Source organism: Anopheles ziemanni, chromosome 2 (assembly GCF_943734765.1).
Source record: "Anopheles ziemanni chromosome 2, idAnoZiCoDA_A2_x.2, whole genome shotgun sequence".
Classification (NCBI taxonomy): Eukaryota; Metazoa; Arthropoda; class Insecta; order Diptera; family Culicidae; genus Anopheles; species Anopheles ziemanni.
In genome coordinates this window covers 88,894,400-89,006,702 of record NC_080705.1, presented here as the reverse complement: position 1 = coordinate 89,006,702, position 112,303 = coordinate 88,894,400, and the positions used below count along the sequence as shown (strand labels likewise).

General features: G+C 45.5%; 18 protein-coding genes and 2 non-coding genes across 21 annotated transcripts; 9 read left to right on the top strand and 11 right to left on the bottom strand.

The window, feature by feature from the left end:
- The first annotated feature begins 591 nt into the window (after window positions 1–591).
- LOC131281826 (alpha-tocopherol transfer protein-like) lies at window positions 592–1,705 on the top strand. The gene is made up of 2 exons (XM_058311182.1): window positions 592–1,332; window positions 1,451–1,705. The coding sequence occupies exons 1-2, from the start codon at window positions 592–594 to the stop codon at window positions 1,703–1,705; spliced, it is 996 nt and encodes a 331-aa protein (XP_058167165.1).
- Window positions 1,706–9,623: 7,918 nt separating this feature from the next.
- LOC131281884 (alpha-tocopherol transfer protein-like) lies at window positions 9,624–11,342 on the top strand. The gene is made up of 2 exons (XM_058311246.1): window positions 9,624–10,352; window positions 11,088–11,342. Exons 1-2 carry the CDS (start codon window positions 9,624–9,626, stop codon window positions 11,340–11,342), a joined length of 984 nt encoding a protein of 327 aa, XP_058167229.1.
- Window positions 11,343–13,439: 2,097 nt separating this feature from the next.
- LOC131294692 (retinaldehyde-binding protein 1-like) lies at window positions 13,440–21,200 on the top strand. The gene is made up of 2 exons (XM_058322736.1): window positions 13,440–13,512; window positions 20,227–21,200. The coding sequence occupies exons 1-2, from the start codon at window positions 13,440–13,442 to the stop codon at window positions 21,198–21,200; spliced, it is 1,047 nt and encodes a 348-aa protein (XP_058178719.1).
- A 6,175-nt stretch (window positions 21,201–27,375) lies between these two features.
- On the bottom strand, window positions 27,376–29,325 carry LOC131294691 (mucin-2-like). Its single transcript, XM_058322735.1, has 2 exons — window positions 29,296–29,325; window positions 27,376–29,226 (listed from the first exon to the last, which is right to left on the bottom strand). Exons 1-2 carry the CDS (start codon window positions 29,323–29,325, stop codon window positions 27,376–27,378), a joined length of 1,881 nt encoding a protein of 626 aa, XP_058178718.1.
- Window positions 29,326–35,149: 5,824 nt separating this feature from the next.
- Window positions 35,150–35,222, top strand: Trnav-uac (transfer RNA valine (anticodon UAC)). Its single transcript has one exon. It is a non-coding gene; the product is annotated as a tRNA-Val (tRNA).
- Window positions 35,223–41,341: 6,119 nt separating this feature from the next.
- On the top strand, window positions 41,342–45,609 carry LOC131283167 (translocation protein SEC63 homolog). The gene is made up of 7 exons (XM_058312750.1): window positions 41,342–41,659; window positions 42,426–43,364; window positions 43,438–43,855; window positions 43,993–44,257; window positions 44,336–44,457; window positions 44,535–44,619; window positions 44,818–45,609. The coding sequence occupies exons 1-7, from the start codon at window positions 41,536–41,538 to the stop codon at window positions 45,178–45,180; spliced, it is 2,316 nt and encodes a 771-aa protein (XP_058168733.1). The 5' UTR covers window positions 41,342–41,535; the 3' UTR covers window positions 45,181–45,609.
- Window positions 45,610–46,052: 443 nt separating this feature from the next.
- Trnastop-uca (transfer RNA opal suppressor (anticodon UCA)) lies at window positions 46,053–46,139 on the bottom strand. Its single transcript has one exon. It is a non-coding gene; the product is annotated as a tRNA-Sec (tRNA).
- Window positions 46,140–48,585: 2,446 nt separating this feature from the next.
- Window positions 48,586–49,707, bottom strand: LOC131294690 (glutamic acid-rich protein-like). The gene has a single exon (XM_058322734.1). The coding sequence runs from the start codon at window positions 49,705–49,707 to the stop codon at window positions 48,586–48,588; it is 1,122 nt and encodes a 373-aa protein (XP_058178717.1).
- A 2,505-nt stretch (window positions 49,708–52,212) lies between these two features.
- Window positions 52,213–64,410, bottom strand: LOC131288407 (SH3 domain-binding glutamic acid-rich protein homolog). Its single transcript, XM_058317542.1, has 2 exons — window positions 63,955–64,410; window positions 52,213–52,924 (listed from the first exon to the last, which is right to left on the bottom strand). Exons 1-2 carry the CDS (start codon window positions 63,997–63,999, stop codon window positions 52,493–52,495), a joined length of 477 nt encoding a protein of 158 aa, XP_058173525.1. The 5' UTR covers window positions 64,000–64,410; the 3' UTR covers window positions 52,213–52,492.
- A 775-nt stretch (window positions 64,411–65,185) lies between these two features.
- Window positions 65,186–65,911, bottom strand: LOC131281172 (NADH dehydrogenase [ubiquinone] 1 beta subcomplex subunit 11, mitochondrial). Its single transcript, XM_058310432.1, has one exon. It carries the CDS (start codon window positions 65,838–65,840, stop codon window positions 65,373–65,375), a length of 468 nt encoding a protein of 155 aa, XP_058166415.1. The 5' UTR covers window positions 65,841–65,911; the 3' UTR covers window positions 65,186–65,372.
- A 361-nt stretch (window positions 65,912–66,272) lies between these two features.
- On the bottom strand, window positions 66,273–68,792 carry LOC131287204 (Golgi reassembly-stacking protein 2). The gene is made up of 3 exons (XM_058316238.1): window positions 68,658–68,792; window positions 67,430–68,489; window positions 66,273–67,355 (listed from the first exon to the last, which is right to left on the bottom strand). Exons 1-3 carry the CDS (start codon window positions 68,718–68,720, stop codon window positions 66,763–66,765), a joined length of 1,716 nt encoding a protein of 571 aa, XP_058172221.1. The 5' UTR covers window positions 68,721–68,792; the 3' UTR covers window positions 66,273–66,762.
- Window positions 68,793–69,869: 1,077 nt separating this feature from the next.
- Window positions 69,870–75,159, top strand: LOC131282698 (arf-GAP with dual PH domain-containing protein 1-like). Its single transcript, XM_058312226.1, has 4 exons — window positions 69,870–70,243; window positions 72,333–72,558; window positions 72,649–73,427; window positions 73,493–75,159. The coding sequence occupies exons 1-4, from the start codon at window positions 70,162–70,164 to the stop codon at window positions 73,555–73,557; spliced, it is 1,152 nt and encodes a 383-aa protein (XP_058168209.1). The 5' UTR covers window positions 69,870–70,161; the 3' UTR covers window positions 73,558–75,159.
- LOC131282699 (alpha/beta-tubulin-N-acetyltransferase 9) lies at window positions 75,141–76,012 on the bottom strand. Its single transcript, XM_058312227.1, has 3 exons — window positions 75,901–76,012; window positions 75,719–75,828; window positions 75,141–75,657 (listed from the first exon to the last, which is right to left on the bottom strand). The coding sequence occupies exons 1-3, from the start codon at window positions 75,975–75,977 to the stop codon at window positions 75,194–75,196; spliced, it is 651 nt and encodes a 216-aa protein (XP_058168210.1). The 5' UTR covers window positions 75,978–76,012; the 3' UTR covers window positions 75,141–75,193.
- A 117-nt stretch (window positions 76,013–76,129) lies between these two features.
- Window positions 76,130–77,836, bottom strand: LOC131293627 (lambda-crystallin homolog). Its single transcript, XM_058321703.1, has 3 exons — window positions 77,642–77,836; window positions 76,827–77,205; window positions 76,130–76,748 (listed from the first exon to the last, which is right to left on the bottom strand). The coding sequence occupies exons 1-3, from the start codon at window positions 77,683–77,685 to the stop codon at window positions 76,224–76,226; spliced, it is 948 nt and encodes a 315-aa protein (XP_058177686.1). The 5' UTR covers window positions 77,686–77,836; the 3' UTR covers window positions 76,130–76,223.
- Window positions 77,837–79,377: 1,541 nt separating this feature from the next.
- LOC131282690 (metal regulatory transcription factor 1) lies at window positions 79,378–85,069 on the top strand. The gene is made up of 6 exons (XM_058312220.1): window positions 79,378–79,893; window positions 82,007–82,070; window positions 82,614–82,719; window positions 83,027–83,303; window positions 83,377–83,545; window positions 83,618–85,069. The coding sequence occupies exons 1-6, from the start codon at window positions 79,526–79,528 to the stop codon at window positions 85,067–85,069; spliced, it is 2,436 nt and encodes an 811-aa protein (XP_058168203.1). The 5' UTR covers window positions 79,378–79,525.
- A 1,598-nt stretch (window positions 85,070–86,667) lies between these two features.
- LOC131282851 (trafficking protein particle complex subunit 3-like) lies at window positions 86,668–89,522 on the bottom strand. Of its 2 annotated transcripts, none has more exons than XM_058312394.1 (2): window positions 89,374–89,522; window positions 86,668–87,334 (listed from the first exon to the last, which is right to left on the bottom strand). In XM_058312394.1, the coding sequence occupies exons 1-2, from the start codon at window positions 89,410–89,412 to the stop codon at window positions 86,837–86,839; spliced, it is 537 nt and encodes a 178-aa protein (XP_058168377.1). In that variant the 5' UTR covers window positions 89,413–89,522; the 3' UTR covers window positions 86,668–86,836. The 2 variants fall into 2 exon arrangements, with proteins under 2 accessions (XP_058168377.1, XP_058168376.1); XM_058312393.1 differs by lacking the exon at window positions 86,668–87,334 and adding an exon at window positions 87,678–89,078 and having other exon boundaries at window positions 89,374–89,509.
- Window positions 89,523–90,660: 1,138 nt separating this feature from the next.
- Window positions 90,661–92,823, top strand: LOC131288296 (CUE domain-containing protein 1). The gene is made up of 2 exons (XM_058317419.1): window positions 90,661–90,875; window positions 90,938–92,823. The coding sequence occupies exons 1-2, from the start codon at window positions 90,714–90,716 to the stop codon at window positions 91,685–91,687; spliced, it is 912 nt and encodes a 303-aa protein (XP_058173402.1). The 5' UTR covers window positions 90,661–90,713; the 3' UTR covers window positions 91,688–92,823.
- Window positions 92,824–94,350: 1,527 nt separating this feature from the next.
- Window positions 94,351–95,771, bottom strand: LOC131291793 (ADP-ribose pyrophosphatase, mitochondrial). The gene is made up of 2 exons (XM_058320747.1): window positions 95,271–95,771; window positions 94,351–95,185 (listed from the first exon to the last, which is right to left on the bottom strand). The coding sequence occupies exons 1-2, from the start codon at window positions 95,563–95,565 to the stop codon at window positions 94,533–94,535; spliced, it is 948 nt and encodes a 315-aa protein (XP_058176730.1). The 5' UTR covers window positions 95,566–95,771; the 3' UTR covers window positions 94,351–94,532.
- Window positions 95,772–97,629: 1,858 nt separating this feature from the next.
- Window positions 97,630–99,256, top strand: LOC131289978 (probable chitinase 2). Its single transcript, XM_058319351.1, has 6 exons — window positions 97,630–97,717; window positions 97,795–97,974; window positions 98,057–98,157; window positions 98,227–98,334; window positions 98,428–98,685; window positions 98,768–99,256. The coding sequence occupies exons 1-6, from the start codon at window positions 97,630–97,632 to the stop codon at window positions 99,254–99,256; spliced, it is 1,224 nt and encodes a 407-aa protein (XP_058175334.1).
- An 11,719-nt stretch (window positions 99,257–110,975) lies between these two features.
- LOC131294689 (trypsin-3-like) lies at window positions 110,976–112,063 on the bottom strand. The gene is made up of 2 exons (XM_058322733.1): window positions 111,946–112,063; window positions 110,976–111,853 (listed from the first exon to the last, which is right to left on the bottom strand). Exons 1-2 carry the CDS (start codon window positions 112,061–112,063, stop codon window positions 110,976–110,978), a joined length of 996 nt encoding a protein of 331 aa, XP_058178716.1.
- Window positions 112,064–112,303: the final 240 nt, after the last annotated feature.

Genomic DNA, 112,303 nt, shown 5'->3' with positions numbered 1-112,303 from the left:
CCACCACCCATCTCAAGCTTCCAAAAGAGTAGATTTGTTATTTCCTGTTTCGAATCCAATGATCGGAATAAAACCCCCAGTAGATCTTTAGTAGTAGAAATTCTTACAGTTACAGTCAAGGAATCAAGTACAATACAAACTGATGAGTAACTGATACAAACAATAACAATTGAAAGTGTGGTGTATCAAAACAGACTCTCTCGTAGTGCTCGTGCAGGGAATTTCAAGTTTGTTTTCTTCTATATAATTATCACATTATCTTAGTGATGGCATCTAAAGTGTTCCAGTCTAGGGTAGAGGAGCATAGAACCACCTGCTATGATGCGGTGGGTGAAGGATGCCCACCCCATCGTCGTGGGGTGTGTTTTCACCCCTTGCTCCACGCAGTGACGTCACGAAACCCGAATCTGTAATTATTAAACCATCGATCGCACACTTTGCTCGCGCAGTTCGAATCGATCGGTCGTGCGGTGCGGTTGACTCTCCGGTGCATTCCAGTACTTCCAATCCTCGTCGGTGTTTCGGGTGGAAATCCCAGTGTTGGTGTGTGGTTTTTTTTTGAAAAGGTGTTCCCAGTGTCTCCAAGCAAACATGCCTAGTGATGAGTTAAGTGAGCTCCCGGTGCCAAATATGGACAAGGCACCGCAGTGCTATGATAACGAGATCGACGAGCTGGACGCCAACTGCCAGCAGCTGGCTCGGGACTTCCTGCGGGAGACACCGGCCATACGCGAGCAAAGCTTGGCTCAGCTGCGCGATTGGATCGCGAAACATCCGAACATCAAACGTTGCCGGACGGATGCACGGTTCTTGCTAAGGTTCCTTCGCACAAAGAAGTACTCGTTTATCAACGCCTCGCAGATGCTGGAGCGCTATCTGGCATGTCGGGTGGTGCATCCGCACTGGTTCCAGCGGCTGGACATCGAGGATCGGGAGATGTGCGAGCTGGTAGATGCGGGCTTCCTGTACCCACTACTAGAGAAGGACGCACGTGGCCGTACAGTGATCTTCGGGGATGCGGGAACGCTGGATCCCAAGCAGTTCACGATCGGGCACGGTAGCCGGATGCATATGCTGGTGGGCGAAACGCTGTACGATGACGCATCGGTGCAGTGTGCCGGGTTCGTGCTGATTTACGATCTGTCCGGCATCACGATGGGAATGCTGGGCCTGGTGACACTGAACGACATTCGCGACCTGGCCACGTACCTCAACAACGCGGTGCCGATGCGCATCCAGGAGCTGCACTTCGTCAACACGCCCAGTCTGGCGCTCAAGATCGCCAACTACACGCTGGCGGTGATCAACGAGAAGTTACGCAACCGCATCATGGTACGTAATCCGAGGGCGAGGGCCGGGTTTCGCGAACTCGAAACCGTTCACTTGCGGTGAAGGACACTTTTGTGTAGCTTATTTCTTGTCCTCTTACGGTCCTCCAACTTTCCCACAGTGTCATCGAAACTGGGAGGATCTGCACAAAAAAATCGACAAGCGGTTGATTCCCCAAGAGTACGGAGGCGTGCACCCGAAGGCGGACCACATTGCGGCGTTCAAGCAGCGTTGCCACGTGTACCGGAAGCCGATGCTCGCCCTGGATGACATGGAGTTTGAGGTGACCCGAGATTTGGAGTACTGCAAAAAGTCCACCATTGGGGAGATCGAAACTGGCACGGTCGGAAGCTTCCGTAAACTGCAGCTAGATTAGAGGCGCCCTCTTGCCAATGAGCCAAAGTGTGCAAGACTACAATAATTGTTTCAGACTGTGATCTTTTCTGTTTCTATCGAAGCTCGAACCTTTACCTCGTTGGCATTGGGCTCTCATACAGCCCGTAGGAACGTCTTCAAGGCCTAGGGTTTGGTTTCGCTTTCGCTGATGCGTCAAACTGGCGACCGGTTTTTTTCTCTGACCGGGCGGAAACTCTCTTTTACACCTCGTGTCCAAACACCCATGCCCACTATGTTGACAGTGTTCGTATGAGGAATAATTAACACCTTCGAGAGACACTGGTGACTAGGAAGAACGAGTAGCAGTGTCCTATGCTGGGGAGTGGTGCCTGCTCAAACAATGATTTTGATATTTCAATCGCAAACCAAGCAAGGCCCGCGTATCTCAGGGAGGAGGAAGTTTCCGAACCGTCTCCGGTATGATACGATACGATAATTATCATCCAAGGATGACCCTCATGGTAGGTGTGAAGGATGCCGAATGCAATCCAAATTTGTGGGAAAGAAAACTCAATATGGTTTTACTGGCGAAACAAAAAACAACTAGTGTCTAAGCATCATCTAAGGACTTCGGGTAGTATCAATTGATCAATCATATATCTTTGTTTCTTGTCGGGTAAACTATGATCTGATGTGTAGAAATGTCGTCAATGTGTATCTAATAAAATATGTTTTTGATAAAACCTTACCTACCATTTCATTTTCGTTGGGTTCTGAAGCTTGTTGTGCGTTCATGTATGAGCATACATATTTCGGTATTTTGCATAACTATTCCAAAATTAATGAACTACTGCAGATCGAAAAAAATAGAAATCAATAAATATCGGAACCATAAATGTTTTAATTGTTTTATTTAAAAATTACTGACGTTAAGTAAATTCAAAACGACGTTTCACTAGCTGCTCAACGTGAAACGAATTGTAACGGATAGGCGCCCACAAGTATGCAATTCGCAATGCACAGATGAAAGTTTTCATCTTTTGAATATTAACATGTTTTTCCTCACTTCTTTGTTCTTTGGATGTTGGCAGTTGATTTGCAGAAAAACATTTGCAGTAAAAATGATAAAAATAGTATTTTGAGTTATTATAAGTTATTTTCAACTGGTCACCTCCTCATGAAATATAAATATGCAACATTGTTGAGCGCACCAGTGAAGCACCGCTCTCGGTGAACAAACTTTCAACAAACCCATCGGTCATCAACTAATTTCGCACTTCGCAACAAAAGTGCATTCTCGACCGGAAAACTCATTAGTTGCTCGCTCTTAACATGGTGAACACTTCTACCATCGAGGAGATTTTCTCATTTCAAAAATAGAAAAGTAAGCGACATTGGTAAATTAATAGTGCATCGGAATAACTCAACCATGTGCTCGGCGAACAAATCATCTTGAAGTGTAAACAACTCCAACGAGGTTTATAGAGACTGGGCGAAGTTAGATGGACTTGCTCCGAGGGTCAAATACTTTCCTTTTCCTCCGACTATCGAAAGTCCATGAGCGTAACCTTGAATGGACACACGTGTTGGGGTAGAGAGAGTAGAGAAAATCGAAATCGTTCAAAATAAACATATTTATGGACAAAAGTAATAAGTTTTAGATCTAAACTGATTATTACTACCTTTAAATTGAATATGAAACACACTGACCTTATGCAAAATACATAAAACAATATAAATAAACCGATATGTGATGCCCGAGTAATTCCGGTGCGTTGGCGTCCATCGTCGTCAAGTCCGACGGACGGTTGCTTCCGTTGCTGGGCCCTTACCGTGCTCATCCGGTAACAAGACACCAGGCGCTCGCTTGACGGAATTTGATTGATTCTTGGTACACTCATGAATTATGAATAGCACGATGGCCACACTGTTGCCAAACGCTCCGGCACTCTCTGTCCATTTTCAATTCCCAAAAAATGTTTAGAAATTTACAAAATTCTACACCGCAATCATATCTAACGGTTGAGCGCACGCATCGTTAGTTTGATCGGGATTTTTTACCAACCACAGATAGAAAGCAAAAGTGACAACGCTGGTCAAACTTTAATTTAACCTTCCACCAATCTGCCATACCTTCAAGATGTAAGAAAATGAACCGTAGAGAAGGGGCCAGCCGACGGTGATCTAATCAAAACAAAGGAACCAAGCGTTTCTCCTCCTCACATACGCTGGCTAAATACGGCGTCTTCGGTGCTCCACATTGCGCGTTTGGTTGACTCAAACCCGATCCATTCATGTGTGCGAGCAGCACTGTGGGATTTCGTGTTGGCTAAAATTCCACAATGGCATTTATTCAAAAATGTCACATCTTCATAACATTTTTTGGAAGGAAAAATGTAGTCAAAAATATACCAAGTTTTTATTAATTCTATTAATAAACCCCGGTTCAATGCTTTCTTGAACTGCTTCTCGTAATCAGCTCGTTGCCGCATTGTTTGGTTGAGCAAGCCGATACCCCTATGTAAGATGTGAAATAAAAACCAAATAACAACCCAAAAGCAGATCCTGCGCCTTACACACCCTACCACGCACCACCGCCGTCGCACGCAATACAACGAACCATGCGCGATCGAAAATCTGTGGCGATCGCATCCCTGTATCCACATGGTAGAGGGAGGATGGGGTTGCAACTCTCCGCGGCACGCAATCGCTCTCCCGACGCCAGCCAGTGGAGTGGTAAAATTTGCAACAGCCTGCAACCGGCGGTTCAGTCTCGGTCTGGCGTTGGCTACAGCAAGGTGGTCTTCAACTCCTGTCGGTAGCGAACCGCGCCAGCAAGTAATACCTCGAGACTGTACAAGTAACAGGTCACCAGGAGAAAAGGAAAAATAAGGCCAGGTGCCCTAAGTACGACCAGCGTCAGTAGGTGACTCTAAGTGAAAAGTTTAACAGTGGTACGTAATCCTACTCGCGTGCATGACATCTGGTGTGCCACATCGGTGTTGGCTATCTTAACACTGTCTCCGCATAACCATCAGGACTCAGTAGAGTTCACCGAAGCTCCGGTAACGGGTTCGAAGTGAGTGTGAAATTTTGAAAGTGTCCAGTGCTCCACTCATGAAGAGCCTCCGGTAACGCACCAAACCGGATGAGCGTGGACTGGCCGAACCTGTACACCTTGTGTGAAGATTTCGGTACCTCCGGTGGGCATTACCGCACGGCTTCGCGTCACCCCAAATATGGTGTGACCTAACCGAGTGAAGTTCCGGCGACCTTAAGTCGATTATTTTCTTAACATTGTGCGCTAACGAGCACGCAAAATCGACATTAAATAAGTGGCTCGTGCGAATTAGGCAGCGCTCGCACACTGGGCCGTATGTAAGTCCTCTGCCCATTCTGACCATGGCCATTGTCGACGCCTTGGAGGCTACCATCTCTTTTCGAGCGATCCGATCGTAGTATCACCGTGTATCTCCATTAGAAGACCTCGAAGCGTTGACCAACACCTTTAGTACACACACCTGATTTCAGGAGCCGATTCGGTTACGGTTCACGGTGTTTCAGCTGGGTTGATTGCCAACCGCAATCCGTCATCGAATGCACCGCAGCCCGCCGGCTTTCGATGCTGCAACGTGTGTATTTGCCGACATCGATTGGGGTTTTGTGTTTTATATTGTGTTGGATCGCACCATTTCCACAGACCGCAACCATCGAAGCGTTGTCGCTGTATTGACCGACCTTTCACTAGCCTACATGTGCCCCTATCGTGTGTGTGAGTGTGTGCATGTGCGTGTGTGTGGTTGATCGCCGTCTTTGCCCGAAGGTTTCGTCGTCTTTGCGGACTGTTGGCACACAAGCCGTTTTATAGAGGCATAGACACAAGGCACTGTTGCATAATCTCAAACAAGCGCCTACCCATTTCACAGGATGCAGCAAAAGGGGGTCCACGAGAGTCCACCGTTCGGTTCTGTCTGCGCGCCTAGACGGGTTGTCTGAGAACTCCAGGAGTTGGGGTAGCCCGATGGGGACTCGGTAGACAACATCAAAATATGTGGTCATATTTCCCTGACGATGTAGTCATGCTGTTGATAAATTGTTTGGACTTAAAGGAGGATTTCCTAACGTCAAAAATCGAAGAACCAACCGACGACGCAACGCTTCTCGTCGTAGTTGAATCAACTTTTTATAGCCCATAATTTGTCATTCGACTTGATTTTGGACGGATGGATTTGGCAAGCCGTTTTGCGGATCCGGTTTACCGTATCGATCGCGACGAACCGAAGTCGTTACCAGAGACCAACCCCTATCGAGATCGGGAAGAACAAGAATATGGCCATAGAATGGTCAAAAATATTCGCAAGCATATCGAACAGGTGGCCTTCTAACCGTTTGGGATGCAGTGAAATATTTATGAGCTCCAGTCGCCGACGCTAACCGAAATTTTATCGCTGTCTTTCTTTCCCTCTCTCTAGTCTGGTGGACTAGAAGCGCTCAATTTTATTTTTAAATGTTTCAATGCTCATCACGCACTATCACGAGAATCTCCTTAGCAACGGACTGCGACTCCGATGCTCAACGAGGTCTGATGTTTGGTATCTTTTTTCTGTTTGTATCATTTCATGGACATTAACTCGTTTCACGACTAAAAATCAAGGATGATCAAAGCCCCAAAACCGGGACACACACGCACCCGGAAAAGATCGCGGAGCGAAAATACAAAAATTGGCGATTGATTGGAATGTCACCGTTTGGGATAAGATTCAGCAAACAAACGTAGCAATTTTTTTGCCCGATAACACTGTGCTGGCTTTTGGGTACAATGGCCGATAAAAACTGGTTTTTACGGCATGCTGTTTCTGCGAGCGAATAATATGAAGCGAAAAGGATATGCAAACTTTTACAACAAGATTTATTAAGCTTTTTGGTGTGATTACCGTGGATACTGGAGAAAATATTCTTAAACAGGGCTGCTTGTTACTAAGGAGTCCTCTTCTCCTTTATAAACCTTCTATAAATTAAATCAGCATAATTTTTTTACGAGCCAATATTCCATCTTATAATCGAATACCACGTACAGTCCATAATAAGAGAACATGATAGTTTGACGACTCATCGTTGTTCAATTTCGTCGCCAAATTAAAGTTTCAAGTGAAACGGAAGTCGCTCTGGTTCTGACGTCCTTTCAATGTAATCAAGAGTGTTTTAGTAACAAAAGCGAGCCTCTCCGTTGACGAAATATCTAATATTTCGGAGCGTATCATCACGCTTTAGTTTAAAGCAAGCAAAAAACGATGATGGTTGTTGGATTTTTGATGATCACTCAAGAAGGAGGATTCTGTTACGTAAAACATTCAATCACGAAATTCATGTTTCGGTTAGTTTGATGTTATGGAGAACTTTTTGTTCTCTTTAGCATCCGTATTCGTAACGTAAGTTAATTTCACGCACCACTCTTTAATCTTCCAGTGTAATGAGCCGAGCAGAGTCGCATTAACTGGACACAATCGCTTATCCGGTAATCGGTTTCAAATACATAAATCTTAGAAAAATATTTGCTTGCATCTTTATAATGTTGTTGGACAATACTTTTATTTAATAAGAATCAATAGCAATCCACTTGAATCCACTACAACGGTTTCTAATCAACATTTTAAATGCTCTGGTTCTTGTCAATCTCATGTTACCTGGTCTATCTGCCAGGAAAAACAAACTGCCTAGATGCGTCATAGGTTTTCAGGAGCGCATACTTTTCTTTGCCGATCGATTGACCAATGCCGCAGCAGTCGATACATAAATACGCCGGCCATAGTGTGGGTGTGTACGGGGCCTTTTGTCGGGAAATGGAGCAAATAAATTCTCTCTTCCGTGGTAAAGGTTGGTAAAAATAGACTATCTACCGACATGATTTACATGCCCCGACGTGCCCCTTTTTGCCGAGCATTCCTAGATATGTTAGTGGCGATCGGAATCGGCTCCGAAACGACTTATGGAATCAACAATGTAGGGTGTATCGATTCGCGAAGGGGTGAATTCGGGTGATAAAAAACAGCATTCGTTGCGTACCCTTACTTCCCGATCGGAACAGAAGCTACGGATTAATCAAGTGCGAGTTAATTAACTATTCTTGACTCGTACCATTTTTCTGCGTCCGCCCAGCGGCGAAGGAAATGCCGCACACACGCGGCACGGGATCATGATTAAGGATTCCAAACGGAAGCTTGGGTGGGTTTAAAAAATTGTTTTGGCTTTTTATTTTATTTATCCCCACCAACTGTGGCGAAGTACGATTTTCCTTTTATAGGTCGCCTTTTGTGGGTTGAGGGTTTTCTTTTCCAAAAAATTAGCACAAAATTGTTCCATGAGTAGGCATTTTTAATGCAACCGTCCACTTGCATGTTCGTTGGAATGGATCCCACCGCCCCCAAACGTACATACCTGGCGCGTGACGCCGGAGGATACCTATTTTAGTAATGAGTTGAATCGTGCCAAGCTTAGCTGATCAAGCATCGATCGCAGACGGTGGAATCGTAGCTACTACATTCCGAAACAAATGGAGCTGGACTGCGTTGATCGTCTCGCCAGCTCATTATACTTTATCCAATTTTATGTTGACTTTACTTTACGAAATATTTATTCCATAACCAAATTGCATGCATGAACGGAATACGGAATGATGGTTCTATTCTTGGAATGTGCGATAGTTATAGCCATTGGAATAACTATCAAGTTTCTGTGTTCACGCACTGTCTAGGAGATGATTTTATGCCAAAACCTTTTCAGGTAGGGGGTTTCTCGGGTCAATAATAACAAACAAAACCTCCTTATGTTAGCTGTAAATATTTAACGTTCCGAATGACGTTGTATCGCTACGAAGCGTATGATAAATGACATGTCCCGTCGTTGGGTCGAAGAAATCTTCCAAACGGCAATGTAGCCAGCTATTTTGAAATACTTCCACGCCGTAACGAACCCCTCAATGGTTCATTATCGAGCTTAATTTGGATATCAATTGCGGCGGGTGGTGGTGTGGTTCAGTTCGCTGAGGTCAGCGCCAAAAGCAGCCGGAAGGTCTCAGGGTCTGGCCGGCACTTTGTGGGCCGTTCCACGATTTGTCGAGTCGAGGTCAAGTTCATGCATGGCCCAAGGAGAAGTTATGCCACAGTGTAATAGAAACCAACCACCCGGTTACACCTTGTGCTAGCGGGTTCATTCACCATGAAAATTGTTGAGCTTAGGACTTGAGGCATCTATGTCACCCGAGGGGTTTGTGTGTCATCGATACATTAAGCCCTTTCCGCGGTGAGGTGAATCTGTACTCAACTTGCTGAACTGCCGGAAGAACCATAGTCTAGACAGCATAAATGTTTCCGCATGTCTAATGAATTGATGGTAAACAGTCAAATTCAAACATAGAATTTTGAAGAACGTGCATTACAATGTTAAACCACTAGCTAATGGGATGTGGCAACATTACTTATTGTTTTCTTTTGCCGTGGTTATATGACAATGTGCCGCAAATGTGATTCCCGGCGGATTGTACAAATATTGGATAAGTTGGATCAATACCTACCTTGCCTCAAAAGCCATAAAATGTGCATATGACATTAGCAAGCACTTAGTCAAAACTAAACATAGACACCTCAATCATCCTTGTGCTTAATAACAATTGAAAAGGTGCAAAAAGATACTCTAAAAATAAACTTTGAAATGATAATGATCACTTTTATTTTTGCAATATAAAGAAATAAAAAAGTGAAAAGATTTTCATGGGTATTCTGGTGTTGAAATTCAACTATCTTTGGCGTCGATCGATTGCGTATCTTGTTTATTTGTTCTGCGTTTCCCGAGTCAGATCTACCACCACTGTGTTTCTATCGCCGTTCTTGGCGAGTTGCTACCAACGTAAAATGCTCATTAAATTACTTCATCCTCCACCAGATCGGCATCCTCCCTCAACCATGGAGATCGACACGATGATCCACAGTATCTGCGCGAATCCGGCCACCTACCAGAAGTACAACTGGACGCTGGGCGACAAGTTTAAGAAGACGGCCAAGTCGGAGCTGCGCGAGGACGAGCACATCCGGTCGCAGGGTTTGGCGCAGATGCGCGACTGGATCGCCAAGAGCTCGCACATCAAAAAGTGTCGCACCGACGCGCTGTTCCTTCTGCGCTTTCTGCGGACGAAGAAGTACTCGATACCGCAGGCGTGCGCCATGCTGGAGAGGTACCTCACGATACGCCAGACCAACCCGGTCTGGTTCGAGCGTTGCGACATCAACGATCCGGAGATTGAGGCTATTATCGATGGGGGATACATCGTGCCTTTGCTGGAGCGTGACGATCACGGTCGACAAGTGATCCTCTCGGTGGCAGGAAACCTGGACCTGACACGCGTCTCATCAGCCCTGCTGGCTCGCGTGCACTTTTTCGTGCAGGAAGTACTGGCGGACGACGAACAGTCGCAGATTTGTGGTTACGTGCATTGCATTGACGACCGGGAATTGTCGATGAAGCTGATCGGCATGTGGTCTCTAGTGGACATGAAAAAAGTGGTTGATTGCATACAGAACGCGATCCCAAGTCGCATCAATGGCATCAATCTGATCGGACTTCCCTCCGCGGCTGCTACATTTCTAGAATTGTGCGTATCGCTCCTCAGTGACAAGCTGCGCAAGAGAATCAATGTAAGTAACCTATAAGTAACCTTCGTAAGTGAGCTCTTCCTACGAAAACGATCCTTAAGCTTAACGCCGAATTAGTTAATTATACTTTAGAAACCGGTACTTAGATCTTATGAAACTTCCTAAATCAAACGAGCAACTAGTATTAGAGGATCCAAAGTTTTATTTGGCATAATTCCAGGCGCTATTCAAGAACCTTGAAAAAACGTCTTTCTCATTGCAAACTTTTAGTTGTTAAACTTAGCCAGGTTGTCTCTTAGATTTTGCGGGTAAACGGTTTGCTGAATATGTCATTTGCTCCAATCCAAGGCTTCGCAAAATTGCGCAACTTTTGCGATGTATATATAGTCTCTTAATACCGAACCGGTTTTGCCATTTGCTCCAATCCATAGCATCCCAAAATCGCGACGATTTTTGTAGCTCGCACAAGGTTGGAAAAGTTGATGACCATACGATACGTTATGGCAGAAAGGGGGTCTTCCTACCATTAAATTTGAATTTCTTATCGCGTTTCATTCTTGGAACAAAACTTGTTCCGATTCCGAAGGACATTTTTCGCGTGGGCTATGAAGGTGCGACTATGCTGGGGGCCGGTCTACGCAGACCGTCCTTCAATCCCGCGAGGGCTGTCCTCTGATCAGATGTGGAGGAATAAATTTTCATACTAAGTTCCAACCGGTTATCGTTCTTTTTTTCATTCTCATTTTCGCATTTCTTTCCTTCCCTTTCCCGGACCAGCTATTTCGCACCGTCGATGACTTCGCCGGCAAGATGAACCGCAAGATTTTGCCTAAGGAGTACGGTGGCACCGTACCGATGGCCGACATGATCGCTCAGTTCAAGGAGCGCTGCCGCCAGAAGCGAGCACAACTCCTGGCCCTAGACGAGATGCAGATCGAGCTGTCGAAGGTACCGGGCCACTGTCCTGACTCGTGCCGACGGGACCTGGAAGCCGGCATGATCGGTAGCTTCCGCAAGCTGGAGGTGGACTAGAGCACCAGCAACATAACACTCGACTGTGGCGGATCGCCGGAGAGCATAGTTTACGCAGCATAGATTCTAAAACATGTATATTGTACGGTGGTCAACATGTCTACACTTTTTGATCGTGTGAGGATGTCGCTTCACAACTGTATGTTAGTATTAAGGAAGAATATTATACGATACGCAATATGATCGATTGAGCCCCAATGTTAACCACTCCATTTTCAATTTAAACAAAGGGATAAATTTGGTGGTATGCGTTTGATTTTTCTATCTAATCACTCGTCTAACATTTTCTTTAGCCTTACGATGTAACGATAAAGTATAATTAATGGATCTTTCAACTGCTTAACTTCTTACGCTTTCATTTCATTTTGACTTTGACTCTTACCCTAAGCAACTTGCAGCATCCCATCTATCCTTCTCGATTACACCTCTCCGAACCTTTTCTACTTGCGAAACTGAACTGTGATTATTTCTTTCTAACAACCTAACTCCTAACCGATTGTCACTGCTGGTAATATTACGCAGTTTCTTCACCCGGTTCAGCTCCTAGTTCACATCGATTCGCGTTGGCAATTTTCGCTTTCGTTGGACTACAAACGAGGCAGCCACGGGTATCGGGAGCGAGTTTGGAAGTATGCAACATATCATGACAAAACGCAGGCTGGCTTGCTGGTCGCTGGAGTTGCGCAATTCCAGGGCCCTCCTAATTGCAATCAAACCGGGAAAAGAAGCACCGAACAGTGGGCAAAGGGGGCGCACAAGATGTATGTACATTATATCAACACATTGCAATAAAACACGAATAAAATGGCAGTAGAAGAAAAACGGATGGCATTTGGCGACCCGGTTACGCCGGCTCAGCCGGGGCGACACTTTGCAAAAGTGGGAGAAAGAAACAAACCCAAGGGGAAGTTCTCTAGACTCGAAGTGTACACCACTTTGTTTGCTCGCGGGTCGGCGAAAAGCGAACGTAAATGAAACGAACCAGACGCGGTTGCGGTTGTGCAGGCATGGCACTTCCCTTTCCTTATGAGTCTTAAGGGTTGCATCGAGTGAGACTTCATCTTTCATTACGCAAAAAGACTCCTTCACGCGCTGACGGGTCTGCCCTACGAAAAGAGATAAAACAGGCACGTAGTCTCTAATCATGGTGATCGTAAAACAGTCCATGCAACGCTGCACGCCATCACGCGAGAGAAGAAAAAAAAAACACTATCTTAGAGTCGGTGCAAGGGAAAACGGTGGAAAATTAATGGCTTTCCTCGTCTCGCTTTTGCACGGGTGCATGTTTTGTGTGTTAACGGTGTGGCGAAGAGATAGCAGCAGAAGCAAACAAGGTTATATAATCGGCGAAACGGGTGATTTTCCTTTTTTTATTAACTTCCTGATGTGACATCCATCAGCCAATTTCGATCACCTCTGCTGATGGATTTGACGAAGATTCATTGAAGGGGCTCGCGTGTCGTTGGTTTCGCCGGCCCAACACACTCCACGGAAGGTCAACCAGCGCTCGGATCCGGTCCCCAGCACCATGCGGGCCGACCATTAAGTGGCCAAATCTGCGCAACCTTTGTTCGCACAACCTTCGATCGCCTAGGACGAGGACGCTCGACACTGTTGGCGGTGATCAAAGGCAGATCGACAATCTCCGAAACGGCTCGTGCCCGCCATCGGTAGCGCCGAAAAGGTGAAAACAGGTCCACCCTGAGCTATCGGGCTATCCCACTCCGCCAAGCCAAAGGTTGCACTTTACCGACATCCGTTCGTCGTGTCGGTGAAAAGCTGCCAAACAGGTTGTGCTCGGCGTGCATCGATTAACCATTTTCCAAAACCCCACGGCCATCGTGACCCCCACCGCTGCGCCCAATTGAGGTTAGTCACCCGCACACGAACGGTAGCCCTTTACTGTTGCGATCCGCGCAAAGATTAGCGCTCGTTCTGAGGGCATGGAAAATTGAAATTTTCTCACACACATGATCAACCTCTACGGTAAATTGGTGGCGTTAGGCGTTCACTGGCGCCGACATAGTTGCTGCTGACCATTGATTAGTGATGTTTGCCTCAACCTGAATTTTCTTCTGAGCACACCACACACACGACATGCATTCACCGATTGCGAACAACTTCGACTGGAAGGAACAGTGCATGATGACGGAGCTGCACCGCAAGAAGGGTATTCAACCGCGAGTACCGGTAACGGAATCGAGCTAAGTCTTGTATGTTTGTATAAATCCTTGTAGCTTTGTTGGTTCCTTATTGCATTAAAATTCAATCCATTTCATACATGCGAACCGAACCAATAATAAGTAACATACAAGGTCCAACAATTACGATGGATCGTAACAGCACCTGCATGACATATAAGCTTTGGGCAGTATCATGAGCACCAATTGCATACATTTAGGCGCACATGAAATGGTAACATTAAAAATGCCGTTGCATTGTAATAGATCCACAAGTTTTAATAATTATTTTTATGACACACTTTGGGTTAAGTTTTGTCAAACCACTGGATTGTTGATAAATTATTTAATTATTATATGCAATTATCAAACGCTAAGATAATCTAACAACTATTTACACCACAAAAAAAGGTCGGTATGAAGCAGTCAATCTTTTTGTGTTGCCTGTACATAATTATTAATCAAACAAAACTCGCAAAACCACGTGCACAAAACAAGCAAATAGTAGGTTTTCATTTCTTTGGATCAATTAAACATCAAGAGCTATCCACCATCTCTCTTTCGTCATGTGGCATGGTTTGCGTTCGAAAGTGAGAGGATCAATCTGCAGAGCTTCAAACCACAAGCATACAGCCATGCGCCTGCACTCTTTTAAAACGAAAGTGAAATTTCCCAACGCCCTTAAACTTACGCATACACACACCCAACCCTTGGTCAAGCGAAATGAAGGGTGAAATGAAAAGCGGCGGCTCCACCCCGGTACAAACACAACCACACGACGATACGCAGCCATTCTTCTGCACTGTTCCAATGCGTGCACGCAATAGGGAGCAATTATTTTTCCGTTACACACTCGCCAACTTTCGTTCGGCTGATGCATCTGCTGGATTCTTTTCCTCATTCCTTTCCCACCGCGATCCGGTACCGGTGCGGTGATGCGGCAAACTTTCGCCGTTCAACGACCCAACGCCATGGACCGGTTTTTCCATCCCGGTAGGAGTTGAGTGTTTTTCCAGGTTTCCGATCACTTGCGAACAGTTTATGCCTTCTCGTCTGACGGGGTGGCCTGGGGTTCGCTGCGCCCTTCGTATGTACAGGAAAGCCTGTGTAGACTCCTTCTCAGACGTTACTTCCTCGTGAGCTCCAATTTAGGTTAAGGTCTTTAACCTTTACCGTGATCTTGTGAGTACTTTCGCTGGAAATCGATCGCGCTGGATGAAAAGCGGTGGGAGTTGGGTAAATGCTGCAAGAGAATGAGAAATTTTCCATGGGAAATGCTTTCTATTCAAGACGAAGAAATTCGATTATGTTAGTTTTTAATTTGGTTTTAGTAGAATATTATTTATGATTAAAATGTCAAAAAGTGATAATGTTTCAAAACCTGACAATAGCGATTGTAATCCATTCGAAATGTCCAATAACATTAGACAAGTCTTTTGTCTGTTCGGAAAGATTGAACGAAAGACTTCTACGCAAATGCAAGCGACGAACTTTACTTTCTGACGTTTGAAAAAGCTCAATGAGATTTGAGCCACAGTTATGTTAAAGTCATCTGAATAAAAATTTACCATTCTTAAAGTAGTAGATACTGTAGAACAAAACGACCACGTGCTTCACATTTTCCTCAACCTACACAAAACAAAACCCGCGGCGAAAGTTTCCCGCCCCTTGTGGCTCATCGTAAAATCGCTTCCAATCTCCAACGTCCCCAGTGTGGAGCTCTTCCAGCCAACCACGATAGTATTCGTATGCCATCCAATTTGAACGACCTCTGCTAGTGGTATTGGTAACGCAGAGGCATCACATGCGTTCGAACACTATCTTTTCTCATCTCTTTCGTTCTTTCTCTTTTTCAAATTAAATCGTACGAGATGGAAGCTCCCCTAGTGGGGTGGTATTTATGTTTGCCTCTGATTCCATGTTGGCATGAACCCCCGCCGGTGGACCCCACAGCTGGATGGCCAGCGCAGTACCTGCTGCTCGTACGCATGGCAACACGCTACTCAGTCTACTTTGATCCGTCTCGGAATTCGGAAGTGTGTCTCACTGTCCAACAAACCTGCCCGTTAGTTTCCGGGCTCCCGAACCATTTTCCGCATAGTTTCCCGTGATTTTCCTTCAATTTTTTCCTCCACCCGTGTCCTACCCGGGGATGTCTGTGCTGTGAGTGTGTTTTCGGGGTGACTAACTAACGTCATAAAGTTCGTGAAAACGATTTCGGAATCCCACGCAACCGTTGCCATCTTCCGTCGATACAGCACGAGCACTCGTTCCAAAAACCCTTGATCCCGAAGTCCCACGAAAAGTCCACCGAATTCGGAACAACAACCCCCACCACTCCCGCACGGATTAGTAGCAGAGCTGACACACAAAAAGTGAGTGAGTAGCTGAAGTGGCCGAACTGGGAATACTGATCCAGAAATGGAAAGCAAAGGCTTGTGACACGTTCAGAAAATTAGAATATATTAGCGTCACCATCCGTCGGCCACCCGAATGGCACATTCTATCGATCCACAAACCGGATTTCAAAAATGTGAACGTCCTCACAAAGCGATTGGGAGCTCCAACTTGAGGCTGGTGTCCGACGTCAAATGAAAATCCCTAAAGAAAACCAAAGAAAGACGTCATTAATTATTTCTCTTTGCACCGAAGAACTTTGCATCCTGTTGACGTTCGTGTCGACTGTGTCGATATTTCTTCCCCAGTTTTTGGAGGTTGCTTTTCATTCCAATCTCCGTTGATAAAGAGTGAATTTTGAAATAAATTTCAACTCAGTAAAAAGGGCTGAAATGCGAAAGGTAATTCACTTGCGAAGGACTTGACGCTACTAAAGGGCACCAGGGCAGATTTATTGTGTCAACAAGTCCTACAAAGGCTCGAATCAGTAATGCACACTTTGCCCACTGTGTGCCAAAGGTTCCGCTAGGTGTGGTAACGTTCAAATAACGCTCCTTCGCCCAACGATTGGTCGACCGGTTTTGGCGACGTATTTCATGACAAACGTGGTCGAACGGTGGCATTACTATGGCGTAGAAGCGTGAAGCTTCTGGTCCGTTGAAAGCTTCTAGCCCAAATTACCGTACGAATTTGTTTGCGCTATCATTTCCAGTGCTGTCGATTAATGTCGAGGCCGGAGCTCTAATTATACAAAGTGTTATGGTCACTTTTCACGGGCCATTACCTAAGAAAATAGATGCTTTTAAGCGCGTCCTATTTTATCGGGTCGGGAGAAACAGGAGGTTCTATGAGTTGATTGATAACAGCTCTCATATGCTCAAACCTCACCAGTCTATTTACCACATTTTATAGGATAAAGATAGGTCATAACAATTAAACCAATTTTACGGGCATCAGTAACCTTTGCTTGAAAATCGTAACAGTATTTTAGATGAAAGATTGTCTGTCTCGTACTCTAATTGGTTCATGATCCAAATTTCCGTCTGTGGAAAAACCCCCATCGACGCCTGCCAAAATTAAATAATAGCTTGCCCCCAATACAACCATGCGCAATCTGGCACATCAAAAAGCCATTGGAAACTGCAATTTTCTGGGCATTTCTCTTCCGATCTTGGGGATGGAGAAAAATAAAACTCCGATGAAAAAGGAAACATTACCGGATTTTTTTTCGGCTCTGTGTTCCCGTTTGGTGAGAGTGTGCGAGGAATATTTTCCTATCAAAACTCGAGCCGGCACCTCGCGCTAAAATTGAGTACACGAAAAAACAAAATGGAATGAAAAGAGACAATCTCCACCATCGGCCATGGGCTGCTCGGAACGAAACGGTTTCATCCTACCGTGGACCAAGTTTTGAGGGGAAAAAACCCAACGGATTGTGCGCGCTCCACTTGAGGCAAAGGAAGGAAAGGAAAAGAAAGGGCAACATGCCCCCCTGCGGGAGGATGTGAAACCGCGGGTAACTTAAACGCGAGACAGTGAACCGAACCTTCGGCCGGCGAACGGTGGAAGAAATTCAGCAAGACAAAGATGTAGCAAAAGAGTAAAGGAGAAAGAGAGGAGAAAAAAACGGGTGTGTTGAAAACTTTCTCTTTTGCTTCCGACGCGTAGGACTGCAATTACCGTACCACGAGCCCCTTCAAGTTGGGGATCATTTTGGGAAACTGTATGCAATGCAAGTCTGAACTGCATCCCATCGACCCTGTTTTCGGAGTCCTTTCGGTTGTTTTCCTCTTAGTGCAAAAAGTCGCAACCTTCTTTTCGTCAACAGTTTATTTTCCTTTTCACCAGAATGTAGTTCAAGATGCCGCGCTGTTGTTGGGAGGGGAATCAAACCGAAACCGGTTTTCGTCCGTTGGGGTAGTGATCGGTCGTTTAAAAAGGGACTCGAAGGGAACCGCATCACAACGCTGCACATTGACCCCCAGTGGAAGCAAAGGAGAGGAGCTGCAAGGAAAACTGCAGGAAGATCTCACTTTCAAGAACCTCACCGTTTACGGCAGGTTCCGCTACGTCGTGAGTCACGCCTGTCGGAATGGAGGAAAATGTAGGTTATTTCGATGGCAGTTTGTTGACCTCTTAGCCGAAGCACTTGTTCCGTTTGCGGCTATCTGCTTCAATCGAATGAGCATAGCTACAGGAGTCAACTCTTTTAGATGCATTCATGTTTAGAGAGCCTTTTCGAACATGTCACCGTTAACATATCCACAAAGACAAAACGGCGAATGACAATTACAACATGTTTCTCACGTCAACCACGTACCGTTTCGTTGTGAAGACAAGCTACAGAAGGTGTAGCATGAATTTTAATCACTGCGGCAAGCATTTCACTTCCTTCCTTTACTACAAGGAATAACAACGTTGGCTCAAATAGTAAACACATGTTCGGATGACAGGAAATAATCCCTCGAGCCTGTTTTCTTTCTCTCCATTGGACCATACCTTTACAAAGGTTTATTGTTTCACTGTGGGTGCAATGCTTTTTTCTCTCGTTTTTTGCTTACACATAATATTTTAGAAAGCAGCTTAATTACCACAGGCAAACAGCGGATAATTACATCCATTTCGTTATCTAAGAATACACATTACAAGCTCGCGTCAAGCCTGTTATGAGGGGTGGGAAGTTGTATGTGTGTTATGTTTCTTCATTTAGCGTCTGAATAAATTGATTTAGCAAAAATGAATCTATAATTAAATGAAGCTCATCAGTTTTCTATCATTCATCTACTTGGACATATTATCATAATATACTTAAAACTCTTAAATATCGTCATATGCGTTTCATATGCGCGTGGTTAAAAATTCCCTATTATTGTACCTTAAATCACGAATGAATTTCTTGTGTAGGTTATGTTTTTCCTACAGAAACCCTGAATAACAGTTACAACACACTGTCACGAGCTATAACGACACAAAAACGTTCCATTCATCTAGCGACATTTCGTGCCATAACAGTTTAGTCAAAAAAATAAGAAATGAAAAATGTTGGCCACCATCCGGCTGCGCTAATTTTTGCTGACCTTCTGCGTGCCAAGAAATAACCAAAGAGTTTTTTTGTAGCATCCGTACAATTTCTTAGTCATCGGTCTGGGGAGGTACAGCTTTATTACCTTCGAATAAAAATATGGGATGAGTGGTACGACACTATCCGATTCCATACAATGGAGAAGGACGATGCACACACACAAAGAAACCAAGACGTTTTTTGAATGTACCTTCCAACTCTATGAAAAACTTGCTGATGAAAAAGAAAGTCGTTAGCTTTTGAAAGCTCACATAACCGCGGCGCGCTTCTTCTGGAACGTTTAAATATGCTCCGATCCAAAGTATCATCTCGCGTGGGTATGAGCAAACACTCACACACAATCATCACCAACAACACGCTATCACCGCCCGCACCAAACCGGTCCATGCTGCCTAACGGTCCAGTTCGCCATAAGCTACGAGCGATGACTGACGTAACAGCGGCATGATGTGTGTCAATTGGAGCCCTTCTCGCCATCATGCGTCGCCATCGTGCTGAAATCCGTCGCGAAAACCGTTTGCGCCAGATAAGTCAAGCGTTAGGCAAGCCGGTAGCCATGACCGAAAAATTTTAACTCTCATTTGGTGCGAAGCCATGTTGTTGGGATATAGAACCACCTAGTCTGATCTGCATTTGACCACAACCGAACGTTCTACAAGTGAAAGTATATTCCTTTAAGCTCTTGGATTGGCTGCTTTACTTTTGAATGTCATTTCACACCACCTCTCGAATTATGATCTACGCCAACGTATTACCCAATCGGTGATCTTATCGGAAAAACCGATACGAAGAAGAGCTCGCGACTCTTCTTTAGTAGTCACCTCACCAGATGATTACGAAATGAAACCGATAGCGGATGCAAGCTGTCCGATCGTTCGATGATTCTATAATTAGCGATCCCATGCTTATGAGTCTCACCCTGACCATGTACGTTCCGGGCAAACAAACGAGCAATTGTGCGCATCGTAAATGGGTTGAAAGTATTTATGTAGCCAAACGCGGACCACTGGTAAGGGACAAGAAGAAACCGAAACGCGTGTGGGGTGAAAGTTTTATAGGCTAAAAGCGTTACTTGAAGGTTATAGGAACTCGCCACGAGTGCATCTATTGCGCGGTGTGTGACTAAATTGGGGAAAGCAGTAAGGACGTGCCGAATTGTTGTACATTTCAATTAGTGAGTTCGATTTATTTATTGATTAATGTTTTTGTTTTGTTTACCTTTCAGTGACCACTCCCATTGACCTCAACAAAGCCCCGGAAAGCTATGCTCCCTACACCTTCAACCTGTCGGATAAGTACAAAATTATGGCCCAGGACGAGCTGCGCGAGGACGAGGAGATGCGTGAGAACGCTTTGAAGCAGTTCCGCGAGTGGATTGCCAAACATCCGCTAATCCGTCGGTGCCGCACGGATGCGCCATTTCTGTTGCGTTTTCTGCGCACGAAAAAGTTCTCGATCCCTGCCGCGACGGAGATGTTCGAGAAGTATCTCACCATTCGGCAGGTGTACCCGCACTGGTTCTTCAAGCTGGACATCAACGATCCGGATCTGGAGGCGATCATCGACAGTGGCTACCTGTTTCCGCTGCCCGAGCGCGACGAGCAGGGCCGCAAGATCATCTTCTCCAACGCCGGGAAGTTCGACACGAGCCGGTTCACGTCGGCGCAGCTCATCAAGATACACTCGATGGTGCTGGAGGCGTTGCAGGACGAGGAGGAGTCGCAGATCTCGGGCTACGTGCACGTGACCGACGACTCGGAGCTGAACATCGGGTTCCTCGGCATCTGGTCGTTCACCGACATTCGCAATCTGGCCCATTGCGTGCAGAACTCGCTGCCGATGCGCCAGAAGGAGAACCACTTCGTCAATCTGCCCTCGTTCGCGAACAAGCTGTCCGAGTTTATTCTCTCCGTGCTGAGCGAGAAGCTGCGGAATCGCGTGTTTGTACACAAGGGTTGGGAAGAGCTGAAGGTCAAGATTAACCCGAAGCTGCTCCCAAAGGAGTATGGTGGTACCGTGCCGATGGCGGAATGCATCGCGCAGTTCAAGAAGCAGCTGAAAGAACGCCGTGACGTAGTCCTGGCGCTGGACGAGATGGAGATCGAGATCAACAAGAGTACCATCCCGTGGGCGGACAGCACGGACGCGGACATTGCGAGCGGTGTTATCGGAAGCTTCCGGAAGCTGGAAGTTGATTAAGATTTCAAACGTAGCATCCTTCTCTCTAACGAACAAAAGTTCATCCCTCCCACTAGCACAGCAGATCCTAGGGACTCTCCGATAGATTAAATTAGTGAATGTTTGTTACACGTTGTTTTGCTTAGTATTATTCCGCTGTTCGACAGGACAGCCACAATTCCCCTCTCCTTAGTTAAGCCACTATGGCCACTAATTTTAAGCAACCGAGCAGCGATAGTTTGACTCTCGTCACGCCGGGAATGGTGGAATACAGTTACCAAAACAGTCGACCGTCCGAATCTAGCCGAACACAAGCCAGTCGGTGGTTTATTCCTCCACGCTGGACGTGTTTGGCTAAGACGATCGTGTATTTTCTTAATCGCTTCTAATACTACTCCATCCTTTGGCAAAGGCTTCCGCTTTAGCGTTTTCTCCCCAGTTCGGTTCCCACAACATCCACATGGCACTAATTTGGTTAGGTTATTGTAGCCAACATTAATCTCGCTGTGATCAATGATTGTCGCGTAACTGCGAATAAATTTTCTGTGTGCGAATTCCGAAAACTACCCCTTTTAATTGCAATGTATCTATTGCATTAGGGGATTTAGAGGAAGGAGAAGAAGTTTACGGTAGTTGAAGTAACCGTCATACAATCACACAATCTGTACCCCTTAGGTATTAAGCAAGCACAGAAGAAATAAAAACATATCCTACCTTTTCCTTTTAATCATACTCTACGAATTGTTTCATGGTCTATAAACTATTCATAGATAAAAGCCAATATCAAATTACACCGGAGAATGTCAAGATTCTCTTAAAATTATTACTGTAAAATTTGGTTAATCATTAAATTTTATCAACTAGATCACACAATAAATATAAATAGCATCAGATTAAACACTTACAGTGTAAAGTTCAATGAGTTGAACATATCTTTTAGTTTCAAACATTGATTTCAAGTTGTTTTTCAAGTAGATGTTGTGAGTAAAGAGAACTAGGCTCACTTTCATAACACAGAAATATACATTTTCTCAAACATGCTTATGCAACACTGCATTTATGTGGGGATTACTGTGATTCAATGCTGGGTTGATTTGCTTCGTCTGTTTTAAATTTTACGCCTTTCGGTAGGCAATCGGCATTACACTTCCATTCGATTCTGCGATCGGAGGATACTGACACTGCGTTTGACATTGACCGCCAAATCGGTCAGTGGGTCATTTTATGCATCGGTTCGAGGTTGATGACCTCGAAAAATAAACATCGGATGAAATAGAGTTGAGAGTTTTCACTACTACAACAGAGTTTAGTTAATTTAACAAGTGATTGGTGCGTATTTGAGGCTTTCAATATTTATTTTGATTTTAAGTCTCTAAAATTTTCCAAAGAACTATAGTCGACAATTTAGCTACAATCCACAACTAATTTACGCTTCCCAAAATTTCTACAAAAGAATCTCACGGTAGACGAAAAACACGATTGTGCAATCCAGCAATTACAGGGCCAATCAATCGCCCAACCTTTTTTTCCATTCCTCTCGAGTTGATGACAGGAATCGCACGCCTGCACGTAGCTCATTACGCGAACCTTTAACCCCCATGGGGTGGCTCTTCGACGCCCTCAATCGGATGGCCTTCAGCTAATTTGATCCTACACCGGAGCATATTCAGCCGACATGTGCGCAGCTGCGTACAGGGCAGGCCAGCAATGTACATTCCTATTCATCTGCCGGCGAACGATTGCTTCACCTACGTACATACTCCATTGCAAACTCTCACCAGCGACTCCGCGAAGAACATAATCTCTATCCGTGTGTTGCATCTTTAGGACGACCGCCCGTTGTGAAATGATGGATCCGCAGTAAAACAGAAACCGTTTTGTTTTGACCGGCACAAGCTGAACCCAACGAGGGTGTTTCTAATCGTAAGATCACAAACTAGCGTTTCGAATTTAAAACTAGAAATGAATTCAGGTTCTAGTGGGATATTGCGAAACTTTCGTTATAATAACAACGCCTTTTGGAAACCTTGCAACAAAACATCCATTGTTGAGACTGTTTAATAACAAAAGCATTTATATAATAAAATCATTTAATGATTGATCACACGATAATTTTCGATACAAATCTACGTACATTCAGTCGATAATTGGTCCTCCACCTCAATGCCCCCTGGGGGAATTGTTCATTTCGCTACTGGCACGATTTTTCTCTCTCGCTGAAACGCTCCAAACGTGAGGAATTTTCCATATTTTCCCCATCAACAAACTCCGGTAGCAGCCCGTGGTGGTTACCGTCCAACGAAACGGTATTGTCGCCAACGCTATCGTCACCATCTTCGTGGTACCAACCATCTTGTCAAATCGTGCCTTAAGGAGCTCGCGTGATACGAAAGAAAACACTCGCTTCGGTCGATGCTTCCTGCTTGGATGCTGCGGGCCAACCGAAGGAAGGAGAAAGAAAGCCAGCGAAAACAACAGCGCGAACTTCAATCCAAACAAACACACCGATTTGGTGCCATTTGAGCTCGTGAATATTTGTGAAAGGAGTCAAATGTTTAACACTTCTGCATACTCGAAACGACCGCGACTAGGGAGGGAAAACTCAAACTCATCGAGCAGGTGGACGCGATATAAAACCTCTCCACATCGCGGTGGGTGTGATGCAATACGGGAAATTTGTGCACGATCGTGTAAACATCGGTGGCTCGCGCCACCCCGGGCACCCTTTCGGCTTCCGTCGACGAAGGTTGAAGAAAATGCGAAACACAGACTCAAATGTGAGATTTTTTCGTTTTATTGACATTTAAATAATCACGTTCAACTAACATATCATTAACATGAGTACATAACGCAAAATGGGAAATACAAAAATACACGAATAATACTACGCTTTACTGGCGCCATCTGATATTTGCTTTTACTGATTAACGGCGGAATGTATGGGAATGCCCAGAAGTTCCCTCCCCCTCCTGAAAGGTAATTTTCCATAATGAGCCAACCGAGAGTATCTCTTGAGGTGGGTTAAAGATCGCTGCACTCGCTTGATGAACTCCTCCGACGACTCCCCGATCAACTGGACAACTTAATCAATAAATACTTAGCACGATGCAACTCCTCCTGTGGGGTCCGACCACTCGATGCTCGATAGACCTGTTTGTAACTTTCCCTCAGACATCTCCCACCTCCATAGATAGACGGTTATACGGTTCTCGATGTTTTCACACGCATTTTCCATAGTACCTCCCGGGCCCGCTTAGTGCCTTTGGTTATCTTTCAGCAAAGATGAAGCGACGACGACGACGACACCCATCAACGACTTTATCCTAATCACCACCGACGGAGGATGGTCTTCTCTCTTCAGTGGTGTACCGCATTTTCATTCAAAACCACTCGAACGCTGGCGAAGATGTAAATATGACCGAGAGTATGGGATGAAAGGAGAACGAGCACCGTATACAATAAACGTTAGTGGAGCTTCACCGAAAGCGATTTGACAAGATTTATGAAGGGTCCAAATGGTTAGCTGAAAGCACAATTGGTCCACAGCCAAGAGGATCCCCAACATAGAGGTACGGGCAAGGCGAAATAAACCGCATGTCGAGAGGATTTGCGCTCGATTACGATGCTTCGACGTGCTGTTATGTAATGTCGTCTGGCGGGGAACCTTAGAAGAGGTCTACTCCTAAACGATACGTGCCAGCTCATCTTTTTACCTACCCTTTGTACCAAAGGGAAGATCGATAGAGTAATCTGTTTGGTCTGGAATAATCACCAAACATGATCGTTTGATCCTGAGCGGCCTATGAAGGGTGAAACCTACACCCCAAAGGTACATGGGCAAGGCAAGTTTGCAGAGCTAATACTGAGGCAAAAAACCGGCAATTGGTTCATTAAATGGTGCGCACGTGGTGCTGCCTGAAACGATCCGCTCAACCCTAATTAAGATAAGGTGTAAATTGGCCTCCCACTGCCATTAGCCAACACGAAAAGCAAAGCTCCTGATGGCACATGTACTTGTGCACGGTTTGAAACGGGCCATCACTAAACGAGAGAACCGAAAGACGTTAAACCGAAATCATTTGCGTGTTGTTTTTCCTGCCAAGATATTGCCCTATCCTCTACCAACGGTTGTGCGTGGCTTGTGCAACACCGATGCACCTCGTCATCAGCTCCATTTCTGTGTACTACTGAACTCCACTGAACCAATTGCACCTAAACAGTACGGGCCACGGTCACGAAGCCCAGAGGCATCACATTCCTCCAGATCACCGGAGTATCTAATCTCACAGAGGCTTGCACCGCGTTTCATTTTCCTCCTTTCCTACCGTCTTCTGCTCCCATGCATTCAGTCAAACCAACCGATAATGAGCTACCGGAGCTACAGGAGTAGGATCTGGGCCTTTGCACTGGGTTTGAACAACATTTTTGGTAAAATGCAATTAAGAAAAACGATTGTGAGGAAACCGACCAGCGCTTTTCCGCGATAAGCCGAGGAATCAAATGTGAAAGAAACAAACCGAAAACCCCATCCCCGAATAAACTGTGAGAATGCTGATCGCTGGTGAGGAAATCGGGCATTTTTATTTTCCTCCCCATTTTCATCTCAACTAAGCTCATTGTCCACCTAACCTGCCTGATCGGGACTGCTCGGTCTAGGAATGTTGGAGCATAGAAAAACCCCCCGAGCAGAGGGCGGTAGATGATGTGCAGAGGGAAAAAACGAATCAGTTTTTCGTGGTTTTTCGTGAACGCTCGTCCAATGCATCCCCAGTTTATGTTGCTTTGTGGCTAGCGCGGCCTGGGCCGACGTGGATGGATGGATGGATGGATGGATGGATGGTACTTGGTTGAAGGTTTTACCCAAAAAGTTTGAATTCGTTCGCTACGGAAAAAAGTACTTGGCGAGAGGCAGCGCTGTTTAGACTTAATTGGACGATTGGGTGCACCGCCCGAGTTGTTATGCTTCCCAAAAACCGATTGCCACGCTCTAGCCGTCAGCGGTGCGGGATCAAAGTGTTGCGCGATCGCGATCGCTCGGTTCGCTACTTTGCGTCCGAATGGCTCGGCGAATGAATAGGCGCTAAACATTTGGAAGAAGCATGTTTTGATAAGGGCTCCGCGCGGTGCGTCGCAATGTTTGTGCTGGCTGCCTGCTCGAGAGGCTTGGGGTTCCCCCAATGAACTCGGTGAAGGCTGTTGGAGGTTGCAGGAATAGTGTAAGTTCGGTCCAAACTGACCGAACTATGCCCCATTGGATCAACGCGCGGGCAATCGGAACTGGGTCATTTGGGTCGCACAAATGATGATAAATCATTAAACGACCACGGGAACGTTGCAAATACTGCTTGATGCTAACAAGCGCCACATTTACAACCGAACGCAGATTTGACTATCTTCAGTTCGGATTGCGTCGGAACACAATGGTGCTCGTCGAACCTTGATCTGAGTGAAATTGAAACGGTGTTTACAATCAATATTTACTTAAACTTCAAAGCGTTCACTTAACGGGTTACAACACCGCCATTGCTTGGAAGAACCAAGAGAAAATCGCACGATTCGGGAAAAAAACAAAATGTAGCCAAACACGAAAGCTATGCCATAGGCATTTGGAAAATTTGAGCATAATAAAAGGGTAATCAACAATTTTTCTAAATAGGTCCACTAACGCTTAGGTGTTACCGAATGGTACGCAAGGCTGATAGAAGTTAACGGCATCCAAGAAATGTGTCGCAGTACCAGAATGTTTTTAAAGTTGAGCAAAAGGTGAAAGGGTTCGTTCGTTTTCGGTACCATTTGAATACTGCGCACAACGTCAAAGTGTATTAATATTCATTGAAGAATTTGTTTTTATTACCCTATACACTGCAATAAATAGCCATACAGGCAGCTGAGACGGGGGGCCGGGGGAACCTATCTGGAAAATGGAATGGGGTCGAAATGTTTCAAATGGTGGGGAAAAAAAAATGTGACACATTCTGTGAGACAATGGCAATGTGGCCGAAAATCCAGCTCGTTTGCGATGATGAGGGGTGGCGACACTATGGCGTCGTGGTTATAGGTGACAAGTACTTAGAGCTACTTTTTGTTTACATCAAAAATGGATGGATCGAAGTTTCTTCGCTTAACTCCTGCCTCGAAAAATGCGTCTCTTCCATCGAGAAAGCTCTCACCTTGCGGAGCTTCCCTGCATCTCGAGCTAAGGGAACGGCACCGAGGGAACTTTGTAGTGATACCCGTCCGCCTCGAGCGTATGGGAAGGTGCGACGGCAGATGGCACCGCGAGACCGTTCTCCGGGGCCTCGTAGTTGTAGCCATCGTTGGGATCTGCTATCCTCGACTGAATCTCCGACTCGTCCGCACTCGACTCGACGGCGGCAGCGGTTGTGGCTGTCGTCTGGTCCACCGTCTGTCCCGTGGACGTTGGATGGTACGTCGTGATCGTGTCATTCTGGACGACAACGAGTTCAGGAGCAACCGTGGACGTAGTCGTTGGGGAAAGTAGATCTAGAAGGGAAAAATCTGTCGTCTCTTCGGAACCGAGTCTAGACTCCAGTGACAGTGGGGCTTCCGTGGTGGGTGCTTCTGTTGCACTGCGCTCCGTTGGTTCCTCGGTCGCCGGTGAAGTCACGGCGGCGGTAGTAAACGTGGACGAGAACGTTGTGGTAGTGGATGGGGCCGCACTAGAGGTAACCGTTGTAACATCGTCGTCGGCAAGTCGTACTTCCGGAACGAAATCAGCCTGCGGCGCTATCTGGTTCATCTCCTGAAGCTGGTTGATCAGCGATATCATGGAGGAAGTTTCATCGATGGGAGTCCCCGTCGACTCTCCAGTCAGAAGCGTGGTGCTGCTCACGAAAGCGTTCGTCGTGGTTGTTGTCTGTTCGTCCTGCTGGGTGCTGGATGGCTGTTGCTCGAACTCCTGTTGCACCAAACTGTCCGCTTCAGGTAGTGCTGGCAGCAGCGTCGTGGCTTGCTCCGTGGATTGAACGAAAGTAGTAGTACTACTGGCACTGCTTACGGTCGTTGTGCTCGTCTCATTGCCCTCCGAGTCAATTCTAACGATAATCTGGAACCCATTGTCGTCCGGAGGTAGATACTCCGGTGCGGACGTGGAAGGCAACTCGGTGGAAGTCTGTTGCGTCACAACGGTCGACACCGATCCCGAGGCGTCCGGATAGATCGATACTTCTGGTTGCTTCGGGTAGGCTTGTGGTTCCGTTGGCAGCTGGTACTGGGTCGTGGAGCTAACGCTCGACGGGTAAGTGGATGGTTCAGTCTGTGGTTGACCCGTGGTGGTACTCGGTTGCTTGGGAACCACCAACTCCGGTCGTGGCTTTGGCGGTAGATACTCAAGGGACGCCTTTGGCGTTGTGGTCGTCGTTGGTTCCGTGGTCGTCGCAAGTTGATTAATGTCGCTTGCTTCACCGATCACTTCGTTGATGTTAAGCGGAAGCATTACCTCCGGCTTCTTATAGCCGTACCCGTCGCTGTCGTCGAACTCTTGCTGAGTGGTGGAAACGCCGTACGTCGATGGAGCCGGAGTGGTCGTCGTCGTTGTCGTCGTTGTCGTCGTCGTCGTAGTCGTTGGAGTCCTAGTAGTGGGTGTTGTGGTTGTCGTTGTCGAAGAAACACCCGGTGGTACCACTTTATCAACATTCGATGACTCCTCGCCTCCTTCCGGAGGAAGATACTCCGGTGCCTGCGTGGACACGGGGCTGACTAGGTTCGAGTCCGGATGGACATCGAGCGGAAAGTCGGGCTTCTGATAGTCATACCCCGACCGATCCTCCAGTCGCCGGAACGGTGACGGTTGGTTCTCTTCCAGCGGCAGCAGTGTAATCTGCGGTATCAAGGACTCCACGTTTGCCGCGTCACCGGACTTAATTTCGGTCAACAGCACTCCGTTCCCATCGAGGCTAGCGGAGGCGCTGATGAAGTTCTGCCGTTTCTGCTTGTCACCGCTCGTCTTCTTCAGCAGGTGCGAGACGTCCGGACGGGCAAGGCCACTGCCCGCCAGACACGTTACCATTATGAGAAGCTTCCACATCTGCAAGAGGTAAAAAAGAATAACTGTCAACTTATACAGGGTATATGGTTCAGGGACGACGTAACATACACTGTTCCCATGCGTGCCTAAGCACACCATTGACCTATGGTGGACACTTTAGTAGCCATAGTAGCGAAAAATCGAAATTCGCAACACACTCACCCACTTTCGCTCTCCGTGAACCTGCATCCAGAAGCGGTGCCTCTTCGGTAAGCATAGATTGCATCTTCGCCAATAAAAGCAGAAGATGCGCGGTCAAACCGGCCTGTTTCGAGGCGAAGATGCCTTTCACCGCAATTAACGTGTCATCTTCAATCCTTCAAACTCACCGAATGGCGCCGGTTCCCGAAGACGACACCATCAACGGCCGACCACCGGGAGTTCGAGTTTTAACAAATTATGCAAAAGACAACAAACATATCGAAACGATCGGCGCTGGCACCTTCCTGGAGTGTTGCTGCGGCTTTGGGAATCTTCTTCACTCATTGTTTTTTCTCCATATTATACTATCCAGTTTCAGTTTACATTGGTGGTATCCCGAATGGATGAACTTTCGCCGAACTTACGAGGGGAACACGTAGGTTAAAGTTATTCCGCAAAGATTCAGAGAGATACTAGAGACGACAGCACAGTGGCAGTACGTTGACACGACCGTTTGAAAGATTGTCTCCAAAGGCCGATGAAGTAGGGAGTTCGTAACAAGAGGAGCACAAGGTATATGTGAACAGCCCACCTTCTTAAGCCTACCCGAAGGAAGATGCCAATCGATTAACTAACTAACTGACTGACTGACATACTGACTGACTGACTGACTCGCACGGTCGTCTCGAATCAATATCACCCGGACCGATCATCACCGATGTGGCTGCTGTGCGAAAGTAAAAGCTCGCCAAAACAGCTTCCCACTGCGTCCTCATCCTCCATTCGTGATCGGCGTGGAAAGTAGGTTTCTAAAACGGTTACGATTAAACTCATCAACATGATGACCATCCCGCGGGCCGCTCGCGAACACCCATCCCACCCGCCCTCCAATGTTGTGTAATCCACCGAGCCGCAGCATAATGCACTCCTCCCCTACCGGATATTTGAATCCGGGCCATCTTGTTAAGTGTCCTGTTAGGTGCCGGTTTTGCCAACCGATTCCAATCGGTACTCGGGCTATTTGCCCTATCGGGAGAGGAAATCGCAAATCGATCTTCATCACAATTAGCCGCTAGGCATCAAAGAACTTCCCGTCGAAGGCAGATCCGCTCCTGTGGACATGAACATCGTGGGATTATCCGCTTATCTCGCTCGTCCCGGTCCAGCACGCTCCATCATCTGCATCTTTGCCAATCAGTTGACCTTTACCAACTTGCAAAACAAACCCCCAAAAAGCTAGAGTCAAAAACAACTCATCCGTTAATCCGAGGTACACCAAAAAAAAAAGAGCAACTCGACAACGAGAACAACCACAAGCCAAGAGCGATTGCAGTCTTCCAAATTTTTGGGTTACCATCTGTTGTGTGCGGGGCTCGGTTTCGTAAAAAGCAACTTTTCGGCATCGATTCTGGCACCGGAATGAATTAAATCGTTACGCCGGGTGATGAACGGGTGACGCCAGCGGCATACTCCCACCTTCTCGATAACATTCCACGCGAGCGCCAGTCCGGGACCGGGACATTACGAAAGGTGCAAATTTGGCCTTGGTCAAACAACAAGAGCGAGAGGATGGTACGGGTAAGATGATAAATTGTGATTGAGTTGTAAAACGGTTATTACCACCGTTTGGAGCATTAAACAAAAATGGTGGCCCATTAGTGCGCTGTGCATCATTTTCTGCTGCTTGTCTGAAGATCGGATTGACCAAATTGCGGTCTCAATTTTGGCCAATTTTCCAACCCGAGCCTCATGCTGCCGTTCCCAATTAACAAAAGCAATTAGCATCGTCATTAATTTATCCAAATCCACATCGTTGACATTTGTGACGTTTTAGAGCGTAATGGAAATTTGTACAGCTGTAGCGAATAGATTAACACTCCGTCAAATTGTTGCTCGGGAATGCATCAAACTATTGTTTATGTAACTGCCTTTCATAAAACCCACACAAGAGAGCATTTATACGGGCAGAACGATCACAAAAGGTGATGGAACTTTGATTTCGTCCGCACCTCTCACTGGCTGCATACCGTCGTTTGTGGGTTCGGAGGTTGCCCCGAAAATGAAATGCATTTCTAAACCACAAAATCACACCATCGTGCCGGATGACGCGCAGAAGCGAAACCAAAACGAACTTCAACAAATGCATCCAGTAACGCACCGATTCCCCCCACGAGAGACACGATGTGCAGAAGGGAAAGCTTCAGACGGGAGCGTGCGTCGGGAGAAGAAGATGGCCGCAAACCGCAACGCAAACCTTTCCCCTTCGCCGAGCTGATCTGTGATCTAATGGGAAAATTTGTTTCCCGGTCAGCATCCGAACCAAAAACGGTCATTCACGCACATTAGATTCGCCCGGAGCGTCCGATCCCATCGGGCGAAAATGGGGGGAGCCCGACTGGGATGAGTTTTCCCTTTCACCGGCGCTTTGAAATGGCGGCGACGACGACGACGACGACGAGTCTGCTGCAATCGTGGCCCAATCTCGAAGCGCACCTTCGGGTTACTTCTGCGCCCGCCCCCGAAACGGGTCAGACGTCACGTCACATAATCATCATTACGGCGCGGTGTACAGCGTATTTCCAGGGAGAGAGAAAAATATGTGTCTCTACACCATAAATATCATCATCGGTCGGGCGTGGTAATATTTTTTCCCTCCACGGCCATTGATCACCCCAAAACACCCGAATCGAGATCGATTTCATCCACGTTCCAACGGTACGCGATCAGCGGACTCCGCATCGCATCGAATAGAACAATTGTCCTAAAGGCGTTCGGCGCTCCTCTGAAGCCTTAACCCGGGGCCACCATCCATTTCGGAACCGTTTGGCACAAAGAAAGCGAGCCCCATTCGCAGCACCCCAACGCCATTGCATAATGGTAGAAGGGAGAAGCAATGCGCAAAGATCGGGCTACCAGATGTTGGGTTTCTTATGCTAACCTAGTCGTTTGCACTTTCGCCGGAATCGGAACGATCTTTTCGGGGATATGCAGAAAAGGTCCCGATCGGCCAAACGATGTACCGCTTTACAATTTCGATCGCCAATCTTGTACTTTCTACAACTACCACAACGAACAGGGGAGACCAAAGGTGGCCCTTAGTCTTCTGCTTCCGTATCACTTTACATCTGCTAACCTCTAACCTTCTGGATGGCTGAACTTCTTCTGCTGGAAGTTCGGAGTCTTCGAACACGGAAACCCAAGCTAGTGCAAGCTCTGGAGCTCTGGAGATTGGGAATTTCGAAACCACTCACCATGTTTTATCACGTCGTGTGCCGTTGGACGAACAATTACCACTGGTGTTTTTACTGGTACTGCTGCTGCTACTGCCGACGTTTGGAACTTCCGCAGGTTAAGTAAACCTTCAATCACTTGCCCACACCGTACCCCTTTCACTAGGTGTCCGGGAAGAAAAACCGACGATTATCCGATTCACAATTCACGAGCAATGTTCACCATACTGCGGTACGAACAAGACTTCTTTTTGACGATCACGATCACTATGAACCCTTGGCTGAATCGGGAAGGAAATTGAAAACAGAACAAACATATATTCGAGAACTAACTGAACAACCAATGATTATGGCAGTAGACCTACACACGGTGACAGGATCGATACGCAGGAGTTGAAGCCTCCTTATGATCGGCTGAAACTGATGCACGCTCGAGCGGCGGGAGAGCACGAATGAAGCGCAGGACTCATCCATCGACTACCTTTATAAGAGCTTTCGCGGTTGGGACGGTCTGCGAAAACGAAACGACTAGCCTCCCTCCCCCTCCACCCCCTCCCGTGTGTACCTCCTTGCCTCATCCTCCCCACTGCCGCCAACTCGCCCACAATAGAAGCATAGCGTTCGCCGTGTGATGTTGCCGTATATCCTCTCCAAGCCGAAAAAATGATGGAAGATCACCCCCTCGGTGGGCCGTTCTGCAACCGAAGTCGAGCGAACGAATCCGCAGCCCATCTACTATGGTAGTAGGTAGGGAGCATACCGTGATGCGGCAGCAGCAACCAGCGTGAGAGTGAACCACGGAGCAGTGAGAAACTGAAGACACGCGCCGCGCGAAGCTGGAATCTTCGGTCAAGCCATATCAGGTTTGCTCATCTTCATGCCTTCTACCACTGCGCATGGGGCAAGTGGGGGAATGCACTCACTTGCATACGAACCTGACATGCGTCTCCGAAACTCCCATTAGATCCTATATCGATCACTCTGCGTTATACCGGCTCGGCTCGCCAAATATCGGCGATGTTATATGATTGCCATCTTTGAGAAATAAAAATACCCTATGAGATAACCAATTTGTCACTCAATAGACTATAGGCTGGGGGTCAGCCTTTTGTCCATTCTTTTCTCGCGGAACACACACACACAAGACAGCGGTTTGGTGGCCACTCCTGGACGTGGCGCCACCGTAAAAGCGACACCGAACGCCACACAAATCATCGTATCGTCCCGAAAGCGGGAACGACGACTCGAAATGTCAAACTTTAACATTTGCCTTGGAGCGGTATCGGGAAGCATTCGCTCGGGACGACCGATAGCGGCACGACGTAAGTAAATATTTCCCGCATTCTCGACTCCGCAAGGGAAAAATGGCGCCCCATGGGTGATAAGGGAATACAACAATAGCTGCACCCCAACTGCCTACAACTATGTGTAGCTACTTCTGCAACATCTGCACGATTGCGGGAAGAGATTTATGGGCAAAAACATATTCATGCTTAGGCTGAAGGCGGCTCTTTCCATTCATGCGTTGGTCCGGTCAAAGATACGACCGAGTTGAGAGTAGCGCTCCATGAACTGAGTCCGAGCGCAAGTAGGTACAATCCAAACAGACTGGTTCTACAGCATCCTAAAGCATATGCATTATTATTATTATTGTGACCTAAACATCGTTTAATGCTCCAGCAAATTAGACAGTATAGGCATCTATTTTCGCAATTCTATCTCAATCCGCCTATTCCTTGATTACGTGCTTCACGTGGATTCCCAAGTAACATTTTAAGTTTTATCATGGTTCTAACGATGTTGTTCATGCTCATCATCAAGTCTCATTTTAAGAGTAAAATATCTTAAAGGCTGTGATAAAACCTTCATAAACCCGTTTTAAGTGTAAGAGGGCCCACTCTACAGAACGTTGTCAAATCCATCCCTTAAAACCTTTTCTAGACCAAAAATCACTGATTGGTTTTAAGAGAAGGTTTTAAGAAGGACTTAACAGCGTATTTACAGACTCTTCAAGTCTACTAAGATTTTAGACTTAATGAGCGGTTTTATAGCTATCCTCAAAAGGTTTTAAGGATGTGAAAATTATTAAAACTATTTTGCCTGCTGAGAAACCTCTATAAAACCAATTGGACTTGGTACACCCATGTTAAAACATTGATAAAACTTGTAAAAGTCTATTAGGTCTTGGAAATGTTACTTGGGTTGTCTCCATAAAGAAATATGTTGCAAGGGATCTCTTTCTACTTTTTGTTTAAGTATCAATGATTTGAGTTGATAAATCAACAACATACTATTTCTAAACTTTTATTCATTGCAGCGAAACATGTAATTTTGAACTTTCTCTTAGCAGAAATAATAGCTCCTCGTTGTTTCTATTCACTAAGCATTGTTTGCTGACTCTAAACTATTTGGACCCAATTCTTATTTGTCACTATTTGAATTTATTATTGATTTTTGAAAATTACCTTCTTCAACTACATGGAAGCGCTAGTGGCTTCGAACACGATGTTGCGCCATACCCAGCAGCCAATTGGACATTTGTTTGATATGGCGGTTCCATAGTGTAGCGGTTATCACGTCTGCTTTACACGCAGAAGGTCTCCAGTTCGATCCTGGATGGAACCAGGAAAATATATTTTATATTCTTTTTTGCAAACACTGAGACTGACTAATAGTTGATTTACTAATAAGGTGTAAAATATTTACTGTAGTGTTGTTCTTTATCAACGTTGGCTAAATAATGTTAACGTTTCTTTATCAACGGACGACAAATTAGTACATCCTGCTTCGCTGTCTGGATACTAAACGTAAAATTAAAAAGATGCTACTAATTGCTTCCTTTTATACTGTACTGCGAGCATACGCCCCATTTTGGCAGGTTCTGGTGTTGGTGGTATCGCGTTTATATTTTTTTAAACCCAGCTGTCAGCATTTCCGCCGCTTGGCAAAATACTTCCGTATATGGAGGATTAATTAGTGTTGGCCAAACTCAAGGCGTTTTTCTTGTTTATATTTCCTCCAGTTTAAATATCAACCATGACGTAAGTAAGCCATCATTTGGGAAAACAAACTTGGAAAGAATAAATGGCATTTAAAGCGTAAGCCAAATGGTGTCCTCTTCAAAAAAATAAGGAATAAAAACAAATTTCGTCTTAGGTAGAATACATCTACGAGATAGTTTTATAAAAATCAGAATAAATGTAATGCAATAAAAAATATGTAATAAATACAGACTAAACCTAAAAAAAAACTAACTCTTCCGTCACATGTGCGCGTAAATGCTGTTGATACAGCTGGCAATCGTCTTCCCTCAATATAAACCGCACCAGCGTCGATGGAATCCAACAAAACAGTGCGGGTTTTTGCATACATAAACACAAACACCGCGTGTTGATTCCTTATAGGCATAAAAAAACCTTTTTTTAAATTTGTTTTTGTGTTTCGTTTTGGAACGCAATTTACTATCTTATCCGATCATTTATTTCCTATCATAACCTTTACGGTTTTCTGGGTCTTATTTCCATCTCTCATAACATTCACACCCGCAATCCTGTGGACACACCAACTCAAATTCCTTCCGCCTCAGCAGCTTCAGCTAAATATCAATGTAAATAGGCTGTTGCTGGTAGGATGAACGGACGAAAATGTCTTGAAAGAGGATCGCTCTCATCACCCCCTCCCTGTTCCCCTTCTTCATTGGCCGACAGACACAAAGCCGACTTCCTGCTGCATCCATCGCAGGACGACGGTCGGTTCCACCCGCGATCTCCGGCGTTCGCCTATGGCCGCACTCCGAGGACAAAAAAAAACGGTCACTTTGTGATCGATCGTTGCCGTGCCGGTTCGGGGCAGGCTGCGTTTCGGCTCCGAGAATATGCACGCGCAATGCACCGCGTCAATGCGTCGCTGCAGCGGTCGGTTATGCAATGGTGACAAAATCACTCGATGCAGGCGCACACGCCATTTCTACGTAGGGAGGAAGCGTGGCAGCGAAAAACAAAAAACAACTGCTATTTTGAAAAATCAGCAAACCCCAAGAGACTCGCTCATGATGACGGTATGGTCCGCTTCGGCGGGCATGCCGGGCGCTATGCGCGCATTGTTGTATCATCGGAGCCACACATCCTTGCGATGCTCGCGTCCCGATCATGATTTATGGCACCCATTAAAACAAGGAGTCCGCTGGCCTTTCTGGCCCCGGCGAGGTGCGTTGAGGTCTTCGGCAACGTGCGTTCGAGTGAACGCCTTGATGCAATCCGGCATTCGCCACACGGACATGCCGCGCGGCCGCCGACGGTCGGACAAATATTTTAATGCGTCCTTTTGTTTCGACACTTTCGTTGACATACAAATCATACTTTTCACACCTCCCTCCGGGGCATCCACCAGGACCGTTGGTCGTTGATGTGACGAACGCGCGCATCAAATTGAGACGTCCAAGATAATTGGAACATCGATTGGAAGGTCGTGACGGATCTCGACCGGCTTCAATTATTAGTCTTATCAATATTTATCGTACAACCAATTTACGAAGCGTTCCCACGAATAAGTTAGTATCCTTCACACAACATTGTTTGATCCAACCCGCTGTATTTGAATGGTTTGAAATATTATTCAATTATCACTGAGAATATTCCTAAATTGCTAACCGACTCCTTTGCTTCACATCAATATTCCACACGGATATCGATTATTGATGTATTAACCCTTAAAGTAAGGATGATCAATTAATTCATTCTTTGAAGCACTTTGTACACAGTATCCATCTACTAAGATCTAATCTATACAAATTCACATTCAGATACTATTTAAATAATCTCATTAAATGCTTTATCTTTACCTTTATCGTTTTATTTCAACGACACTCTTTTCGCCATTAATTTTTTATCTTCGATTTGAAAAATCTATGTAGATTCTTTCCTGTACACTTTACGAAATATACAAATTCAAATAACTTTCAAGCCTTTAGTGGTATGTTCTTGTGCCATAGGAGGTTCAATCATTCTATGCCGTTGTGAAACATGGCAAAACTGTCGACTGCTCCTTCGAATTCTTGTAGAACGTAACACCCGGGGCTTGTTTGTTGCATCTCGGTGAGCTCATTATTCCCGTACCGTGATTACCTCCAGTTTGCCACATACGAGCATCGCAATGTCGACGCGGATATGGGAAAGTGTTCCATCTAGGGGAGGAAGGCGAAGGTAAATGGTGACAATGAAGTGATCAATCGAACGGATCACTGCAGCTAATGAATAAATCTCGGCTAGACTTAATGAGCTAGCACAGCATTGAATCGAGGATCTTCGGTGACAAATATTTAACCCGAAGAGCCCTCCAGATCGAACGGGGCCGATAGCTGATTGCTGAACGAGAATCAACAAAGAAAAAGGGAAAACAGACACCCTTCGGCGCGTGGCGTGTGGGAAGTTCTCTAACGGTTCCACCGACCCTGACCGTAGAAAATTGGTGAAAACGGATCCACCGGTGCAAGGTCAGAAAGATCAAAGGGCTCACACGGGCCAACGTCATCCAACGAGGGGATGGTTTTCCATGTGTCACACCATATGTGACACCCCATCAAGGCCACCTCGTAACACCGTCGCTTGCAGACATAGCGTTCCCCTTCCGATCTCTCCAGCTTTCGTGCGCCAGTTTAGTCGGCACGAGATTATCACACGTCACGGCGGGCCCAATGTTTGTTTCGCCGGCCGATGCTAAATTCAAACACTAAACGAAACACTAAATGACTTTTATGGTAATGCCTTGTTTGAGTTATCTATGCGCCGCGCCGGTTAGTGTGGAACATTCCTCCCCACTTGGGGAGATTACATCCAAATCATCTCCGTCGTTAGGTATCCTGTGCAGTTTTTGACGCCGGCTCGCTTTATTGTTGGGTCGAATAAATTGTTACACTTTGCCAACGAAACGGTCGAATTGAGGTCTATTATCTTCGCCAGGGGAAGGTTCGTCTCTTCTGCGACGACAATCTCCTTTCACCATCTCGTAGGTGTGAAAAATGAAACGATTTTCAGAAATGCGTATTTCGTACTGCATTCGACATTCAGAAAACTAAGTGTAGCTTGAGAAAACTACTCTTGGCAAAAGGGTGTTGTACGGCGGACAAAGTAATCAAATGTCGTTTGTTGCTGCACGCATGAAAACTGGTCGGTACGAACTCGAGCACCACTCCACGATTCTTCCGTGCAGCCGGCTACTAGTAACACTTTTTGACGATCCCGACGACGAACCGTACGCCACTTGAGATGCACAATTAAAACATTGAGCAAACAGCCGAGTATCGTTGGCGCTCGGGTTAGGAAAGCAGATGTCAGTACGCGTGGCTCTAAGGGCAGCATAATAATGTCATTAAACTTGACTCCAGAGTGCTCCACAGAAGTGCCTCCCTTAAGGTCATCCCCAATCGATACGATCGACCGCGTAGGGCGACCACATGAGGACACGCTTCAACCCTTTCGAGTGCTAACAAATTATAGAGCACACACACACGGGCCGACGAACGATTGCGAACGCGCGGGTCCTAGTCCCACTTACAGGACGGAGGCTTGACAAGCAGGCCCCCGGTTCAAGCGCTGACTACTCGTAACCTCACGTAATGTCGGATGTTCTGGCGATTCCTCGCTGGGCCATCATGTCACAGTAACCATACCTGATAGCCCTACGTCCATATCGATATCTGCTGTAGCCTCCATCCATAAGGAGCGTAATCGATCTTCGCACATTGACCGAGTTCGGCGGCATCCCCATTGCCATAAGCGTTGCTGCATGGGAACAGACAAACATACGCACGGGCGCATTTTCCGCCAGCGGCGGGTGCAGATGCAGCCTCCACGCGTGCTCACTTTGGGAAGATGTTCACGCGCTCACGATCAGGAAGACGTAATAGCCAAACGGCGGACGCTACACGAGAGACGAACGTTTCTTGTATGCAGTTTCGAACCTTTGCTTCCTCGACCAAAGGCCACTACCTTGTGTTTTGCGATTTTTTCCTTCTCTCTTTCCCTTTGGCTACCTGCTCCATCTCTCTCTCCCCTTCTTTCGCTCGCTATATCGATGCGCACGCGGTGGGTTTTGCACCGTAAAGCATAACTTTTTAGCATAGATGAATAGTAATCATCCCCCACACACGACGTAAGGGAGCACCGCTGTGGCAAATGCACGATCCGACCGACCGCCCGTTTGCTACGCCCAAAATGTGCCATCGGACAATGAGCAGGGATGAGTGTTATATCACCGGATTGAGGCCAGTGTCGCAAAAAAACAAAAATCAAAACAAGAAGAAGAGAGACGCAAATTGCGCCCCAATCGATCCTCCGAAAAGGCACTATGCTAATGAGACATATTTTTAAAATGTAACATATGGATTGAAGCGAAAGATGGGACAGACATTTGCGTGGCGGGAAGTGATGCTAATGTTTGCTTGCGGGATGAAGCGGTAGATGGGCCATTTCGAATTCCCAAGACAGTTTAAACTAAACGCAGGTGGAATGGTACGAGCGGTTGGTCAACGACCACAGTCCTTCGAGCTACTGAGCTCGAGGGCTTTTTGGCAATGCTACAACAATCGGGGAAGACCAAAAACCACTACCATGTTGTACCATTCATGGACCACATCAGACGTTCGTAGACGTATCATTACCATACCAAAATGTTCGCCAAAAAGTCCACCCCAAACTACCACACAGATCAGGTCATTATTTCCTGTAATTCAAGTTCAAACAGTGGATAAATACGCTAATATCTGGGCTCTGACACTGTTTGTTTGTGTTGTGTGTGCTCAGGCACTGCTACTTACCGAGCTGGTACATCCCAATAAATAAGCGTTGACTAGCCAGGGATATTAAATCGTGATGCACAGCGGACAATTACGATCAGTCTGTTGATCAATGGTTATTCGGCTCGTGATGGTCAGCAAAGTTGTTTTAAAAAACGAATTGCTTATGACGTTGTCCTCTACCAAACGTAGAAGGAATTTTGTATTCTACATTTATATTGATTGGGCCCAACTAAGCAAAGTATAAATGGTTACATCAATCTCCGTTGCACGTCTCTTTTCAAGGAACGTGTCTTTTCAATAGGCGAATATGGTAGAGAGTGAAGGAGAATGATAGATATTCGATACTTAACTCGCATTTTAGCACCATTTACACACTTTTTTTTGCATAAAAACATTATCTCAGCTAGTATTGTGAGCCTCTTTCATTTAAAAGGGTCGTTTTTAAATTTTTGTTTCAAGACAAACAAATTTGGGTATCTCAACTGTTATTTTGAATTGAGACCAAGGTTCCTCGAACAAAGCGGTACATTTTGTTTTCAGCTTTGTCCAAGAACCTTGGTTCTTCAACACGTAAACATAACTTTTTTTATAATCAACCGTCATCGCCAAGGTTAGTGATGGGAAACCCAATCCCTGTAGGGATTCACATCATACGAATCAAAATTGGTCTAAGATCCAGATAACCGAATCCCAATCCGATTCTTCTTCTTCAACGCTGGGCATAACCAAGCTAGCCCGGGGACATAGACCTTTATAGCGTAAAGTACACACATCGGAGTTACATCGACTGGTAGCGGGGCTAATTTAACTCGAATCGTGTCTGCAATGGGATTCAGAATCAATTCAAGTCAGAATCGAATCAACCCGAATAGAGTCCGCGAAGGGATCGAGTCTTCGATTTAGCCAACACTATAGCTGTCAGTTGTTGGGTTCGACACGTTGACGAGACTCGAACGTAGTGCTTCAGCATCCAGAATAGTTTACGAAAAACACAAATAAATTCTATGGCATCAAGTGGTGCATGAATGAAAGTGGCCAATTTCGTCCACCGTGACTTCCGTCAGGCACATCCCGCTGTAAACAGAGCGCAAGTGACCATAGAATTTTCGCCAACCCGACGGACAACGCCAAGGCCCGGCAATAATGGGCGGGCAGAAATTTCAATACGATGAAAGCGGTGGAACGTTTTTCTACTTTATCCTATCGTTCCTGGCGCTGATCCTCATACCGGCCACTTTCTACTTCTGGCCGCGCAAGAAAAAGGAAGGTAAGAACGAGCCATCCGGTGCATCAGGTGATATTGTAGCTCCGAAATGAGCCTCCATAGACAATCTGTTGATTGTACGCATCCGCCAGCGTACCGTGGCCTGCAAAAGCGGGCCAAAGAAAAGTACAGTTATTTGACTTTGTTTTCTTTTCTGCGCTCGGTTCCGCTTGATCGCGTCTGCACTTTCTTTTCTCTCGGCCGCGAACAGCATGAGTGGGTAAAGAATGTGCTAATGCTTGGCGACAGTAAAAGTGGAACTTTCTAAAAGGGGTTCGAAAAGTATCATGCCATTCTGGAATACTGAGATACCAAAACGAGCACCGACAATTGTGTAAACAAATGACTTTTATCTCAAGAACAATTTTGGACATAAGTGTGTACGTTTCATCGGAAAACTAAAGGAGGTCAGAAGGAAACATATTATTTACGCCACATTTATAGCCTTTCCATGCATAACATATTAAACCCTCCTTAAAGATGGATAAAATGACGACCAAAGTTCGCTTACGTGGTTTACGCGTGTTAAGTTTCTTCTTCCCAGTACACAATTGTTTAACATCTACGTCACGCTTCTGATTTGGCGACAAGGTTGAGTATTTAGTTCCGCATGCAAGTACCTTGCAGTAAAAAAGAAGCAATGCAATTTGTTCGGAGCCGTTGTTGGAGGCATACCACTAGATTTATTTCCATTCTATTTTTTCATGGCATACTTTATGATTCCGTTTCTTTCAAATACATTTTAATATCTCCTCATATTCCATTGCAGATCCAGTATCAAAAGATGAAAACTGCAATTGCGAGAATTGCCTTAAAAAGCGTGCCGCCATGGAACATTCGGATCCGTACAAGGGCACGAAAGAGTTTCTGGTGAAGCTAGCAATCGTAGCCGGATGGGCGCTGCTAATATTCCTCACCTATAAGGTGTCCCAGTTCGACTACGAGATGTCCAACTTTGACCCGTACGAGATCCTAGGCGTACCGCTCGGTACGTCCCAGAAGGACATAAAGAAAGCGTACCGCACGTTATCCGTGATCTTACATCCGGACAAGGAAACCGGCGACGAAAAGGCGTTCATGAAGCTTACCAAAGCCTACCAGGCGCTGACGGACGACGAGGCACGCAAGAACTGGGAAAAGTATGGCAATCCGGACGGCCCGGGAGCCACCTCGTTCGGAATTGCCCTCCCATCCTGGATCGTCGAGAAGGAAAACTCCGTGTGGGTGCTTGGACTTTACGCGCTCGTGTTCATGGTCGCCCTACCGATTGTGGTCGGCACGTGGTGGTACCGGTCAATCCGCTATAGTGGCGATAAGGTGCTGCTCGATACGACCAACATGTACTGGTACTTTTTCCACAAGACGCCCCACATGCAGGTGAAGCGTGTCATCATGATCCTGGCGGCCAGCTTCGAGTTCGAGAAGCGCCACAACAATCAGGTCATCGAGCGGCAATCGGACAACGAGGAAGTCCCGTCTCTAATTCGCCAGCTACCGTATCTGAACGAAAAGTGCAAGGAACTACCGTTTTCACGCAGCTATTCGTTGAAAGCCCGTGCCATTCTGCACGCACATTTGACCCGAATTCCGCTCAAGGAGAGTACGCTCGAGATCGATCGCCAGCTGATTGTACGCAAATGCCCCTACCTGATTCAGGAAATGGTTAGCTGTGTGAGCCATCTCATTATGTTGGCCTACGCGAGGAAGAGTAAGTGTTTCAGCTCTAAAACTATGCAAATGCTTCCAGAAGATGACTAAGGCTCGTTCACTTTTCTTCACAGTTCAGAGGCTTCCATCCATTGAAACGATCGAAAACTGTATGAAATTGTCCCCGATGATCATGCAAGGGCTGTGGGAGTCGAAACATCCACTGCTGCAGCTGCCACACATGACGGAGGAACTGCGCACCCATCTGTCGCGAAAGTACAATGTCCGCAACATGCAGCAGCTGGCCCAGCTGAAGCAGGATAAGCGACGCTCGGTAATGCGACACCTTACCGACGAGCAGTACAGCAACCTGGTGAAGGTACTCGGCCGGATGCCGCTCATTGACTTCAACATGAAGTGTGAGGTGGTGGACGATGAAAACTCAAACGTCGTGACGGCCGGAGCGATCGTGACGGTTACGGTCGAGCTGGTGCGACGCAGCATGTCGGAGCTGTTCGGCGACTCTACGGCCAAGGAGAAGCAAGGAATTACGTACGTAAACGCCTTCAACGGTATTTTCATTCTTACAGGAACCAAATTTTGGTCAAGCTATAGTACAGGAGGCATCTTGCGGTTTTATCATCTTTTATGATAATCGAAGTTTTTCATTATCGTTTCACTGTTTATAGCGAGAGCAACGACAACGGTGACGGTGGCGAAGGTGATGCCGATGGTGAGCTGGAAGGCACAGACGACCAGAAGCAGGACCTAAAGGTAAAGAAGCAGCCCACCTGGCAGCCAAAGACGGCGAAAGGGGCTCACAAAGGCAAGAGCAAGGCAGCCCAAAAGAACCGTCGGTTAGTAGCGGCTGCTCAGGCCGCAAATGCAGCAGCGGCGGCGGCGGCGGCAGCAGCAGCTGCAGCAGCAGCCCAAGCGCAAGAAGAGAAGGAAAAGGTATTTGCTAAGACCGATAACACAACATAATCTCATTTTAATCACCTACCCGTTTTCATGTTATTCTTTTTTTTGCAGTCCGTAAAGAGTGGTGACGGAAAGGAACATGGTGACGAGGCGGAATCGGATGCGGAAAGTGGTGCTGAAAGCGACAATGATGCGAGCGAGGCCGCAGCCGATGATGATGATGAGTGGGAAAAGTATGGACCACGTGGCACAGGGATAAGCGATAAGGAATTTACTGAAACACGTGTCTCCATTTTGATGGTATTTGTAGGTTCCAGCAAAAAATCAACAAGCGAGAAAAACTAGAAGGACGTTCCAAAGTGTCTCATCCCGTGCATTGTCCACTGTTTCCTGAGGTATGTATTGTAAACTACGCAGCTTCACGCTTAACTTCAGCCTAACAGGCTGTTCATATGTTCATATCGCTGGCTATTACCTATCATAGCCTGCTGAGTTTAACGAGTCGCTTGTCTCCGACAATGTATAATAGAAAAGATTCATAGATTAATGTTGGAACGTTTGTTTGTGACCATTCTCCGTTTTTTCCCCCGTAGGAAAAGCATGAATACTGGTGGACATACATTTGCGATCGGAAATCGCACACACTGCTCACGGTGCCGTATCACGTGACGAACCTGATCCACCGCGAAGAGGTACAGTTGAAGTTCACCGCGCCAAAGTGGGCCGGCATGTACGTGTTTACCGTGTGCCTGCGGTCCGACTCGTACTTCGGCATGGACCAGCAGCTCGACCTGAAGCTGGACGTCAAGGACCCGGCCGCCATCCCGACCGAGCATCCGCAGTGGGACATTAGCGAATCTGAATCGGACCATAACGAAATGCAGGCGAACGATAGCGAATTTACCACCGACTCGTCGGACGGTGAAGACGAGGAGACGAGGAAACGGACAGACTGAGGGGGCTCGTTTCAGCGTCCGGCGGGTTTCATCCATCGCATTTGAATGGTGGTATATTTTTTTGGGCACTATCTCGAGGCATTGGGCTAATGTTGGAAGATTCGTCAAAATACATGTTTTGAATGTCCTAAACGAATACTTCATTTTAGAAAATATACGTAAGCATTCAACAGTTTTGGGCTGAAATCAGTGTACGAAACAACGACAGACTTGGACATATATAGGACAAAAAAAAAAACATTGCAGGATTTCGGAAATCGCACACAATCAAGTTTATTTTAGTTAATTATTTCAATTCAATCTAGCCAAGCACGCTACTTTGCGTTGGCCACGTGTTGTCGTCATAATCCATTCCTTTTGAAACTGTTTTCGTCATTTCCCTAAAACAAAAGGAACAGTTACAGTTTGTTTGCAAAACAGCATTTGTAATTTGTATTAACTCTCCTGCGCAAGGAAGGTGAAGAGAAAGAGCAAGTTGTGCCTGTTTGTGGATGGACAAAACAAAATTTTCTCGCTTTTTTATTCTTTTTGCATTAAAAATTTAAAAATTTAAAGAAATCGATCCTCTCTTTGTATTGGCAAGTGAAAATCAGCAGCACTGAGGGACAAATGGACTGAATGTTGAGAAAACACTATCTGGAAGTGAAGCGGTTCGACGCAAAACTGAGGAATTGGGAGGAAAAGAAGGTTGACAACGTAAAAGATTGTTTATATTTGTGTTCCTCTGGAATAAAAGAAGGTACGGTGAAATTATAGCACCCTTGGGTAGTATGAAATATACAAAAATGTGCAAACATTGTGCGTGTTTCTCCACATGCATGCTTTAAATTCCGAAAAAATATTTATTATTTCTTTATAATATTTTTATCATCCGCCCAGTAGGTGGAATCGAACCACTTCGATGCTAATCGACTACAGGTTTGAAGCCTGCACCCTGGACCACCAAGACTCAACTGGGCAAGGGCGCCGGCTAGAGTCTGGTGTATATATGCCAAATGGTTTACATTTTAGTTCTAGCGATGGATAATATGCACTGACTGTTGTAGAGTTCTGCGATTGATACTGTTTTTGAATTCAAATCAATCGTTTTAGAGAGATTTAATTCCGATATTCCATTCTAACTAAACTATTCTGTTCGATTTAAACCTACCATCGACCTGCTAGATAACGTAAAAAGATGATGATGAAACAAAAGAAATCAGTCATAAGAGAAGTATTTTACAAATAGTTCGTTTATTAACTGCACTTTTCTTAAAGAATGATCACTTTACATAATGTTCCATAACCTTCCTCGCTGGTTGCATCGTATTGTCATCGTCGTTTTTGTTTTGTTTTCCTCGGCTACGAGTCCAACCAATATTGGGTAAATGCGGCCAGAAACAATATTCCAAACCACTTTGTTATGCCTTTATATGGTGATTTGTAGAGATCGCCTTCCGTCGACAACACGAATGTGTTTTCAATTTCACCAGGTCATTGTAGTATTGCTCCCCTGTTTAGTACTCAGTCGGTTAGAGAAAGGGGTTATCTAATCGGAAACGTTCAGCTACCGAGGCGCATTCTATCCCATTTTTTTTTATCGCACACAGTCCACCATCGTTTCGATGTTGTTTTGTTTATTAACTCCTCTGCCTAACGCTTATCGCAGCTTACATTCCTGAAACCATTTTTCGACTCTCACGGCACGCGAATCAAACAGTGGTACAAGAAGCGTACGGGCAGTTTAAACTTGTCACTAACATATCGAAGTACAAAATAGTTGTAGTTTCTATGAGATTGTTCCATTGAAGCATTGTAGCACCCCTCACGAGAGGAGTGAAAGAGAACGGTTTTTCGGCCACATTCGGTACTTCATGGTGAGTTTGGTTTGTTCTTTGAGCAGTCTCTGAGATTTTCTTTCAGGTTGACAAGATAGTAAGATCGTCCCACTTTTCCAGTCCAGGAGATGGTGCATCCTCTCGATCGTGTGCTCAAACATAGTGATCGACCTGATGATGATGATGATGATCATGATGAAGTAGATGAGTTGCTAGTGGCGTACGGTACTTATTTATTCTTCCTGCTCCTGCTCGGCCAGCATGGGATCGTCAGTGTCGTCGACAAGTTTGCTCGAGATTCCATTCTAACGGGGCATTGGAAAAAAGAAACAACAGTTTCAAATGAAGATTAATGCAGCTAAAGATGTTCCACAGCCCAAAAACACAAGCGAGCGATTAGGGATAGGACTCAACTTTACGCTACAAGATTGTGGTTAGTCGATCACGTGTTGTCATGCATGTATGCACGTGATCGTAATGGAAAAGTCTGATCCATGTGCTTCTACGAGATATAAAGGTTTTCTTAGCACCTGCACGAATCATCCTATATAAAAGGCAAACTCTGTGAAATGAATTCTGCTCAAGCAACCATAACACTTAATTTTATATGAAAAAAGGAACACCACCGGACCTCTCCAGCGTCGTCGTCGGCAGGTTGTGGATCGATCTCCTCCTCCTCCTCCTCCTCCTCGTTCTCCTCTTCAGCTACCGCCTCCTCTTCGATTTCGATCTCTTCCGCGTCCTCACTTTTGCCGGCCAGAGCGGCGGACGTTTTAAGCAGCTCCTGCTCTTCGTCGTCAGCCTCCATCTCGGCCGCACTCGGTGGTTCCTTTAAAGCATATACCACACACTCAGATGATGCACAGACAAGCACGCTTAATTTGGATACACCCAAATGAAGCGAATGTTTCCTTCACAACTTGTATTGTTATTACCAGCAAACGGAGGATCATCCGTGTTACTAGTTAAATCTTAAGAAATGTAAACTTTAAAAAGGGCTTAAATGACTTAAATATAAAAAACAACAACCATGCACATGCAAACAAATACAGATCATGGCGCGATAGTTGAAGCACCCTAACAGAAATATTAGGCAATCAAAGATGTGAAAAGGTTTGCTTCTATACTATTTTGCGTCATTAGTTTTTGTCGAGGATCTTTTTTTCCCTTTTGCTGCTTTTTTAGTTTTACAGTTCCTGTTTTTGGATAATGAAATGTTTTCGATAAAGTGAAACAGACAAAGCCAGATAAGCCGAACAGAATTTTGAACGATAGGACAGAATAAATGATTGTGAGTTACTTGGATTACCGCAAGAGAAAGACGTAAGAAATGAATACATAGAATACGAGGATATTTGAGAAAAAGGCCAGCCTTGAATAGCCGTAAATACACATTGCGTGCTAGAAAAAACATTAAATATTTTTTTAAATGAAGCAGAAATAAGATGTGCAGCAAATTGCACCAGTTGCAGCCAAACTCGATCGTTCGCGATTGTGGTAGAGAAAGAACATCAAGCAGTACAGACTATAGCAGCAACATAGAGAGAGAGAGCCCATCGAAACGAAGATAAGGTATATCATATGTCTCTCAAACCTCCACGAGGGCAACGCTCGGTGCTGGTGTGCTGGAATTATCATTGATACTTCCGCTTTCCTCTGGTGATAATGATTCTTCTACCACGGATCTCGTCGTCGTCGACTCCGGATCATTTTTGGTATCAATTTCATCTCCGTTGTCTTCTTCGTTATCGGCAGCTTGTGGTTCCTCGAATGCTCTTGAGTTTTCATCCTGAAGGATATTTTCCTCCTTTTGGTTTGATTCCACCGTTGCACTCGACGTCAGGTTGGTTAAATCCTCCGCGTCGACGGTACCACCATCCTTACTTTTTTCTTCATCCAAAGAAGGCAAAGGCTCAACTTCCATAGAATCGTCCTTCGGCAGTGCCTTTTTCTCCCGTTCTTCGTCGGTCGTTATTTGTTCCTGATTTGCATTCGTTTCATTTTCAACCTTACTGAAGTGATCCGTGTTTTGGGAATCCTGTTCATCTTCCGATGTGTCCGATTCGTCCTCATCTTCAACAGTAGCTTCCGTTTCTTCCTCGCCTAAACTACCACTTTCCTTCTCGTTCGTGACCTCAGCATCTGTGTCCTTTTCATTACTCACTGCAGGGATTTCGTGCTGTTCCTGATTGATATCTTTCGAAATAACATTTTCTTCTAATTTTTCATCATTACTTGTCGCATCATCGTCGTCAGCTTCTGTGGGCTCCTTTTCATCTAAGAGTGCCGTGTCTTTTGATTCAGTGTTTACCTGACCGTGTTCAACATCTTCATCTTCCTTTGCTTCCTGACTGATCGAAGTGTCCGCATCAAGAGCCTTGGAAGTTTCCGTTGATTCCACCACGCTACTTTCAATTCTCTGTGCCGGTTCTTCCGTCCCATCTTCCGGGGTTTCCGCCTCCATAGTCTTATCATTTTCGACCAAATTTTCCACTGAAAGCCTCTCTTTTGCTTCGTTTTCACCATCGTCGTCTTGCTTCGTCGAGGGTTCACCAAGCGTTTCGTCTGCACCGTCGTCTGCCGCCACCAGCGTGTCCTCTGCTGATGTTTCCTTCTGTTCCGTCGCGTCCTCTTCCGCTAGCGGTGTCTTCGTATCAAATCCAACCAGCAAGGATATAATTTTGTGTCCCCGGGCCAATGGGTGTTTCATTTTTCAGGATGGGTTGATGTTGTTAAAGATGGATGGACCAATGTGTATAATTGTGTGTGTGTACCATGACGAAATGGATTCCCGAGTGGGATATACAGAAAGAAATAAGAAAAGGATTAATTATGGGGTAATTGCGTGCATTACTTTGTGTTGCAAATCGAATGGAGCGTGTATATGATACTGTGATGAATCATAGGAAATATTCTCGAAAATATTCCACGCCATGTGCGTCATCGTTACAGTACAATTTTCTCCCTTCGTCAACACCTACCCAGTTATTCATCGATTAATTTTCCATCCACGATGCAATAGAAGCAAACACAACGTACAATAAAAATATATATGAGAGTAAGATAACGCTGATAATAGTTATCTTGCTGCAAACATTTGTAAAAGCAGATTATTGAAACAAGATTTGATAAGCGAACGAAGGTTAATACATACGACGACGTTGAGTTTGCAAATATTTCCTTTAAGTGGAAATCAAGATTATCTGCAAAGATATCCACCACTAGCGACTGTTAAACAACCAACGACACAACTATATACATGCAGTTTGTTATACCTCGCATCGGTTTGTTTTATCCTGTGGGTAAACAATTCACCACTCCCAGGCATTGTGCAGCTCTAAATTTGAGAGATTTACTTTATTTGAAATGTATTTCACGTAATCATACTCAGAATATATAACTTAACTCTACTGCTTGCCCTTGCGTGTCCGCACGCATCTAATTATGCAGCGAAGCTTCGTTTGGAAATGGAAAGTGAACGTAAATAATCAACAGCGCGAAGCCGTTTGTTACCTTTCTTCTTACTTTGAATAAAGTTCCATTCACACCCTGGACGCTGCGATGATGCTCGTACGTGGGTCGTGAATCCTATACTTTACTTTTCCTTAATCCCATTTTATTTGTCTGTCCACTATTGATTGGCTTCAGTGACAATGATTGAGCTAACTATCGTTGGAAGGTTATTATGTGTATAATGGCTGTTGTTGTCTGTGATACGTTTCATTTTCCTTGTTTTCGTGTAGTGTGTATTTCAAACTTCATACTTCTAAGCTAATCTAATGTCTTTTCGATGTAGGGTTCTAAGAGACCCGTCTAACCGCGCTCTAATGGGATGCATAAAATTGAAATGGATCGCAAAGGAACAGAACAGCACTAACAGGGAAGGTATTTTTCACGTCTTCACGTGACATGACCGTTTTTGAGTCCGCTGAGGACATGCTTTACGTGCAAAATATATGCGATTGCAGTTTTTACCTTGTGTTTGATTTATGATTGCTCAATTTGTTGGACTATGACTAAGTGGAATAATTGTAACATTGCACACAACGTGAGGTATGGGGCGATGTCGAGAAGGACGATTGGGAAAAAGGACTTCGCATCAACGCAAAATTTGAATGGAAGTTTGGTTGACTTCACTCTTCGAAAGCTAAACTTCAAATATACCATCGTGATGTCGTGGATAGATTATAATAAACCGAAGAAGAAAGGATTGAAAATTGGATTTTTTCAATATATAAAAAAAAACCGTGTGTCTATCCACTGCCAATTTCAATTGACAAAACACCTATATTTTCAGTGTTTGTGGGAACCTACGCATGTAAAATTAATCCGATAAACTAAACTGCTAGTTCCTCTCGGCTTGTAAGCGACGGCATTTTGTTTGGGGTACACGTTTTAGTCGCACCTTCAACAACAAAAAAGAAGAACATCCTAATCCCTAACGAAGCTGTTCCGGACCGTCTGCATCTCCAGGTGGAGCTTTCAAACTATCCAAAAGGGAACCGAACTGACCTTGACGATGGCAAGCACCGTAACATAGTTACCCTAATCTGGCTCTATTCGTAGGGTTTCGAACTGTTCGATTACACTTCGTTTTTCCTACCACCACACCACCTCGAAGTACTAGTCGGGGTGGAAAATCGATCAAACGTAAATTTACTCAACGTTCCCTTAAAGGCCCCCCCGTGCACAGAAAGGTCAGCTTATCCGGACGGTTTCCGGAACGGCCACTTCCGGCCTAGGGTAAAGCAGACATGGACAAAACTTGGCAGTAACAGGCGAGTGAGATCCCAGGTGAATGTTGTTACATGGGTTAGTGGATGTTATTATCGTTAAACCGTTCAAGGCCAAACACACACGCACGCATGAACGACGCTCTCGTCGGTCGTCCTTGACACTTGGGCAGAAGTATAAGCGACACACCCACAACACGGACAGCGTAGGCTCTTGGAGCATAGGCAGGGCAGCAGCTTAAGGGACTGTGTAATACCCAATGGATTTGTTCGGTTTTAGCCTCTCGCATTCTGTTACCTTTTTTCTTATATTTCCAACCGGTTACGGTTTCTAAGGGAACTCTTGCAGGAATTTGAGGAATTCCATTAGAGTGGAATACAATACGGAAGAGGTAAATATTGATGGGAGCATAATTCATCTTCTTAGGATTAAATTATTATAGTGCGCGAGGGATCGCGGTGTGGATGTCACTCGTCCTTCCGCTCCCCAACACGCACACAGCGTACAAAGAAACGATCGCATTAATTTCATTTTATGATTAAACGTAAGAAGCACGCGGCAGCATAGCTATAGCGAACAGCAACAAACGGAAAAGTAGTTAAACAGTCAAACACGCGGGGCACACAACATATGGGGATAGGCAGCTCGTGCGTTCAACTTCGGGGTTTTTTGCAACAACCCCGGCTATCATCCCCGGGGAGGTAGATTGCAGGGGGAAGTGAGGGGGTTGCAGCTCGCGCGATGTAGCTGCAGCCGGGAACTCAAACCTCATTCGTGCCAGCATCCGCGGCGACCTCGGCGCCACCGTCGGTGTTGTCTTCAGTCTTGTTTTCTTTATCCTCGTCGTCGGCGGTGGCCTCGGTCGTCGTCGTCGTCGCCGTAGTTTCCTCGCCATTTTTGTGCTCCACCACCTCGGGTGCCGGGGCGGCCAGCTTCAGGAACACCTCCAGGTTGTCCACCTCGTTGGCCAGGTCGAAGTCGTCGTAGTCGCCGCAGTACTCGGTGTCGTTGAAGAGCTGCGGGGGCAGGGCGTGCCGCGGGTTCGGATCGCTGATCGTGCATCCTTTGTGCTGCGCGTTCGTCTGCATGAAGTCCTTCTCCGCCTCCTGGCCCGGCTCTGTGATGTCGATGACCGTGTACTGTATGTGTTTGCTGTCCATGATCATCGTGACTCGCTGTTGGCGTTTCTTCACCTGATTTCCCGAGTAAAAAAAAAGATAAAGAGTGTTAGAAATGTGATCCTCACTCCTACGTCAAAACATCGTTTGTGCCGGGAAACCCATCAACACTCCGATCGCATCAAATGAACCATCTGTTTCTAAAAAGTGCACCCAATTTGATCGTCGGAACTGAGTAGAGCGAAGGAGCATTTTTTTATGTTTGTTGCTCAATCAGCTTAAGCACACTCATTTGTCCTACCTCAAAAGCAAATACCGAAGGCAATATAGCAGCACCCCATTTACATCTGGCACTGCAGTGGCACTCCCGACCACACTACAACTTGTCCGTGCCCCTGGGCCGGGAGAATTTTCACTAATCGTGTGTATACTAATATTTCACGCGTCTGCGGTGTCAGCCCGGCCCGTGCTCAGCACTGTCTTAAGACGTTGGCTTACTTCACGGACACAACCGCGATCAATCAAGTCACAGGAAGCAGAAATAATTACCCTTGATTAATACGGAACGCCAGTGAGAAATTTAGTTATCACACTTCTTTTATTCCAATAACAACCTCTCCCCACTCGGTGTTGATACATCGGAAGAATTTCAGTAAAAAAACTAAACTCTACACATTTCACCAGTTTGAGGTCGATAAAGACTTTACGACAGGTATGCCCGTAATTTGACGTATGCAAAATTAAAATACAGAAAATATTTACTTAACAAATCGTCAACAGAACTTCCTGTAAGATCATTAAACCCAGGAATAAAAGTCATGGTTTCGCTTTGTTCTGCCCGCCTGTCTGGAGGTGAAGGGCAGTTTTTTTTAAATGACTGATAGTAAATCAATTGGATGAAGGCAATGAGGACTTTTACAACCGCTTCGTGCCTTTTTATTATAAGAAGGATAAGCCAACAGAGTACTCGACGAAGTGAGCTGGAGGGAGGGCTTCATTTCCCCAGTAAAGCGAAATTAAAATTTTATTCAAAACATAAAAGGATATGCTATACTTTTTTTCGTACTATTCTGCCTCGTAATAATCATAAAAATTATTAAAATAGTCGACAGAACGGTCGGTGAAAAGAAATATTGAATTGAAAGAAAAGAAATATTAATGGAAAGAGGGCAAGTAAAATTTTCTTTTTATAATATAAACATAGGCTGATGGGATTCAAATTTGGGATGGGAACACAGGAAATATATTAGCCACAACAAAGTTTGTTAAATTTACTAAGGAAAAGTTCGGAAAGACTATCTCGACAAGACAAAACGCTTCAAAGTCAAGCTTTCTGTAAATAGATTTTCCAAGGTAAAGGATGGATTTTCCAAGGTCCACCTTAATTCACCTAGCCGACCGCAATAAGGAACCTATTTTTCCGACCACTATCCATTCTTTGTCTTGAAGTCATAAAACAACCAGGGTAGACGCTTTGTTTTGTGCATGGAAAAACAGATCGCGATCGCGTAAGGGACAAACGTTGCAGCTTGTTTCTCGTAGTGGTCTAAAATTAGTCCACGATCACGGCGTTATTACTGCTGCTTGCTGGCCGTTTTCCTCTAAAACAGAAGAAATGGCCTTGCCTTGTCGGTGGACCGTCGCGTCGATCGTGGGGACAGGATATAATTCTTCGTTTAACGCGTTTCAAATCGAAGTGGAAAGGATGTTTCGGTAACGAAAATAAATACACCCCATGGTCGTATAAAGTTTGCCCATGAATTTTCCGCAAACCCGTCCCGTACAAGGAGCGAGAAAAGTTCTATTCGTTTCTCTCTCTCTCTCCTTCTTTCGAAATGGTTCGCTACCAAGAAACCAAGAAGCAGCAGCGGGCAGGAAAACTTATTGCTCCAGAGATCGACCTGATCTTACACACGCTCAACATCCATCAATCCGATCGATGGAAATTGACCATCTCGCTCAACGTCGGGCCCCCGTCCCCGTGTGGTGGGGAAAAGACGTGGGACGGACGGTGGGCAGTTGTGGGCAGATTTATGGGCATAATATTTTCATTCACCTATTAATCCTACAATACTCAGTCCTTCCCGCCCGCATCCAGTGCCATCGACCATTCCTTACTCCACTCTCACCGGCGGCTTCAGACCGCAAGCAAGAAGGTGCTATTTTTGCCTGTCATCTGATTTACCCATCCAACTCATCCAACCCATCTTCACCTCCCGCCCTCACTGGGCAACATTTCATTCAATCATACCCCATCACTCACGGCTGGTAATTGCTGCTCGGATTTTGTTTTCTGTTTTTCCCAGTTCCTACCCCGTCAAACCCATTTCCCGGCCCTCGTTCGACCGGGTGTGCCAAGTTTGCTTCCCACTTTTCCATCGTGGCGAAGAAGCAAAACGCATTTCCTTTTTTGCAAACAACATTGAGAGCTCGGTGCGACCAGGAAGAGTAGCGTTCCTCCGAGCACAAGCTGAGGATTTCCCTCTTTCATCATTTGCTTTTTTTCCCGTTCCTCTTGGATCTTGGTGTTCTCTGCTTCAAGATCATCCCCCAAAGCAACCTCCCTCACGAGGAAGGAGGGAAAGCATCGGGAGATCGCCAGCGAGAAGAAAGAAAATACAGCTCCACCGGTAGTGTTTTCTCTAATGCTTGCAAGCAGCGCACGTGTTTGGTTGTGTGCGGCTTTTGCAAAATCACTAAAAATATAGGCAACGACGACATGTCCGCGCGCGCTCGAGGTTAGGCAACTTTTACGTGCTTTCGATCTTCCGTTCGGGTGAGAAAATCTTTTTCCAACCCGAACCTGAAAGAGAAAGAGAACTGAAACACCCTTTGCAGCATAGCGTACAAGCTCATATGCAAAGCGAGGTTCGAGCGGTTCTCGACGACGATATGCTCGAACGTCACATGCACAAAATCATTAAAATGCGAACCCATCGCATACAGCTTGTGTGTGTGTGTGTGTCAGAGCCAAACATCATCCGTGCCAAGCAGAAGCGATTATTTAATTCGCCTCCGAGAATCGTGTGTCCAACACCATGTTTCAAGACGGAGCGCGCACACAGGGTGCGATAGATAAAATTAGACATTCGATCTTTCCCAACGGTTTTTCCTTGGGCGGTGGAAGTCGGAGTAGGAGGGTGGAGCGTATGATGTGAAGGGATTTTCCGCAGGAAATTGGGCTGGGTGAGTGGTGAACAGTTTCGATCGAAAACGGAAACGGATTGGTCGTGTGTTGGAAAGGAAAACTTCCGTCATCGATGCCGATGCCATTCGAAAGATATTGCACCCAATTGCCCCATATTGCATGTTTCCCAGTCCTTTTTTTGCATGAAGCAAAGATCACATTAAGATCGAATTGATCTTCTAGCTAGTATGAATTACAGAAACAGTTTCAAGACCAACACAACAAGTTCCCTTCGATGATACGTGCCAAAATAAGAACATTTGATTCTGTTCTGTTGAACGAGTAGGCTGTGTCAGAGCTGTAATTTATGATCACACAAGTAACGGCTCATTTAAATCAACATTTATTGCTCACAAAGCCAACTAGTTGTGTGTCTTTTTCTCTATTGTTCATGTGCCAACGAGCGAAGAAAAATGTTTCATATTTTCACTCACACGTATTACGGTATTATCTTTTGCCGCAAATATTAAGGATGCGTTTAATTAAATAAAAAAATAATAATTTAATAAAATTAAAAAATATTTGTACAATTTATTGCTAAGTTAGTTCGGACTTGAAATTAATTGAAATCCTCAAACAACAAATCCAACAAGTGAATCTCTGAAAGTGTGAAATCTTAATCCGCACATAAACCTAAACGGCTTCAAAGATCTCATTTTTTACGGTTCTGACTTTTCTTTTCTTGGTGCAGAATAATCTTTCACGACCACAAACATTATCGCACCGTGACACGGAAGTGGCCAGCAATTTCGTTGAGGAACGTGAGTCCTTTTGCCCGACTCAACCATCGGCTTTCTACCCTATGCGTACTTCCCACTCACCTCCCGGGCGCCGCCGGAAGGTTACACGACATTTGAGCATGCGTCGGATAATTATCTCATCGTTACCTTCATCTTTTTTCCGTCCGCACATTCTCACCGCGGACAATCGCCGCAATGAGCATGTCGTGTCAAATTAACGCATCATCAGCCAATTTTTACCGGTACCATTTAGCGGATCATCGCCAGAACATGGGGCGAAACATTTGCCAAAAGGAAACAGATTCAAACTTTGTTTATGGAAGTGCGATAAATGTGACATTATGAAGTAATCAATTTAGTGAAATTTAAATTTTTTATAGTGAATGGAAAAATAACAAATTAGAAATGCAATTTCCTAACAAATAATATGATAATGATTGGGCCACACCGGTTCCGAAACCTTGATTCAAAGGAACACAGGGATGCACTAATATGTAAAAATAATCATCATCCGAGAACGAGCTGGGGTGATACAGTATATTATGCAATATCACGAGATTAGACGCTAAGCCAAATACACAACAATGCCACGTTGCACCTGCCGTGCAAATACTGCTGGCAAAAGTTTGCTGCTGCTGCTTTAATCTCGTGTAGCCATTTGTTTACCGTCCTGCGCCAGAGAATCCTTTTTGAAGTCTACTAAGCTACACAAACATTAGTTCATGCCATCGCTCTCTCTCGCATGTTCTATTCATGCTCCTCTTTTTGACAAACACAACAGGTGTTCATGATGCTCAGGTTCAGAGCAGGTTGCACTAATGAAGCACCTCTACACCCGCACAGATCATAGACCCCTGACCATCGGGATTCTTGTAGCAACATTCTCGCTTGATCTGTTGATCGTAAGTATCGCAACACACCTGAAGGGGGGAAGGTGTCTACGACCAGACAACCCTTCCCGCTCGGGAGACAGAGAGATAGACGCTGCGCGCTGGTGGTGTTTGCTTTCGGTGAATTTTCGGCGATCTGGGTCAATGCACTTGATCCGATGATCATCGGCCGGTTTTTCCTCCCACCGCAACGCAATGCAGCTATGAGGTCAATGGTCTCTCGATCTCCCTGCCTCATTTTCCCGTGCGTACCCTTTTACACCAAACCTTCACGGCCGCCGTCGCTCGGGGAAAAGCGTGATCGAAAGTGGCGTCTCCATTTTTTCGCCAAACCGCAAAGCCCTAATGCTGCGACGTACACTGCCGAGAGGTGTCATCAAAACACCGACACGATCTGTCACGATGTGTCACGATGAAATTGCTTAATGCGGAATGAGGTACCACAGGGAAGGGGAGGTACACGGTGGTAGCCCTATTCAGGTTGCGAGGATATAGCCAATTAGTGATCTATGACATTATGCTTCGAGATCGTAAATTGCAGGCAGCATTTGCCGAGTTATTAAGACTAATCGATATTTACCATCCGGTGTTTACAGTTATTTTATGTTTATATAAATCACTAAACGATGATCATTAAGATCTACGTTCTTTTCAAACATTCTCTGAGTTGCTTGAGACCTCGGTGGTTTGTCTTTGGCAAAGCTCAGAAATTACTGTTAAATCAGTTGTTCATTAAGTTAAAAAATAAAATATCCTTCCCACCTTCGCCGACATGATCATGCTGAACACTTGCTTCAGCTACAATTACACCACAATTGGATTTCGGATTTTATAAATACACTTTCGGTCGGTTTTACAACATCATTCACCACAGACCGTGATCGGTTTGGGTTGTTTTTCTTCAGATGTACTCGATTTCGGTGCTTATTCAGGGCCGATTCCGAGGCGCGATCTGTTTGGGTTTCGGTGTTTATGGTTTTTGTGTGTGTTTGGACCCCATGTTTCATAGGTTTTGGCAATATTTTATAAATTTATTACCCTTCTTGTGGGATCTTTTTTTTTGTAAATTGTGAAATCTACAAAAGAAAAATTATTATTATTATTATTGCTTCGTTTCGTAAAGTCAACAACGACAATCGCACCCGGGATCTGTTGAGATTTCGATCTCGGAATGTTTTTCGCTCGGAATTTGTTGTCCACCGTTAGCGGAGCAGCAATTGTTTCAAGACAGGTTGTTTAAATCGAAACATTGCGCCAAGTGCGCCATACAGACCCGAGCTTGTCGAGTCGAAAGGGAAAGCGAACGGAGGAGGGACAGACGATCGCAACCCTTTTTTTTGGTCGTTTATTTGGCACACGACGGAACGGAACGACTTTTCCCCCTGTTCCAATGGGAAACCAATCCCCGGATCACCTCGCCAGGACAAACACAAACACACACACATCCGTCCTTGGCGATCGCGAAGGTCAATCGGGGTATCGACACAACCATCAATGATGTCTTTGAACAGTACACCTCCCAGTGTCGTCGTCCCAGCAAAACAAAAAAGAAGGAAAAACCAGCCACCGTCTGGCGGATGCGGGAATCACTCACTTCACGCTTTTCCTTGCAATTTCATTACCACCAAAAAGGTTCGAACACACAGGAGCGGATCAGTGACAACGGGTTGATGAAAGATATGGTGGTAAAATAGCAGCGGTCTTTTATTTTAAGTGTTCCGCTCTCTTGTCGCGTTTGATGCAAAACGATCCGCATCTATTTATGTGCGTCAAAGCACCAAGTGTCGTCAAACCCGCATGGCGTCTTCGCCAGGCGAAAGTAAGATGTGTACCCGTCCGGCGTAAAATGTATAAATTCGCTTTCGAGTCTTCAAACATATACGAAGCACAGGAAAACAAATCAACCTCCAACGCCAGCACAGAAGGTTTGAATCATCGTATGGAGGAGGGTGTGGTAATTAAATTCAAATTAACTAATTTGCTCACTGCTCAATTCTGGCACCGGCGGACGCCCGTGAACGAGCAGTTTGTAGGCAGAAACGTTGCATGTCAATGGAACATAGGACATACCAAAAAATAAAAACTCTTGATTGTTTTTATTCTTATCGTGTTCAGTAATCTTCTAATACCCAACAAACATGGCAGAGAAACAAAAAGTTTACGAATACCTGACACTTTTCAAATATGCTCCGTTCCTTTTCGTTTAACCGAGAAGGTTTTCCTTATTCACAGAGAGAAGGAAAAGAAAGCAGCAAACGGCGGCGACGAGAAATTGTACACATTGCTTGCGTGCCCTGGCGAACTTTGTTGGCAACAATTTGCCTACATTGTACCATCCGGTGCCGGATTGCTCTGTGGGGCCATTCTTGAAGCTTGCCACACGTTTGTCGATCGATGCGATCTGCGATCTGTCTTAAATGGAGACGAAAACGATCGACTTCAACTGAGCAGTCTCCCTTTCAACCAAGAGGGCTACCGTGTTGGCCAAATATAGCAACAATCTTCCTCTCAATCGAATGTTGCCAAGACGGGTTGCAAACGGTGTTAGTATGTGTGTGTGTTTGCGTCCTGCAACGTTTCCGCTGTCACTCAAAGATGAAGGTTGAATGTTTTACTTCGGATGCTGCAGTTCAGCGGTGCTTTGGCGAAACTCTAAAGACGTTCACCTTGAAACGAAACGATCGAACGGTGGGCGGCCTTGACCGGTGCTGAATTTGGAAGTAAATCCAGTGGAGTGGTTCATTTCATCTCCCCCATGCAGCCTGATAAAGCTTTGCATTGAGTGTGTCAGATGAAAGCATTGGGTTTGTGAATTTAAAGTTTTGTCCAAGTTGTTTCTCTAATTTGGTTTGTTGTCGATGAGAGATCAGATTATGTCAAACTAGCAGTATGGGTTTATCATAATCCTATACCGAAAAATATCTCATTAAAAACCCAGGAAATGGTGTAGGAAATAAATGAAAATTAATAAAACTGAAGAAAAAACTGCCAACAACTATTAAATGTTTAACATCGAATTGAACAAAGTTGGAAACACGTGGGGCGATACTTTTTATCGGTTACTTTAATGGATGGCCTAAGAGCAATTTAGCATTTTCTTCCAGTTCCTTTGGGAGTATTCTTCTTCTCCATTTCATTAACGGCAATTCTACCGGGCAGACATACCGGCCCCGGGGGCGTCAGCAATCCCTCCATTACTCCATTGCGATTCAATGGCACTCAGTGAGCCGGAACGGTCCGTGTGGTTTCGACGATGCGCTCATGCGACCAGCTTTCATTGCCATCCATCCGCTTTTACCATCCTCGTCTGCCAACGGGCATCGGCCAGCATGCGGCACTATTCCGCTTGAATAATGATAAGCCCAACCCCGAACCCTCACCGACCGCCTGGGGATAGAACCCGGAAGACCGAACGCTTCGAATGTCATGCTGGAGTTGACCGTTTAGTGTGGGTAACGATGGAACGAACAGCCCCCACCCCGTGCTGCACTTTATTGCACTCTAATTAGATGCATTATGCACACCCCGCTATCGACCGATTGGGCGGAAGGGGTTCGTGGGTGGAAACAATGGAGTTCGCTCCCGGTTCCGGTATATGTTCCAGAAAAAAATGGTGGCGTGCTGCAAAAGGGTTGTTGTTTGTGGCCACAGCAGCGCATTAAGAGTGGAGAACGGAACAAAAATCAATTCCATTGAAAAAACCACAGCAAACAAAAATCACGGAGGTGAGGCAACCACAAAAAAATAAATGTTTTTATTTTTATCGTGAACCGTGGAAGAATTACATTATCTTTCTCTCATCTTACCCGAGGAACTAAGGAGCCGCCGCTTCGTGCTCCTACAGTTCCAAACGAAACCAAGCCAAACCGAACCTCGCCCCGAAATCCAGCGTTGTGAAACGTGGAAAAAAGGCATTGGATCGGATCATCCACGGAGCAGGAATGGCTGGAGGGGAAGAAACCGCATTAAAATTCATCTTGAGGTCTAGCATGCGCAACCGACGGACCAATAACCATCCACCATTCTCGGCTCGCTGGTGTGCGTTGTTTTGGGTGGCTTATTATTAAACAGCAAAATTAAATTAACCCCAAAACAGCACGGACAAAAGTTGCAGAAAACAACGTTTCACTAAATATTTTGCCAAACAGAGCGCAGAGCATAACTCACGGCATGATACCGTACGGATTGCAGAAGATGAATCAGACAAATTGCTGGTAACCGGAGTTGATTGGGATTGTCTCGAAGGGTTATTAAAAGCGAAACAATTTCCTATAAAAAGCACAGTGGAGATGCTGTTTTGAAAAACATTATCAAAGCAAGCGTCACCGACTACCGTTCGGGTTTTCTATCTGGTTTTGCAACCATCGCACGACACTGAAGATCATGATCATCGGAGTGTGGGAAGACACAAACATTGCTGGCTGTACCGGATTTATTTTGAAATAAATTCCAGCAAGATCTGGGAAAGACAGCCGACTGACGCAGCGTATCAACAAAATACGAATTGCATCCGCCGATATTCCATTTGGGAAGACTTCCCACCACGTACCGCTAGTCAAATAAATACTACCAATATCCAAAGTAAACGAATCTGAATAAATCGATACGAGAAGAACAAAGTTTTTGCATGTATGATATCATAATCCTTGGAACATGGACTTCGGTAGGGAAGGTTGGGTCAGGATTTAGTCATAAAGAAACGCGTCCTCGAGATGTTTGTCTCCAGACAAAGCAGGTTCCGCGGATGGTCCTAACAAAGACATGGAATTTTTTCATGCTTTAATAAAAATGCATAATTGCCAATGAACTGACACCCACGCCAGAGATGGCACGCGGAAGAAATAACAATTTAACGAACCGGACGATCCCAGTAGGATTGTTGAAGCCGCACACATTTTACCCTCGAGACAACAAAGATTCCAAACTGGCCTTTCAATCAACTTTAAACTACAACGGGGCCCGGTCTGAGGAAAATACCACTGAAATGAATCAAATCTTCAATGGACTGTTGGCTATGTCAGTTGCAGCCGCGACAATCCGTGACTCATCCGTGCGAAGGGTGTGGACCTTTATGTTATGTTGGTAGAAAAAAACACCACCATAACGGGGGAAAAATGGTCCGTGGTACGTGAGGGTTCTTATCACGGAATGCTTTTTTAAGTGCATGAATGCGGCGACATGATAACTCCCTATCATCCATCACGACCAGGCGGCCAGCTATCCAGAAACGCACAAAAAATGGACCGTTTCCCCTCGGCGTCGGTTGGATTCCTATGAGCACATATCAACGCGCTAACACGTTCTATGAATCATTCCATTGGCTACTGAGCGTGATGCTAACAGCTCGTTGTGGTTTGCATTAGATTAACGTTACTTCTTGCGCTTTCTCATGCATTGCATTCGACCGACCGCTGCTGTATATATTTGAACTATTCGACAGTCCACCCAACGACCATCGCCCTGTTTTTGTTTTTTTCCCCCGTTTGCATGACATCATCAACGTCTCGCGGCCGCTTCAAAACCGACGAGCAGAAGAGCTCCACCGGATAGGGCTGTCATTCCGTCGATGCCGTCGAAAAAAAAAGCAACCACTCGTTCTTTACGGCGATCTATGCCAACGGGGCGCGAAGGACTTTTACATGCCCTATTTGGAATTAGCTCCGTTTTGGAGGTCGGTCAATTTACTTTAGCCCACATAAAAGCTACATTGCAGGCCGAAAAGAATCGCTTGCTGCGATTTAGCATGGTGGAATTTTCGGGGCGGCTTTTTGGTGCGCCGTGTTTACGTAGCGTATCGCAAGCCGCGATGACCATCTAAGGAGGGCCCTGGGCTTGGTCTGCATTTCTAATCGCGCGCACACAACACAACACACGGCAAACAAACGGAAGTGGCAAACGCCTTGCGCCTCCGCCAGCCACGTCGTGTGTCTAGCGGTACAGCGGCTGCTCCCAACGATGGTTTCACGCTCTCTGGCCGCTTCTCGACTTAAAGAATCGGAAAATATTTTCCCAACACATCTTTTTTTTACGTGATTATTTATAACTGTTACACTCTCGTCCATCGACGGTGGCGGCCGTATATACATACAAGCCACGGGGATGCCTGTACGAAAAAGAATCCAATGCCACGGACGGGAACCATGCGAAATCGGATGGGATGGTGATTTCCTCGTTCATGGCCATGGCCAAGAGCGGGTGCCCGATGTAGTCGTTTTCTTGGTTTTGTTTACGACAGTCCCCACCCCGCCTAGCCATCCTCCAACACCCACATTCCGCTTACAAACTTACCTCTTTGTTGCCGGACATTCCGCTGACGTACACTTTGATAACCATTTTGATATCGGCGGTTTGTTGGTTACGGTTTCGGTCGAATACGTTCGGCACGGTCACTTTTTTCCTCGGCTCGGCGACTGACTAACGGGATGTCGCGTTTTGTTTGGTACGCAAGATGATTCTCGAGATGTTGCCTTCCCACTTTAGAGCACTTTCGTCGTCGTGGCTGCCGAGGGGTTTTCTATCTCGAACTCCACACACTCACTTTCGCTCGCCTTCTCACTTGCCAACTAGCGTTTTGAGGATTTGCTATTATATTGCTAGCGACACGGCTATTGATGCTTTCACAACCCCGCGGGAAAGACCACTATGCACGCGACGGTAGAATTTTGGGGAAAAAATATTTTACACGCCCCGCGGAAAACAACCACACCATACACACACACACGCACAAATCGACTGTGAAGACGTGTATTGCTGAGGGAGGGGAAGAAAAAGAATAATAAATACACGCACGAACACCACCTGCGAGGGAAGGAATTTTTGAATGATAATAATGCACCCGACGGTGATGGGAAATTGACAAAAATATCGAATCTTTCGTGCTCGCCCGGAACACGAATCACACACTTGCACAGCGCCACAACGGCAATTTGAGGGAAAGGACTTTTCAATGCCTGCGATACAACCGACGGACCCAAAAATACACACTCCTGTGACGAGATAAAACCGGATAAAAAAGCGAACCGGTGGCTGACAAGAATCCTGGATGCTGGTAACTGTCCGCCGGAACACCTGCACGTCGTATTGTGCACTACTAGGGGGATCGATTGGAAACGAAAAGGTTCTTTTCGACTATGTGATGGAGGTAATGGTCATTTATTTGGCTTCCGACCGTAGTTTATAATACGCACTTTGTTGTTTGCTGTTGCGCTGATGGAAACTTAAACAAATTTGCTATTACTGCTCCGAATCGCTGCTAAAATCGTTCTGCGATCGTTTGTGTGATTTTTGCAGTCAGAGATCTTTGACAGTGGAATATTACGGTCCGAATGCGTTTATACTTTAGTGTCGGTAATCTGAACCAGGTTCAATGTAGTTTGAAATTGATTTTTTCAAACTAGCTTCAAGCAAAGTGTCGTTTCTCAATTTTCTATAAACCTTGTCTAATATTAGACCGTTTCCGACTTCTTCCTTTCATCAAAACAAAACAGAATCAAACCATCATACGAATTGTTTAATAATTTTCCCTATTTATTCATGCTTCAAACCACATCACGATTTCTTAACACTGCTACCGTTTACACGCGCGTTTTGTTTGAATGTTATGTACAAACGGCGTGGGACACTGATCTTTTTAGCGTAATCTGTGTATGCCCAACAGGGCCGTTACATAACTTGCGTTTCGTCTGCCGTGCACTCTACTCGCGGACTTAAATTATGATTTCAGTGTTACCCAGCTCTTCGTCCGATGGCAGCACAATCTGGGCAGGATCTACAAAGTCCTTACTGATCGGTTCCAGGCCGGCAGCTTCCCGACGGCGCAGCTCGAGGTATGCTTCACGCTGCGACCAATCCTGCAGCTGTGGGTCGGGAACGTACGCCCAGTACACGCTTCCCAGGACGAGGCAGAGTGTGACGGAGAAGAAGAACGACGCATTCATGGCACTGCGGTCGTTCGTTTCGTCCTTCCGGTCGAATCCATAGCTCACCCAGTTCTTACCGGTCGTGGTCGACGATGCTGCTGCAGCTGGACCGGCAGCAGCCGCCTTCTTCGGTACTTCGATGGTTGCGGCATCCCGATTCTTCTGCGACGACGAAATAAGCCGAGCGCTTCGAGCGGAGTGATTTACCAGGCTCCGAACTAGCGCCGCATTGGTCAGTCGCACCAAGCTGGACATTTTGTGGCCGGCTTTGGAGTAAAACTTTTCAGCAACAGAGCTGCTCAGGCACAACGTTGCTGCTGTGAACAATCTTTGTTATTTGCTCCACTTTATTGACAGCGAATCTATGACATTCGCTTGAAAGTGATCTAATCGGTTTGCACAAGGTTGGGAGGATGTTGTTAATTCGATTTAAAAAAATCTATCCACTTTTACACCACAAAAATTATTTACAAGAAATACTAAACTTAGTACTTTTCAACGCCAGTGGCCCTGAAAAAACTTGTAATGTTTTATTTTGTTCAATTACACATTCAATTGGCGGTGTTTCGTTGCTGAAGTTGGCGCTCCCGGACAACTAGCCTTTGGGATCACAATAAATTTTACAAAACACCTGTATTACCTGAAATAAGACTGATTGTAAGGCATAAATTGAGTACACGCATGATGTATTAGAATATTCGATATTTATTACGGAAATAAAGTCATACTGAATTTCTTTCTTCCCTCAACAATGCAATTCTCTCGTTACATACAGTTTACATAATCATAACGATACTTTATCATTTCATAGATTGACTAAACTTATATAGTAAAGCGCAAGATAAAAACAAGAAAAGTCGAATAAAAATTATGCACCCCGATCCGATGTCACCAAACCGGGAAATGCTTTGTTTGAAACAAGATCCGCCATCGGGTTGCAACCGTTCCAACTTTCGTAACAATCAAAAACAAAGATCGATGTTCACACCACATTGTTCCACGGAACCTTACCGGATAGAAGAAACTGGTGCAACTGTGGTAAAGATTGGCCAGCAATTAGCATAGAAATAGAAGGATATTTTACTATTTACAAAAATCCCGCGCTGGCGGTATATTCCAAAATGTTCCATTATCAAACAGCGCTCACATTGCACTTCATTTTTGGTCGAAACCGTATTCACTGCAGCGTAGGCTGGGACATGGTCATAGCTGGCGGAGGAAGCTGCTGGTACTGCTGGCCACCAGCTGTGACTGAGCTTGTACTGCTCGGTGGTGCATTGGTAAATTGCAATCCACGCAGTGCTTCCGGTTGGATTGTAGCACTGACCGTAATTGGTGGCATTCCCGGTAGAGAAATGGGGGTCGTGACCGCGTTGCTTTGGAATAGTGTCGAAGTTGGTACGGTTGAAGCATGGTGAGCGGGTGAATTCGTGGGGTCCGGAATTGGTTGAACCTGTGGGTACGTGGAGTACATTTGAATCGGCGGTTGGGACCAGGTCTGCTGTTGCTGCTGCTGTTGACTCTGCAGGAAGTCGATTGTGGTAGACATGGCGTAGTTGCTCGAGTTGGACGGTGCGGATACTGCAGCGCTTGCTGGAGTTGGAGCACCATACATTTGATAAAAATCGCTAGCCAGCGTCGATGGCGGAGGCACCGTGCTGGCCGCCATTGAATAGGGATTTGTTGCCATAGATGTTGCCGGATATGACAGGTTCACCAACGGGGCCTGCGGCTGTTGAGAAGGAGCAGTGGGAGCCTGGGACACGCTTGCTGAAAACACCGGAGAGTGAGAAAAAGATTTGGTCAATTTGAAACACCTTACGGTGGGTTCTTTGGCGCCATACCTTGCTCGGAGGGTCCCGAAGGTGGTGTATAAATCGCAGGGCCAACATGAATTGGTGGCGACGCGACGCCTTCTACAGTTTGCATCGGGTTGTTGTTGTACGTAGGTTGCTTTGGAGTCGTTTGCGTTTCAACGTTATTGTTCACCTGGTCGGTAGCACCCGTCGAGGTGGACATATTGGCAAACTGATTTGCCAGGGCTGCTGTGCCATCTCCCATCGTGGAAGTGGTGGCCGTTGTAGTCGTACCACTGGGTGGAGCAACCGTTAGTAAATCGTTGGCGGCGCTGCTTACGAGCGGTGCGAAAGTATTTGCCAATGGGGGCACCATCGGAATGAACGGTACATTGCGGTTCGTCGTGTCCGCAAAGCTGGTAGTTGGCATAGGCTGTCCATATGCTGCCGTAGTAGTTACTGCCCCTCCAGTGCTTGTGGTGACTGGACCGATCGATACGGATTGAGCTCCTCCAGTGATTCCGGTTGGAGGGTTCATTCCTTCGCTTGGTAGCACCCGGATTGGTATCCGATGCAGATAGCCATAGCCAATACCACAACCCAAACTACCTTCGCCGCCCCATTTCGTGTTGGGCGTAATTGTCACCTCCCGGCAACGGTCGAGATCGGTATTATACACGTACATCTTGAGAGGACGTCCCTCGTGGGACTCGATCAGCGTAAAGAGATCTTCACTTTCGTGCAGAATGGAGTCGGCACCGATGATGTAGTCTGTGAATGGAATCAGGCCGGCTTCCTCTGCCGGCGAAGACGGATGCACCTCGAGAATATGCCACACGTTCTCGTTTGCGCCCTCGAAGGAGCAGAACCGTATGCTAACGCCTAGCAATCCCTGTCCACCCCATGTGCTGCTGGGGGTGATGTCCACCAAGCGAATGTTTTGTGTTTTGCTGCTGTAAACAGTCATCTGAATGTCCTTGTCGATGTTTGCCTTCAGCAGCTCCTTCAGCGTATCATTGTCCTGATCGAGCCGAGTGTTCCCGATGGCAAGGATAAAATCGAAGAACGCCTCCAGCCCGGCCGTTTTGCCCGGCGAGTTGTCTTGCACCTGTGCAAATAGAGCAATAGGCATGTTTTGTACAACGCTGCATGGTACACGTCTAGATATCCCCGAAGAGCGCCCCAACAACGGTGTTAGGTGATGGATCGAAAGTGAACACGTCATCTGTCACTTCTGGGGGATGCTTCTGCTTTCTTCCCGGACACGGCTACTTACCCGCAAAACATGGTAACCCTCGGTACCCCCACCGGGAACGGAAATGCTGTGCGAAAGACCCATCGTTTCTAGTTCTATAGAATTAGTAATACAGTTTTGGTATAGGCTCCTTTTTCACACCAGTGCCGGTCGACCACAACAGGAACAATTGGACGTGCAAAACGATTCGTTTCTTCTACACTAAGTTTTTAGAGAAATAGCAGGTGATGACTGCGGATATAATTTGACAGTTTTGTAGCGAAAAAGGGAAACAAATATCCCAACTAGCCTTTGACACTCTAACCAGCCATTTGTGTATTGTTGTGCTTGTTGTTCATAATTTTACTGTTTTGAGTTAGTTTGGACAGTTCCAGTTCAGCGTCGCATAAGAGCGGGTGGTTAGCAGTGTACGAGGTTCCTGAAAGGGTTAGCGGAAAAGTAAGGTTAACTTAGGCACGACCGCGTGGTGTCGCCGAGCTGGAGCTCAAGTCAGAGAAATCCTAGCCGACGCACATCTCGTGCTGTTTGAGTAATCAAGCGGATCACGAGTTTCGTGCGATCTGACAAACGGAAGGAAATATTCCTTTCGTTACGGCGGGTGAACATCCGCATTTTGACTGCGCACTAGCGTGGCTGGCTAGCAATGCTCCTGGCCGCATGGTGGTAGTCAAAATGTGACGCCCACAGAAAATCAGAATTAAAGAAAATCAGAACACAGAAAATCAGGACATATGGACTTTAGTAGCCAGTCCTTAAACAATAGAGGTCTATATCTCCAGGTTAGCTTGCGAAGGCCCAGGAAGCTGGATTCAATAGCCGTACTGGAGTAAATCCTCGCCGAAGTGAAGAAGAAGAAGAAGAGTTAGTTTGGAAGTTGTAATTTTCATTAGTTCTCGGTAGTTTTCGTGCGTAGGAAGTATAGTAAAATTATGATCTGCCGCACCGGTGGTATTCTGGATGTTCGAAGTAGTGCTACTTCCGTCAATCGGCAAACTCAGTGCTGGTCCATCCAAGGTATATATAACCCCCAGCAAATTGACAACATGGATGAATAGGCCTTTCAACTGGTAGGTGCATAACTCCTTGATGGACCCTTTATGGGTGGGTGCATAAGCCACTTATTCATCGGGTGCTTCACAGTTACGTGGCTCGTTGGGATGAAGCATTGAACAACAACGTAAACAACGATTGAAAGGCAAAATACGCATCATAATTTCACTCGCGTGATGCACACCGTAGAGCAAGCGAACGTCTTGTTAGCACTCGCGGCAGTAGTGTTCGCGAAATCGTGTGTATTGTGAGGATGTGAAAGGTTGTTTTGGAAAAGGAGATCGAAATCGCATCAGCCATCTACAGCAATCAATATAAACAACGACCCCCGTGAACATTGGGAGTGTGGAGGGTGAAAAAATACCGCACCAACGCCCGTGTCCTTTCCCGCGTGTTTGTGGATGATTGTTTTTAATTTAGCACCAGAAGAGACCAGTACCGTGGTGGATGCACGACAGTCTACGGCGACGAAAACATGGCTGACCAGAACGAGAAAATTCTTCACCGTCTACTACAAGTCGACGGCAACAACATTTGCGCAGATTGCGACTCGAAAAGTACGTGTACCACCGTGCGCCGTTCCCCGAGTGTGTGTTTGCGTGTGCTTGTGTGTGCGTGTTTGGGTGTTGTGTATTTTTTTAAAATAGTTTTTTCCTCTGGTTCGTCTAATGGCAGGAAGTGTTCAAGAGGCAATAGGCTAATGGGCTGTGGTTAGTAAATAGTTCTCTTGCGTACCCCTCCGGTTTGTTCCCCGCGGCGGAGTGGCTACTCTCCGGGCGAGCGATCGACCCGGGGCGGTTGTAGTTTGGAAGGGAGGCAAATAGCAAAATAATGACTCATTCATTCATTTTGTTGGCCTCTCTCGCGTTTCCGTGACCTCCTCTTCTTTTTCCCCCCCGGGACGGTGATCTGCGGCAATCCGCCCCGGGTACAGGATCAGTCTGAACAGAACCCCCCGTGTGTAGAAATCTATCTTCCCAAGTCGACCATGGATGCATAGATAGTGGAAATGATTTATTTTCCCTCTGTAAGTTACATGGTTATGATTCTCACTCGGGATTGAAAAAACCACCAGCAAAGTATGCGGTACTGTTTCGGGATGCTGCATTGATGCTCACTCGCCACGTTTTAATGCACGTGCAGGCACCAGTATCGAAGCATTTTTGATGAACCTACGAGAAAAGGGAACGATAAACGGGGTAGCCCCATTAGATGTTTTCACTTTGCGACTTCCATTCCCCATGATGAATCACCGATGTTTACTGGAGCGTTTTTCCTATGCTGCAACCAAAGCAACCATTTTCGTTTCGAAGCAATCGCTTTTAGTTGGTGGCATTTCACGTATAGGTAGGCTATAAGAACTAATAAAACACCACGGTGCGTTTGGCTCCGCGGAGTGTAAAAGTCACCCGACCATAGCAGACGCACCGCGAGGTGAATGCACTCCAGAACCACGCAACGATGTTTCTATGGGTGTTGTTATTGTTGTTATTCTCATGTACAATGTTCCTCATTCCCGTGTGTGTACGTGTGAGTATATGCTAGCGCCGTACCCGCGCGTACGTTGTCTGGTGCGTCGGGAGTCGGGACACGTGCACACTGGACGAAACGTCTTTGACGACTTTCCTAACTTGGATTACTTTTATTTTGTTTTGAATCAATTGTATCTCAATTTGATAATTTAAAAAAAATACTGTAGATTACTCAAAACGGATACGTAAAATGCTATGTAAATTTCGTATTAGATAAAGTTGACCTTCGAGCTGTATAGCAATGTTAGTTCATATGGTTAAACAACGTTTGATTACACTTCTTTTAAAAGATACAGTTTATTCAAGGGTACTTCAAATGTAAAGATTTCCCCCTAACACACTGTGCGATAATCACTCTGTGGGGTCTCTTTGCGCTTCCCTCAATAACAACAAAACGCCCCACGTAGCTTGATGGAAAACGACCATACGGCTTCGAACAGGAGAATGGAGAATCAGAAAAGCTTCTTAGTAGGCGCTGGAGGGTTGTGTGATAGCAGGAGATAGTGTGCGCGCGGAGAATAAGGGAAGGGGAGCGTTGTGGGTTTGTTTTGATTTTGAAACCTACCCGGCCGTATCGCTGCCTTTTTTGGGACGTCCTCAAACGAGGCTTCGTTTTTAAGGAAGGAGGAACGAGGGACAGACAAGCCTAGAGGTATTTTTTTGATGAACAACAGAAAGTTCTAAATGCTTTGGATGGTAGACACGTGTATGGGAATTCCCTCATGGTTTTGAAGTGTTGTTTATTACACTGCTTATCATGCACCTTTATGCCGAGAAATGACCAAATATTTGATTCATAACGTTGTAGCTTTCCAAAGCGAAGAACTGTATGCTGCCTGCCCTTGCCAGTCCGATGCCGTTCTTGAGGATTGCTCATTCTGTGTTGGACAAGGATACCGAATTTATCCCACAATTATGCTTGTTAATTGGTAAAGCAAAGCGAAACCTTATCAACCAACTGCGCGAACTGGTTCATTAGGGTTGCTTTTTCTTTATTATCGTTGGCGACCAGTTGTGTTCAATCGTACCATATGTTGTAGGAATTCGAAAATGGGTCTGCTGTTTTTGTGAAATGAACTACAGTTAACATTGTTTCCTACGTTTCATCTGCTAGATCCAGAATGGGCTTCCTACAATATCGGAATTTTCCTGTGCACCAGATGTTGCGCGGTCCATCGCAGCATGGGTGCGCACATATCGAAAGTTAAGCATCTAAAGCTGGACAAATGGGAAGACAGTCAGCTGGAGCGTATGATCGACATGGGCAATAAGGCGGCAAAGGTAAAGTACGAGAGCCGCGTACCAGCATGCTACCGACGACCGAAGGAAAATGACCCACAGTGAGTAGAGACACGGGAAACCCCGTCTCAGACTACATTTCAGTGCAACTGGGTATATTTTTTCTCACCTCTTCCCCGTTTTTCCCCCAGAGTGCTGATCGAGCAATGGATCAGAGCCAAGTACGAGCGTTTAGAATTCTGCATGATTGAACGGCCCAGCTACACGTCCGGCCGGATGGAGGGTTTCCTGATGAAGCGCGGCAAGGAGGACAGCCGTTACCAGCCCCGAAAGTTCGTTCTATCCGGGTTGCAAGATACGTTGCGTTACTACGTGAGGGAAAAGCGTGAACCAAAGGCCATACTGCGGATATCGGAGCTGAACGTCGTGTACGCCCCGATGAAGATCGGTAACCCAAACTCACTGCAGTTGACGTTCATGAAAGACGGAACGACGAGGCACATCTACGTTTATCACGACGATCCGGAGGTGATAAACAACTGGTACATGGCTATCCGATGCGCCAAACTGCACCGGCTGCAGATTGCCTTCCCGAGCGCCTCGGAGAGCGAGCTGGCCGATTCGCTAACGCACGACTTTACGCGCGAGGGCTGGCTGCTCAAGACGGGTCCGCGGGCCACGGACAGCTACAAACGGCGGTGGTTTACGCTGGACGATCGCAAGCTGATGTACCACGACGATCAACTGGATGCGAACCCGAAGGGTGAAATCTTCCTCGGCAATCAGCTGGATGGCTACAGTGTCCGTATCGGTGCACCGGCCGGGGCCAAAGATCAGGGCTTCAGTTTTACACTGTTCACACCCGAGCGAACGTATAATATGTCGTCGCACAGCGAGCAGGACCGGGACGAGTGGATTGCGGCAATACAGTGCGTTCTCGAGCGTCCTCTCAGTCCGCAGGATAACTCAAGTAGGCAAAGCATCAGAGTGCTAGAGTGTGACTCTACTGCAACCATTAACCATGAATGTTTTCAGTTTCAGCACGACTAATACGGAAGCGCGGAGGAACCAACCCAAAGAGTATCTTTACGGGTAGGTAATAGGAAAGCTAAACTCAATGCTCTCCAGCATCCCCTCAACCGTGGACGAATGCCAGGATGTAAAGATGCGCCAATAGGCAGCAAGATGAAACCCCTCATTCAATGAGACGCACTAAATCCCGCCAACTTTTGCACAGTGAACATTTACAGCCTGAGCTAGTGGTGAAATCATCAAAACAAACAAAATGAGACAAAAAGCAATCCAACATCGCAAACAGTTGTTTCAGCATATATTTTTAATTTAATTTAACCTACTTTAAGGACGAAACAAACGTATGTGAATTGCTCGCTAAACATATGCCCCCTATCAATCCACAGGCAGGTTAGGTTGACTACCCGTAGTAGATTCACTTTAGATAATTGATTGTAGATTTACTTTATTTCGCTTCCAGCAGCGACGTTAAGATTAAGTTAGGGGCCAGAACGAGGTGCAAACGGAGAGTTATTTATTGACAAATAGAAACTGTCTTCGAACACAAGCACAAAGTGAGCGCTGTGAAATACTCAGCAAAGGATTATTATCCTTTTAACTATGCTCCCATCACCTGGTTTCCTTCGACCACACATGTTATGTTGCTTGCTTCGAGAGAAAGAGAGTGGTTTGAGCACCTGCATTTCTATTCGTTTGAAGAATTAAAAAAGCGATGCACACAGACACACAAACACATATTTGAGGTAGCGTCAGATTGTGGATAGCACAGCACGGATTTTTTTCTTTACAAAGTAGAGTTCTCACCCCGTATGGTTAAACCATAAAGTAGTGTAGAAAATCAAATGGGAAAAGCAGAAAAAAAGTTAAGCAACATTTAAAATAAAGTAAATAAATTAAACATGTTTAAGCAACAATGTAGAAAGTATGTGTAGCTTGCAAGTATGGCAGGAAAAATAATCCCCTAGATAGGATAAATTAAACTAATTCGATCTGAACATCAGGAAACAACCATTCAGGAGAAAGCACCCGAAAACAAGTCACAGTTGGAAGTGTACCAAACAATATTTTAGTGACCAGTAAGCTGAAATTTAATGTTTGAAACCGAACTTATAGAGAGCGTGAGGCTCGGAAGTTTACGAACAGCAACATACAAAACCAAACGTTACTCATAAAAAACATATTCGAAAACACGGAAAGCAAAACAATATCCCCTGAATCGAAGTAACGAGACAAGTTTAAAAGAAACGATGAAATTAATACTGCCCCCGATGATTATCACAATTACGTTTACAACCGTGGACGTATTTTCGTGCACCAGTTTTCCATCCGTGGGACATTATGAAGGTCAGCTGGAAGAGATCGAGTGTGTGAAAACGTGGAACAAATATCTGACGTAAAATTTAAGTAAGATTAACTCTTCGGTAGAAATATTGGAACACAAGTGTTTGACGACTAATGAAGGACGTATAGTAGGAGGAGTTATTAAACAAAAAAAAACAGAACTACACAAATCTGCCAAAAATAGCTAAATTAGGAATATTCTAATTATATAATAAAACCGATCATGTAAATGCGATGGTCGGAGCAGACTGTAGAGTAATTCATAACCTTGCGTAACCATAAAAAAAATGATGGAAAACAAAACTGATGGCAAATATATTTGTCTTTGTATTTAATAGAATTCTTTTTTTCAAAATTAGACATCTATTCTGTGTGGTAAGGCTCGATCGTGTACGAGCCAACTTCACATTTTACCCACCCCAGCCAACTTTCGTCTATAGTGCAGCCAAAGGTCACCTCTCGGAACACCGGAGTGCGCTTGGTTTCCAGAAACTTCATCCTTTCGAACATTTGCATCGCTCTCGTGTTCGAATCCTTCGTGATGGCTAAATAGTGCTCGATGTGAAGGTGTTCCACGCCGAAGAGTAGCATCAAAAGGGTTGCCTCCCAGCCAAACCGTTTCCCTCGGGCACTAGCCTCGGCGATCATAATTTCGATTTCACCCGCAGTGCGCCTTTCGCTGTTGGTCAGCTGGTCTGTTCCCTGTCCCTGGGGGTCTTCGGCCTCTGTGGTTGATTGTAGGAAAATGTTGGTATCTCCAACCAAGGCAGCAATCTCATCCCCCGTTTTTTCAAACAGTGCTCGATCGAGGATAAGGAAGGTACATTCTGAAACGAACCCCAATTTTGTATGAAAAAATGGAAGGAACCCGTTGGACCGCTCATTTACTGTCTTCGTCCACTCGCCAGCTTTTTTGCATTTCGTATTCCTCGTCGAGAGTCAGCGGTTCGGAAGCGGTCAGTTGCTGTAGCTCCTCGTTTTTCATCCATTCATGGTATCTACGGAATTATATTGAAAATTTAACATCTGAATAGCGTGTTACTTTTAACCTTTTCATCTTGAGAGCTTACTTTGCAACATGTTTACTTTCATAAGGAACCAAAATTACCGCTCTACCGACTATTTTTATGTTTTCGTTAAGTCTCATTATTGCTTTGGCATACGGGAGGGAAGGTGAGTCTCTTATCTGAAATTAAAAATATTAGAAGGAAGAAAAGTTCTCACGATTGCTTGAAAATTGATCGCATCGCTATCAAATCGATGTGCAAATAAAATAACTAATTTTATTGATACGTATAGCTTTATTATTGAATGGTCATTTTTTGATAAAATCGGGCTACAAGTAGCATATGACACGTTGAGGATAAAATAACTGAACCCTCAGGGTAATCTATTAAATAGTTTTCTTTAGCTGAGCCAGCTTCGTCAGACAAGCATCGCGCCAAGCACGTCGCTCCGGGAGTTTATCGATCGGCACCATCTCCTCCAGCTCCTTTGAAACCTGCTCGGCTATTTTGCCTTCCATATGCGGCGTCGGTCCCATCGTCTGGCTGACCGAGTAGATCGTACTACTGTACCGTTCGCAGTAGTTCAGCATGCCCTCCGCATTCAGGTGTGCTGTTTCGAGTGGACCGAGGAAAGCGTACCGCATGCCCAGCCCCTCCGACATGACGACATCGATATCCTTCACGTTGAGGATACCGTCCGCCACCAGGCGCCACGTTTCGTTGAGGATCGCATACTGAATACGGTTCAGTGCGAAGCCTTCGATTTGGCGCGAGAGCGTCACCGGCTTCTGGCCGATCTCCGTCATCAGCTCACGGGCTTTTGTCGTGTATTCCGGCTTAGTCCACGGGGCAGGCACTATCTCCACAAGCGGGACATAGTACGGCGGATTTACCGGGTGGGCAACGAGGACCTAGAGAAGGGAGAGAAACCCGGTGAAGATCGCTAGTGCAGCGTATATGATCATGAGGGTGGTAGCAGCGACCCATACCTGTGCCCGATGTTTCATGTCTTCGCTGAACAGTGACGGCATGAAGGTGCTCGTGGAACTCGCCAGTATGGTGTTCGGTCCGACTATCCCGTCCACCTCGGTGTACAGTTTTTTCTTAATGTCCAAGCGCTCTGGCACACACTCCTGTACGTAAATGGCGCCTTTGATAGCATCCTTTAGGTCAGCCGTACCTTTGATGCAGCTGAATTGTTCCGCGGCCGTCAGCGAGCCCCGAATGAGGCCCTGTTTTTCTAGATTGTCCAACTCTTCCTTGGTTTCCTTCAGCGCCTTCTGGACAATGTCGGGGATGATATCGTAGATCGTGACCTGGTAGCCGACACCGGCGAACAGCATCGCCCATGAGCGTCCGATCAGGCCGCTGCAATCAATGGAAGTCATTTGCAGTCAATGTCAGCGCTAAGGTCACTTTTGCTGTATGTGCAATTACATCGTCAATCTATTGCATCGCGTCGATGTCAAAGAATGCAGTTATTAAATCAATGCCCTACACTATCAGGGTAAAAGCGACTTACTCACAATAATCGACTCAATACAATCTGAAGCAGTTGGTACCATTATGAACAAGTGAAGTAAAATGAATTGGCAGTATAAGTGCTTTTACGAATAGGTTAAAATTCAAAATGATTTCCCGGCATCGATAGGAATGGGGTAAATTAAATAACCTCGGTAAGTGTCATATGTTTCAATAATATGTGTTTTACGATAGCAACAGTGAACGCAAAAAATTACTTAAATTATTTTAACACTTACTCACGTGTTTTTGATGCAATATTTTTCAAATGCTGCACACTTACCTGCCAATGATGGCTACTTTCTCTTTCTTCATTTTGGACGCCATTTAAATATCTGTTGATTTATGAAAGGAACGGTTACGCTGATTCTCCTTATGCTTTTTGCCACACGGAACAAATGATCAATCGCACTACCGGGAGAAAATGTGAAAGTAATCACAATAATAGCGCCAACGAAAAAAAGCCGACCAAGGGATACACGATGGAACCGGAATGAGCTATGAGAAGCGAACCTATCGAGTTGAGGGAATGGAACCGACTGACCGCACCGAAGCTGTTTGCGACCGGAGGAAGATAACTCGATGATCCCTTGAAGGGCGGAAGGAGTGTAGCGCCCCGAGCGAGGTTACGGGCAGAACGCGGTAGTTGCCGTTAAGACGACGCGATGCGTATGTTTAAACAATTGTTTGAGAAGCACGCCATTGGTCAAAGATCCCGATGTTTTTTGATAATAATCGGTGCACGGAGCAATCAAGATACCCACTTTGGTTTGTGCTGAAAAACGATCGTACGATTATGTAACATGCAGGATACTGTGGATCGAGGCTCATAGGAAACTGGGTTTGAGTTTCACGATCAGTTCACGGTTTCATGGATGTTAAAGTAAATATTTTCCCGCCTGCTCTAGTAGGCACTTAGCTTCGTTTCGGTGTCAGGTTGGCGTTTGAAGAAGGATAAGTCAAATAACCAACCGATGTAGAAGAGATACCACCGATAAGAGCTGATAAATATATGGTTACTGATAGTAAAACCCTTGGCGTTGTTAGAGGTCATACTTGAAGCACGCTTAGGTAGTCAAGGAAAACATACCCCAGTGCATACTAGATACTGCTGGCTACAGTGTATCAGCTTTTCAAGATGCAGTTTGGCTGTGGTACGATGCCGCAGCGGGTGTGGAGTTGTTTAATGGTGCTATTTTTGTTGTTCGCTTAAACATTGATAACCGGAGCTGCAAGCTTCGTCTTCCAGAAATAGTCATTAAAAAGGGTTATCAGGGCATACAGTAGGATGCGTTCAGGCGAACCAATTAACCCGCGTTTGAGCGCATGGTTCACTGCAAGCGGTTCCTAATTTGAATTCCGGCTTAACCTCCTGCTACGGATCGGGGCTGGCAACGCGGAAGTTGTGATAAGTGAGGCATTATAATTGAATCATGCCGACACCTTATGGACCACAGCATCCGTAAGCCGGACACCTCTTGGGCTGATTTGTCAAATTGACGAGCTCGAACGATGGATTTATGATAATGTAATCGGAAAATGTGATAAGGAAGTTTTTTTCCAATAAAGAATCAGTAGCAAACAAATTGGGACACATTTGCCTAGAGAGTCCTTGAATTGCTATTTGAAAAAAATAAGGTAAAGATACGTGGGCGTCTGAGGGCATAAAAAATCTCGTATTGATACCGTACAAGTTTTATTCACTTCCACAACACGAACCACAAATCTATACGGTAAAAAATAAAATGGACATATTCCACATTGAATACATTGCTTACCTTATTTATAAGGATACAACTTCCCGAACTACCAAACGAAAACAAGAAAAAACTCCAATTGGCGCAATGTTTATATTTTGCATGATTTGTTTTGATTCTTCAAGCCATTTTCACTGTCAGGAGAACCCTACAAATGTTGCACTCATCGGTTTGGTAGTGCTGTGTCAAGTGGGAAACGTCAATTCGCTACACGATAAAGCAACCTGCCAACAATACCTTGGAAGTCAGAAAAAGGAAAATATTCAATTCGCTCTGCGGATAGAATTGTGTGTGAAAAAAATCGAAATTTCCCGCAGGAATTCTCATCCGGTTTGATCCTCCAGTTACGCTGTGGCTAGACGCGTGCGGTGTAGATTGTGGTGTGTGCGTTAGTTACGCGATTTGCAATCATGATGAATTTTGCACTGTCCAGCGGACACTTCGATATCGATGCACTAGAACGAGCCATCCAGCAACAGGTTCCGCAGTATTTTCAGACACTGGCCGAAGAGAACCAGCTCAATCCGTTCGATCTGGTACCGCTGGACGGTATAACGTTGACCGACCAGGATACGGTCAGCAGTGGGATGGTGCTGTCCTCGGGCGCAATCACGCCGGGACTCGAAGAAAGTGAACAGTTTCTGTATGGCCAGAATCACCTGCAGTCCGACGAGCAACAAAGTAGTGGCAGCGAAGGCAACTCATTCTGCGACATCAATGATAATAGTATTCTGGTTGAATTTGAAAAGATTGATGATGAACTGGAGGACGGAGGATGGTACTTAGTAGAAATGATTACTACATTCCCAATTCTTCATTTTGCCCTTTCCTAAACCCTTTCGTTTTTATTCGCTTTTAGATTAATAATTAATACCCTGTACTGCTGAAGTAATGCTAGTGTAGCGCTACCCGTTCGTAAACATTGCGTTTGTAATGGCTGTGCAGTTTTCCCCCTTCACATTTTGCTTCTATTTTCGCCAGAAGTAGCAAGCAAAGGAATGCCAAGAGTATGCTATGTTTTCCACCAAGCTAAATCCCCTTTCCATCGATCCCACGATCATGTACGATCGACTTTAAATCCAATCCGTGAGACATTTGATGTTTGACAAAGTGTGTTACGCCAACACGGAGTGGATCAGTTTCCTTTTTTATTTGTCGCATATCCTAGCAGGCGAGAATTTTTATGACATACATTCCATCGGGAATTATAGTTTGGCCCCCCTACAACAGGAGGTGAAATTAGAGAATGAGAGTGAGAGAAAGAGAAATAATTTTCCACATTGGACCGTCCGGTACCGCAGCGTGGAAAATGCCGTCCCCCACGGTATACTTTCCAAAATATTTATTAATAGAACTTCCTACTTTGTCGTGGGACTCTTTTCGTTCGCTTGCTGATCACGCACTCATTCTGCTTCTATCTCTCTTGCCTACCGTCGAGCTGATTGTTTGATGGTCGGTGGTTTTTGGCCAGACAAATCCGATTGCCGATGCGAACACCGCGTCCGCGTGAGGCAAACAAATTAGAACAACGGGTTGTGGAACCCGCCAACCCGCGACCCGTCCCTATCAAAGATCCATCAGCACCCACGGTCAATGCTTGATGGTCACTTATAGGGACTTTTCTCTAGAGAATAAATGTATGGTTTTTACGTACCAACAAACGACCGCGTTTAAAAAAACACAGATTATATTTAAAGCGTCGTCACGCGCCACAGGCCCCCTATGCCTTACACCGTTGTGTGGCCACACTTTCGTGTGGGTGTAGCAAATTGGTCAAATCTTCTCGCCGCTGTTTGTGAGATTTTTTGTAAATTTTATTTCTCCTTTTTAAAGCAATATATCTACCAGATATGATCATCGGCGTTTCGTAGAAAAGTAATGTTTACAATAACGTTGCAGGTGCCTTCGTGTGCTGCTATATTCTTCGGCGTGCAGCTTCCTGCACTTACGGGCCATCAAGTCTGCTCTGTTTGGTATTAGTGTACGGCATGCACGGGATACAAGGGAGATTGTATCGGATTAAAGACACGTTGTAATAACGACGATAGCTCGAGCTAAGATGATCACCTGTTGACCGCTCACACGGCGAAAAGACTGTGACCTTTATTTAATTGGGGGTTGTTTTGAAGTCGGCTCAGACAGCAGCCACCAACCGTTCTAGTTTTGTTTCTCGACCAGATGAAGTGTTAATGCCGACAATTTCTTTTTTTCCCACACTCTCTCACTAGAGAATGGTTCTACGCAAGGCTATGCAATAGTTGCAGATAAAAATAGATCCATGACGATTGGTGGAAACATGAAAACATGTTCCCCGCTCGAGTCCCACCCCGCACCACGTTGGTTCATCCCGTTCGACGAAACGCTATTGCTTCAATGTCAAACAGATACAGACCATCTCCTCCCTGGCCCTGTCCCGGTGGGGTTTCCATCAATCCCTTTGCTTGATGGTCCACATGAAAACATGTTTACAATTTTAACGGATGAAGTATCGTTTCCGTAGATTACTTAGGCTTTATTTTTATGATAATCGATCGCATCAATACTTGGCTTTGGAATGATCATTTGTTTCCCTGGCGACCATACTCTTAGCTCGTAGTGTTTTTGTTCAAAAAAAGTTTTTCACATTGTTTTTGATTGCTGCCAAAACGCATCCCACACACTATATGTTGCTAAATATAAAATAACCAGCTAATTTGACCAAGTGTGGTGCTATAACATTACTTCTCTTTCTCTCTTTCTCTTTTTCTCCCTCTTTCTCTCTCTCTTTGCTGCTACTATTTTTCTCTTGCCATAAGTATTGTTGCATACTTACTGCCCATTTTATTATAACTAGTTGAAACATACTGAACTGATGATGATGAATCCGTTTTCCAATTCGTTCCTCAATATAGTAATAAAGAAAACAATACTCTATACGAAGACGGAGAGCCATCGCATGCCACAATCACAATCGAGGTACACATTTAAAGAATTAGCATACATTATGTTAAAAAAAACTTAAATGAAGATGCGTCTTACGAATCATAAGAATCAGTTAATGCAATGATAGAAGTATTTGAAAATGATTTTAACCCTATAGAAGGGTCATCCGTAATATAGCACAAATGGTAGAAAGAGCGTTCTGTAGGAAGAAAGATAATTAAAAATTTTTTAACAATATTTTCACTAACATTTTTGCAAAGGAAGTAATACGTTCAACGTGTTTAGTGGTACATATTGGGTTGATTTCTTTTTTTTTTTTTTTTGTAGTACAATGCAATGTTTAAGACCACACACACTTTGGTAGGACAAGTTTCTAGTTACAAAAATGTCAATGTAATTCCCCTCTATTGTTTCTTCTTCAAATGGTCAGGGCATATATTTTGTATTAAAATTCCTTCCGTTTAACGTTGTTACGCCGAAAGCACAAACAAATGTAAGACAGATGCTTTCCCGAATGACAAACGCTAATCGATTTTTATTGTGTATTTCTATGCGCCCGGCGGCACGCGGCGGTAGGGTCCGGACAATCAGATCTTGGCTCGGTATCGGTGCAACTATGGCAGCTGCAATCGAAGCTACAGTACGGTGGGAAATTTGAGAACGCACATGAAAACACATCGTGGTAAGTTGCCATTGATTTGCATTTTAAAGTAGACATTCGTAGTGCTCAACTACATGTAGGCTTAAGCATAAACATAAATGAATCTAACATACATTTTTTTTTAAACTAGCTATCATTGCTCATTAACCATACCGAATCATAACCATATTGCCCTCCAAGCTTCTGCCCATGGATAGGATAAATAGAGTTTTGGTACGCCTGTTTTTGTTATTTTACCTTAAATGAACTTTACGACTAGAAGCTTCTGCTAGTGGCAATCAATCCGTCGTTGGTACTAATTTGTTCCGTTTCTTCGTTCCCCGTGCAGGCGAATACAAGTTCAAATGTACTGAAGAGGGTTGCTCGAAAGCCTTCCTGACTTCCTACAGCCAGAAGATTCACATACGGGTGCACACAAAGGTGAAACCGTACATCTGCAGCGACAGCAGTTGCCGGAAGGCGTTCAACACCCGGTACCGGTTACGGGCACACGAGCGGCTCCACAACGGCGAAACATTCAACTGCGTCGTTTGTGAGAAGGTGTTCACCACGTTGAGCGATCTGAAGAAACATTCGCGCGTCCACACCCAGGAGCGGCCGTACAAGTAGGAGAATCGTTGGGAGGGAATCGCCTTGGGGTGTTTGAATTCTATGTTTCTTTTACGACTCTCGTTTTAGGTGCAAAGAGGACAGCTGTGGTAAGGCATTTACAGCATCACATCATCTGAAAACGCATATCCGTACGCATTCTGGCGAGCGTCCGTTCGCATGCAAAATATCGGACTGTAATAAATCCTTCAGCACGCCACACAGCCTGAAAACGCATTCGAAAACGCACGAGCGACCGGTAAGGAAGGTGTTTGGGGGGCGGGGAAATTTATCTCGATTGAAAATAATTGCCTTTAACTTCCCTTTGCAGAAGAAAAAGTTTTCCAAGAACAAGCTGAAAAAGGCTCGTCCCATATCGTCGTCACAGGAGCAACAACCGATGAGTACCAACGAAGTGGAACCGACGGCGGATGTGGTACTCTGTCAGGCGATTGAAACGGCCGCAAGTAATGGGCAACTTTTCGCAAGTGTCGATGCAGCGAACGATGACCAGATGGGAATGATATCGGCCGCTTCGATCGAACAGCCCACCGCACCACCGCAGGAAACGTACAGTTTCGTGCATGTGAACGATTTTCACGAATCGAAAGCTCTCGAGCTGGCGCTCGCTACCGAGGAAGAGCTCAATCCACAGTGGATCGACATATCGATGCTACAGACCAAACCGCTGGCCGCACTGAATCCGGTAACGTCCGCCTGTCTCGCCCTGCCCACAAGTGTCCCTTCGTACGTAGATCTAGCGTTTAACGTGAACGTGGCCGATTTTCTCCCATCCACTGACGCGCCGCAAAGCGGTGAACCGTCGACGTCGGCGTCGGCTTCGTCATCGGCTGGGACGATCCTAGCCGGGGATATGGTTGTGGCATCGGAAGATGGCACTCAAGTGTTCGCCACGATTGACAACTATTTTGATGATAATTTACTTGAAAGTGCGAACGCCACCGTGCAGATCGATCGTGCGATACAGAAAAACAGCGAACAGCGTGGTGGTAGTGGCGTGAAGCAGGAAGAGCAAGAAGAAACCGATAAGCTGATCAACGAGCTGTTTGCCGACGAGTTTCTACCGAAGCTGGAACCGCCTCCACCGGTGACAACGGGTGACTTCAGGCAAACGGCGGTGGATGGAGCGCTGCAGGTGTTGCAGGCGCCTGTTACGGTGACGAAAACACTCAAGGACATTACGGCCGATGCGGATATTTGCCGTTGCGTCAACTGTCAGTGCGATCCGCTGCAAGGTTGCATAGGAGGCTGTGGTCCTGAAAACCCCTGCCGCTCCACGGTTTCACAGTATGCAGGAAATGAAACACTCTTACCTCCCGCGGCGGAATCGTCCCATCGGCTAATGCAACCGACACAACAACTAGCCACAAACATTCAACTGATCTCCGAACCGTCCGGCGAAACAACGTGCGCTCCTAGCGTAGATTTGGTTGTACAAAAGCAACCGCAGCCTACTCAGCTACCAGAACCGGCGAAACGTCCATCAACGACATCTTCCTGTTGCAGACAGCAGGCGACACCGAGCACGGAAACCGAATCGAATGGTGTGGCGTCCAAGTTGACCGATCAGCTGGAACCGCTGACAAATATGTTGAAAAGTTTGCAACACTGCTCCTGTGCCGGACCGGGCGACGGACACTCCAAGAGCTGCTGCGTCGTGATTTGTCTGAAAACGCTCGAAACGCTCAAGAAGGTCCTTAGCACGCACTCTAGTCTTATCCAGTGCCACAGCAGTAGCAGTAGTAGTGCCATCACCAACTAGGAGTAACATTGCCACCTGCAAAATGAGGGGGGGACCAGCATAGCGAGTTTCATTTATTTGTTTGTTGTAGGTTTCTTTTCAGCGGTGCAGTACAAACAAACAACGAGCAATAAGCCATATTAGTCTATTGTTGGTTGAAAACGTTGCGAAAGGAGAAATAGAGCCGAAATGGCCAATAGGCTGATACGATAGTGCTTTAATCTTCACTCCTCTTAAAAACACCAAACAAAGTACCACACATTAATACGTACGCGTTTAAGGGGATAAAGCGTTATGATGATTTGTTGCAACCACGTGGTTGCACGCCCCAGCATTGTTGTGTTTACATTTGATATCTAGTAGTATAAGTTGCGCTGTTTTATTGGCAATTGTATCGATCCAATCGATCTTCTCGCGTTTTTGTTAAACTCTTTTAATCTTTTATACATAGTGATATAAGAGTAAAACAAATACAAACTCAGTTCTATTGTATAGTAAAGCTTCGAAGATTTCGCATTTTGAGTAAGAAAATGTAGGAACACAGGTGCTTGTTCGCTTCGAGGCGAGGAATATAACCGTGAATGATAAAGCGGGTGCAATGCAACAAAAGGTTCCCCAAACACGCTCTTAAAACGCTAAAAAGCTACGTTAGTATTTTCTTATTCCTACTACTATCTACAGATTCTTACGACGTACCTTTCTACACTACTGTTACTAGTTTAGCTTTACCCGCATCTGTTACTGTACCACGCGCCTCGTGCCGTTCGTTTGTTCCTCTGCCCCGTACTAAATGCATGCATTTTGCTGGATGACCGCAGAAGATAAGCCGCCATGCCGTGCTTGCTAAAGTTCAAAGAGTGATGGCAATTTGAATGCTTAAGCTTTAATCAAACCGTACAATTTTGGAGAAATGAATACAATACCCACTATCCTAACGCTTCAATGCGTTGACAAAGGTAGAGGATCGGCTGATCGGTAGTGAAGGATTTTGCTACGACAATGATACCCGCTACAACGGATATCAATAGCAATTACAATGATAATAATAATAATAATAATAGTAATCATAGAGGATATTGATTTGAGGAAAACATTTTGATGTAATGATTTAAATTAGAAATGATTGAAATGATTTTATTTCCGTAAGATAAGAAACAATGTGGGGAGGAAAGGGAGAAAGGAAAAAAAAGATAGAAACCAACTTGCAACCATAAAAAAATATAAAATTGTACGCTTATTGCCTAGTCATATTGCTTACAGGATTGGATTGTGCCTGTTTTTGGCTGTGGACGGGGTATTAAAACTAAACTAACTGACTGAGTAATAAGTCATGTCCACTACGGCAGAGCTAACGGCAATCGGGCAGAACCTATAATCATCACAATACCAAAGCGAATGCCAAGCAGGGGAATACAAAATATCTAAGAGAGGAACAAATTCTATCTGATCTTGGTTTGTGTGCAATATGCGTTTTAGTTTTTGTTAAAAATTTTAACTATAAGAATGAAATACGGACTCATTAAAGTGGATCGATAGAAAAATAGCTGCGACTTGTGTTGATTGATTAGTTTTTCTTTCCGATTCAGTTCGAATAAGGTGATGGTTAGCTGTTACAGGTCGAAGCGGGGGGATTTATTTTAATTAGAGGAGTTATTAAATAACATATTTTATGCCCAAGTTTCCCCCCGCGACTGCAGAACGCACAGCCAATGGGTCCATTGGAATGCATTCTAGGTTGAATGAAATAAACGATTGCCTAGTAGTAAACCGTAAATTTGAGCGGACCGTTTAGTCCTCCCCGGCCGGTACAGCATCCTCGAGGCGCCGTACAAACTTCACCCGAATCTCCGTGGTCGCATCGCCCTTCAGCTGATCCTGGCTGAACCAACACTGAACCTCGAGCTGCACCATTTCCAGCGCGCCCCGTATGCACCCGCACAGGATGGAGCTGTAGCGCAGCTGTTGGTAGTCCGCCGGCAGCTCGACAAACTCCGTGAGCGGGTTCGTGTCGAAGATGAGTGAGAATTCATCGGCCGAAGCGGCCCAGTTTGAGATGGTGGGCTGGACGTTCAGGTACATCCGAAAGGCGAGCTGTATCTTGTCGGCCGTCTCGCGCATATCGAGACACCGGCCAGACCCGGTCCGGGCAAGGAAATCTTCGATCAAGCGCATTCCCATGTTGAAGCCGATCCGATCGAGCTGCTTGTTGACGTCGTCCACGTTTTCGTAGTCACGCAACATCTGGGAGACCAGAGCGCCGTATGTCAGCGTAAGAAGCTCCGAGTTCTAAAAAGAGACCAAAAAAGATGGACATGACTAAAACTACATGGAAGAAAATAATCTTGTTAGCCAATAAAGGCACATACTTGTTTTCTTCAACTTCAACATAAATCATCAGAAAATTGGTGAAGATTATAACATTGAATGATTGATAGTAAACAGTTCAGAAACACTGATACTGATGTTCCATTTAAAAGTTCAACAGCAAGAATTTGTGTTAAAATCGGAAGAAGCAAGCAAAGTTCGAGATTCCGAAAACAACGCCATCATCAGAGGTGAACTAATCTAAGGAGGCAGCAATAAATTAACAATTTCTGATCGCTTTTGGCAACATCCAATTCATCTTTATTTTGCCGTTTTCGTACATTAGACATCTTAAACATGCATTTCTCGTACGCAATCTTAACTTCAGATACACTATTTACAAGACAGTATTGCCGAAATCTTCGCAACGTGGCACTGGCTCCTCGTATGTTGCCTGGCTGTTTGGTTCCATTGTCTATGGATATGGCGATAAATTGCACACGATTTCATTTGATATCGCTCGAGTGGAAGCGACCACCTTCACCCCGTACCCGGTTCATGGCATGCCGGTGGCGTGATTCGTGCAGATACTTTGGCCTAACTTTCGGTATTTTCCCCATAGCTTCCAGTTTAGCTCGCGCTTGTCGGCGTTTGAGAATACGTTTGTACTGCTTTGCATTAACGTAGAGCGGTTCCTGTTCCGTCTCTACACCTGAGCCGCTACCGGAGGCCGCTACCGTTTCTGAGAGGCCACTTGGGCCGGCCGTACTTCCACCGCTGTTCGCCGGCTGTGGACTGGCAACGGTCACTGTCGCAACGGGCACTGATACGGGCGCGGGAACCTGTACTGCGGTCGGTTGTGTTACGGGAGCAACAACGGTCGCCGTAGGCTGGAGTGTGACCGGTGTTGTAACAATGTTCTGTAGCGAGCTAGCATCGATCGTGGTGGTGGCCATCTGGTGCGGGTGGGTTTGGTGTTGCTGCTGGAGCTGATGTGGAATGCCCTGTGTCATGGTCGTCGTTTGAACGGGAGCAAACGTCACGGCAGCTCCTTGCAGATTTGCGTAGGCGGTGGCGGGTGCCGTTCCGGTTGTGCCAAGGGTCTGAGCGGTCGGTAACTGGACAATCGGGAGATTTACACTTTGGAAGGTGGTTTCTGGAGCGGGAATGGTCTGATAGAGGTAGGTTTGACCGTCCAGCGTATATTGAACGATCTGCTGCTGCTGAGGAGCGGCCTGCAGTGTTGGCGTAACCGTCTGCTGCGGTAGGGCCCCGATGGGAATGACCTGTATTGCCTGTGCTCCACCCGTTAGCTGCTGCTGGAGGCTTTGCATGAAGAGTTGCTGTGAGTTCGGGTCTTGCATCACCTGGCTCAGTTGTACCAGCTGGAGACCACCCGTGTTATGTCCGGTTGCGGAAGCTGTGGATCCGGTAAGATCCGCGAACGAAAATGCGCCATACGCGTTACCTGTTGTAGTCGTGTTATTCATTTTGATCATAACTTTGATATGCGATGCTTGTTTTGTACTGCTCTTGCTGTGTCGTCGTTTAGGGCAACCTTGCTTAGTATCTTTCAAGCGGGGTCAGTTTATTGTGCCGCTGCCAACGAAACTAACCAAAACTACACTTTCTCCGTTCTCTCGATTTCGCGCAACTAATCAACAAGAATGTGACGGAACCCGAACACAGAACACAAGACGCATTGACCCGGCCTCACAAATTCTCACTGAGGAAAGAAACAGAAAGACGAAGAGAAGGCTTCAGAGTTGCGGAACGGAAAAGTTGGCAAGTATTGTTCCCGGAAGTCTCAGATTGAATGCGCCACTAATAATTAGTGATTGTTTTCTTATTCCATGGAATCGTTGGCCGACAATGGGACACTAGCGGGTTTGGTAAGATAGCAAACATAGTGGCACCGCAATTCGTAGTTATAGCGAGCTGGGTGGACAAGCGAAGAACGATATGCACTGCAGGGGGGCGTCAGTGTATTTTATCTGCTAATCGATGCTAAGTTCGCTTACCACTTTCTTTGTGTCGAGACGGGTGCTTTGGCGTGACATCTTCGGTTTGATAGTATGAACGTGGGTGGTTACTATCGAGTATTTTCTGATAAATGCTCAATTTCACAGGCGTCGCCTAGTTTTCTGGCTTCGAAATCTTCGAGTATTTGACGGCGTCAACAAGTAAATGTCATCAGCACTGCTTTGCAAACACGAAAACTGAAGGTGCCTAGTGGTTGGAATGCTGCTAGCCAATAAATATCTAAAATTTAAACGGTTTATTCAAACAATTATTCGCTTTGCTTTCCAAGGTTTTAATTTTTATAAGAATCCTAAACAGATTTGAATGATATTCTACTACTTTTAATATCTGAAAATAACACTTTTTAATTTTTTAAAGGATCCAAAGGGATACACTACGAGCTAGCTTTTTCTCATCATGACTTTCTGATTATGCAGTCGTGACAATCGTTGCGTGCATTTGTTTACAAATAACGAAAACAAATTTTAAATCGCCAAGAAAAGCTTTACAAATTTGTTGTAAAATTAGGGTCGAATGATAACATTTACTCATATCTACCCCATGTGTTCTAAATGGCTATAAAATATATATTTTTTATATGTGCGACAGAGTGTTTTGAAAGAAGTCACCCGCTAATGTAACTCCTTGGTCAAAACTCCCGACACCAAATTATTGCAGGATAACAAGAACCTTTCAGGTGCAGCAAAGTTTCGGATCGTCGAAGAATACTCATTCGCAGAATCTCATTGTTTACTGCTGGCTACCAACATCCCACATAAATCATAGTCCTTTTCCCAGCGTTTATTCATATATTAAACGAATCTTCGTTGTGCAATAAGCCGCGTTCGGTGGAAAGTTTCATTTGTTTTTATGTGTCCCAGTTTCCGAACTGTATCGAAATCTCCGTTTCGTGTGTTTGTTGGTGCGTGCGAACGTGTGACTTTGTAAACATAGTGGTTTCTTAACATCAGTTGTAATTTTACTGCAAATCCAAACACTGAAGATTTCAAATATTCGATGCTTTGCTAGCTTGCGTCGTTTCTGCGTCGGGCAGTCGCTAAAAAAAAATAATCACACAGTGACAATGCAAAAGTGTAGATTGTAGGACAGGAACACCTCCTTTACGTCTCTCCTCAACGGTTGCATGCACCCGTGCAAAGACACAATCCGTGTCAATAAATAATCAGGAGTGCCGTGTATTCTCTCCAACTCCACCTCATCGACCGATTTATTTCCTACGGCTTAGGGTAAGACCCCTGGGAAAGGGTACCATTTCAAAGGCAAGTTTTCGTGGGTTAGGAGAAGAAGCAACTAATCACGTGCGGAAAGGTCACCGAGCATGGCTTCGACGATGCAGCTAGAGTTCTCGCAAGCCATGTCCGACTTCAAAAACATGTTTCCGGACATGGATCGGGATGTGATCGAGGCGGTGCTACGTGCTAACCAGGGCGCAGTTGACGCTACCATCGATCAGCTGTTGGCCATGAGCACAGACAATCAGGTGAGAGAGGAAATGTCGTCAACGGGGTTGAGGAATCTTATACCTGGTGATTTTACTTTTAGAACGAAAAGCTACGCAACGAGCTGGAAACAGACGGGAGTGTTCCGAATCCGAATGCAGACCGACCCTTGCTCGATTTGTCGGGATCGGAACCATTCCTCAGCACCTCACCGAACGCTGCTGGTTCGAACGTTGCGCAACAGCTTGGTGCGTCGCCAAAGATTCGCAAGCCACCAGGTGGCAGTACGGTGGGTAGCGCTACCAATAGCCCACGAATCTCAGCTCCTGGCCATTTGCAGGCACAAGCACACCAGCACAGAGAAGCGTCTGCACTTGGTGAACGTTCGTCCACCTCGACGGTGATAAATCGACGGTGGAATCCACCATTGGTTGGTCCTCTGCCACCGACGTTTCTTCGGCTGGCCGGGGTAGTACCCTGTGGTGGTGGAGGTGGAACGATCGGCCCGGACGGCACGTACCGTAGCACCGAGTTCGATCTCGGTGACGAGCAGTTCGCGATGATGCTCCAGAACGAGGAGTTTATGGCGGAACTGCGATGGAATCAAGAGTTTCTGTCAGCGCTCGAGAAGGATCAACAAGGTAAGGTACAGGACGATGCGGCGTTCAAGGAACGGTTGCGCCACATGGGCAAGGTGTCGCGCAAGAAGTTTGCCCAGCTGGCGCACGTGTTCCGGTGGCAACGCGGTGGCAACAAGAAGGCTAGTGCCGTGCGGCATCCCGACTCGCTGCTGCTGCAGGAAGAGCACAGCGACGACGAGGGAGAGCCTAAGCGGGTGGCGGGAAAAAAGTAGAACCGAGTCATCAAGCCTAAACAGCTGCAATTGGCAGGAGGCCACAAGCATTGTTAACCTAATCGAACTGTTTGGCGATCGGGGATGGTATAGATACAGCAGGAAACATTTTTATTTTACCTTTGAAAAACTATCCTCTTAACGGCCACACAATGTTTGGAACATTTCTCCTTGGAGTACGATCGATGGTAAAATTTCGAGAGGAGTACGCTATTTAAACCTGTTCGCCACATGTTTCGAGCCCCGCCGAGAAAACACAAACTGAGCGAACGTTCTAAACGATAACGTTTAATTATCTACTTTCTTCTTATTAGTTCCTAGTCTATATCGGTGGGTAGCCACGTAACTCTGAGCTAGAGCAATGAAAGAGACTGCATTTTTTCCTTCCTCACCTGTGTCCCCGTTTGTGTCTGTTTTTACTAGATACATCATTGCTAACCACAGAACGCTGCGGACGAAATCGGTGGCACGGTCGGAATACTATCGATCCAAAAATAAGCTATGAGATTAATATCAAGGAAGTGAAGACGGTTGAGTTTTCTTACTATTGTAATTAGTGTGGTATGAGCGATCGTCAGACAGAGGTGGAACAATTTCTAACAATTTTAACGAGAATCTCGCAAACGTACGTGCTATATTTATCTTTTTTGTTTTGTTATGGTAATCTCCGCAAACCCTGTGTCGGTGTGTTTTTATCACTTTAGTTATTTATTTGTACATATACCCGAGGGCTCGTTTGCTTAATATTTGTTTGTTATCAGTAGCACTCTTGGTACCTCGAACACGAAGGTATTGTAGTAGCGTACAATCTGTTGGCAGGTGTTTAGACTGGAATGGGTGCTACATTTTGCTTTCGGCCACAAAGATACTGGTATAATTTATTACGTCTTTGAAAAAAAAGATCTATTAGCCATAAATTTAGGATGAAAAAAAAAAAACTATATTTACAATCAGTTTGGTATGCAATGTTCGTATTAGTAGTGTTTCGGTATTACAAGCTTGTTTATTTTCTCGAATTTTTACACTATCACTTTGGAAAAAAACACCACCAAAAATTACAGTTTAGACATTCAAACAAAACAGCAAATTTGCGGAACATGTATCTGCATATATATAACAAGAAAGAAAAAAAAAACAAACAAAACATAATTATTTATATATACATAGATGGAAACAATTAGGATAGAGATAAAGAGAGAGGAGACAGAGAAAATACCAACAATTGAAACAAAAAATCGATTACCATTGTGAATGCAAAGCGAAGCAGAATTGGTACTAGTCATTAGACGTTAGAAAAGGTGCAACAACTTGTAATGGCTCCAACAACATCGGATTGGATTATTAAATCATTGGGCAGAATTATACGTCTCTCTCGTGTACTTCTTTCTACTAGCGACAAACAGTAACCAACTACTAGGCCACGAGTTAATAGGAAAACATTGGGAAACTGAGAAAAGCTAACAAACAAAATAGAACATATTTCACTGCAAACGATAGTGCAAACCAAACTGTAAGGGAAAGAATCTATAAACTTCTGATAGAACCAGTTGGTCAGCACGCCCTGTTTTTTACCATTTGGTGGTGCAGCTCCAACTGGTGGTTGATGACTGAGGCCTATCGTGAAATGTTTGAATCTCTTGGTTTTACCGACTTATCTTTAGTATTGAGGTGCGTTTTGGCGAGAATTTGTTTAATTTTATTGATCTGATAATGATAAAAAATTTAATCGCATCAGGGCCAGAAGCGCTTCAGCATTAAACGAATAAAAGCAATCTTTACATTAGGGTCTCTGTAATCGATACAATTCCTTAACGCAAATCGAAACCAAATTTTTACCGTTTCCTATTCATATAGAATGATGCCGACTATACTACTATTATAATTATTATTATTACTCGTTTTCTGTAGTCGTGTTTATTGCGCGTAGTTAATAAATTCGAAGCGTATTTGCAAATAAACTATTTTCCGTTGGCTAAATGGCGCTGGTTGTTTCATGTATAATTCAACAGACAAACGCAATTACGAATAGCCAATCTTACCAGTCGAACAAGAAGCAGTAGACCATTGGCAACATAATGTAACTACCCTTCTGATAGTAGGCAAGTGAAACCGAGTGATAGTTCAAGTAGGAAATGTACCCCACATCGTGGTCTGAATTGTGCAGACACTGTATTCCCTGTTCGGACGAAGCCGAAACGAAGTGTTGATACAAACACCGTTGTAAGACGAAAGCGTTCAATATTCCAAGTTTAGAAGAAAGCTACCGCTGATGATAGCAACTAGAAATTAGAGTGAGAAAAGTATCGATGAGAATTGCATTGTGTTGGGGACGGCGTTGGAAAACTGAATGGTATCGCAGCAATGTTTGCCTATCATTCGAAGCGGTTGAAATGCCACACTGCTGGCTAATGCCAATCAAATGAAATTTCCTGTTAGGTGGTACAAAAAACAACAACTGATAAGTCATCATTTCGGAAGGTTCAGGATAAGAAACAGACAACCAATATAAAACACACTATGATGGACGGAAAGGGATGGCCCTTAAAACTGTAATCGTGATGGGAAGGCGATAGGGCAGGATTGTAGACTAAAAAACAAAATGAAACAAATACATGTTATGATTATTTTAATCACCAGTAAAAAAAACACAAGGTCTAGCGTTCTTTAAACGGCGAACCTTCTTTATATTTTTTGTGTTTATTCGTTTTCGAGTTTTATCACGTTTTCGTTTTTTTCCAAACAGTTGCAACACAGCAGTGGTATAGCGTGTCTCGTAAAACCGCATCAACATGTTTGGAAAACAATTTTCCTCCTCTTCGGCCGGCGCACGATGGCGCTTTTATTCTCACCAATGCGCCTCGAGCATATCGACCACTCGTTTTACGATGTTCGAATGACTGGCGTACAGTTTCACCTCTTCGCCCACATCCATCCAGCGCACCTTGGCCGCATCGTCGCCCGCGTGCAGCGGAAACCGGCCCACGACCGAGCCTGACTCGTCGTGGAAGTTCACCGCCACCGTCTCCATCCACGCGCAGTCCGTGTTGCGTGGATCGTCCACGTAGCCCTTGTAGATTTCGGTTCCCGCAGCAAAGAACTGCTCCACCTCACCGGCGACCTCACCCGCATCGTTATCCATCGTTTCCTCGAGAAACTCACGGCGCAACGTGGCGCTCACCTTCTCCCCCGGATCGACCATGCCTCCTGGGATGGCCCATTCGCCACAGTCCTGCCGTTCGATGGCACACATCTGCAGGATGCGTTTGCCACTGACTGGGTTTACCACCTGCTGACCAGATTCGTCCGTTTTCCACCTCGTCACGACCGGATCGGCCGCATGGTTAGGACCCCAGCGACCAAGGATACCCCGGCCGCGGATTCCGGTTCGACCGAACGGATTTAACGGGCAGTCGTCCCATATTTCGTACTCCCCGATGAAGCTCACCCGGTTGACCTTCCCGTCCAATTCGTTCCATTTAGGTTTGAAAGAAGGGTTATCTGTTGGAAAGAAGGAATGGAAAAAGTTGTTTCACTTCGAACACTCAACTCCGCCCGTGCGACCTTGATCGCTGCGAATCCTTACCAATATCCAAATCGGCCCATTCTTTCCCCTGTAGGATGGGTGATTCGTGGCACGGTGGCTGGTAGTCGGAGTACGTCTGCGACCAGAATACCGACTCGTCCGGAACCGGATAACGCCGGACGTCGCTTGCCGGGTATACGCTGTTCCGGCAGCGAGAGTGTTTGAAAATTCCAGGGATGATCCGCGCCATGGCTAGCAAACTTTCCCCAACGTCTTTGGCGGATCCAGCGGCACTACTGGCACTAGCCCTGGTGGTGGCAGAAAGCAATCTGCTCGCCGTCTGCCGTACGGCCATCGTGTTGAGTTCGGTTGCGGGCTCTCCGGTTCTTACATAAGCCACTGGTGTCGGAATCAATAGGAAAATAAATAAAACACCAATGCCAGGCAACTTGCAAGGGCTCGCAAAACTTTCTGACGTGGATAATTCTATTTCGTGTTGATGAGCGAAAGATTTATGACGCGCCGGGTCTTTGGTAGCGCGAACCCGGCCTTCATCCGACCGTCTTGTTTACGATTGACGGTACCGCATCGTTCGGCTAGGTTTGTTTTCGTGATAACCATAGCCAAACTACATGTGAGGTTATGCATTCTACCAGTATCGCTGTTGCAAAGGTATCTGCTGTCTTTCTTACTCGCTCGATGAGAATGGAAGCAAGCAGGATCTCGTAGCGGTTCGACTATGGAGTGTTTACAATCGTCCAGAAACCTAGGAGGTTGGTATTTTCTGCTGAAATAACAAATTTGTTAGTAACTTTACAATCGCTGAACCGATTTGTACATAAGACCCCTTAAATGAAAGGTCTGCTCAAGACACACAACTTTGTCTTACAATAGATCTATTCATATTTTCTAGTTTTTGAGAAAACTAATTGTGTGGAAAAGAGACAGCACTCTACCGGGAACACGGTGAATAAACTTCGATTACAAAAAAGCTGAAATCTGCCTATTTGTTAATAACTATTGATTCTTTCAGCCGATTTTTACGATTGACCCCTCAAATGAAAGGTCTTTTCAAGACGCGTATTTGTGTTGAAGGTAGATGTTACCGTACTTTTTTGTTTTTGATAAAAACCACACCTGGAAAGTGTTCGCCCGAGGGGGCGAAAAGGTAAACCAGTGCTTCACTGTTTCAGTGACCCACGATGGATTCAATTTGTATGATAACGATGTCATAATTGTTTTTGAAACATAATAAATGCTACTCTTTTTGGAATAAACTCGAGTAAATCAGTTAGTCTGCATATTCCCAAAAAGGGCAAGATTTTTTTGTGTTGTTTGAATACAATTAGAAGAATAATGTTAACTATACTGATATTATTATGTAAATCATTCGTTGAATTAAACACATCATATGAAAAATCGGCATTGGATGAGCATGTATGATATGACGGATTGGGATTCGGATTCGAAGATCCGGATCTCAGAATGGATTTGAATCGAAAGATTCGAATCCCTGTAGGGATTCAGTTTCCCCATCACTAGTGTTTACAATCGCCCGCGCGTAGTCAAGCAGTGTTGTCAGGAAATCGAATTTTTGAAATTTGTTATAAACACGTGTTCAATAATTGTTAAAATAATAAAATTATCAATTTGGATAACAATCGAATGCTCAAAATAATTATAATTGGTTATGGAATAAAAATCTTAAAACATCTTTTATCTAAATCAACGAAATGGTTTCGATAGCAAAAAGGCAATATGAAATGCATTTTACGGATTTTTCAGCTAGAATGTGTCTGGATCGGCAATGCAGGGTGGTTTTACATGTTCCAAAATAGAAACACCCCGTGCCGAATTCCGAAACGACGCTTTGCATTTGAATGCCAAATTTGCAACCGACACGGTTATGGCAGAAACCGGCTGTTGAACTCGGCGGGAGACACATCTCATCCCTGCGCAATCGATGCACCCGATTAACGAGTTCAGCCTGCGCGAACCAGCGGGTGTGTTGGCTATCGTCCAATTTCAGACGCGATGGCGGAAACGCATGCAAATGTCATCCTGCGGAGCGGGTGGCCGACCGCTATCCGTTTCTGGGTATCCGTTTCAAGGTTGTTCAACTGGAGCACTGGCACGATGATGATTCCACAATCACACGATAGAAACAGTTCGCCGTAGCCCATTCGAACGGGTTGGCTGAAGCCTATAACGGGCTAGGAAAGCTTACTTTCTTTTACTGAAAGGCGTGCCGTCCGTTTCGGCCTAATGGACCTTTTAGCCCGCTATCAGTTCGTGGGAGATCTTGTACACAGATCTTTCGGCGGTTTGGAAATGATAATGTTTTATCTTCAAATGGACGCCGGTTCATACAAGTACGCTGCGCACAATGTCAAACGCAATAGTTTGAAACCTACCGCAAATGCAATTACTAGTATCATTGCGTATTGGAGCGCTGCTCCTCTGGAGCATGGGAGTTTTGGTAGCAGGCGATTTAAAATGTGCAGAAAGTGAGTGTTAAAAAGTACCTGCAGCGCAATTGCTAAATGTTATTAAACAAAATATGTAACGATCCTACCTTGCACAGGACCTTACCGTGTCGTTTGCTACCTGGCCAGTTGGGCCAACTACCGGGAGGGAAGTGGTTCATTCAATATCTCGTACATCGTACCGGACCACTGCACGCACCTAGTTTACACATTTGCTGGATTGAATATCGGCGGGGGAATCGATTCTCTCGACTATATGAATGATATCAACGTTAATAGTGAGTTGTAGGAGACATAAGTGGTATTATGTCCATAGTGTCCTAAGGTATTGTATGTTGACTTTTCTCTACCAATCACCAGAGGGTTACCAGAGGTTTGTTTCCCTGAAGGAGGAGAACCCATGTCTGAAGGTCATGCTTGCCATTGGCGGTTGGAACGAGGGTTCGGAGAAGTATTCGCTGGTAATTAGTCCAGTCTTTATGGTGGCCAATGGCAATGAGTGTTAGAATGTTTTGCTTCACCTATTCCAGATGGCAGAGCAGGAATCCACCCGGGAAGCATTTGCCGATCAGACGCTCCGCTACCTAATACACTACGGTTTCGATGGATTGGATCTAGACTGGGAGTATCCAACGATGGTAAGATGGAAAGATTACTGTTACGGTTTCACGACCAAAAGGAACTGCAATTTTAGGAGACAATTAACGTGAGTTAAATAAATTCCTCTCCAGCGTGGTGGGATCCCGGAGGATCGTGACAATTTCGTACTGCTCGTGCAAACGTTGCGCAAGCGCTTTAGCCCACGCAAGAAGCTGCTGACGGCGGCCATCAGTGCATCGAAGCAGATCCTAGCGGCGGGCTACGATCTGCCGAAGCTTTGCGACGAGCTCGACTTCATCAACCTGATGACCTATGATTACGCCAGCAACGAGAAGACCGCACTGGATGCACCCCTTTTCACTGACTATAATTCTCCCGGTGAAACGATTGTAAGTTGATGGTTCTCTTATGTGTGTTTGTGTTTTTTTTCGGCATGACTCAATTGACTTTCACCAAACTTGTACCTTCGAGGACTCAACCATCGCGTACATCAGCAAGAGTGGCTGTCCGATGAGGAAATTCTCGCTGGGCATAACAACGCACGCCAAGACGTACACGGTGGTGCCGGCTCGGCTGATGGCACCAGGGATAAAGGCTACCGGTCCCGGTCTTCCCGGACCGTACACGGTCAGTCCGGGTTCGCTCGGGTACAATGAACTGTGCGAGATGCTGAAGACTAACCGCACGACGTCGGCACCCGGTCAACCGGCCGGTTCGGTGTGGACGGTGAAGGCGATGGCGCAGAATGCCGTCAAGTACGCTTACCGGGACGACCAGTGGGTCACTTTCGATGGCGTGGAGACGATCGGCGCCAAGGTGCAGTACGCGATGGACAAGAAGCTCGGTGGGATAATGTTTTGGACGCTCGACACGGACGACTTCCAGGGCGACTGTCACAACGAGGCGTACCCGCTGCTCCAGACCGCACTTCGGACGCTCGGTTACGTGAAGAAACCGTAGGCTGCTCGCTTTGCAAACGTCGATAAATGATGCATAATAAATTTCGTCTCGCAAAGCCCGCGGATGACTTGCGAGAGAAAGCATTGCAAACGATTCCAACGGTGATCTTCTTTTGCACAATTTTTTTGTGGTTTCTCTTTTTCAAGTAATGGTCTACATTAGATAACCAGCGTTTGCTTTTCACCTTTCACCATCGTCCAATGGACAAATAAGAAGTTCCATACATAGAGCTACTGATAGGTGAGAGTTTTACTTCATTTAGGTGTCGGTAAAGTTTTGACGAGCCCCAAAGAAGTCGTCGTATTTTTGGATCGACCCCAAAGCATCCGTATAATATGTTCTTCCCACCCGAGTAGAACCCAATAAAACTGCCGCAATGGGTGTTTTATTTACATATTTGGTTCTGATGCTGTTGACTTTTTCATCGACTTTTTCGAACTGTCCGACGGTACACAAAACGGGTTAGGTTGCTGTCCGGCTTTTGTGGAAACCGGTTCCCCGGATTCTAATCAAATATGACCTCGTGCTGCCGCTAAGGAGGTGTAAGATTTTTAATGCGGACCAATCTATTTTACTTTCATTTGGGAAGACTTTGGAAATTAAACATTAGCGTTCCCTTTTTTTCTCTTAAATGAATTTGATGAATGACGTCATTTAGGTAACACCCGTTCAAACTGTTTCCCACGACAAAGCAATTTTTCTAATTTACATATTTTTATTGTTTTTGTCCTGTTGTTGTTCCCGAAAAAAAAAGAATTTATAAGCTTCTGTTTGCTTAATAATTTGTAAGTTAAATTCTCTTGTGATCTTGTGGATTTCAATACTGCTCATTAAAACAATGGAATAGTATAGTACATACATAAATAAATCTTTTTTGAAACAGTTAAATGAAATACGAGTGTCTGCCGAATATAAAGAACATAAAATCTCCCACTGGATTATTTCTCTTTTTTTTTGTGCTACCCTGTGAGCACCCCAAATTAATTCTTCCAAGCGCTTGCTAAACAGCGTCACGGTCAGCATTCGCTTTCGTTAGTGATTCGGTGATCGACCGAGATTATGTAAACTAATGAGGGGAAGAGGAACCGGGCAGACGACTCTGGTCCATTGCGAAAAGCCGGTTTTTGGGTGCACCCCCGGCAGTAGCCCGAACCGTACCCCGAACCAGAACTCTATAAAACGGAATCGATCCGCACCAAGAGCACATCAGTTTTCGCTCGATATCGCTCCGCGGAGGACCATCGTCAGTTCGTGCAGTGTCCGTTTCTTTGGTCTGGAAAAAAAGTTAGTGTTGTTAGCAACCATGGCTCTGTCCCGAGGATTCTTGCTGGTTTTCGTGCTGCTCGTTGCATCGTTCATGAGCTCCGCCATGGCCAAGGAGGACACCAAGGAGATCGAAAGTGCAGTCGTGGACAAGGAGGCGTTGGATGTGTCGACCGGAGAAAACGGAGCACGTACGTTGCGTGCTGCAAACCCCGCCCCCGAACCACAGCAGAGACAGGCACCACAGGTTAAGTCGGCGGCTCCCGCTGCCAAGGGCCAGCCGGAGGAGCCCCAGTTTGAGCAACAGATCCTGGTGGTGAAGGGCAACCCATCGCAGGAGAAGTTGAACGAGGAGATTCGCAAGGCGCTCCGGTCGCTTCTCGGGCCACAAAGCGATGAGGTGCAGATCCGGCAGCTAAACAACGTGGACGAGCTGCGACGGGTTGTGCCCGGAGCAGGCCCCGGTCCCATCGGGTTGAAGGTGGTGCAATAGGCTGCTGTTCCGTCGAGCCGGAAGATCTCATAATTTTCCCCCCAATCACCATGGGGGAAGAACCCTGATGTGGAGATTTTTTGTTGAAAGGAATCACAAGACGCTCGGGAACATTATCACGAACATACCGATCATCATCATTAGGATAGTGGAAAGGCCAAGAGTTTGGAAGCCATTTTCAACCAGAAGGGACAAAAAGTACTGGAGAAGAAAGGATATAAATAAAAACGGAACTAAAAAATGGAGGATTTTTCGTTTCCGAAAATCTAAAAAACGTGTTTTATATTCGGAACCAGTGACAAATTCAATCGAACCTGTGACTTTTTTTAAATGAATCCACCTTCAACATATTCCAGTTAGTTTAAGAGTAAGCAGTTCATTAGCGTATTTTCTACATCGGTTTGTTTAGAGTATTTAAACAGAAAAATTGTATATTTTGCAAACCTCACTGGAAAACAACGTTTACGAAACGGTTATCACTTTTTAAGCACAAGAATGAGCTACGGTTGAGATTGTGACGAATTATTTTAGATTACATTCCAATTGAAATGCTGCAAGTTACGAACAGTTTCCATTTCTAGGTTGTCTTCTTCAGATGTCCAGAACAACCCTTGTTCAACTTTTGCCCAACTAACTGCTAAACAAAGAAAGAAGTGAAATGAAAAAAGAACAGGAAACACTATCAAGACAATGAAACCGAACAGTAGTTGATTTACGGTGTGCTGTAGGAAAGGATTCGAAAGTATATGATTGTTTTATTCCTTTCGGTGTCCATCTTCATCGCCTCAAAGTCAAACCACAAAACGGTGACGAGAGGAAAAAAAAACTATTCGAACGTCCGTACCAACCGGATGAAAATTGTTTGAAGTTCGCCGAGGAAAGTTTTAAACCGGCCAACAACTCTGCTAACCTCTGCCGAACCCCCTGAAACGACACAGATGGGCGCTCGAAATAGAATGCCGTCAGCACTAAAACAGTACATCCGGCCCGGCCGGACGTCGGTGGAGAGCTAGAGACAAAGAAAGCAAAATCACGAGTGATAAAACTGCGCAGCCAACACGCCGACAGTTCCCTAACTCAACTACAGACTTTGTTAAGTCCGGGAATGGACGTCGGAGCATCGATGCGGCACGGGCGGGGGAAGCCAACCCCCAGTGGGTGGTGATTGCTCGAGCTGAAGCTTTCTTTGGGAAAGTGATTCTCTGCTCGAACGAGCTTCCGACCGGCAAACGCAAACTCTAAATTGATCGCTGACGAACTCCTTAACTTGATTAGGGGGCCGGACGCTTCGAAGCCACCTGAAACCACCAGGCGCTTGCCTTGGGACAGGTCCCGTTGGGAGGTTTTTACTCGGAGGTTTCCGTTGGCACGGAGAGTGCATCCCGGAACAGAAGCGACTTAGAGCAAATTTTCTTCCGTGAATGACGTACATAAAGCAATGAGAGCACCCGAAACAAGTACCAATTCGTTTGGGTACGGGATTATTTTGGCACGGTGCGGAAAACAGATTGAACGAAAAAGCTTTGGCGTTTTGTGTTCGCTGACAAAGTTTCGCTGTAAAGTTTAATTTATTTCTTGGTATGTTTTGTTCGTAAACTAGAACCAGCTAGCGTTTTCCACCGAGCATTGCTCGTTTTGAAGTGCTTATGTATCATTCCATTTCCACTTCTTACAATCTAATGAATTCACGTCTGTATTCTTGTAAACACCATGTGCATCTCAATGGTCATTTCCTCATGGGATATATCCGCACGCTTGGCGCATTGGGTTTCGTGGAGTTGAAGAAACCTTTGCTAAAGAAAATGTTTCCAGCTCTTCTGTGGATCAGAATTTACATTAGTGAAAGGTGCTTGTGATAGCGGTTTCTTTCAATTATTTTCCTTCTCACAATTTTCTTTCCCATTTAAAAGAAGCAGCCGGCTCGTTTTGAAAACCGAACTGGGCTGACATTATGCTATTGCTCTGTTGGGAAACTACGATTTTTCCGAATCTACTTGCCCGCTTTCTGGGCCGACGTTGCATGTTACCACCCGTACTCGGGCGAGTCATTTTGCATTTGCTACTCGTAACGTAATCAAGAATTTATTTCGTTACATTTTCATCCAACACCCTCGCCTTTCTAGGGCGTCTCGTGGTCGAGGAAGTATGGTCACGTTCCGCCAAGGAATTCTCAGGAAACATGTGGATCGCTGCAGCTGGGGCCTTCAGCAAAACCAGCAGAAAAAGGCTTTCCACGAAAATAGGGGAAAAATAAAAAAAAGTGAGGTAAATGATGGTTGCGTAAAATATGAGTACGTGAAACGTTCCGATTTGCTGTTCCCAGCAACTTAATCCTTGTAAGCATTCGCATCGCCTTTGTAAAAGGGAATGTTGTATCTACTTTTCGCCCTCCCCCTTATCCGATGGTGTGTGGTATGTAAGTGAGAAAATATTACATGCAAAAATACCCTCCCATTCTTTTCCATTTTTTGCCAATCCACCATCTTAGAAAATGGCACCATTTCGGGAGGGCAATCGTCCGTTTAACGGGAAAACGCTAAGGATTATTTAACGCCCTACCCCACCTCGTAGGTACCATCGTCCACCCACAGCACATACAACATACACATTCCGTTTCGTGGGGGATACGAATTGAGTTATAAATTTGTGTACCAAAACCGTATTTCAGCGTTCCGGTTGGGAACGAAATTCCCGACCACCTTTTCCCAGCTGCGAGTGATGAGTGATGATCAACATACTTTTCACCGTTCGTTGTGGACGAAACTTGCCGGATTGGGAGTGCAGAAGTTTTTGGCGTAGAAAGAAAAGAGTTGGGAAGAAAATATTCAGTCCCCGAGGACTCGTTTCTTGTTGTATTCGTTTCTCAAATACTTCCACTTGCCGTAAACATGATTGGAATGCAAAAGTTTGAATCACGAAGCCAAACGAGAGTGTTTCGTACATCTTTTTCAAGTACATTTGTTTCACTTGTTCTTCCCTTTTCTGTTGTGCATTGGGTGCTATTTGACTTCTCCAGAAGCAAGTTAAACGAGCTTTTAATATCGAACTACCTTCCAACAACGAGTGTTGCCTCTGGCCTGATGCAACAGGTTACGATTGTTTTTCACAAACGGCATAGAGTGCGGATTTTGTTTTCTTTGGTTTTCGCGATCCAAACATCGTGCCAAGCATAAAGTCGGCCCGCGTGTTGCCATAGTGCAACCAATAATTTATATGATTTCTTTGAAACTTCTTCCCAATTGAGCAATGTGTGCCAAATTTTAGATGCAGCTGAACGGAATGGAAAAATGAAGGAAAATGCATTACCATGGCTCAATATATCGGCTGGCCAGTCCGTTGTGAGTCGATAATGCGTAATCGATCAAATTTGCTGTGAACCGCTACCTAATGTGGCGTGAAATTGTTCCGTCTGGGGTGTCCACCCGCACTTCCGGACCTTTGTCGCATTGGGCGGGCCGGTATTGGACCAGATAACAGGTCTTGGACTTTCTCGCTAGACCGATCCCAGTTGTCCAGTCGATTATTCTGTTTGTCGGTTAGTCGTATCAACAGGTTGTGGTATGCTTTGCTAGGATCTGAGTTAATGGAAGAGTAGACAGTGTTAAAGTTTATTGTTTAAAACCTTTATATATTTATGAACTATTTTAGGTTGCTCAACCCTGCAGAAGAAAACAAATTGGTTGAACAAATTAACTAAAACTTATGCCAAAATTCTACTGATGCTTTTTTTTTCTAAACAACCAAACCAACGAAGGACAATATTACAGAATCCAAGATTTCTGTATGCCCTCTATCGGCATTTTCTGATATCAGTATAGCACCTGCTTCATTCCCACACCTCAAGCTCCACGAGGATCTTGGCCCCACCAGATTCTAACGCTAGAAACTGAAGAGATTTCTTTCCCTATACCAACTTTCTCTCCTTCCGGTCGAGTGAAGTTGTGCTCTCCTTATACGCTTTCTGGCAGCGTGAGGACGGAACTCACTGGAAGTGGAATTACTTTCTCCGCCGGGATTTCAGAAATGAACGCAGTCGCCGCAGAAAGGGAAGGAAGAAAACATGACAACAAAGGGACTCTCGCAAAAGGGTTTCGCAAAATCATCAAAGTAGGCGAACGTTGTGATGCCGGGGCTTCTTGCCACTTAAAAGGGAACGTTCTTTATAGGTTTCGTAATTCTTTCGTCAAAGGCACGGAACTGCATTTGCTCGGACACTTTAAACCCAACCAGATGCACTAATTAGCGTGAGCTTCGGGAAAGAAAATTGTTTTGTTAAATGTCATAAAAACCGAATTTTTGCTTTTTGTTTTACGGAACCCGTTTAAATGTGGCTTTATTCTTCGAAGTATTTTTTTATTTATTCATTGATTTGAGACTAATTAAAGAGAAAAAGGCAATGTCATTTGGTTCCTTTTGAATCATAGTTAATAGTTACTAATTAAAATGATTAGATCTTCCTAGAAGAAAATACCTTCTTTTAACACTTCGTTCGACTATCTCTAAGATCAAGGAATTGCGATAGGCGAAAAGCATCGTCAGGATTTTCGGATAACCACCACCCAGGTACAGCTAAAGATCACAATTCCACCTGTTCACCCTTTTCGATTTCAGGGTACCCTTGGTTCCATTTCGTGTCAATGCGTTGTTCTGACGCTGCCATACCATTTTCCGCTAGGTTCTCCGGGTTTGGGCGGGTGAGCTACGCAACTTTGCGCCTCCGCAATCAATCTTTCATCAATTAGGTGAATGGCTACTGCGCCACTGCGCCGGACGGTTTCGGAGTAATGTTCGGATGCCACTAATTTTCGACGCGTGGCCTCGGGTGGCTCGGAAAATGTTGGCAACTCAATGGCCTTGTGGCAATGTGGATGTTGAATTATGTTTGATCTCTGTTTGGTTGGCTTGTAGAATATTCTGCGTTTTGATTAGTACTTCTATTGGTTTTGATTAATGTATTTCAATTTCGCAAGCCATCATGCCTTCAGTAAGCTTTTGAACCTTCATTGTCAATTTCTTCAAGCAAAATTCATTACAATTTTTGATTTGATTTGATTGCAATTTTAAATTATATTCATTAAATCAGATTTTCCATCATTCACGCCAACTCAACCTAACTGGTGCCGAAAATCAGAAGGTAATGGTAAGCAATGGTCTTTCCGCCTCAATAACATGCACTCCGGATGGCTGACCATCACGAAATCACACGTTTATATGACACCGAATCACTAAATGAATTACTCGCAGCAATGAACATACCAAAAAGAACGATACAAAAAAAGCCCGTAATGATTGCGTATTGTTCCTTATGGTTTTGTGCGTGTTCGAGCGTATCCTTCTTTATGCGACCCGCAACATCTACGCATATGGTGTGCCAAAATTCGCACTGCAATCTCAAAGGAATTGACCAAAGAATTCTTGGTGGGTTGTGGTGGATAAAAGAATGTCGGTGAGTTTTCACCGTTTGGTTTCGGGAGCAAGCGGAAACCATCTGGTACGGATGCGTCTGAGGTTTTGTTTGTGTTTTCAGTTTGTTTTCAATACTTTCTGCTAGGATTTTATGACGTTCCGCTCTTCAGTCTGGGGTAAGCCAGGAAAAAGAAATTGTGCACAAATTGTTTCTCTTCAATTTCCCTTGCCCGAACGTCCTTTTCAACTGCACCGACATGTATATGTTACAGGGTTCCATGACGCTTGTGTGCGATTTCCCGATTGCCCCAAATGGGTGATTTGGGAAACAGGGATGCCGAGGGATGCGAAATTCCCCTGTTTTTGCCATTCTGCCGTTGGCCGTTCATGGTCCAGGCGACAAATGACGGTCTACCACTACTACAAGCAACTAATCCAGAAGACCGAGGATTTTGCAGTGACCGAAGAGCCACAGGATAACTTCTCGCCAGCCGGAATTAGTTGTGTATTTGTTTGGGTGATTTCCGTTGCTTGTGCGTCGCTCCCCGATGGTGGAAACAGTTCGCCATCCGGTGCACGTATCATCGCATATGCTTTCCTGGCGACCCCTAGAGATTGGCTCGCATTTACCAAGCGTCTTATCGAGGAAAATTGCAATTTGTGCGTTTATTTTCCTTATTCTAGTACAACTTCTGGCGAAAATATTATGCTGAAGAAGATTGAAATAAATCAAATACGTGTCTTTGAGAGGGAAAACTAACGGAGGTTGTGGTTCTTTTCTGTTTCACATAAATCCCATGCATTTATCTTTTCCAATTTAGCTCCTCACCTAACACATCCTATTTCCACTTGTTACTCTCGCTTCGTTCAATTTTGCCGTACGAAGTAAAGCAGTAAAGGTGAGGAAATTACATTCAAAAATCATTCCCCATGGTGTGAACCTATGGAGAAGCAGGAAAAACCAGCCCACCAGCCACCAAAGACAAACATCGTAATGAATTGTGCAAACTGCAAACGTAGCAAACGAAATGACAGCGAAGCATAATAAACCGCTGCCAGCTTTCCCGCCGGGAACGCGCCAGGATTCCCGTCCCGTTGCGCTGACGCAAAGGAATTCAATTTTCATTTTGACCCGTTCCTTCCGTTTAGTCAGCCGCGCTCCTCCACCACAATAATGGTGCTTTGCTTCCCCGTGAAGGCTCCGTCATCTCCGGTTCGATCTTCTCCCGTGGTCGATTTATTTTGGCGATACTCTGTCGCCGGATCGTTTGCTCCGAGCATTCCGGGACATTTTTGGAAGTGAAAAATCGATCCAAAAACAAAACAAAAAAAACCCCAAGCAGATCTTTTCGTTGAACATTTTCACTTAGCTTTTCCTAAGAATATGGAAAAGAAAGCAGAGGTAATAAAATAATTCTTAGTGTCGGTGTGTGTGTGTGTGTGTGTATTTTTGCACTTCGTTTTGAATCGGATGCAGACAAAGAAAGTTCTTGTGAAGCGCTCTGTGAAAATGGGAATTCCATTTAACGTCCCTCCGCGCATCTACACGGCACAGGAGCATAGTTAAATATCGTACTCACCGGAAGTGTGATTTGTTTCTTCAAATTGAATTCCATCGCCTTCGTCCCCCGCCCCCCAAACGAGTGTTCCATTCGAGACGATTGTTTGCAGTTCGGTTTACTTCCCGACAGCGTGTACAAAGTGTGCAAACATTTCGCCCGTCGCGTGGAGTGTAAATTGCTCTTTTTATTTCGACAAATAAAGGAAAGTAGACAATTTACCAGTTCGTATTAAAAAAAAAAGCACTGCGAGTAAAGAAATTTGCGTAAGAACTGCGTTCGCGCCAAAGGGCGGCGCTTTGGATTTTGGGGGGGTATAAATCGGAGAAAAAGAAAAACCAACACGCCCCTCAATAGCAACAAATTGCAAAGCCCTTTCAAGGACACTCGTTTTCCCACCACTCCGACACCCTCTCAAGGCGGCACCTTCGGTAGACCTTCTTAGATTTATAGACATTGTAGAGCAGTTGAGCAAACGCGCCAGCAAACAGTAATAATGTTTGCTGAGGGTGATTGGCCCCAACAGGAGGCACGGAGTTGGCAACGTGCCCATATCCAGCCCCGGGTAGAGGACACTCAAACCTTAAGAACCACCGCTGTGGAGAGGGCGGGCGGCACGGCTAGACCGATGATAAAATATTCAAGTACACCTACAACAATCCTTTAAATTGACTCCTCAAATGGGCTCACAGCCACATGATTCGGTGAAGAAAGAGGCTGGTTTAACCAAACTGGATGGAAGCAACGCAACGCTCATTGGGCGCCCTTCGGTTGAAACCAGAGTCTGCCCGCCAATCGATCCATCTGTGGAGCAAACCCCAATGAAACCGGGTCCCTCCGGGAAACTGGTGGGTGGAATTCTTTGGAGTAAATTTTCGATAGCGTTTTGGGATGAAATGAAGAAGTGAAGAGAGCCAGAAAATGTGAAAAAAACAACAAAATCACAAGTAAGCATAAAGTCACAAGAATGTCGCATCATCAAAGGGATTTTGCAGTTCCGAGAATGTGTCCTTGGAGGTAGAATTGCTTGTAACTTTCTTCCCCGTGGATTCCTGCGCCAGTGGTAACCTTGAAGAATTTCAAGTGTTGAGCGAACGGTATGAGACAGTTGAGGTCTGTTGAATTACTTGCCCCCCGCCGAGTTAAGGCTCCATCTTTTCCTTTCACCCGCCGGCGTGTGTTAACTACCAGTAACTATGCCAGACATGTTTTCGCAATTTTACATCGCTCCCGAATGCCAGAAGTTCGCACAAACATTCCGCAGCTCGCTCAGGACTTCTTATGTCTGCGCATATCACATCAAAGCGTTTTGGAAAAGGTGAAGTCGACTGGTCAGATGCGTTCCTCTATGAAGTTCGCCAGTTTTCTTGTCCCTCCAAAGAAGATTAAGGGAAGACGTGCGCGTAATCAGAGAAGTAGTCCCCGCCACATTCCTGGCAGGACGCATCGACGCAACTGCCCGGTCGTATGTATCGCCGAGAGCGTTGGTGGAATGTTGACCGCACCGAACCGTTGATGGGAAAGGCTCTTTAGCATAAATTATGAACATCCAGCACCACTCCACCGGTCGGTTCTTGGTGGCCTCATAAGCGGCAGCTCTCCGGATGGACCGAAATCCCCCGTTCGGGAGTGGAAGCTTTTTGTGTCACAAATCGTTGCCTATCATCATCAGCAGCATCCCCGAATGGCTGACGAGTTGTAGTGGCGTGGTTTTCCCGACTCTCTGAAGTTAGCAGCGGAGCGCTTGGAGCGGGGAATAAAATATGCATGATCAAAACGCCATCTACCCACATCCCGTGGCTGGTTGTGTGAATTCTTGCGAGTTCTCCAGCGAGCTCGATGTCTAGACTCGTGGACCATGGACGTGCGTTGTGGACTGTAGACCAACAGAATCATCCAACCGAATCGAGCCACCGAACAACTGTGCGCTGTGCCTTGGGGTAAGAAATTATATTCAGGAGAGCACTGGCTTGTAACCCACCGGTCCAGTGTTTCGTTGTACTCCTTCCAAACATATCGTCTGGCCGCCAGCCGGATATGAAACACTTCACCAGGGTGTACACCGTTGCAACTTCTCCCACGGCCAAATTGCATTCTTTCTACCTCCTTGTCGCCCTCCGAAGATCTACATCCACCGTAACAATAGCCATGGCAGATGCCGTGTGGGAGCTCCCAGTACTCCCAAGTTGTGCCATTGTTGGAAGGTGCTAAACCACTGAAACATGTGCACACAGCGCAGTGTTGGGTGACGAAGCCGAGGGTCAGGATTTTGCAACAGGAGAGAATGGGCAGCCGTCGCAACATCCATTTCGGTCCGCACTGGCACCACCATTCCGTCCAGAGGACCAACAATATATAAGGTAGCAGGAACTTGTTCCACTTCCCGCGGCAACATAGTGTACTGTTTGCTAGTTTCTGTGGTTCATAAGAGCCACCCCACTGCAAACACTTCTACCCATTCCGGGTCAGACGGTGTGCAGGAGTGGCAGCTGCCCTTGTTGGTAGTCATAAAACTAAAAACTAATTAAGTGGAATAGTTGAAGCCGAAGTGAAGGTTACTAAATTGCACCCTAACTGAGCGAAATTAGACTATAAATATCATTAGCCGCTCCGGTATGGGCGGGTGCTCTTAAAATTTCATCTCCCCATAATTTTCTCTCATGGCCCGTAAAAACAGGGAACCGTCTACGCCTCAAGCGGGCGAGGGAGGCTAACGAAGCTAACCCACATTGTGTTATTGTGACGCAAAACGTAAACGTTGCCACCGATAGGTGTCGCGTGAACTTTCTTAGGAGAAATAAAAAAAGACTTTCCTGCTGTAAATGCATGGTGACACTTAACGGTTACAGTGAGTGTGGCTATTTATTTATCTTCGATCATTCTTGCAGGTCAATTCCTAGTTATACGTTTGAAGAACCCTGCCGATGGCATTAACACTTTTACGACACAATTGGAAGAAAGGCATAGTCCACTAAGTGATGATTTTATTTCGATGGTGTTAAACATAAAGAGACGCCATAAACCCAACGACGACACAAGTCACAGTTCCCCAGCGAAGCTCACGGTTAATGACGCGGGCAGCGAGCGAACTCCACGTTCGCGTGTCGGAATCGATGGACGCTTCAATCCATGGCCGGAATCGGAACACATCCGTGTACACACCGGGCAGCCCGGGCCGCCCGCAGCCCCAGCCGAAGCTAACGATTCCATAAAGCGTACCGTTACAAACGAGCGGACCTCCGGAGTCCCCCTTGCACGAGTCGATACCACCCAGGAAGCTGCCGGCACAGAACGCACCGTCCGGTACGTTTTTGACCTCACTAACGGAGCGATTACACTGCGCCAGGTCCAGTATGGCCACGTCCGCCCGCTGCAGACACACCGGAATGGAACGTTTTTTTCCCTCCCGCGTGCGACCCCAGCCGAAGATGGTACACTGGTGCCACCCTTCGCCGGGGGACCGGGCCGGAAGTGGGATCGGGTGCACATATCTCGGGCTGCTCTCCAAGTCGAATGGACTACTGGCGGCCACTAGGCCAATGTCGGCGTGCAGAGGTTTTGGGTCAAAGTGTGGATGGAGAAGGTAGCGGAAACCCCGACGCATCTGCATCGGGGCGTAGCGATCGTAACGGTTCAACACGCCGGCCACCAGGCCGATGTTGGACGCCGAGGTACTTAAGCAGTGCGCTGCGGTAAGCACAAGCTGGGCGCTAATCAACGACCCACCGCAGAACAGTCCGGATCCAAATCCGTACCGACGCTCGTGAGCCAGATTGCGCAGAGACACGATGAACGGGGCATCGCCGGAGCGGGCGTTCATCCCGCCGATGATTCGTCCATGCGGGCTTTCGTCGCAGTTATACAACTTTCTATATTCTGCGAAGAAAACAAACAGCTTCCATCAATCTTTAGGACTCTCTCGGGGACACACACACGTGCCTCATGTCGAAAGGCAGCACTCATCCTACCTTCTTTTGTTTTACCAGTCGTGTTGCCGAAGGATATGGTTTCATTTATGGGCCATACTTCACCGACTTGTCCTTTCGGGTGCTCCCCGTGGGACAGGTCCGCCGTGCATTGGATCATCGTGGCGAAACAGTGAGAGTCCCACTTTTGAAAAGCTTGAAACTTATCAACAAACTTTGCGACTGATGGTTCCTTTGAGGGAAGGATACGTCCCAGAGGTTCGGCTTGTTGAAACGTATCGTTTGGGGGATTTGCGGGGAGAAATACTCCATCATGCTTTGAAGATACGACCTTCGACGATGGTGGCACCGTTGCGCGCAGCTCAATGTTGCATTGATTGAAACTGTTTTCAGTTTTGAA

What these genes read in the sequence shown, in the direction of transcription:
- LOC131281826 (XM_058311182.1), top strand. Translation starts at nt 592, where the DNA reads ATGCCTAGTGATGAGTTAAGTGAGCTCCCGGTGCCAAATATGGACAAG. An exon ending in AGTTACGCAACCGCATCATG is followed by an intron (nt 1,333 to 1,450) that starts GTACGTAATCCG and finishes ACTTTCCCACAG; the next exon opens with TGTCATCGAAACTGGGAGGA.
- LOC131281884 (XM_058311246.1), top strand. Translation starts at nt 9,624, where the DNA reads ATGGAGATCGACACGATGATCCACAGTATCTGCGCGAATCCGGCCACC. An exon ending in AGCTGCGCAAGAGAATCAAT is followed by an intron (nt 10,353 to 11,087) that starts GTAAGTAACCTA and finishes TTCCCGGACCAG; the next exon opens with CTATTTCGCACCGTCGATGA.
- LOC131294692 (XM_058322736.1), top strand. Translation starts at nt 13,440, where the DNA reads ATGCATTCACCGATTGCGAACAACTTCGACTGGAAGGAACAGTGCATG. An exon ending in GGAGCTGCACCGCAAGAAGG is followed by an intron (nt 13,513 to 20,226) that starts GTATTCAACCGC and finishes TTTACCTTTCAG; the next exon opens with TGACCACTCCCATTGACCTC.
- LOC131294691 (XM_058322735.1), bottom strand. Translation starts at nt 29,325, where the DNA reads ATGGTGTGCTTAGGCACGCATGGGAACAGT. An exon ending in TAGGCACGCATGGGAACAGT is followed by an intron (nt 29,227 to 29,295) that starts GTATGTTACGTC and finishes TACCTCTTGCAG; the next exon opens with ATGTGGAAGCTTCTCATAAT.
- LOC131283167 (XM_058312750.1), top strand. Translation starts at nt 41,536, where the DNA reads ATGGGCGGGCAGAAATTTCAATACGATGAAAGCGGTGGAACGTTTTTC. An exon ending in GTTGGCCTACGCGAGGAAGA is followed by an intron (nt 43,365 to 43,437) that starts GTAAGTGTTTCA and finishes TTTTCTTCACAG; the next exon opens with TTCAGAGGCTTCCATCCATT. An exon ending in ATTGTCCACTGTTTCCTGAG is followed by an intron (nt 44,620 to 44,817) that starts GTATGTATTGTA and finishes TTTCCCCCGTAG; the next exon opens with GAAAAGCATGAATACTGGTG.
- LOC131294690 (XM_058322734.1), bottom strand. Translation starts at nt 49,707, where the DNA reads ATGAAACACCCATTGGCCCGGGGACACAAAATTATATCCTTGCTGGTT.
- LOC131288407 (XM_058317542.1), bottom strand. Translation starts at nt 63,999, where the DNA reads ATGGTTATCAAAGTGTACGTCAGCGGAATGTCCGGCAACAAAGAG. An exon ending in GAATGTCCGGCAACAAAGAG is followed by an intron (nt 52,925 to 63,954) that starts GTAAGTTTGTAA and finishes TCGGGAAATCAG; the next exon opens with GTGAAGAAACGCCAACAGCG.
- LOC131281172 (XM_058310432.1), bottom strand. Translation starts at nt 65,840, where the DNA reads ATGTCCAGCTTGGTGCGACTGACCAATGCGGCGCTAGTTCGGAGCCTG.
- LOC131287204 (XM_058316238.1), bottom strand. Translation starts at nt 68,720, where the DNA reads ATGGGTCTTTCGCACAGCATTTCCGTTCCCGGTGGGGGTACCGAGGGT. An exon ending in AGGGTTACCATGTTTTGCGG is followed by an intron (nt 68,490 to 68,657) that starts GTAAGTAGCCGT and finishes CTATTTGCACAG; the next exon opens with GTGCAAGACAACTCGCCGGG. An exon ending in TTCGGGACCCTCCGAGCAAG is followed by an intron (nt 67,356 to 67,429) that starts GTATGGCGCCAA and finishes CGGTGTTTTCAG; the next exon opens with CAAGCGTGTCCCAGGCTCCC.
- LOC131282698 (XM_058312226.1), top strand. Translation starts at nt 70,162, where the DNA reads ATGGCTGACCAGAACGAGAAAATTCTTCACCGTCTACTACAAGTCGAC. An exon ending in CCGAAGGAAAATGACCCACA is followed by an intron (nt 72,559 to 72,648) that starts GTGAGTAGAGAC and finishes TTTTTCCCCCAG; the next exon opens with AGTGCTGATCGAGCAATGGA. An exon ending in CAGTCCGCAGGATAACTCAA is followed by an intron (nt 73,428 to 73,492) that starts GTAGGCAAAGCA and finishes GAATGTTTTCAG; the next exon opens with TTTCAGCACGACTAATACGG.
- LOC131282699 (XM_058312227.1), bottom strand. Translation starts at nt 75,977, where the DNA reads ATGAGACTTAACGAAAACATAAAAATAGTCGGTAGAGCGGTAATTTTG. An exon ending in GAAAGTAAACATGTTGCAAA is followed by an intron (nt 75,829 to 75,900) that starts GTAAGCTCTCAA and finishes ATAATTCCGTAG; the next exon opens with ATACCATGAATGGATGAAAA. An exon ending in CTGGCGAGTGGACGAAGACA is followed by an intron (nt 75,658 to 75,718) that starts GTAAATGAGCGG and finishes GGTTCGTTTCAG; the next exon opens with AATGTACCTTCCTTATCCTC.
- LOC131293627 (XM_058321703.1), bottom strand. Translation starts at nt 77,685, where the DNA reads ATGGCGTCCAAAATGAAGAAAGAGAAAGTAGCCATCATTGGCAG. An exon ending in AAAGTAGCCATCATTGGCAG is followed by an intron (nt 77,206 to 77,641) that starts GTAAGTGTGCAG and finishes CATTGATTGCAG; the next exon opens with CGGCCTGATCGGACGCTCAT. An exon ending in ACATGAAACATCGGGCACAG is followed by an intron (nt 76,749 to 76,826) that starts GTATGGGTCGCT and finishes TCCCTTCTCTAG; the next exon opens with GTCCTCGTTGCCCACCCGGT.
- LOC131282690 (XM_058312220.1), top strand. Translation starts at nt 79,526, where the DNA reads ATGATGAATTTTGCACTGTCCAGCGGACACTTCGATATCGATGCACTA. An exon ending in GCACATGAAAACACATCGTG is followed by an intron (nt 82,720 to 83,026) that starts GTAAGTTGCCAT and finishes TTCCCCGTGCAG; the next exon opens with GCGAATACAAGTTCAAATGT. An exon ending in CGAAAACGCACGAGCGACCG is followed by an intron (nt 83,546 to 83,617) that starts GTAAGGAAGGTG and finishes TTCCCTTTGCAG; the next exon opens with AAGAAAAAGTTTTCCAAGAA.
- LOC131282851 (XM_058312393.1), bottom strand. Translation starts at nt 88,851, where the DNA reads ATGATCAAAATGAATAACACGACTACAACAGGTAACGCGTATGGCGCA.
- LOC131288296 (XM_058317419.1), top strand. Translation starts at nt 90,714, where the DNA reads ATGGCTTCGACGATGCAGCTAGAGTTCTCGCAAGCCATGTCCGACTTC. An exon ending in CCATGAGCACAGACAATCAG is followed by an intron (nt 90,876 to 90,937) that starts GTGAGAGAGGAA and finishes TTTTACTTTTAG; the next exon opens with AACGAAAAGCTACGCAACGA.
- LOC131291793 (XM_058320747.1), bottom strand. Translation starts at nt 95,565, where the DNA reads ATGGCCGTACGGCAGACGGCGAGCAGATTGCTTTCTGCCACCACCAGG. An exon ending in ATGGGCCGATTTGGATATTG is followed by an intron (nt 95,186 to 95,270) that starts GTAAGGATTCGC and finishes TCTTTCCAACAG; the next exon opens with ATAACCCTTCTTTCAAACCT.
- LOC131289978 (XM_058319351.1), top strand. Translation starts at nt 97,630, where the DNA reads ATGCAATTACTAGTATCATTGCGTATTGGAGCGCTGCTCCTCTGGAGC. An exon ending in CGATTTAAAATGTGCAGAAA is followed by an intron (nt 97,718 to 97,794) that starts GTGAGTGTTAAA and finishes TACCTTGCACAG; the next exon opens with GACCTTACCGTGTCGTTTGC. An exon ending in GTTCGGAGAAGTATTCGCTG is followed by an intron (nt 98,158 to 98,226) that starts GTAATTAGTCCA and finishes CACCTATTCCAG; the next exon opens with ATGGCAGAGCAGGAATCCAC.
- LOC131294689 (XM_058322733.1), bottom strand. Translation starts at nt 112,063, where the DNA reads ATGATCCAATGCACGGCGGACCTGTCCCACGGGGAGCACCCGAAAGGA. An exon ending in GACTGGTAAAACAAAAGAAG is followed by an intron (nt 111,854 to 111,945) that starts GTAGGATGAGTG and finishes TTTTCTTCGCAG; the next exon opens with AATATAGAAAGTTGTATAAC.